The sequence below is a fragment of the Chrysemys picta genome, chromosome 1 (genome assembly GCF_011386835.1).
Source record: "Chrysemys picta bellii isolate R12L10 chromosome 1, ASM1138683v2, whole genome shotgun sequence".
Classification (NCBI taxonomy): Eukaryota; Metazoa; Chordata; order Testudines; family Emydidae; genus Chrysemys; species Chrysemys picta.
In genome coordinates, this window is record NC_088791.1 from 94199221 (window position 1) to 94340830 (window position 141610).

General features: G+C 49.2%; 4 protein-coding genes across 8 annotated transcripts in view; all 4 read left to right on the forward strand.

The window, feature by feature from the left end:
• The first annotated feature begins 44114 nt into the window (after nucleotides 1–44114).
• NPTXR (neuronal pentraxin receptor) lies at nucleotides 44115–71739 on the forward strand. The gene is made up of 5 exons (XM_042843489.2): nucleotides 44115–44867; nucleotides 63425–63647; nucleotides 64287–64540; nucleotides 65100–65279; nucleotides 66119–71739. The coding sequence occupies exons 1-5, from the start codon at nucleotides 44250–44252 to the stop codon at nucleotides 66341–66343; spliced, it is 1500 nt and encodes a 499-aa protein (XP_042699423.2). The 5' UTR covers nucleotides 44115–44249; the 3' UTR covers nucleotides 66344–71739.
• A 10055-nt stretch (nucleotides 71740–81794) lies between these two features.
• On the forward strand, nucleotides 81795–87887 carry DNAL4 (dynein axonemal light chain 4). 3 transcript variants are annotated; one of them, XM_042843541.2, is made up of 5 exons: nucleotides 81795–81930; nucleotides 83625–83849; nucleotides 85481–85564; nucleotides 86630–86696; nucleotides 87314–87887. In XM_042843541.2, the coding sequence occupies exons 2-5, from the start codon at nucleotides 83778–83780 to the stop codon at nucleotides 87316–87318; spliced, it is 228 nt and encodes a 75-aa protein (XP_042699475.1). In that variant the 5' UTR covers nucleotides 81795–81930; nucleotides 83625–83777; the 3' UTR covers nucleotides 87319–87887. The 3 variants fall into 3 exon arrangements, with proteins under 3 accessions (XP_042699475.1, XP_005302571.1, XP_023955846.1); XM_005302514.4 differs by having other exon boundaries at nucleotides 86630–87887; XM_024100078.3 differs by having other exon boundaries at nucleotides 81824–81930; nucleotides 83628–83849; nucleotides 86630–87887.
• A 3539-nt stretch (nucleotides 87888–91426) lies between these two features.
• Nucleotides 91427–110444, forward strand: LOC101953827 (extracellular serine/threonine protein kinase FAM20C-like). The gene is made up of 10 exons (XM_065580964.1): nucleotides 91427–92705; nucleotides 95510–95685; nucleotides 95835–95913; nucleotides 97885–97977; nucleotides 100133–100248; nucleotides 100920–101100; nucleotides 102920–103029; nucleotides 108506–108587; nucleotides 108835–108894; nucleotides 109250–110444. The coding sequence occupies exons 1-10, from the start codon at nucleotides 92200–92202 to the stop codon at nucleotides 109521–109523; spliced, it is 1677 nt and encodes a 558-aa protein (XP_065437036.1). The 5' UTR covers nucleotides 91427–92199; the 3' UTR covers nucleotides 109524–110444.
• Nucleotides 110445–117335: 6891 nt separating this feature from the next.
• Nucleotides 117336–141610, forward strand: part of SUN2 (Sad1 and UNC84 domain containing 2) — a 26673-nt gene continuing 2398 nt past the window's right edge. Inside the window, exons 1-18 of one of the 3 annotated variants that reach the window (XM_005302512.5) lie at nucleotides 117336–117487; nucleotides 119329–119488; nucleotides 120546–120736; nucleotides 121373–121510; nucleotides 121894–121989; nucleotides 122897–122990; nucleotides 123375–123445; nucleotides 125387–125523; nucleotides 126270–126479; nucleotides 126928–127005; nucleotides 128181–128224; nucleotides 128928–129093; nucleotides 129504–129731; nucleotides 135080–135164; nucleotides 135658–135773; nucleotides 136972–137139; nucleotides 138072–138164; nucleotides 140465–141610. The exon at nucleotides 140465–141610 is cut by the window's right edge and continues 2398 nt beyond it. In XM_005302512.5, the coding sequence (XP_005302569.2) occupies nucleotides 119364–119488; nucleotides 120546–120736; nucleotides 121373–121510; nucleotides 121894–121989; nucleotides 122897–122990; nucleotides 123375–123445; nucleotides 125387–125523; nucleotides 126270–126479; nucleotides 126928–127005; nucleotides 128181–128224; nucleotides 128928–129093; nucleotides 129504–129731; nucleotides 135080–135164; nucleotides 135658–135773; nucleotides 136972–137139; nucleotides 138072–138164; nucleotides 140465–140578 (2154 nt within the window). In that variant the 5' untranslated portion in view covers nucleotides 117336–117487; nucleotides 119329–119363 and the 3' untranslated portion in view covers nucleotides 140579–141610. The remainder of the gene's footprint in view (nucleotides 117488–119328; nucleotides 119489–120545; nucleotides 120737–121372; nucleotides 121511–121893; nucleotides 121990–122896; nucleotides 122991–123374; nucleotides 123446–125386; nucleotides 125524–126269; nucleotides 126480–126927; nucleotides 127006–128180; nucleotides 128225–128927; nucleotides 129094–129503; nucleotides 129732–135079; nucleotides 135165–135657; nucleotides 135774–136971; nucleotides 137140–138071; nucleotides 138165–140464) is intronic. The other 2 variants (XM_065580938.1, XM_042843542.2) reach the window with 2 other exon arrangements.

Below are 141610 nucleotides of genomic sequence, written 5' to 3' on the forward strand. Positions count from 1 at the left end.
CTCACCTCCCTCTGCAGCCCATAGACAACTCAATGTTGAGACCTCCTTACACCGCCCCTCTACATTCCACATAGCATCAAGGACCACTGCACTACCCCTACCAATCCAATCTCGGGGACATTAAAGACAATCACAGCTGCACATTCACTGACCTGTGAAAGACATGGTTGGGGTTTGTGCACCTGAAATATAAAATGACAGTTCTTTCCCCTTCGTAAATTGTGTTCCCTTAATTTATCAAGTTTTATAAAGTTCTAAATGTTTAATAATTTGCCTGGTTCATGTTACAGAATAAAATCTTTATTCATTCACAACATATGTTGGCTGGTGATGAGCATGTCTGACACTCACCAATTTCCTGTTACTTCATTTTGTCTCAGAACCCACATCATTCTCAGACAGTATTACAAGGTGCATTGGCAATGTTATATTACTGCACACACAGCACTCACTACAAGATTCATACTGGGCTGCAAAAGAGCAAGGCCAGCTAAAGCACAATACAGCAATGCACGCTACTCTGGCCCCTAATAAAAGGGTCTTTCAAAGCCTCCCTGAGCCATATAGCTCCATGTTGAGCTGTTCTTATAGTCCTTGTATCTGGCTATTCAAATTCAGCAGATAGCCATTCACTCCACCTCCGCCCTCCAGCCTGGTGGAAACGTTTCCCCCTTTGCTTCACAGATATTATGCAGCACACAGCTGGCAGCTATAATCTTTGAGATTCTTTTACATTGAGGTCCAGTCTCGTAAATAGACAATGCCAGCGACCCTTCAGACGACCAAAGGCACATTCAACTGTTCTTCTGCACCTACTGAGCCTGTGGTTCAAATGGTCCTTGGTGCTGTTGAGGTATCTGGTGTACAGCCTTATGAGCCATGGGAGCAAGGGGTAGACTGGGTCTCCCAGGATCACTGTAATATTTCAACATTCCTGATGATAATCCACCAGTTGGAAAAGAAAGTCTCTGATTGTAGCTTTCTAAACAGTCTTGTGTTCTTAAAGATGTGTGCATCATGCACGTTCCCTGACCAGCCCTCAGTGATATCAAGAAAGCATCTCTGGTGATCCACCAGTGCTTGCATTACTATAGAAAAATAGCCCTCTCTGTCAATGTACTCTGTGGTTTGGTGCTAAAATAGGGATATGTGTGCCATCTATTGCCCCACCACAGTTCAGCAAAAACATTCACTATGTCCTGCACATTTCCCAGAGTCACAGTCCTGTGTAGTAGGAGGCAATGAATGGCCCTGCACACTTGCATGACAACTGCCCCTGTGATGGATTTCCTGAGTGACCTATAGCAATCGGTATGGCAAGTTACCACAGTCCAATCACCACTCGCTTCTCAACTGACAGCACGGCTCTCAGTCTGGTGTCCCTGTGCTGGAAGATTGGGGTGAGCTTGGCACACAGATCTAGGAATGTGGCCTTGCACATCCAAAAGTTCTGCAACCACTGCTCAGTCATCCCAAACTTGCTTGACAATACGATCCCACCTGTCAGTGCTTGTTTCTTGGGCCCAGAACCGTCGCTCCACCATCTGTAGCTGCTCTGTGAATGCTGCCAACAACCTTGAATGGTTTCTTTCTATGTCCCACAGCAATCTAGGCTCCAAATAATGATCATGTTTCCTGCAGATCCTCTGGCAGCTCTGCAAATACTGCAGGATCAAGTGCCCCATGCTCACAACACTCATGACAATAGTGCAGAGCTGTGCAGGCTCCATGCTTCTGTCAGAGATGGCAGCCAGTGAGGGAGGGGGACACAGGTGTGTGAGGATTTTGAAAAGAGGTGTGAAATATTACGGGATGGAGAACACTGCCTTATGGAAATTGAACCCATGCTCCCAGTCACCCCTGCATGATTCATTTTGGCCCCATGAGGCACTGCAAAACTTCCCAAAACACCCTGCATTGGATGGCGGTGAGTTGCACAGTAAGATACCTATCCATGGTGCACTGCACTCTGCATCCATACAAGGAGCACTGTGCACATGCACAAGCGATGTAATAGCTTTATGCCAATGTAATTTAGTTAGACATAATTTTGTAGTGCAGACATGGCCTTAGTCTGTGTCTTTTCAAAGATTACCTTGCACAACCAGATGTAAGAGGATAGGTCCTGGTTCGGCAAATCATCCTGGATGACTAGATGCAAGATTTATGTCATAGAGTTGCTTGCCAGCCATCTAGATTTTGTAGCACCACTCAGGAGTGAGATAACGCTGGGAGATGTCAGCTTGCATTGCAGGTGGTGATCATAATAGCATTGCCTCTTTCAGTTTCCCAGTTGTAAAGGCAGAGTTTGATCCATGTCCCAGGCTTCACCCTTGCTACTGGACATAGGTATCAATCCTGCTTGAGGTTACAAAACATAAAAACACTAGAGGGACTCAAGAGAGAGTAACACCCTCTGGCTGGTTGTTGCCTGGTGCCCCAGCCCACAGCTCAGCCAATCCTCTTCAAAGTGGACTTGCCCCATCCCCTTGGAGTGGTATTTCAATCAGTATTCCTGACCTTGGGGCTGGGCTCTCTGTGCTTTGGTGGTATTTAAGCAGTGATTGCTACCCAGGAGTAACACTACTTTGGGACTTAAAAGTGTTATGTAATCTAAGGCTATGTCTACACTACACCCTACTTTCAGCAGGCTGTACTGTACAGGCAACACCACAGTAAAAAGCACATTGTTCACACTGCACTATGTAGCCACAAGTGTCAGAAAGGCTTTAGCCGCTCTCTGCTGCCAGAGCCTTTCACTGCAGCAAGGAAAGGCTCTGGCAGGGGAAAACCTGAGCCTTTTCCTTCAGTGCCTCCTCTGCTAGAGCTTTCTCTGCTACTGGAACCTTTCCCTGTTGTCGGAGTCTCTTCCGGAGGAGGTGAAAGGCTCCAGTAGTAGAAGGCAGCAGGATACTATGCTGCTAAAAATAGCAGTGCAGATAGGAGGCACTGCTTGGCCAGTAGAGGAAGTGTAGAGCAGGGGTAGGCAATCTATGGCACACGTGCCGAAGGCAGCACGCGAGCTGATTTTCAGCGGCACTCTCACTGCCCAGGTCCTGGCCACCGGTCCGGGGGGCTCTGCATTTTAATTTTAAATGAAGCTTCTTAAACATTTTAAAAACCTTATTTACTTTACATACAACAATAGTTTAGTTATATATTATAGACTTATAGGAAGAGACCTTCTAAAACATTAAAATGTATGACTGGCACGCAAAACCTTAAATCAGAGTGAATAAATGAAGACTCAGCACACCACTTCTGAAAGGTTGCCGACCCCTGGTGTAGAGTATGTACGCCGGCTATGTATCTACGCCCTTCAGATATGTCTTTACTAGCTTAATCCATGCCTTACTGTCTATGCTGCTAGCGCTATGTATACCTGTGCTGGGGGGCTATGTGTGTATGTACACTATCTGCCACTAAAAGAATCTTGCAGTGTAAACACCCCCATTTGTTATAAGCGGTCAGGACTTTGGCTTTAAGTCTTAGCTGAAAGTTGTTGCTGTTCCACTGGTTTCTCATTCAAGCGCTGACCAGGCACAGCTCCGTTTAATTTGTGATGGCTCCTTCCACATCCCTAACACCATAGAAGATGAACAACTTGAGTTGCTTTAGTTAACCTCTTCCTTGTTAGATGGAAGTTCCATCCCACAATCATCACTGGTTTGTTTGCCCTCTCATCTTGCAAAAACTCCCCCTCCTCTTCCTTTCCAAAGTAGGTAATCTAGTTGGGAAGGTGCTTTCCTGAGTTATGGTGGTAAGAGAACAGAGCTCTACAGCTGGCCTTCCTTCAGCTAGCCAGGAAGCTGTAGAACCTACATTGGCAATATCACTTTAACATACCCTGGTACCAATTTTACAATCGGTGCTCATGAAATAAGTGTATAGGGAATATGTAAAGTATGTGCTATTCCACACAACCCCTAACCTTATCAATTTATTTCAATGCTGTTCCATTTCAACATGACTGGGATATATGGCTCCCACTGGTCCTGCTTGTGTATCAGAGCAGGGTTCATTCCTCCTTTGGCTTATCTCTTTTTATGGGTGTGGATGGTTGCAGAGCTGCTACCTCCCCACCCCAGTGTTAAAAATCACAAGTCAGGCCCCTCCCTTTCAAAAAATCATGAGATTAGCTTAAAGCTAAAAAAAATTAAAGTGATTCTTTTTAGATGCCTGGTTTCTGAGCATTTAGGTTGCACTCAATTCATAGTTTCAGGCTTTTCTCTGTAACCATCTGTCATGGTGCCTAGAGCGGGTCACAGCTGAGAATGCCAGACTCAGGACAGACTGAGAAAATAGGGCAGATAAACCCACACTGGTGGTAGATTCTACAATTAGATTTAACAAAACCAGCAACAAATGAAATGAGGAGTACTTGTGGCACCTTAGAGACTAACAAATTTATTTGGGCATAAGCTTTCATGGGCTAAAACCCACTTCATCGGATGCATGCAGTGGAAAATCCAGTAGGAAGATATAGATATATATATACACACACACAGAGAACATGAAAAAATGGGTGTTGCCATACCAACTGTAACTAGAGACTAATCAATTAAGGTGGGCTATTATCAGCAGGAGAAAAACACTTTTGTAATGATAATCAGGATGACCCATTTCAAACAGTTGACAAGAAGGTGTGAGTAACCCAGCCCCTGGTTTACCACCCAGACAAACTGGACTTCTGTGATAAATGATTATTAAAACCAGAAATCACATATAGTAGGTTCTTCCAACTCCCAGGAGCTGGCCACATACCTCAGGTCAAAATATACTCCAGCGTTGTATTTTGTGAGATCTGAAGCCAATTCTTTAATAATCTAAAATAAAAATTTATTAATTAAGAAAAGGAATGAGAATTATTAAAAAGTTAAAGCAGGAAAGATTCATTACAGTTGAATCAGGCTATAGGAGTCCAGTTGTTAGCAGCATAGGCGCTGACGCCGTGAGTGCTCTGGAGCACCCATGGGGGAAAAATGGTGGGTGCTGAGCACCCACTGGCAGCCCCCCTATCAGCACCTCCCCCTCCCTCCCTGCTCCTCCTGCCCCCCACAATCAGCTGTTTCATGGCATGCAGGAGGCTGGGAGGGAAGAGGGGAGGAGTGATGATGAGGCACGCTCGGGGAAGGGGGCAGAATGGGGTGGGAAGAGGTGGGGTTGGGGCGAGGTGTGATGTGTCCTTAAGGGAAGAGGTGGAGTGGGGGTGGCGTATGGGGCAGAGCCGGGGGTCGAGCACCTCCCCGGCACAGTGGAAAGTCGGTGTCTGTGGTTAGCAGAGACATAATGTCTGCTAATTCTGCATAAGTCTTGTAGTGTTCTTTCATAAGTTCCTCAGGGTTTTTCCTAAATGGATTTGGGGAGTTCTGTCATGCTTCTGGAATAGCCCTCTGACAGCACCCAGAAAGATCAGAGCTGCAGGCTCATGCCCAAGGTTTCTCTTTTATAGTTGAAACAGGTTGACAAGCTGACAGTCATCCTCACCATATGGGCTTTGATGAAAAACAAATGCCCAGTCTGTGATCCTTATCCAATGAACCATTCAAAGATAATGCACTTAGTAATAGCCATTCAAGCTACCGCTATGGTTTGCAGGTGGTCCACAATGTAGAGTCACAAGTTTCAAAGAGAAATGAGGACAATAAAATTTGTACTTCACTAGTTTAATCTGAATGCCAACACATCCTTTTTGATCTAGAAACAATTGAGTACAGTAATGTAGTGTTACAAGACATGAAAAGGATTTAGCAACTACAAGCTAATTTGGTTACATTGATACACTTCTAACAAGATGTAGGTAAATACAGACAAATACAATTAGCATTTACTCCTGATTATCAACGCAAGTGAATGGGCCTATGTTTACCAGCCCATTTGACACCCCTTTGTTACTTATACACAATGAGACAATTGGCCTGACTATATTGCAGTGTCTCCTGAGATGCTTTTAAGGTTCATACATAAGTTATTTGGTCTGCTGTTTTCAACCTGACCTGGTTTGCCAGTGTCACACCCCCAACACAAAATTGATGCAGAAAGGGGTGTCCCAGACACTGCTGGGTGCATCTTCCCCATTCTTGACAATGCATCTGCACTAAATTTTTGTTCCCTTTAATATGAATTATGTTCCAGCAAAGCAACCTGGAATTGGTTCCCTTAGCTCTATGCAGCCATATGAGAGGTGCATGATCTCTTAATATGGTGAACCTTCTGTTGTACAAATATAAGGGTATAAGTTGCTTAACAGCCCACACAATTGCATAGCATTCTTTCTCTATTGTTGCATAATTTTGCTCAGCTGATGTTAGCTTTTTGCTTAAGTATGCTGTAACGATGCTGGCTTTGGTGGGACACTTCCGAGAGTGCCAATTCAGGACAAATTATTAGAGCAGGGCAGTTACAGCCCAAAGCTGGGGTTCCTTCATTACTAAGGCACATTAAACCAGCCAAACAGAGAGGACTTTAGTTTCACACCACTGACTAACTAGAAGTCATACAAGCGGATGAATGGTTATGAAAACTAATACCCCAGTAAAAGAAAAAAAGGTTCTCCCAATCCCAAAGGACCACGCCTCAGACCCAGGTCAATATACAAATCAGGTCTTACCTACAAATCACACGGTTGCCAATCCTTTAGAATCTAAAATCTAAAGGTTTATTCATAAAAGGAAAAAGATATAGATGAGAGCTAGAATTGGTTAAATGGAATCAATTACATACAGTAATGGCAAAGTTCTTGGTTCGGGCTTGTAGCAGGTAAGCTGCAGGTTCAAATCAAGCCTCTGGAGTACATCCACAGCTGGGATGGGTCATTCAGTCCTTTGTTCAGAGCTTCAGTTTGTAGCAAAGTCCCTCCAGAGGCAAGAAGCGGGATTGAAGACAAGATGGAGATGAGGCAGCCAGAGGTGAAAGTAAGCCCGTACGGCCGGGCCGGTATGGAGGACCAGTAAGAAAAATGGAGCATTCTCTCCCTCTCTGACTCCTCCTCCTGGCTCCAGCAATATTGAGGGTCCAGGGGCCCAGCTCCACGAATGTTCAGGGCCGGGTCTCCCCCCTGGCTCCACCTGCTGCCCCCCCGCGCCTCCCCTGAGTGTGCCCCAGCCCCCATTTGCTACCCCCATGCACCTCCCTGGATCTGGCTGGAGCAGAGCTTCCCTGTGTCTCTGCCCTGAAGCTCCATGCTGCCTGTCTGCATTAACAACAAGGAGTCTGGTGGCACCTTAAAGACTAGTCTTTAAGGTGCCACCAGACTCCTTGTTGTTTTTGTAGATACAGACTAACACGGCTACCCCCTGATACTGTCTGCATTAACTGCTGCCGCAGGGTCCTAGTGCCCCCCCTACTGCCAGGGCAGGCTGCCCTTCCCCCTCAGACCCTTTCATTTTCCGGTGGGACCCTCCACCAGTACAGCCGCCTGCCCTGCCCGCAGTCACTGCTCTTGCCCCATGCTGGGCAAGGGGCAGCCCCATCTCCCACCTCCAGTGAGGCTGCAATGAGGGGCAGCAGCAGGGGAGGAGGCGCACATGTGATAGCAGCCCCCCCCCCCCCCGGCATGGCACCCACCACAGGGGAGGCGAGGGGGATTCCTGGACCTGAGAGGGGCCCTAGGAGCACGTGCAGTGACAGTGGTGGGGGTGAATGTACTGCCGGGGGGGAGAAAGGGGTCCCTACCCCAGAGCTCGCTGCTGCCGGCAGGGAGAAGGCTGGGGGGAGTCCTCCTCTCTGGCTCCAATCCCAGGGCAGCCTGCCTGCACCCCAAACTCATCCCCAGCCCTGCTCCACCCCAGAGCCCACACCCCCAGCCAGAGTCCTCATCCCCCCGCACCCCAACCCTCTGTCCTAGCCCTGAGCCTCTCCAACACCCCAAACCCCTCATCTCCAGTCCCAACCAGAGCCGTCATCCCCATGCACCCTAACCCTCTGCCTCAGCACTGAGTCCCCTCCCACACCCCAATACCCTCATCCCCAGCCACACCCCAAATCCACCCCCAACCTCACCCCACAGCCCTCACCCCTGCACCCCCTCCCAGAGCCTGCACCCCTCCTGCACCCCTGCCCCAGCCCAGGGCCTGCACCCCAGACCTCCTCCCCCACCCAAACTCCCTCCCAGAGCCTTGGGCAGGTGGGGGGTGGAGTTTGGGGGGGGGCAGAGTTTGGCAGGGGCAGGTTCTGGGCACCACCAAAATTTCTACAAACCTGCGACCCCTGCTGGCAAGAGCTGGTGCGCCATAGCGGGGTGGACCAGCTTCCTGAGGCAGCAATTTAAAAGGCTGGAGCCCAAGGCCCTTTAAATTGCCACCAGGCTCCTGCTGCCGCTACCGCCCTGGGCCCTTTAAATCGCTGCTGGAGCCCCACTGCTGCTACCCCAGGGCTCCGGGGACAATTTAAAGAGCCTGGGACGGTAGAGGCAGTGGGAGCCCCAGGCCCTTTAAATTGCCCCCAGAGCCTGCTGGAGCCCTGGGGTAGCAGCGGCAGGGCTCTGGTGGCTATTGAAAGAGTTCGGGGCTCCCGCTGCCTCTACCACCCTGGACCCTTTAAATAGCCACCGGAGCTCTGCCGCCGCTAACCCAGGGCTCCAGCAGCAGGGCTCCGGAGACGATTTAAAGGGCCCTGGAGGGTAGCGGCAGCCAGAGCCCCGGGCCCTGCTGCCGGAGCCCCGGGGCTCCGTCGGCAATTTAAAGTCGCCCCCTTTAAATTGCCCCCGAACCTCAGGGCTCCCAGCCACCTCTGCAACTGGGAGCTCAGGGGGTGATTTAAAGGACTTGGGGCTCCCCGCTGCTGCTACCACAGCCCTAGAGGGCCTGGGGATTTAAAGGCCCCGCCTCTTCCGGTGGAGGCCACGCCTCTTCCGGTGGAGGCCATGCGCCTCCTCAGGACTCCAGAGTACCGGCAAGTCCTTTAAGTTACTTTCACCCCTGGAGGCAGCTGCCTTTTATATTCTCCTCCAGGTTTAAGAACATCTCTTTTTTCTTACTGTGGAAAATTACAGCAAAATGGAGTTTGGAGTCACTTGGGCAAGTCACATGTCCATGCATGACTTAGTTCTTTACAGGCAGCAGCCATTGCTTACATGCTATCTTGAACGTCCCCAGATAGACTTCTTATGTGGATTGGAGTCTTCCAAGGTCCATTGTCCGTTAAGTGTTTCTTGATTGGGCACTTAACTTGCAAATTCCTTTCTCAAGAAGCTGACCAAATGCTTTACTAAGGCTTCTTGGAATCAAAACACATTGAGATACAAGTACATAGCCAATATTCATAACTTTCACTACAAAAATGGTACACACATACAGATAGCATAATCATAACCAGCAAATCATAACCTTTCCATAGACACCTTATATGACAAAATTTGTACAATATTTGCTGCAAATATATAACAGTGGTTGCCACAGCAATCTATACGGTTACAGATTCTGTCAATAACGTCACATATGCAATGAGGTGTTTCTTACCATCCTCCCCTTCTTACATGAGCATTGCCCCAAATCCAGTACTGGAAGCATCCAAGCTCAGAAGGAATGGTTTCTCAAAATCAGGGCTGGCTAGGACAGATTCTCTAGATAAAGCTTCATTTATGCTCTGGAAGCCCTGTTCACAGTCCTCTGTCCACATCACCTTGTCTGGTTTTCCCTTCTCTGTAAGGTCTGTTGTGGGAGCCATAATGTCCCTGAACCCCTTTACAAACCTCCTGTAGTAGTTGGCCAGACCAATAAAGGATTGGACCTGCTTCTTTGTTTTAGGGGCAGGCCAGCTTTTAATGGCTTCTACTTTCAAGGGTTTGGGGCGAACCAGCCCACTGCCCACCCTGTGTCCCAGGTCTGATACCGCTGAGGTTCCCATTTTGCATTTAGAAACTTTAACAGTCAGGTTGGCTTCCCTGAGTTTTCGTAACAGTCCCCGCGTGATTTATGTGATCTCGCCAAGAGCTGCTGAAGATGGCTAGATCATCTAGGTAAGCCCTTACAAAAGATTCCAGTCCCTGTAGGACTTCACTTATGAGCCAGGCCATCACAGGCCACGGGGCATATTTACCACTAATAGTCAAAGATCAATTAATTGCCAAAATTAGGCTATCCCATCATACCATCCCCTCCATAAACTTATCAATTTATCATGAATGTGGCTCCTGAATTCCGCAATCCAAACAGTAAAAACCTTGAATTCATATAGACCAGATTCCACTATGAAAGCAGATTTTTCTCGAGTATCAGCATCTAAGAGAATTTGCCAGTACCGTTGAGTTAAATCCAGTGTTCTTATGAATTTTGCTCCTCCAAGTATATCTAGCAGATCCTCTATTCTGGACATGGGGTAAGGATCAGGTTGAGTGATAGCATTCAGCTTCCTATAATCCACACAAAACCTCAAGGTTTTGTCCTTTTGGGGTACCATCACAATAGGAGATGCCCATGGGCTTTTGAACCTAGTAACTATTCTCATTGCTAATATGCTCTCCACCTCTTCCTGAATCTGTTTCTGCATTTCTTCCTTGGCTCTGTAAACCCTGCTAGGAGCTGGGTGGGAACCTGTGGTTTGAATGGAGTGCATCTTCTTGCTAGTTAACCATGGCCGATTTGAGAATGTCTGCTTATGATGTTTCAATACAGCTAATATTTCCTCCTTTTGAACTGTAGTTAAACCCTCCCCCAACTCAATGCTTTCAAGCTGTGTCTCCTCTTTGCTCTCTGTAACTATATCAATTAAAGAGACAGACAAAGCAGACAAAAAAGGGCTGGTCTACACTGCGGGGGAAATAGCGTAGCTGAAGTCGACATATCTTAGTTCGACTTACCTTGCGTCCTCACAGCGCGGGATCGATGGTTGTGGCTCCCCTGTTGACTCTGCTTCCGCCTCTCATTCTGGTGGAGTTCCGGAATCAACGGGGAGCACGTTCGGGGATCGATTTATCGCGTCTAGACGAGACACAATAAATCGATCCCTGATAGATCGATTGCTACCCGCCGATCCAGCAGGTAGTGAAGACGTACCCAGAGTCTCTTCCTCAGCTCAACAAATCGTATTCACAACTCTATCTATTGACATGCACCGTTTGCGCAACTCCTCTGCCAATGGGGCTTCCTCACATTATAGGTAACCTCATTACCTCTTTCCACTACCTCCTAGGGTCCATTTCAAATATCTTGCATTTTATTCTTTCTCACAGGATCTAGCATAGGCATCATATCTCCAATTTCAAACACCCTTTCCTAAGTATGCCTGTCATACCAAGCCTTTTGAACTTCCTGGCTTTTCTTAAGATTCTGCTGAACCAATCCATCATGGCTTGTAAGTTCTGTTTAAATTGAGACACATACTGCACCACTGGCTGCTCTGTCTCCTCAGTATTGCCTTCCCAAGAATCAGGAATCAGATCAAGGCATCCCCTGACCTGCCTTCCATGCAGTAGCTCAAAGGGAGCAAACCCTGTAGATTCTTGGGATACACTCCTGTACACATACAGGAAATATGGAAGCAAAATGTCCCAGTCATTCTGGAGCCTACTCACATACATGTTCAGCATAGCTTTCAGTGTTCCATTGACTCTTTCCACCAGACTATTGGTCTCTGGGTGATAAGGAGCCATAGGTGCCGACTCCTTGGGTCCTCCGGGGCTGGAGCCTCCCTGGTGAAAAATTAGTGGGTGCTCTGCACCGACCAGCAGCCAAGCTCCCTCCGCCCCCGCCTCACCTCCTCCCCCTTCCGACAGCACCGTGTCCCTGCTCCTCCCCCTTCCTCCCAGCACTTCCCGCCCCGCCCCCTGCTGCCTAACAGCTATTTGGCTGCGCTTAGGACTTTCCGGGAGGGAGAGGGAGGAGCTGGGACACGGCGTGCTCAGGAGAGGAGGCGGAGAAGAGATGGGGCAGGGGCGGGGACTTTGAGAAAGGGGTGGAATGGGGGCGGGGTGAGGGTGGTGCAGGGGCGGGAAGAGGTGGTGCAGGGGCGGGGCCAGGGGTGGGGAGGGGTCGAATACCCACTGGGCAGAGGGGAAGTCGACGCCTATGTAAGGAGCAGCTTTTCTGTGTTTAACTTCACACATCTCCCATAACTGCTTAAAAACAACAGACATAAATTTTGTCAGACTGTGGTGCAAATTTTATCTTGGAAAATGCACTCTGCTAAAAATAGTAAGCAGTGCTGTAGCCACTGTCTTTGCCTCAATATTAGACAATGCTGCAGCCTCAGGGTTATCTGGTAGCAAAATCTACCAAGATAAGGATATATCTCTTTCCATTACTGGAAGGTTTAGAGAGTGGTTCCACAATATCCACAGACACTTTTGCAAATGCTTCCCCGACAATGGGTAACGACTGCAGGGGTACCTTACTAGGTTCCTTTGCACTTCTGACACGAATCACAGCTTCTGCAATAATCCCTCACTGTTTCAAAAAGATGAAGCCAGTAGAAATTTTGCTTTAGCCTGTCACACATTCTTTCCACTCCCAGGTGCCCTGAAAATGGACCCTCATGAGCTAACTTTTCTATCAGGTTTCAGAGTAGCAGCTGTGTTAGTCTATATCCGCAAAAAGAACAGGAGTACTTGTGGCACCTTAGAGACTAACAAATTTATTTGAGCATAAGCTTTCGTGGACTACAGCCTATTTCATCGGATGCATGTAGTGGAAAATACAGTAGGAAGATATATATACACAGAGAACATGAAACAATGGGTGTTACTATACACACTATAAGGAGAGTGATCAGTTAAGGTGAGCTTTTATCAGCAGGAGAGAAAAAGAACTGTTTGTAGTGGTAATGAAAATGGCCCATTTCCAGCAATTGACAAGGAGATATAAGGAACTGGGGGGCGGAGCGGGGGGAGAATAAGCATGGGGAAATAGTTTTACTTTGTGTAATGGCCCATCCACTCCCAGTCTTTGTTCAAGCCTAATTTAATGGTGTCCAATTTGCAAATTAATTCCAATTCAGCAGTCTCTCGTTGGAGTCTGTTTTTGAAGTTTTTGGGTTGTAATAGTGTGACTTTTAGGTCTGTAAGCGAGTGGCCAGGGAGATTGAAGTGTTCTCCAACTGGTTTTTGAATGTTATAATTCTTGACGTCAGATTTGTGTCCATTTATTCTTTTACACAGGGACTGTCTGGTTTGGCCAATGTACATGGCAGAGGGGCATTGCTGGCACATGATGGCATATATCACTTTGGTAGATGTGCAGGTGAACGAGCCTCTGATCATATGGCTGATGTGATTAGGTCCTATGATGGTATCCCCTGAATAGATATGTGGATAGAGTGGCAACGGGCTTTGTTGCAAGGATAGGTTCCTGGGTTAGTGTTTTTGTTGTGTGGTGTGTGGTTGCTGGTGAGTATTTGCTTCAGGTTTGAGGGCTGTCTGTAAGCAAGGACTGGCCTGTCTCCCAAGATCTGTGAGAGTGATGGATCATCCTTCAGGATAGGTTGTAGATCCTTGATGGTGCGCTGGAGAGGTTTTAGTTGGGGGCTGAAGGTGATGGCTAGTGACGTTTTGTTACTTTCTTTGTTGGCACTGTCCTGTAGTAGGTGACTTCTGGGTACTCTTCTGGCTCTGTCAATCTGTTTTTTCACCTCAGCAGCTGGGTATTGTAGTTGTAAGAACGCTTGATAGAGATCTTGTAGGTGTTTGTCTCTGTCTGAGGGGTTGGAGCAAATGCGATTGTATCGTAGAACTTGGCTGTAGACAATGGATCATGTGGTGTGGTCTGGATGAAAGCTGGAGGCATGTAGGTAAGTATAGCGGTCAGTAGGTTTCCAGTATAGGATGGTGTTTATGTGGTCATCGTTTATTAGTACTGTAGTGTCCAGGAAGTGGATCTCTTGTGTGGACTGGTCCAGGCTGAGGTTGATGGTATTGTTGAAATCATGATGGAATTCCTCAAGGACTTCTTTTCCATGGGTCCAGATGATGAAGATGTCATCAATGTAGTGCAAGTAGAGTAGGGGACGAGCGCTGAGGAAGCCATAAATTCCCACTAATTCAGCCATAAAAATGTTGGCATACTGTGTGGCCATGGGGTACCCATAGCAATGCCGCTGATTTGAAGGTACACGTTGTCCCCAAATGTGAAATAGTTACGGGTGAGGACAAAGTTACAAAGTTCAGCCACCAGGTTTGCCGTGACATTATTGGGGATACTGTTCCTGACGGCTTGTAGTCCATCTTTGTGTGGAAAGTTGGTGTAGAAGGCTTCTACGTCCATAGTGGCTAGGATGGTGTTTTCAGGAAGATCACTAATGGATTGTAGTTTCCTCAGGAAGTCAGTGGTGTCTCGAAGATAGCTAGGAGTGCTGGTAGCTGTGACAATGCGGTTCTGGCGGAACCCAACTGAGAGTGCCAACTCAGGACAAATTGCTCAAATAGGGCAGTTACAGCCCAAGGCTGGGGTTTTTCCACCTCTAAGGCAAACCAAACCAGCCAGACTAAGACTTCGGTCTCACCCCACTGGCTAACCGCAAGTCTCACAAGCAATCTCCTTAGACACTCCAGTTTCTCAGTACTACCACCAGTGCCACACGTTATGGGGACAAATGGTTATAAAAACCAATACCCCAGTAAAAGAAAAAGGTTCTCCTGATCCCAAAGGACCAAGCCCCAGACCCAGGTCAATGTACAAGTCAGACCTTACCCACAAATCACGCTACTGCCAATCCTTTAGAATCTAAAGGATTCTAGAATAAAGGTTTATTCATAAAAGGAAAAAGATAGAGATGAGAGTTAGAATTGGTTAAATGGAATCAATTACATACAGTAATGGCAAAGTTCTTGGTTCAGGCTTGCAGCAGTGATGGAATAAACTGCAGGTTCAAATCAAGTCTCTGGAATACATCCCCAGCTGGGATGGGTCATTCAGTCCTTTGTTCAGAGCTTCAGTTTGTAGCAAAGTCCCTCCAGAGGTAAGAAGCAGGATTGAAGACCAGATGGAGATCAGGCATCAGCCTTATATAGTCTTTTCCAGGTGTAAGATCACCTCTTTGTTCTTACTGTGGAAAATTACAGCAAAATGGAGTCTGGAGTCACATGGGCCAGTCCCTGCATACTTTGCTGAGGTACAAGGCGTATCTGCCTTCTCTCAATGGGTCCATTGTATAGCTGATGGTCCTTAATGGGCCATCAAGCAGGCTAGGCAGAGCTAATCTCAGCTTGTCTGGGATGTCACCCAGAAGCATAGCATAAGTTTGCCATACAGACAGTATAGAGCCAATATTCATAACTTCGACTACAAAACTGATACATACATATAGACAGCATAATCATAACCAGTAAACCATAACCTTGTCCTAGACACCCCATTTGACCCCCTTTATACAAGATTTGGGTGCCACTACAGGACCTTGGTTGCAACAATGATCTATATGGTCCCAGTTCATGTCAATAACATCACAGTAGCGTAGGGCCTGAGGAGAGAGTCTACATAGCCAGACAATCCTGCTGTCAGGGTGCCAGTGCCTGAGATGATGGGGCATCCAGGATTTCCAGCTTTATGGATCTTGGGTAGCAGATAGAACACCCCTGCTCGGGGTTCTAGGGGTGTGTCTGTGCGGATTTGCTCTTGTGCTTTTTCAGGCAGTTTCTGGAGTAGATGGTGTAGTCTCTTTTGGTAACCCTCAGTAGGATCAGAGGGTAATGGCTTGTAGAATGTGGTGTTGGAGAGCTGCCTAGCAGCCTCTTATTCATATTCCAACCTATTCATGATGACAACAGCACTTCCTTTGTCTGTGTGTGTATATATATATATATATATATATATCTTCCTACTGTATTTTCCACTACATGCATCCGATGAAGTGGGCTGTAGCTCACGAAAGCTTATGCTCAAATAAATGTTAGTCTCTAAGGTGCCACAAGTACTCCTGTTCTTTTTAACTTTTCTGTATCTCTCTGGTATCACAAGCTGTTTGCAGATACTACCATGAGGATGCTTTTTCCCTATAGAGATTTGCTATAACAATCCATCTTGCATGAAAAATCTGCCTTTCCCTTCCCCAGCTGGGGCTTGAATCTGAGCATCAATTCTGGCCCTCTCTAATGAAACATCATTTTTCTGCACCATAATAAACTCCTTCTGTGTTCCATTCAAGTTCAGAGCCATCTCTGACACATCAGACAAATTCTCAGTCGGCACAAGCTGAGATACACTCTCTGCCTGTTCACAGTTTCTGACATCATGCAGGGTATCTGCATCAGAGCCATACTTTCCCTGTGACCTGGTCACGATGTTAACCTGATTAAACGTAGCTGAAAGATCATTACCAATCAAGATATCAGCAGGTAACAAATCTCTAATACGAAACACCATATCACCTTCAAAACTTTCCCCAGATTCTGCCCAAAGGCACTTTTACAGAAACCTCAGAGAGAGACAATACGTTCACACTCTTATCTGGTAACAAAGCAGTTCCTCTCTGACCAATTCCCCTTTAACTAAAGTAATATCAGATGCAGTGTCTCACTGTCCTGTACACATAATTCCACTGACCTTTGCAGTCCTTATGAATTCCTCATTACCCCTCCACATCTCAGTCCTAATATAAATTGAGGCTATTTTCCTCTTCCACCACCTCATTTGGAATTAAAATGCTAGCATTAACACCTGCAAGGTTGGTGTTTGTACTCAAAGTGGTAGTGTTGGTGCTTATATGGTTAGCCTCTGTATTCAGAGTAACAGCATTGGAATTTATTATGGGTGCAGATAGTGGGGTGTTTTTAAGGTTTGGGCAATTCGGTTTTATATGACCAGGGGTCCCACATTGGTGGCAGATAACCTGTTTCCCCTTAGGGTGAGAGGTTTTATGTTCTGGACTCCCAGTAGTCTTTCTAATAAAGTTGGAGTTCTTCTTCGAGTGATTGCTCATATGTATTCCACAATAGGTGTGCATGTTCGCCATGTGCACCGGTGCCGGAAGTTTTTCCCCTAGCAGTACCCATAGGGGAGTGCCCCAGCGACCCCTGGAGTGGTGCCTCCATGGCGTGGTAGAAGTGGCGCACTCCCCCCACCCTCAGTTCCTTCTTGCCACCAGTGAAGGTGCTTCGGAACTGCTCTGCTCCAGCTTTGCTGTAGCTTGTCTCCGAAACTGCTTGTTTGTTCAGTGTATGGTACCTGTAGTTAGTTAGTTTAGTTTAGTTTAGTTTAGCTAAAGCGCCTGGGCCGGGGCATGCCCCATGACCCGGGTTTTAAGTCGTGTGACACTTGTAGGCGATCTATGCCACTGAGTGATCTGCACGCAGACTGTCTGTGCTGTTTGGGGGAAATCCATCTCAGTGATTGCTGCAAGATTTGCAAGTCGTTTAAGCCTCGAACAAAGAGAGAAAGGGACATTAGGCTCCGGGCCATCCTGATGGAGTCAGCGCTGACCCCGGCTCCGGTGCACCGCTCCAAGTCGGCACTGGGCACCCTGGTGTAGGTGCATGGCGACCCTCCGGCACTAGCAACTAGTCAGCACCACTCCCCATCCACGGGGCATGCCAAGAAGGCTAGGAAGAGGCCTTCTTTGCGGTGGCACCAGAGTAAACCTGGGACAGAGGCTAGACCGATCGCCTCTAGACCACCAACTCAAGTCAAGTGGAGTAGCCTGGCCCATTCGGGGCAGGCCTCCCCAGATGTCCAGATGTCCAGGCAGCCCAGGATGTTATGTCCATGCTGGTACCAGGAGCACCGCCGATGTTGGCCCCGCGCTCCAGAGGCAAGCCGCTGCTAGGATCTCCGCAGTCACCCCCGGCTTGATACTGGTCTCGGTCGAGGGAATGTTCCTGACGCCATTCGCCGCCTAGCGACTGTTCAGAGCAAAGTCCACGTGGATCGCCCTCCATGCCCACCAGGCTGTCTGGTTGGGTTCTGTCTGACCGAGATTCTTGGCACCGCTCCACCTCGAGGAGTGAACACTGACGGGACCAAGGCAGACATTGCCAAAGGTCCTCATCTCGGAGGGGCTATTGCAGCCGATCACGGCACGAACATCGACGTCGTTCCCGTTCGGCATCCCGCTCCAGGACCCCGCCACAGGATAGCCTCTGCAGCCCCAGGCATCGATCACCAGCGTCTCACCATCGCGGGTCCACCTGCCGGAGCCGATCACAGAGCAGCTGTTACCGACGGTACCGGTCCTCCACGTCGGAATCGCGGTCCCGTGGTCGGCATTGCTCCCAGCACTGCCGATCCTCCTGGTCCAGGGACAGCAACAGGTCGTATGTCAGCCCGGCCTCCCTTCGTAGTTGTCCATCAATGGGTCAGGCCAGCCAGGCCAAACAGCCAGCTCCGCCGGTGCCACGCAGGTGCAGTGGCACCGGGCCTCATGGCTGGCCCAGTGGGCACCATGGCCCCCGACTCAGCCCCTGGTGGGGGCTCGCTCGGTGGCCGGAGCCTCAGCAGGACCATCGGCTTCCCTCTTCAGACCTCCGAGGAAGGAGTCGGCGGGACGTACATCCTGAGCACCATGCCCAGAGACCAACCAGGTGGTGGACCCTCCGGTGCCGGTGGACACCCAAAGTACCACGCCGGCCTCCTCACCCTCCCCAGATGAGCTGATTATGGCCCTTCCTCCCTCCGTCCCACAGGAGGACTTTAGGGCCCACCAAGAACTCTTAAAAAGGGTGGCATCAAGCCTCCACCTCCAAGCAGAGGAGATGGAGGAGCCCTCAGACTCCCTGTTTAATGTGCTGTCCTCCTCGGCACCGGGCAGGGTGGCCTTGCCTCTCCACGAAGGGGTGGCAAAAATTTCAAATGCCCTGTGGCAAACCCCGGCTTCATTGGCCCCCATCTCTAAGAGAGCGGAACGCAAGTATTTTGTACCCACCAAGAGGCATGAATACTTATACATCCACCCTGCTCCTAACTCCCTGGTAGTCGAGTCAGTCAACCACAGGGAACGGCAGGGCCATCCAGCCCCTACCCCAAAAAATAAAGATTCAAGGAGGCTGGACTCATTTGGAAGGAAAATGTATTCGTCCTTGAGCTTCCAGTTACGGGTAGCAAACCACCAGGCCCTCCTGGGCTGGTATGAGTTCAGTCTGTGGGGCTCCCTGCCCAAGTTCGAAGACTCCCTCCAGGAGCACGATAGGAAGGAGTTCAAAGCGCTGGTGGAGGAGGAGACAGCAGCTGCCAGGGCAACGCCGCAGGCAGCTTCGGATACAACGGACACGGCCGCGCGGTCATGGCCTCCGTGGTGTCCATGAGAAGGGCGTCATGGCTCCTGCTCTCTGGGCTGTCCAGACTCCCGCACGACTCTCCAGACTCTGGGTCTCTACATTCTGGCTCCAACTAAACCTAAGTTCAAGCCACAGCAGACTCCCGCTCAGGCCACCCACCCAAAATACGAGACCGCTTATAAGAAGTCACAGGACTATAAGAGGCACCCACAAAAGCAGTCTCGGCCTGCCCCCCAGCCTGGGTCCTCCAAGGGCAAGCAAGCGGGGAAAAGGCGGTTTTGACGGGATGCCTGGGGGCACCCTGCCAGTTCTCATTAGGGATCCACCCTGAATAAAGCTTCCCTTCTCCAATCGGTTGTGTGCTTTCCTCCCGGAGTGGTTACAGCTGACCTCAGATCGATGGGTCCTCAACACCATTTCCTGGGGGTACACCCTCCAGTTTACTTCCTCCCTGCCCAGCCATCCTCCACCCCTGTCCCTCTTGGGGGACCCCTCGCACGAGGCTCTGCTCGAGCAGGAGGTGGGACGGCTCCTGGGCCTAGGAGTGGTGGAAGCAGTACTCAGGGAGTTCAAGGGCAATAACTCCTGTTATTTCCTTATCCCGAAGGCCCATCTTGGACCTGCAAGGCCTGAACCAATACATGGTGAAGCTCAAGTTCCACATGGTCTCCCTCGCCTCCATTATCCCCTCCCTGGATCCCGGGGACTGGTACGCCGCCCTCAATCTGCTGGACGCATACTTCCACATTCATATATTCGAGGGGCACAGACGCTTCCTCCATTTCACGGTGGGGCAGGAACACTACCAATTTACGGTCCTCCTGTTTGGCCTGTCCACTGCCCCCAGGGTATTCACGAAATGTATGTCAGTGGTGGTGGCCTACCTCAGGCGCCGAGGGGTCGAGATCTTCCCCTATCTGGATGACTAGTTGGTCAAGGGCAGTTCCCGGTCGCAGATGCAGGATCACGTGGCGCTCCTTCTGTCCACATGCACCACTTTGGGCCTGTTGGTAAACAATACCAAGTCCACGTTAGTCCCGGTTCAATGCCTAGAGTTTATCAGGTTGGTCCTGGACGCCTCGTTGGCCAGAGCCTCCCTCCCACCGGACAGGTTCGAGACCCTGAAGGGGCTCATCAACACGGCCACAAGGTTTCCGGTAAAAACAGCCAGAGCGTGCCTCCAGCTCTTGGCTCACATGTCGGCGTGCACATATGTGGTCCATCATGCCAGACTCAGGATGAGGCCCCTCCAGCTCTAGTTGGCCTCAGAGTTCTCCCAGGCCAGGGACAGGATGGACAAAGTCCTCACGGTACCCGAGTCAGTGATCACCTCCCTACGGTGGTGGTCCTCCCCGAGAAACATGCTCCAAGGGGTCCCATTCAGGGGCAGGGTCCCGTCACTGTCTGACGCGTCGGACCTGGGATGGGGGGAACATTCAGATCCAAGGTCTGTGGTCGGCTCAGGATCTGCCCCTCCACATAAACGTCAAGGAGCTCAGGGCAGTCCAGCTGGTGTGCATGGCCTTCCGCTCGCACTTGGAGGACCGGGTGGTCAGGGTCCTCATGGACAGCATGGTCTCGATGTTCTACATCAACATGCAAGGCGGGGCCCAATCCTCTGCCCTCTGCTGCAAAGCCCTCAGGCTGTGGGATTTTTGTATAGCCCACAACATCTGCCTACAGGCCTTTCATCTGCCAGGTGCACGGAACACGCGGGTGGATCACTTGAGCAGGGACTTCTCCTCTCAGCATGAGTGGTCTCTCCACCCAGATGTGGTGCACAGATTTTTCCAAGTGTGGGGAACTCCCTAGGAGTTCGTGACTTGGCAGAACAGTCGCTGCCCCTGGTTCTGTTCCAGGGGAGGGGGCGGGAGGGCTGGGACGGGGCTCTATCTCCGATGCCTTCCTCCTGTCCTGGTCAAGCCAGTTTCTCTATGCCTTTCCCCCATTCCCACTGATTGGCAACATCCTGGAAAAGATAAAGACAGACAAGATCCGGGTCCTTCTGATTGCCCCGGCATGGCTCAGGCAGCATTGTTACGGGACCCACACCTTGTCGTCCTGCCCGGACCTGCTCTCCAAGGACCAGGTCCGCCTCTTCCACCCCAACCTAGCAGCACTCCACCTCACGGAGTGGCTGCTCGATGGTTAGGTCAGGAGGAATGGACGTGCTCGGAAGGGGTTCAGCGCGTCCTCCTAGAAAGCAGGCAGCCCTCCATGCACCGAGCCTACTAGGCAAAGTGGTCTGGGTTTTCCAGATGGACGGACGAGCGGGGCGTTTCCCCGGTGGCTGCCCCAATCCAGTTTATTCTGGACTACCTCCTTCATCTTAGAGCCCAAGGCCTGGCGCCCTTGTCAGTCAAGGTGCACCTGGCGGCCATATCGGCCTTCCATCCGCTAGTGCAGGGCCACACGGTATTCTCCCATGATATGACTGGCCGATTCCTTAAGGAGTTAGATCTCCTCTTCCCGTATGTTAGGCCCCCTGTCCCACAGTGGGACCTAAACCTGGTGTTGGCCTGTCTCATGGGGCCCCCATTTGCACCGCTAGCCACGTGCTCCTGGTCACACCTCTCGTGGAAGGTGGCCTTCCTGGTTGTGATCACGTCGGCTAGGCGGGTCTCAGAGCTCAGGGCCCTGACCTCCGAGCCCCCGTACACAGTGTTTCATAAAGATAAGGTCCAGCTCTGCCCACACCCTTCGTTCCTCCCAAATGTGGTCTCCACCTACCACATGGTCAGGACATTTTTCTGCCGGTCCTCTGCCCCAAGCCCCATGCATCCAGTGAGGAGCGCTGCCTCCACATGCTGGATGTGAGACGGGCTCTTGCTTTCTACCTGGAGTGAACTAAGCCGTTTAGAAAGTCCTCACAACTGTTCATTGCCTCGGCCAAGCTCATGGAAGGTCAGCCGATCTCCACTCAGTGCCTCTCCAACTGGATCACCTCATGCATCCATACCTCTTATGACCTGGTGGGAATCCCTCCGCTACCAATTGTCGGCTGCCTTTTTGGCCCATGTCCCCATTCAGGACATTTGTAGGGCTGCCACGTGGTCTTCAGTTCACACATTCACCTCGCACTATGCGATCGTCTCCCAGACCAGGGATGACACTAGGTTCAGCAGGGCTGTGTTCTGTCCTGAGAATTTGTGAACTCCTACCCACCTCCAACAGATATAGCTTGGAATACACATGAGCAATCACTCCAAGAAGAAAAGACAGTTACCTTTTCCGTGTTCTTCGAGATGTGTTGTTCATGTCTATTCCACATCCCGCCCTCCTTCCCCTCTGTCGGAGTTGTCTGGCAAGAAGGAACTGAGGGTGGAGGGAGCACGCAGTGTCCCTTCTACCGCGCCATGGAGGCGCCACTCCAGGGGTACTGCTAGGGGAAAAACTTCCAGCACCGGTGCACATGGCCAGCACGCACACCTGTTGTGGAATAGACATGAGCAACACATCTCGAAGAACACCAGTTATGGAAAAGGTAACTGTCTTTTTGGTTCACTCTAAAACCCTTCATCCCTTTTAAATTGGGGTGCATAGAGATTACCTTTCCCAGGGTTTATGCCCATCATGAACCCTGTTTTCAATATATTCATCTGTAATTATTTCTGCCTGTAAGACTGAATCAGGTTTCTTATCACAGACTGCTACTCTGATTTCTTCAGGAGCCATCTTTAGCAACTTCTCTAGTGTAATTAACAGTTTATCAAAGTCACCATAAGATCCTGCTCCTGTATTCCACTTTTTAACAAAACCAAGCAATTTATAAATACATTCCACATAAGTAGCATTATCAGACATTCTGAGCTTTATAAATTTCAATCTATAAAACTCAGGAGTAATCTTAAACCATTTCAACACAGTTTCTTTTAACTTTCTGTAATCCAAAGCCTCCTCTGCCCCCATTTCATTGAACACTTACCTTGTTTTACCAGTCAGTTTGGTCAGGAGAAACACCATCGTTTTTTCATCTGGAATTTTCTAGACATCTAGCGGAACTGGGTGGGAAAAAGTGGGAAAGAGGTGGAGCGGGGCAGAGTGGGGGTGGGAAGAGGCAGGTTGGGGATTTGGGGGAAGAGAGCAGGACCAGGGTTGGAGCAGGGGGTTGAGCACCCCCGGGGCACAGAGGAAGCTGGCATCTGTGGTCCAGAAACAAAACACGTTGGCCACCAGCGAAAGTGAACTGCTTAGGAATGAGTCACCCACAGAAATAGCAAATGGCTGGAGAATTCAATCCAATGGCACAATTAGATCGACTATATTGCAGACACTCAACAAGCCCAAAACTACACCACCACCACGATGTGCTGGAAAATATCCACATAATTAACTTTAGACGCTTGTTTACTTCCCACCCACTCCCCTTTCCTTTGCTGTTTTCCACTCAGAGCCAATGAGGTACTCAAGTGAGCAGGAGCCGGGAGTTAGACTCTCTCAGGTCACTATGTTCTGGACTCAGAGGAGCTCTGGGGAGCCAAAGGGAGGCCTGTGCTGTGACAGGAGATGTGGTGGGGTCTCTTGTTCTTGGTGCCTTCGGTAACCTTCTAATTCTGAAGATGGCTGTAGCTGGTAGTTCAGTGACATATTCTACAGCCAGACTGCAGGCCTGGCAGCACGAGTCTAACCTCAGTCCAGCGCTGGAGAGCCTGCTGCTTCTGCTTTGTACGGTTAAGTAGGGTTGAGGCTTTGGAGAGATGTACTGAAGACTCCGCTCTTCCCTTCTCTCATTCTTTGTCTTCTTTTGCCTGGTTCTGGCAGTGCCCCTTCCCTGTGTAATATTTAGTCACTGGTAAATTCCTTCCCATAGAGGGCACCAAAGCTCTCATTAACTTCCCCTCTGATACAGAATTTGCTATGTGACATAGATTCATAGATTCATAGATTCTAGGACTGGAAGGGACCTCGAGAGGTCATCGAGTCCAGTCCCCTGCCCGCATGGCAGGACCAAATACTGTCTAGACCATCCCTGATAGGAAGGCTGAAAGAATTGGGTTTGTTTAGTTTGGAAAAGAGAAGACTGAGAGGGGACATGATAGCAGTTTTCAGGTATCTAAAAGGGTGTCATAAGGAGGAGGGAGAAAACTTGTTCACCTTAGCCTCTAAGGATAGAACAAGAAGCAATGGGCTTAAACTGCAGCAAGGGAGGTCTAGGTTGGACATTAGGAAAAAGTTCCTAACTGTCATGGTGGTTAAACACTGGAATAAATTGCCTAGAGAGGTTGTGAAATCTCCATCTCTGGAGCTATTTAAGAGTAGGTTAGATAAATGTCTATCAGGGATGGTCTAGACAGTATTTGGTCCTGCCATGCGGGCAGGGGACTGGACTCGATGTGCCATGACTTGAGCTGCAGATGTGACTGACACCCCCGTGGCCCCCTTTTCCTTGTCTCCTCTCAGTGTGCCACAGAGAGGGGGGAAACTAGGGTGACCAGATGTCCCGATTTTATAGGGACAGTCCTGATTTTTGGGTCTTTTTCTTATATCGGCTCCTATTGCCCCTCCACCCCCTGTCCCGATTTTTCACACTTGCTATCTGGTCACCCTAGGGGAAACAAAAATTGCTTTCTTGCCTTCGGGCAGCTCAAAGACTAGCTTTGCCCCCCTCTTCATAGAATTCATTATCATCAGCCGGCAGAGAGTGATCCAGCAGTGACATGCTCCGTTTCTCATCCCCCAAGTCCCTGAGCTAATCAGGTTCCCTGACTGTGGGCCGGATTGTAACCAGTGGCTAAACTGAAGGGCTTTGGATATGATCCCTAGTTTTTTGAATCATCCAGGCCGCATGATGCAGGGCTGTACTGGAATTAGTGATGTAGAGTGGAAAGGCTCTGACTCCTGTTACCAGTTCCAGGCAAGCAGGCCCATTGCTGGGGGAGGAAGTGGACAATAGCCACTTTTCCAGCTGTCTCTTGTCACTGCACCTGGACCACACCTCTGCCCCTACAAACACCAGTCTCTTCTCATCCCTATGCCTGGAACTCAACTGTTCCCTTCCCCAGTCCTCCATCTCTACTGCCTTTTCTCAATGTTAGCCATCAACTAGACAACACACCTGATTTCCTCACACCTTCTCCCACTTTTCCTTTTCTCCCCCTATGGCCTCCCAGAGAGGGTGGAAAGCAGAGACACCCCTATGTGCAGAGGTGCTGGAACAATTAGCATAGTGGGGGTGCTGAGAGCCATTGAACCAAACTGTAAATCCTGGATATGATGGAAACCACCCCCAGCACTCCTAGTTCCAGCGCCTATACCTGTGAGTCTAGGAAAGGGCAGCAGCTTCCCTGTTGCTATGGTGCATAACCTAATAGGGCAACACAGACTCTGAAGACAAGCCAGCTGGCCAGGAGGGGCTGCAGTTGTAGCCAGCAGTGGTGAGCGGGAGGATGAGACAGGTCAGAGGTAAGGAGAGGCCACCCACAGCTGAATTATTTTGAGGGGTTTGAATTGAGTACTATAGAAGAAGGGATGTGTGTGTGTGGGTGTCTACTGAATAGATTGGGGAGGGGCCCGGAATTGATGGAAGGGGTGAAGAGGAGAGGGGATTTTTGGTGGGAAACAGTTTAGTGTGTGAGGAGGGGGAAATGAGGACAAAAGACCAGATTGGGTAGGAAAATAGGGGAAGACCGGAAGAGTGCAATTGGGGGAAATGGTGAGTGGATTGCAGGAGGATGGAGAGGGAGAGAGATCAGGTGTGTGGGGGCAGGGCCTGTTCAAGCCAGTCTGGGGAGCCTCTGTGAAATCACATGGTTGGGTGTCCAGCTGCAAGGCCCAGGATTGAGCGTGCAGCCCTGCACTGAGCATGCAGCAATCTCGTCTGTCCTGCCAGCTGGCAGAGGGATCCAACCCTACCGGGGCAGGGAGAATAAGAAACATGTCCGGACCTGGTGGGGGGGCGGGGGGGAGCTGTTTGTAGAGGGTGTTACTGGAAAAGCAGATGGAGGCTTCCTGTCAAACAGGGGGAGGCGGGAAGACTGCTTTGTGCCCCAGTCAGGGCTGCAATAATGGGAAGACATTCCTCTTCCCCAGGGGCTCCTGCTGGAGTGCTTTCAGTTAGCGCATAGCAATTCTTTCTCCTCACCCACCGCACACAGCGCTGGAACATGAGCGCATCACACTAGTACTGTAGCCCGGCCTTGGTGGGAAGGAGGCCCCCATGAGCTCTTTGTGGCTGCAGGTTTGGCAGCATTTGTCTGAACGGCCTCTCAGGAGGAGCAGGAGGGATGAGAGGGAGGGTGGAATCTCACAAAGGAAATGGGAGCAGTGGGGATGGAAGAGGAGAGGGAATATTTGTTAGAGTGCTGCCCAGAGGCAAGGGCACTTGGGCCCCCATGGTTCAGGTGTGCACTGTTTGCTGACAAGTTCAGAGCATGATGTGGCCCTGGCAAGTTACTGTAGTAAAACATTCTTTATAAGCACCGGGTGGATGTGCTTAGATGCATGCATGTTTGTTTTGAAAAGCTCCAGATTGTGGGAAATTACACACGACCTGGCATCTCACAATTTAAATATTTGGGGGTGGGGTGGGGCAGAAGCCTCCAGGCTATGAACCCTCATGCTTCAGGGCATCACAAACATCTCATCAACTACCCCTCCTCCCCCAATTTAATTTTTCCTCCCCTCCCCATACCTCCCCCAAGTCTCCCTCCCTTCTGTTTGGCCAGCTCACAAGCTGTCTGGTCCTCTGTGGGGATCATTTCATCGCACACGGTCAGTGGGTCTGCCTGGCAGGAGGGGCAGCTTTGCTGGTTTCTTTCCCCTTGTGCCAATGGTCCTGAGCCCAGTTTCCCTCATCTGCATCTCCTAATACAAAGGCCCCAGTGGAGCTGGCACGCTTGAAAGCTTTGCCCTGTCGGATTCAGCTCCTCCAGAAGAGCTGCCAGTTGGAGACACTGATTGGCCATTAATTACAGATGGGCTTCAGAAAGAAATCCCTTAATCTCCCCCTCTAGATTGAACCTAAAAGCTGGTGTTAAAACAGGCTTCTGTCACCAATCCCGCTTGTCACTGCTCCTTCCCTTCTAAACGGGCTGTCTCCTGCTGTTTTCACCCCACTCCACCCCAACAGAAAGGCCAGAAGGGCTGAGACTAAACCCAAGGGCCTACCCATGGAGCTTATTGCTAATAAAGATTTTATGGCATTATTCACAAGGCTAGGAGGCAGGCCCTGACAGCCTGGCTAAATTCCAACCTGTATTATCTGCCAACCTCCATTTTTGCCTTGCAGTTTCAATGGAAAAGTTGTTATATGTATTATAGTAGCACCTAGAGGCTCCAGCCGAGATCAGGACCCCATATCAACTGTGCTATACACCCAGAGAAGGACTGTCTCGGCCTTATAGAATCACTGAAGTGTAGGGCTGGAAGGGACATCAAGAGATCATCAAGTCCAACCCCCTGCACTGAGGCAGGACCAAGGAAACCTAGACCATCCCTGACAGGTGTTTAACTAACCTGTTCTTAAAAACCTCCAAGGCTGGGGATTCCACAACTTCCCTTGGTCACATGTTCTAGTACTTAACTACCCTGATAGCTAGAAAATTGTTCTGAATATCTAACCTAAGTCTCCCTTGTTGCAGATTGAGCCCATTACTTCTTGTCTGTCCTTCAGTGGATGTTGAGAACAATCGATCCCTGTCCTCTTTATAAAAGCCCTCAGCATAGTTGCAGACTGTCCTATCCCCCGTCAATCTTCCTTTCTCAAGATAGAACATGCCCGATTTTTTTAACCTTTCCGAATAGGTCAGGTTTTCTAAACATTTCATCATATTTGTTGCTCTCCTCTGGACTCTCTCTAATTTGTCCACATCTCTCCTAACACGTGGCACCCAGAACTGGACCCAGTATTCCAGCTGAAGCCTCACCGGTGCAGTTACCTCCCATGTCTCCCTGTTCATATATCCCAGAATGACATTAGCCTTTTTTGCAACAGCATCACATTGTTGGCTCACATTTAGGGCTGTCAAGTGATTAAAAAAATTAATCTTGTGATTAATCACGCTATTAAACAATAATAGAATACCATTTATATAAATATTTTTGGATGTTTTCCACATTTTCAAATATATTGATTTCAATTATAACACAGAATACAGTGTACAGTGCTCACTTTATATTTATTTTTATTATAAATATTTGCACTGTAAAAATAAGAGAAATCGTTTTTTCAATTCACTTAATACAAGTACTGTAATGCATTCTCTTTATCATGAAAGTTGAACTTACAAATGTAAAATTATGTACAAAAAATAACTGCATTCAAAAATAAAGCAATGTAAAACTTTAGAGCCTCCAAGTCCACTCAGATTTACTTCTTGTTCAGTCAATTGCTCAAACAAGTTTGTTTACATTTACAATTCATCCTGTTGAATTCCGAGCAATTCTCCAATTCTGCCCACTTCTTGTTTACAATGGCACCTGAAAGTGAGAACAGGTGTTCGCATGGCACTGTTGTAGCCAGCGTTGCAAGATATTTATGTGCCAGTTGCGCAAAAGATTCAAATGTCCCTTCATGCTTCAACCACCATTCCAGAGGACATGAGTCCATGCTAATGACGGATTCTGCTCGATAATGATCCAAAGCAATGCAGACCGACACATGTTCATTTTCATCATCGTAGTCAGATGCCAGATCATCTGAGTCAGAAGGTTGATTTTCTTTTTTGGTGGTTTGGGTTCTGTAGTTTCCGCATCGGAGTGTTGCTCTTTTAAGACTTCTGAAAGCATTCTCCACACCTCGTCCCTCTCAGATTTGGGAAGGCACTTCAGATTCTTAAACCTTGGGCCGAGTGCTGTAGCTATCTTTAGAAATCTCACATTGGTACCTTCTTTGCGTTTTGTCAAATCTGCAATGAAAGTATTCTTAAAACGAACAACATGCTGGGCCATCATACGAGATTGCTATAACATGAAATATATGGCAGAATGCGGGTAAAACACAGAGCAGGAGACATACAATTCTCCCCCAAGGAGTTCAGTCACAAGTTTAATTAATGCCTTCCTTTTTTTAACGAGTGTCATCAGCATGGAAGCATGTCCTCTGGAATGGTGGCCGAAGCATGAAGGAGCATACGAATGTTTAGCACATAAATACCTTGCAATGCTGGCTACAAAAGTGCCATGTGAATGTCTGTTCTCACTTTCAGGTGACATTGTAAACAAGAAGCAGGCAGTATTATCTCCTGTAAATGTAAACAAACTTGTTTCTCTTAGCAATTGGCTGAACAAGAAGTAGAACTGAGTGGACTTGTAGGCTCTAAAGTTTTACATTGTTTTGTTTTTGAGTGCAGTTATGTAACAACAACAAAAATCTACATTTGTAAGTTGCGCTTTCATGATAAAGGGATTGCACTATGGTACTTCTATGAGGTGAATTGCAAAATACTATTTCTTGTGTTTATCATTTGTACAGTCCAAATATTTGTAATAAAAAATAATATGAAGTGAGTACTGTACATTTTGAATTCTGTGTTGTAATTGACTAACAGACTAATAAGGCTACCCCCTGGTTCTTGTGTTGTAATTGAAATCAATATATTTGAAAATGTAGAAAAACATCCAAAATATTTAATACATTTCAATTGGTATTCTATTGTTTAACAGTGCAATTAAAACTGCAATTAATAATGATTAATTTTTTTGAGTTAATCGTGTGAGTTAACTGCGATTAATCGGCAGTCCTACTCATATTCAATTCGTCATCCACTATAACCACCAAATCCTTTTCAGCAGTCCTATCAGCTAGACAGTTATTCCCTGTTTTGTAGTTGTACATTTGATTTTTCTTTCCTAAGCGTAGTGCTTTGCACTTGTCTTCATTGGCTTTCATTCTGTTGAATTCTGAGCAATTCTCCAATTTTTCAAGGTTGTTTTGAATTCTAATCCTGTCTTCCAAAGTGCTTGCACTCCTCCCAGTTGGTGTCATCTGCAAATTTTATAAGCATATTCTCCACTTTTTTATCCAAGTCATTAATGCCAATTTTGAACAGTACCAGACCCAGGACTGACCTCTGCAGCACCCTTCTAGATACATCCTCCCACTTTGATAGCAAACCATTGATAACTACTCTGAGTACAGTCTTTCAACCAATTGTGCATGCACCGTATATAATTTCATCTAGACCACATGTCCCTAGTTTGCTGATTAGAATGTCATGTGGCACTGTTTAAAAAGCCTTACTAAAATCAAGATATATCACATCTACTGCTTCTCCCATTCACTAGGCCAGTGACCCTGTCAAAGGAGGAAATTAGGTTGGTTTGGGATGATTTGTTCTTGACAAATGCTGGATATTTCTTACAACCCTATTATCTTTTAGGTGCTTGCAAACTGTTTTATCATTTGTTCCAGTATCTTGCCAGATATCTAATTCCCCATGTCCTCTTTGTTCCCCCTTTTAAAAAGAGGTCTTATATTTGCCCTTCACCACTCCTCTGGGACCTCACCCATACTCCAGAAGTTCTCAAAGATCATTGCTAATGGATCTGAGATTGCTTCAGCTAGTTCCTTAAGTAACCTAGGATGAATTTCATCAGGCCCTGCCGACTTGAATACATTTAATGTATGTAAATAGTCTATAACCTGTTCTTTCCCTATTCTGGTTTGTGTTCCTTCCCCCTTGTTGCTAATATTACTTGTATTGTGTCTCTGGTCACCATTAACCTTTTTAGTGAAGACTGAAGCAAAATAATCATGTCTATCTCTTGCTTCTAATGTATTTAAGAACCTCTTCTTATTACCTGTTATGTCCCTTGCTAAGTGTTACTCATTTTGTGTCTTAGGCTATGTCTATACTACAGCTTCTGTCAGCAGAACTTATGTCGCTGTGAATCGATGTGCATAAACCACCCCCGAGTGACATAAGTTACACTGACATAAGTGCCGGTGTGGACAGCGCTATGGCGGCAGGAGAACTTCTCCCATCGACATAGCTACCACCGCTTGCAGAGGTGGTTTTATTATGCCGACGGGCGAGCTCTCTCCTGTCAGCACAGAGCGTCTTCACCAGAAATGCTGCTGCGGCGCAGCTGCATCAGTGCAGCGCTGTACGTGTAGACATGCCCTTAGCCTTTCTGATTTTGTCCCCACATACTTATGCTGTTCTTTTATACTCCTCCTTAGCAATTTGTCCATGTTTCCAGTTGTTATAGGATTCCTTTTTGATTTTCAGGTCATTAAAGAGTTAGTTCCTGATGGAGCCATAGTGACCTCTTACTATTCTTCCTATCTTTCCTTTGCATGGTGATAATATTAAAGGCACAACTACAAACTATCTCCTTGAGAAACTGCCAGCTCTCCTGAACTCCTTTTCCCCTTAGATTTTCTACCCATAAGACCTTACCTGACAGTTTTCTGAATTTGTTAAAGTCTGCTTTTTTGAACTCTGTTGTCCTCATTCTGCTGCCTTGGGGAGCCTTATAATCTGAATAGACAAAATGGATGACAAGGGAAGTATCTCCATTTTGAGTGTGTGTATAACAGAAGCTCAGAGAGATGAAGGCCCAGGTAAAGATATTTAAGCTCCTAACTCCCACTGATTTCAATGGAAGTTAAGAGCCTGAATACCTTTGAGGATCTAGGACAAGGTGACACAGAAATTGAACCTAAATCTCAGTGTCCCATCCATAGGCTCCAACTTTCCAATCTGTGAAGGGGTGCTCAACCCCTGGCTCTGCCCCAGGCCCCGCCCCCACTCCACCCCTTCCTCCAAGTCCCCACCCTGCCTCTTCCCACCCCATCCCATTCCACCCCTCCCCCCGAGCCCGCCGCATCCTCGCTCCCCCCCCCAAGAGCCTCTTGCACGCCGCGAAACAGCTGATCACGGCATTCAGGAGGCACGGGGAGGGAAGGAGAGGTGCTGATCAGTGAGGCCGCCGGTGGGCGGGAGGCACTGGGGAAGGAAGGAGAGAGAGAGGGCTGATAAGGGGCTGCTGGTGGGTGCTCAGCACCCACCATTTTTTACCCAGGGGTGCTCCAGCTCTGGAGCACCAATGGAGTTGGCGCCTATGGTTCCATCCACTGCCTCAATCATAAGACCATCCTTTCTCTCTATCGAGCTATTCCTCATTTTCCTCCTACTTGATACTTGCATAGCATCACTGGGAGGGAGAAGGAGATGCACCTATCTACAGATTTATGTAACACACACATTTATATAGATATATGTAAAACACTTGTGGTTCCTTCAGAAGGAAAGGCATTCAGATGCTGGCACCCAGCCTTTAGTGGTTTGAGATGCACTTCATCATTCAATAGCCTTGCAAAAAGACAGGAAACACACTCATCCTAATAGCCTGATGTTGCAGTGTCTTTTATTATTTTATAATTATTATAAATTACTGTAGTGCCTTGGAGCCCCAGCCATGGACCAGAATCCCATTGGTGCTGGGTTCTGTACAAAAACAGAGAGAGGTCTGTAACGATGCGGCCTCTGGCGGGACACAACTGAGAATATCAGTTCAGAACAAGTATCAGAGGGGTAGCCGTGTTAGTCTGAATCTGTAAAAAGCAACAGAGGGTCCTGTGGCACCTTTGAGACTAACAGAAGTATTGGGAGCATAAGCTTTCGTGGGTAAGAACCTCACTTCTTCAGATGCAAGTAATGGAAATCTCCAGAGGCAGGTATAAATCAGTATGGAGATAACGAGGTTAGTTCAATCAGGGAGGGTGAGGTGCTCTGCTAGCAGTTGAGGTGTGAACACCAAGGGAGGAGAAACTGCTTCTGTAGTTGGATAGCCATTCACAGTCTTTGTTTAATCCTGATCTGATGGTGTCAAATTTGCAAATGAACTGGAGCTCAGCAGTTTCTCTTTGGAGTCTGGTCCTGAAGTTTTTTTGCTGTAAGATGGCTACCTTTACATCTGCTATTGTGTGGCCAGGGAGGTTGAAGTGTTCTCCTACAAGTTTTTGTATATTGCCATTCCTGATATCTGACTTGTGTCCATTTATCCTCTTGCGTAGTGACTGTCCAGTTTGGCCAATGTACATAGCAGAGGGGCATTGCTGGCATATGATGGCATATATAACATTGGTGGACGTGCAGGTGAATGAGCCGGTGATGTTGTAGCTGATCTGGTTAGGTCCTGTGATGGTGTTGCTGGTGTAGATATGTGGGCAGAGTTGGCATCAAGGTTTGTTGCATGGGTTGGTTCCTGAGTTAGAGTTGTTATGGTGCGGTGCGTGGTTGCTGGTGAGAATATGCTTAAGGTTGGCAGGTTGTCTGTGGGCGAGGACTGGCCTGCCTCCCAAGGTCTGTGAAAGTGAGGGATCATTGTCCAGGATGGGTTGTAGATCACTGATGATGCGTTGGAGAGGTTTAAGCTGAGGACTGTAGGTGATGGCCAGTGGAGTTCTGTTGGTTTCTCTTCTGGGCCTGTCTTGTAGCAGGAGGCTTCTGGGTACACGTCTGGCTCTGTTGATTTGTTTCTTTATTTCCTTGTGTGGGCATCGTAGTTTTGAGAATGCTTGGTGAAGATCTTGTAGGTGTTGGTCTCTGTCTGAGGGGTTGGAGCAGATGCCAGACGTGGACCCAGAAGCCTCCTGCTACAAGTGAGGTTCTTACCCACGAAAGCTTATGCTCCCAATACTTCTGTTAGTCTCAAAGGTGCCACAGGACCCTCTGTTGCTTAGTTCAGAACAAATTGCTTAGAGCGGGGTAGTCACAGCCCAAGGCTGGGGTTCCTTCACTATTAAGGCACACCAAACCAGCCAAACAGAGAGGACTTCAGTTTTACCCCACTGGCTAACCAGAAGTCATATAAGTAATTCCCTCAGACACTCCAGTTGCCCAGTATCACCAACAGCGCCATTCCTTATGGGGATGAATGGTTATGAAAACCAATACCCCAGTACAAGAAAAAAGATTCTCCCGATCCCAAAGGACCAAGCCCCAGACCCAGGTCAATATACCAGTTAGATCTTATCCACAAATTATGCTGCTGCAAATCCTTTAGAATCTAAAATCTAAAGGTTTATTCATAAAAGAAAGAAATATAGATGAGAGTTAAAATTAATTAAATGGAATTAATTACATACAGTAATTGCAAAGTTCTTGGTTCAGGCTTGTAGCAGTGATGGAATAAACTCCTGGCTTAAGTTAAGTCTCTGGAGTACATCCACAGCTTGGATGGGTCATTCAGTCCTTTGTTTCAGAGCTTCAGTGTGGCAAAGTTCCTCCAGAGGTAAGAAGCAGGATTGAAGACAAAATGGAGAAGATGCAGCTGCCTTTTATAGCCTCTTGCCATGCGGCCTGTGCTTCCTTTGTTTCAAACACAAGCTGCCCAGCACATGGCTTGAAAGCCTCAGAGTTCTGTCCATAGGCAGGTCCCTGCATGCCTTGCTGAGTCATAGGGTGTATCTGCCTTCTCTCAATGGATCAGTTGTATAGCTGATGGTCCTTAATGGGCCATCAAGCAGGCTAGGCAGTGCTGATGCCAAACTGTCTGGAGTGTCACCCAGAAGCATAGGACAAGTTTGAAATACAGACAGTATAGAGCCAATGCTTATAACTTTACATACAAAATGATACATGCATACAGATAGCATAATCATAACCAGCAAATCATAATCTTTTCATAGACACCTTACTTGACCTCCTTTGTACAAGATTTGGTGCCACTATAGGACCTTGGTTGCAACAATGATCAATACGGTCATAGTTCATGTCAATAACGTAAAAAGATGCCCCCCAAGTGATGTTGCATTAATCTGCAATGATGTTCTGGTGAAACAACTCAGTGTTATTCAGCACTGAAACAACAATACAGTCCTGTTACAGCACCTTTCATCAAATGACCTCCCACGGCTTGCCAAAGGTAGGTGAGATGTTTCATCCCCATTTTACTGATAGGAAAACTGAGGCACCAAGACATGAAGTAACTTGCCCTGGGTGAGTGAGAGTTAGTGGCAGGTCCCAAGTCACCTGACTCACAGATCCTGTTTTGAGCAGGGGGTTGGACTAGATGACCTCCTGAGGTCCCTTCCAATCCTGATATTCTACAAAATATGTTTTTTCCCTTCCAAAACAAGCATGTCCTTTCTTGTTTATACAAAAATAATAGAGACACTTGGTTAAATTAAAAGGTGACTGCTTTAAAACAAAGATTTTTTTTTTAACATGTGCCTTAGAATTAGCATGTGGCACTCACTGCTACAGGAAACTAAGGTAAATAGCTTAATTAAAATTTCAAAAAGATCAGGCATCTCTAAGATGAAAAGCAGCATTTGTAGGGTGATCATATTCCCAGAGGGAAAACAGGATACTGCACAGGGCTGCCTGAGCCCTTCCATCCCCATTCCCAGCCCCACCCCGTGTGGGGCTTGCCTAAGGCCACTGGCCCAAGCCCTGCCTCCCTCCCCCCCCCCCCCCCCCCGAGGCTGTTGCTGCACACTAGAGCCCTGCCTCCCCCCTGCACAGGGCTGCCATTGCCTCTTCCCTACATGTTCCCCTGCACTACGTCACACTGATCAAATTGGCCAGAGCAAATGGGACAAATGCCCACTTTTGCCAAAAAAAAAAAAAGTCAGGACAACCTGAACAGAGCTTAAAAAAGGGACTGTACTGGCCAAAACAGGACGTATGGTCCCCCTGAGGATCTGCAGTAACATTAGTTAGGATCCAGTGACAAGGACTATTAACCCTCATGCTTCAGGGCATCACACTCTGATCATCAGCTGAAGTCAGGATAAAATTACCTATCAGCATTTGAAAATGAAAAATGTTAAGATGCTGGCATCCTTCCTGTCACAGGGTGCTCTCTCAGCTACCCAGTGTGCTCTACAGTATAGCCCAGTTCTGTCAGCTCACAGTCAAAAACACCTAGGCTGTTTTCCTTGCACCTTTTATGTGCATATTTTATTCCTCTGTTCCTCTGCTTTTTTTTTTTTTTTTTTAAACAAACACCTCGACCATGTAACTGACACTTTCCACATAGCCAGCCTCCCTCCCCAGAACAGCTCAGCTTCTGATGCTACCCCTTGCTTCCTGTTCCTTCTACTTAGATCCTCCCAATGACATCATTAGCCCAGTAGTTACCACTCAGGTGCTGGTAATCTCTCAACAGAGTGTTTAATTGCTCACAGCTGAGATTGAAGCCAACCTCATGCTGTAGCAATTTCAGCGATCCAAATGCGGCTGCTAGCACTCTGTTACATTTCCCCTACTACATCCCAGGGCTGTAGATAGAAGTTCCACCCGCATCCAGCAGCTGCAACCAGTGCACCTCTTGCTTCCCAGCTTCCCTTTTCTGCTAAGGATACACCTTTCATTGCAATGAGTTTTAACACTCAATGAGTGTATACAACCTTTCATTTGGGTGTATCTTCACTCTGCCTTTCTCCTCCCATTTCTATAGTCCAAGCTCCTTTCATCCTTTCTCTTCATTTCCATGTCTCTGTCCCCTTTCTGGCTTTTAACCCTCCCCCCCCCCCAACATCTTTTCCCCTCCTCTCTTTTACACACCAGACTTTCCCTTTTCCATCCTGCTTCCCTGCTCCTCCACTCTGTGGTGCTGCCTATTGCTCTCCCCCTTGTTTTGTCTACTTCTCCATGGTCCCATTCTCCCAATCCTTTCTCCTGCCAGTCTCTTCACTTGACAACTTCATTTCTCTACCCTTCCCCTCAGGATCATAACAACCTCATATCTTCTATGATAATGGAGGAATGCAGTTTTTGCTTGTTCCATCCCATGAGTCCATCTCCCAGGAGGCTTTCTTCTAGGGAGGATGAATTTCCAGAAGCAGAGAGAGTGCCAAAAACCTTGGATAACTATGACTAACTCTCTGCAAATATCTCCGAAGGGTGTGAATCCTAAGGTATGATTCAGAGATTCAGTATGGTAGGGCCAAAGGAGATCTGGTAGTAATGGAACAGAACAAATGGGATTATAAAGAATAGCAGGAAATAGCTCTAGATAGTGAGAGTTCATCCTGCATTTTGGTAAACCAGGGCCTAGGCTAGGATCTGTAAATCCATCCTTGACTCACCACTGGCAAACAGAATCCCTGCCTGGTGGCTCTCATGGGCATAAACCTTCATGCATCAGAGCATAACCCCGTTGCTGACTGATAAGGTTAGAAAGGAACTTTTCATATGGACTGCCATATTTGGGTTCAGGAAGGAATTTTCCCCCAGGTCAGATTGGCAGAGTCCCTGGGCGGAGAGGGGTTTTTGCCTTCCTCTGCAGCATGGGGCACGGGTCACTTGCAGGTTTAAATTAGAGTAAATGGTGGATTCTCTGTAACTTGAAATCTTTAAACCATGATTTGAGGACTTCAGTAACTCAGCCAGAGGTTAGATGTCTGTTACAGGAGTGGGTGGGTGAGGTTCTGTGGCCTGCAATATGCAGGAGGTCAGACTAGATGATCACAATGGCCCTTCTGGCCTTAAAGTCTATGATTCCATAATTGTTCACTATAGGATTTCTTGCCTCTGGAGCATATGGTCCTGGCTGCTGTCTGAGAAGTGGTATTGGCCTAGATAGACATCTGGTTTGAACTGGTCCGGCAGTTCCTCTGGGTATAGTACAGGGATCTCAAACTCAAATCACCATGAGGGCCACATGAGGACTAGTACATTGGCCCGAGGGCCGCATCACTGAAACCTTTTCATACAACGATACAAATGTATAGTCAAAAATGAAGAGTAATATAGTATGCTATTAAAAGTCAATGTATTCACTTTTTAAAAACTGTAATGCGAAAAGTCAATGCTAATTTTGACAGTCATTTCATTTTTGGCCACTTAACTGGCAGCATTTTGCATCAACCAGAGCATCAATATTAGGTTTGATATCCTGAGATGAAACCAGTCTGTGTTGCTTGTAAATGGTACCACATTCCATACAAAAAACTACACTAAGAGAATGTTAAGACTGCACAGTTAAGCACATGTGCCAAAATCAGGGTTGTACACACAACTTTTTCTCTGTCCCTTTGAGACTATGTGTTATCATGTAATCTTTTAATTACAGGGTCACGTCCTCTTTCTAGGATATATATAATATATACCTTTTTTCTACACCCTTAAATTGTATAGCATCTTAAAGTGATCTTTCTACTGATTTTTATTGCGTTGTCACAGTAGCCCAATATATGCTTACTGGCAAAGGACTTGCCACTTAGCCACTCAAGTTTATGGTAAGTAAAAGTGATGGTGGGAAAATGTGTCTTGTGATGGGAAGCTGTATTGATTTGTGTTGGCGGCAAATAAGGGGTGTGTGCTGAGGTGAGGGGCTATCTGTATTTTGACTTGCTGGTTGTGTTGTTGTGTAGGTGGTTGTGCTGATATGTGAGGTGGCAGCTAGGCACAAGGGTGTGGCAGTCAAGCCAAGTAATCCACCATCTGTGAAGTCTCCCTCATACAACCAATGAAACTGTAGCATGCAAATTAGCTATTGAGTAAGGGTGGTGATTGGTTAAGCTATCTCTGATATCAATGGTCCAGTACTCTTGACACAGCACAGGTACACACCCTTCTGTAGCTGTACACCAATTGGCAAGTCAAAATAGCTGAGAACTTCAAAATTGGTTGGTAACAGACTGCAAAAACCCCACTCCACCCCTTCCATGAGGCCCCACCTCTTCCCACCCCTTCCCTGCCCCCTTTCCAATCCCTTCCCCAAAGTTCCCACCCCAACTCTGCCCCCTCCCTGCCCCTATTCCAACCCCTTCCCCAAATCCTCGCCCCGGTCCTGCCTCTTCTCCGCCTCCTCCCCTGAGCGTGCCACGTCCCTACTCCTCCCCCCTCCCTCCTGGAAAGTCCTAAGCAGGCCGGAAGTACTGGGATGTAGGCGGAGGAGCGGGGATGCAGGACGCTGGGATGGGGGGGAAGGGGACCTTGGCTGCCGGTGGGTGCAGAGCACCCACAAATTTTTCCCTGTGGGTGCTCCAGCCCCAGAGCACCCATGGAGTTGGTGCCTACGGCGGGCTGCAGGAAATAACTCCACGGTTCGCATGTTTGAGACCCCTGGTATAGTACAATGCAAGAAGCAATCACAGTGATGGGGTGGTTTGCTTACAGTAGCTGGAAAGAATTTACTTGTTCTGTAGGGAACAATTCTGCACTAGCCAGAGTTCAATACTCTGTTTCCATCTCTTTTGATTCTATGAACACTGACTCTGTGTCATGCTGGCCCTGGGGAGGATTTGTGCCTCCTCATTCTGCTTATATCCAGTAATACAAGTCTGGGCACTCACTGCTTGTGGTACTAGAAGATGTAGACTTTGATGTTTCATGTCCACTGTTCGAGCTGTTTTCATCCCCTCTGCCAACTGGAAGAATATTTCTGGCTGTTATTGAGCGGCACTTAAAATCAATTTCATTTGGTTTCCATCCATCTTTTCTCTCTGCTTTAGTTCTTCATTTGTATACTGGAATATTGGTGATATCAGCCTGTCAAGGAGGGGAAGTGTGTGTGTTCATGGCCCATAACAGGCTTGGTTATTAACAGTAACTGCTACAAGAGAAGCTATCAAGGAGAAAGAAATCATGGGTACTGAGCATGTTGTTTAGATCCACTGTAAAGTGATGGTAGTTGTTTTTTTATTTCTCAAATACAGAAAAAACATCTCACTCCTTCTCCGGGTGGCATAAGTCTTGAGCAGAATGGTAGCCATCAAACTGGCAGAAGGAGGCAATCTCTGAATAGGGTCTTTTGATTAAAAAAATCACTTGGATAAATTGCCTGAAAGCTTTGTACCTACTGCTTCTATTGTACTTGCAGAGAGGGGAGAATGGAAATAGGCAGTACAGGGACAGGAAAAGTGTGTGTAGCTTTACATAAGTCAAACACTACAGTGCAAAGGACTTTAAAGTCATACTTAATATAAAGGACAGTTATAAGGGGAACATTAACACAGGGTTATTACTCTCAAGATAGCAGCAGATTTCCTTGTACTTCCGAATAAAGACTTGTCAGTCTGATATTCTTTGTTAAGTTGCCCTGACATCTTTCCTCCAAAGAAGAGAGCTCTGCTCACTATGCTCTCTCTTTCACAGGGGTTAGAGAAAATACTTATTAATGTAGGTCTTGTCTGTACTCCCCCACCTCTGGCTAATACAGGTCTATTCCCTATAGTATATGCTCCAGTGCTCCATTCAATCCATTTTTAAATGAGTCAAGTCACCCGGGGTAGGATCCACAAAGTTACTTAAGTGCCTAAGTCTGGGATATTGATGCCTAAGTCACAGTTTTAGGCTCTGCTACGTCCACAAAATCCTGCCAAACACTGTAGGCACCTAAACTCACTCGGTGCCTTAATTTGCAGGGTAAAAGTTCCTTAGGTGCTTAAGTTTCTGCCTCTGGATATGCGCACTGCTGCCTCACACTAGTTGTCTGGGTGCCTATGTCCTCCCTAGGTCCCAGAGTGATTCACATACTGGGGGAAGACAGGCATTCAGCCATCTAAATTGCACAGGGCTCAATCCAGTAGGTGTGCTCCTTACCAGATCCAGTCCCATTCAAGATGAGGAGTAGGAGGAGGTGGTGCTGCCCACTTAATAACTTTTAGTCCAGTGGTTAGCCCACCCACCTGGGAGGTAGGAGCAGCCAGTCCTCCTGCTCCAGTCATTATTAATTGTTCCACTGTGAATAAGCTTCAGCAGGAGAGGCTGAGGGAGCCTCATATCGGCCTACCCATAGCTCAGTGGTTAGAGTTAGGATTTGAATGGGGGGCTCCCTTCTCCCCCACTGTCAGAGAGGGGGGAATTGAACCTGGGTCTCCCACATCCCAAGCAAGTGGGCTAACCACTGGGCTAAAGTTATAGGGTGGGTAGTGCTACCTCCTCCTCCAGACATACTGTGTGGCGCAAGGCAGGCACCTAACTCATTGCCACAAGAAATGCCTTAGATGCCTGAGCTGCCTGACTCCAGGCAGTGTCCCCCCATTTGTGGATAACTAAGCAGAGATAGGCACCTCCTTAGCACACACCCTTCTCCTTAGCATCCCCCATTGGCTAGCTTAGGTGGCTCCCTACCTAGCATGTTGGCTTTTATGGGTCATGAACTAAGGTGCCTCTTTCTCCCTATTCATTGTATAGGAGTTTAGACCTCTAACTCAGGCTTTCTGTGTCAGCTGAAATCAGGAAGAACAAGCACTCTTGCAGGCAGGGGAAAACATGCATCTCACAAGATCTCCAGCCCCTTTCATTCTTGGACCAAAGAACAACACTCTGAACAATTCCTTCCCCTCCTTGGTGTTTACACCTTTCATATACTTGAAGAGAATTATCATATCTTCATTAGGATCCTCCCTCAGGAAAGCACTAAACTTTGGCAAATCTAGACATATTTAGTTAGTTTAAGTCTTTTCTCATAAGTCAAATTCCTCCAAAACCAAACACACAAATAAAATCTGCTTTGTTACCTTTGCAAAACCTTTTACCCCTCTTCTAATTAAGCTCAAAGCTGAAGCAACATCTGATGGTTTGTTTTACTACTGCCCAGACCATGTGCTAAGGGAAGAGACTGAGAGCGTATTTACTTTTACATTAAGGATAATTGGTGTCACAAGTTTTCACTGAGAATTCCGATACCCAAATTTTAGAACCTCGGGGAAGATAAGTTATTTCATTTATATTTGAACTACTTAAGAATTTAATTCCTTGGTAACTAGTGACCAATTTGGGAAGAATATAGAGAAATGCATGTTTAGAACATCCTATTGGAGGCTGCTTCTCCATGGGAATTGTGGCTTCTTGCTCTCCTTTTGTCTCTGTTAATGTTGACTGTGACTTTTATACCTGAAAACCCTCATCATCCTAATGGGCCAAATTCAAAGGTGACAAATGGTGTAGCAGGTTACATGTTGGTAAGTCAGTGTAAACTGGTTGAAGTGGATGAACTTACACTCCAACAGGGCAGAAAGAGAGGGTGTAGCAAGAAAAGCAAGGAACAGGAGAGTGTAGGGGTAACAAGATGGTCTGCCCCTTTAAGAGTCAGGGGGCCTGGGACCAGCCAGCCTTGTTCTATTATCACACCCAGCTGGGAAGGGGGCAGGAGATCCCTATAAAGGGCTGAGAGAGCTCAGGGAGAGCTGTGGGATGGGGGATAGCTCCTTTGAGTGGCCCTGGAGCAGAGAGAGGCAGGCAGAATGAAAGGCCTCTATGGATAATTGTTGGTTAGCAAAATAACTTTGTCTTGTGTTTCTTTGTGATTTTTTGCTTGAATTAATAAACCATGCCCTGAGGGAAGCACCTGAAAGAGATCTGGACATGGTGCTGATTCCTTCCTGGGCTGGGGAGACAGGCCAACAGTTTACAGTAAAATAAAACAAGGAGAGCCATCCAGCTACTGGCATCCAAAAGCTAGACCTCATCACACTCCTGTACAAGTTCCAACACCCAAGCATGCCAACACACACAGTGATACCCCCCTCCTGCATCCATGTGATGACAAGATGCCACATGGATGGCTCCTCATATGGCACATCTACACTCATGCTGGCACCCACCCACCAAGAGGACACGCAGACCCTCAGGCACCCACCAAATGGGGCTGGATCCACAGCCCATTGCAGCCAATGGGAGTCTTTCCACTGACATCACTGGGCTCTGGGTCAGGCACATAAACAACCTTGGCAGAGTTTGATTTTTGACCATATAATTTTGACTGAAAAGATCAAGGTTTATTTTAAAGCGTTTTTAATTTTTATCAATGTAAATGTTCACAAATGCAGGAATTTGGGAGTGGGATCAGATCATTATTTAATGACAGTCGATGCTGCAATTCAAAAAGTTAAAGTTTTATAAACTGTGAAAACACAATTTGTCAACATCATGTGTCACCAAATACACAAAGTAAATATCCTTAAATCAACAGATCAGACCTGTTTTTACTGTCAATTTGCTAGTCCCTTTATAGAAAGCCCAATTCAAAAGTCTAAATCATTTAATAAGGTCTCAAGCACCATTTTCTTACTTTGCCTGTCTATACATTTTAATTATTATTTGATGGAAACATGTTCTCATTGATTTGTGCAGGTACAGTAAAATCAATATTTACCAATAAAAACCTAATCCTTCCAATAGACATCTCCCAGACTCCTGAATACATGTTATCCTGAGAAGGCTGCCTGGGGGCTGCTATGATTTTATTTAATTGTTTTTAGGTTACCGGTGTGCATGGCACTTCAGTAATGTTGGCGAGAGTAGGAACATGTGTACTTCTGCTTTATATTTCTGGGTCTAGTTATTTATCTTTAATACATTTTTAAAGGAAGAAAGCAATTAGTTTTAGCCTCAGAGACCCACAACAACCCCACTAATGTGTCTAATATTTTGAAACGCTCAACACCTCCCAGAAGACAAAACCTTTTCCTATTTGATACGGCAATAAAGAAAAGAAGAGGGAATAGAACAAACCTCTTCTGGGTTCTTGTTGGCAGCTCTTAGCTGTTGCTTTAACATTATTCTTATTGTACGATTCCCCACCTCCACCCCCTTGTAGGGTTGCCAACCCTCCAGGACTGTCCCGGAATCTCCAGGAATTAAAGATTAATCTTCAATTAAAGATTATGCCATGTGATGAAACCAACCAAAATTGGCAACCCTACTCCCTTGCTTAAAGAAATGTGTTTAACAGCCCAGGCTGTGGGGGGGGCGCGCTGCAGGGTGTCACGTGGTGGATTCTGGGCGTGGGGCCCCAATCCACGAAGTGGCAGCCCCTGTTTGCCCAGGGAGGGGGCTATGCCAGCTCCCAGCTGGGGTGGGGGATTCTGAGGGTTGTTTTGCTCTCCAGCAGCAGCTCTAGGGCTGGTTCTCTTCTCTTTCCCCTCTCACGCCTCGGAGCGCGCGAGCCAGAGCGCGCAAGGCAGGCAGCCCCGGCAGCAGGCTGCGCTCCCCGCCCGGCGCCGCAAGGGTGCGGGGAAGGGCGAGGAGGGATCCGGAGGGGCAGAGTCAGTGACGTGCCCACCAGCCCCCCGCCCCCCAGCCGGAGACACTCGGCGCCGCGCTGGTTCAGGCGGCACAAGGCAGCCGGGGGCTCCTCAGGCAGCGCCCGCTCCGCCTCGCGCTCTCCCGCTCCCCCGCCCGCCATCCCGCCTTGTTTTCTCCTGGCCGGGGCCCCCCTCGCAGCTGCCACCCTGAAGTTTCTGGCCGTGCTCCTGGCCGCAGGGATGCTCGCTTTCCTTGGTGCAATCATTTGCATCATCGCGAGCGTCCACCCTGCGGCCAGCCCCGCCGGAGCTCTCCGGGGTGCTGACAATGACTCCAGCGCCGCCGCCGCCCTGCTGCCGGCCTCCGCCGCCGACAAGGGGCCGGGCGCTCTCCACGGAGCCGGGCAGAGCTTCTCGGGCGGCCCCCAGGACTCCCTGCTGGAGCTGCTCTCCAGCAGCGCCCGGCCCCGCCAGCAGCAGCAGCACCACCAGCAGCTCTTCAGCCGCTTCCTCTGCACGCCGCTGCCGGCCGAGTGCCCCTCCGACAGCCCCCCGCCGGGGGACGGCCCCGCGCCCGCCGAGGACCTCTTCTTCCTGCACGCCGCGGCCGAGCAGCTGAGGCAGACGGCGCTGCAGCAGAAGGACCAGATCCTGAGCGACCAGGAGACCATCCGCGAGCTGACGGGCAAGCTGAGCCAGTGCGAGAGCGGGCTGGAGCTGAGCTTCCAGGACAGCGCCTCTCTCTGGGGCGGGCCCCGGAAAGACACCATGGGCGACCTGCCCTGGGACTCGCCAGCCATGGTCCAGGAGCTGGAGGATGCTGTCCGGTCGCTGAAAGACAGGATCGACAAGATAGAGGCAAGGCGTGAACCCCCTCCCCTCCCATCCTCCCTCAGCCCCCCCCGCCGATCTCCCCTCTTCCCCCTTCTCCCCTTCCTCCCCACTCTGTGCCCCTCAGCCTTTCAGCTCCTACGGCTGAGCCTTCTCCTTCCCCCTTTGCACGGCCCTCGCCAGGGTTTCCCTAGATTGCCAGTGGCGGGACGGGGGGGGGCGGTTAGTGTATTTGAATACTTCATATAATTAAATCAGAAATGTAATGTACTCTGGTAAATCAGACCCAGCCTGGCAAGCCCTGACTGTTGGCTCTGGGAAGTAAGTAGTGTGTGTCTGTGTGTGGGTGGTGGTGGTGAAATGGGGACACAGTATAATGGATTGAATATATATGTGTGTGTGTTTGATTCCTTGCCACCTTTTCTCTGGTTTCTCCCTACTCTTTGATGTGAGCTTTCCTATGATAAATAGCTTTTATTTAAATAAAATAAGTAGCTCTCATAGAATCCACAGATGGAAATTATAGGGATATTGTGTGTGTGTATATATAGATAGATAGATTTATAATATATATACATCATATATATAATACATAGAAATGGATATTTCATGCCCTCCTTTCACACTTCCAGATGCCCCACCAATGTCGGATTGTTCCCCACAGAATATTCGCAGCCTAGTTTTAATTGACTCTCAGGAGATGGGGCTTTCATCACTTCCCTTCAAAGACTATTACTTATGTAAAAGATCTTAGGACATTTTATAGGTATCCATTGAAACATTTTGTAGACATCTCTTCTCCATAAATGGGGACATGTATCCCTTTCAACTCCACCGTCAAGTTTATTTTGAACCCATGTCTCCATTCCCCACATATCAATACTATTAATTACTCAGGGCTAGAGCAGGCCACCAGTGCTCCCACAGAGTAGTATCTCACTTTGCCCATAGTCCTATTGGTGTGGGTGAGGGTAGCAGCATGGAGTTAGTAGGGCTAGATTCTGCTGCCTTCGCACATAATGAGTATTCCTTACTTATCAAGTTATGTCACTGATTGTAATGGGACTGCTTGCAGAGGAAGGCTCTGTACTATTCAGTGGGAGCAAGGTGGCAGAATATGCCCCTAATGATTACATTAATAACAATAATGAATATTCCTTACATAAGAAATAATGAATTATGAAAGTGAGGCCATGGACATTTTTGTTTACACTCAAGAAATGGCCCTGTGTCATTTTCTGCTTGCCTGCAGTGCTATTACTCTTCCTGTCCCTCCTTTGGGGTCACTGCCCGTGTTTCAGTCTCCAGTCTGGTTACAAGTGGATGAAAGCGAGCCTTACCTAAAGACATACAACAGCTGTTCCCCTGGGTGGGTAGGTGTGGGAGGGTCTGTGTGTGGAAACTGAATTCTCATGTTGTTAGTGGCTGGTGGCAATCTCAGAGATGATATACACCTTTGCAAAGTGAGTTAAATGTCTCTTTTCTTTCTGGGATGCCCTCTGGCTAGATCTTGAGCTGGGAGATACTGATGGATTTGTGTACCTTCAAGGGGTGAAATCCTGGCCCTACTGAAGTCCATGACTTTGGTGAGGTCAGGATTTTACCCAAGGTGTGTAGCATGTCATCTGGGTACATTGTGAGGAGACATGTTTCTTATAGCAAGTAAAGGGTTGCCCCTTCCCTGTGGAATGAGCATGGGTTTGCCACTCAGAACCCAAGGATCTCCCAAGATCTGTATGGATCTCAGGAGATCTGCCAGAGGCCAGGGCCATCTGTATAGAAACCTGGGTGTCGTGACTGACTCCATGGCCCACTGATCCCCCTATCTGGATCCCTGGCAAGGGATTTCCCCACCCATTTCTATCTATGAATGAAAAGGGGGCTCTCAGCATGGGAGAGTGAGGTGGGGAGAATGAAAAGTTAACCCAGGCTGATGTCAGAGCCTGTCCGGACTCACCTCTCCACACCAAAGTCTCTCAACCCTTGGAGAGCTCTTAGTGGATTGGGGGGAGGAAGGAAGAGTGTGCCACGAAGACAGCTCATCGTCTTCCACATGGGAAGGGGGAGAGCTATATTTTGGGGGAATCCTATAAGCATAGAATCTAGAGATGGGTGGATGGGGATGATCCCTCTCCCAGAGACACTGTCATCAGGGATAACTTTCTGCATGCAAGAAAGAGAGAAAAGGAGAGAAACACACTTAGGCACATACAGTGAGAGAGAGAGAGGCTGATACACACACAGAGAGAAAGAGCTAACATAACACATGTAGCCACTCAGATTATCCATGCAACAGATGGGCAGAAAAACACAAGAAGAGATAGAGACAAACAAAGATACGGGGGGAGACAGATATGCAGGAAGATGGATGGCGAGACAAAGAGAGAGGCAAGTGCACACACATAGGAAAAGACTGTGAAACACGCATGGAATTACAGATCCACACGGACATGCAGAGTGAGAAGAACTAGTGAGCTCCAGAGAACAACATGCACACAGAGGAGAGAAAGAGGCACACATAGGAACAGAGGGAAAGACTGTCACACACATGGTGCGAGACAGACACACCAAGGGACAGAGACACACATGCAAGGAGACAAAGACCCATCTAGAGAGAGAGCCAGACACACCATACCCATAGAAACCTCCCAGAATGGAGAGACACATGGGCAGAGGGTCAGAAAGGTGCAAAGACTGAGTGAGAGAAACACAAACACAACTGGACACAAACACAGAGGCGTAGAGAGGAAAAGTCTCTCTCACACACACACACACAGAAGGACAGTACAACACACAGAAACCCAGAGAGAGTGAGTATACATGATGATGGGTGTACATTACATTTCATCTCATTGATCATCATGAGATGACAAAGTGGGTAATGTGATGCCTTTTAGCTGTACCATTATGTGCCATGACATAAGTCACAATTCTTTGCTTCCAAAAAGCAGCTCTCCATTTCAGGAGATGGTGGGGTGTTGTATAATATATGAGCTATTTTGACCTGTTTCCTGTGATTTCAAATGACAGTTTCAAGGGATGGTCTAGACAGTATTTGGTCCTGCCATGAGGGCAGGGGACGGGACTCGATGGCCTCTGGAGGTTCCTTCCAATCCTAGAATCTATGAATCTATGAGGGGCAAGGTGAGGGAAGGTACTGTCATTGCGGGACCTTCCTTCTTCTGTTTCTTTATTTCTATTTGCACTGACATAGTAAAGAGAGGGAGACAGATATGTACAGAGAGGGCCAAATTCTGCTCTCAGTTGCACCAGTGAAACTTGAATAGCTTCAGTGAGTATACAAATTAGTATTGCAGAGACACACAAACATGTAAAAGTATCCACTTGATGATATGAGGCTAATATCAATGCATCAAAGGATGGTGGCAAGTGGACCAAGAGTGTGCTCTGTATTGTATCTTCTGGGAGTCAAGAGTGTTTATACTTTGCAATAAATTCTCAGCACCTCACAGACCCCGGCCAAGGGATCAAGCAATTGAGTAAATAGGGTAGTATGTCACAGACAGGTTGGGATAAGGCTTCCCTCGCTCTAGCCTGAAAACCATGTCAGTTAGAACTTACTGTATGTGATGGCTAATATAATATTAAACCCTAGAAGTCAGAGGTGGAGACAGTCTATTAGATTACATCTAATCTCCGTGCTGCAAGGCTGTCACCTGTAGTATACTATCCAGTTGTTTGTCTGATGCAGTACGAAATGTCAGAAACTATTGAGCTTCTCCACTTCCCCTGGGGGAGGCTATTCCACATTCTGAGATTTCACTGTTACTAGAGAGCCCACACAATGGGCTTGCACTGGTCACACCTAATAATGGGGGGAGGGATAGCTCAGTGGTTTGAGCATTGGCCTGTTAAACCCAGGGTTGTGAGTTCAATCCTTGAGGGGGCCATTTAGGGATCTGGGGCAGAAAATTGGTCCTGCTAGTGAAGGCAGGGGACTGGACTCAATGACCTTTCAAGGTCCCTTCCAGCTCTATTAGATAGGTATATCTCCATAATTAGGGTGAGCAGATGTCCTGTTTTTAAAGGGACAGTCCTGTATTTAAGCCCTACTGCAGGTGTCCCAACTTTTTCTTAAAAATGGGCAAATTGTCTTGTATTTTCTGTCTCCCCCCTCCCCCGTCAGTATTGGCGGGTCCTGCTGCTGGCCGGATCCCTGCTTGCCAGCCGCCCGCCTACCAGCAGTGAGTGGGGGCGGTCCAGTGGCCAACGATGGAGGTGGGTATGCAAAACTGGTGGTGGGGCAAAGATGCAGCGCGTGGGGTCGGCTGCTCCCCCTGCTGGTCCATCAGCGCAGCCCCTGCTGCGTGCCAGTTCTCGGCCAGCAGGGCCCTGCCCCCCATCCTGTTTCTGGCAGGCACAGGCTGCAAGCTGTGAGCTGCAGTGGCTGGTAAGTGAGGGCAGGCGCCATGTGGTGACTGGTTACATGTCGCCTCTTCTGCCAACCCATCGGCCCTTTATGTGCTTCCCTTCTCGCTGTCCTCTCCCTGCTTTGCCCCTTCACCTTCCCAACCCCGCTGCTCTTCCATTTCCTCCCCGGCAGGACGCGTCCCACTCCCAGCGCTGTGCGGAGAACCAGCCCCTGATCAGAGCACTCAGCTCACCAACAGCCTGGCCAGCAGGCTCCTTCCTTCCCCCACTGCCTCTTGCTGGACCAGTGCCCCAGGAAAGCCCAAGACCCTCTGGCCCGGGGCACTGGCCAGAAGGAGCTAAGCCCTGCATGTGCCAAAGCCCTGCACAGCTCTGGCATGGGGAAGCCTCTCCGCCCCTCAGCTAAGCTCTGGATTGGTGGCAGGGGGAGGGGAAAAGCAATTTCTGGTCTGCTCATGCCCCGACCCTGCAGGTTCCAGAGCAGCCCCCGGGGCAGGGGCTTAGCATCCTCTTCACCCCCTCCCCATGCCCCCACGCCCCAGGGAGCGCGGGATTGCTCTGTCCCCCCAGGCACCCTCCTCTGCTGAGCCATCTCTCTCTGGCCGGGTTCACTGAAGCCCCTGCAGTCAGGTTCCCTGGGTCCTGGTGCACAGTGCATCCTTAGGGCTTAACCCCTTCTGGCCCGCACTGTAGCTGGGGGACAGGAGGCAGCTGGGTTATGTCGGTGGCCAGCAGCAGCCTGGAGGTGTTAGCTGCCTTTATACTGTGCGTGCAGGAAGGGACAAGCTGCTTCCAGCCACATGGGAGGAGGTGAGGGGAGAGAAGAGCCCTGCAAAAACACAGGCCAGATCACCCCTTCCCCCCTCCCTGCCACCCCTGCGGCTGGAAGCAGCTCCCATCCCTGCCCTCCTGCACAGTGTGGAAAGGCTGCTGCTGGCCACATTCTGGTGTGAACCGTGGCAGAAATCTGGGGAGGGAGGCAGGTGACCCTGCATGCCCCCACCCCATCTGTTGCCTCGGGAAGATGCGACGCCAGATACCAGGACAGGCAGGTCCGTCCCGGGGGCCCAGCCAGGCATGGAGGGCGGAGAGCACTGGGCAGGGAGGGGTGGGTCAGTTGGTCACTCCCCCTCCGTGTACGGGAGTGAGTGTATGTCACCCCGCCCCATGTGTGTGGGGGAGGTAAGGGTATGCATGTCTCCCCTCCCTGTGTGAACCCTAAAGCCTTAAAGATAAGGTAAATAAAAAGAATCCAACTACGCAGTATTTCTTTTTAACAGGGGCTCAGTCAACTTGTTGTTAATTTGAACATTTGTCCAATTGATTGCCATTGAACTCGCTTGAATACGAGTAATTTTACCAGGTGTCCTGTATTCAGGATAGGGAAATATGGTCACCCTACACCTAATACAAGACAAAACATCCCATTATGAAGCAGAAAAATGATAGTCCCTCTTGACCCAGCTTTATTAGTCAGCCTCTAAAATACTGCATTCAGTTTTTGGCACCTGATGCCAAGAAGAGGGCAGAGGAAGAGGAAGATGTCAGCAACTTGGAGGAAGCAACCAAAATTATTGGGAATGGGAATGATTGACCAAAGAAGGAAGATTGAAAGAGCTGAGCATATAACAGACCACAAGCATTTGAAAGGTGTTGCTTTTAAGGAGGGGGAGGAATTGTTCAGTGTGGGTGTCACTAGGAGCAATAGGATAGAATTGAGCAAAGGGTAAACTTCACCTGAATCTTACGAAACATTCCCTAAGGGCAAGATTTCTTAGCCTGTGGAACAGTCTCCCAAGGAAAGTAGTGGAAGCCCCAGAAAGTTGGCACTTTTAGATAGGATTGGACAAAGCACTAGAGGATAAACTGTATGGGGAATATTCTGTACTAGTTGGAGATGAGGGGGGGTTGACCTAATATGTCTCTTCTAATTGTAATTTCTATGCGTTTCCATCCAGATTGTGGTGCCGGGTTGTGTCTCTGCACCTCAGCTTCCAGTTTTATTTGCTTTCTGCTAAGGATTTTTTTAAAGATAAAAATTCTGTGTGTGTGTGGGAGGGGGATATAGTGGGGGGAAAGGGTCAATTGGTGGGGATATGTCATGGCAGAAGTCTTTCTTTGGGACTGACAGTGCTCTTGGAACTGAATAAGGCATAGAAAAAGAGCTGTTCCCTGCCGTCAGGAGCTTAGGGTATGTCCAGACTACTCGCGGGATCGGCAGGTAGCGATCTATCTATCGGGGATCGATATATTGCGTCTCATCTAGACGCGATATATCGATCCCCGAACGCGCTTCCGTCGACTCTGGAACTCCACCAGGGCGAGCGGCGGTAGCGGAGTCGACAGGGGAGCCGCGGCCGTCAATCCCGCGCTGTGAGGACGGGAGGTAAGTCGAAATAAGATACGTCGACTTCAGCTATGCTATTCCCGTAGCTGAAGTTGCGTATCTTACATCGACCTCCCCCCCCCCCACCCCAGTGTAGACCAGGCCATAGTCTCAATAGACAGACAAAACCAAATATGCTGAGAGACTCATAGGAAGGTTCTGTCTTAGAGCATCTATCTGGTAACAAGCACATTCAGTGACAGTCTTTTTATTGACATGGGTTAACATTTGCAGGTTTTGCAGGAGAAGTGAGTTTTGGGAGGGATTTGAAAGAAGATTATTAATATAATCTGAATGCTGTTAGTGTGGCTGTCAGACATAACAGGATTTATTGGCGCTTTAAAAACCCCTATTAAGTAGTTTCATTCTTAATTTTTTTTAAAGTGATTTAGCTGTGGTTAGACAGGCTGGCTTGATAATCCTGGAGGCTGGAATCCCCTATCCCCAAAGAACAGGGGCACAACTGACAGAAGCAGTAACACTTCCCAGGCACACCACCCTCAGCAACTGTGCACCCCGGTCGCTCTGGAGAGACCCCTACCAGCTGAGGGTATCCTTGGGCCTTTCAGTCCCCAGCCTTCCTGCTGAGAGTGCAGATGGAGAAGAGGAGAACAGCGTCAGTTGTGTTGGATTTGTGTGTGGAATGTGGACACCTGTCCACTAGCGAATGGAATGGGTTACCTCACTCATTTCACCTAGGCTATTAGACAGCCATTGTCAGATGGGAACAGCTCTTCCGGCACTACCAACCTCAGACTAAATTCAAATTGATGCCTAGAGATAAAATCTTCTATAACCAATTCCTTAATCCCTCTAGCCATTCAGTCTGCCAAGCTAGTCTTCCTTTCTTCTTCCTGTGCAGTATGTTTTTCTCATTTTCTCACGTTCTCTCCATGTCTCTGTAGACACGCACACATACCTATGCGTGGGCATATATTCTTGGCTTGCAAAGCCAGTGATGCCAGAGGCACCAGTTAAATTATTTTAATTTCAGCCCCAAATTTAAGAGAGAACAATTGACCTTAACCCAATTTGCTGCTTTCAGTCTGTGGAGCCTTCTCCACTGCTACACTCAGCTGAGATGGGTAAAGGAGGAAGGGAAACAGACAGGCCAATCCAGAGTTTTATAAGGGAACTAATCCTTATTAAACCACAATACTATTCTATACTAAACACCCAGTAACTACCATGTCATTGTTTTTAAACTGTAATGTTTTGGCCCATTACATAAATTACTAGCGTACCTTTGTCTAAGGGAATCTGCTATGGAGAGAAACAGGCACATCCATCCCATTTCAGTTCATGGCAAACCAGAGACATTGGGCCTCTAATCAAGAAAAAAAGATCCTAAGTGGACAAAGCCTATTATGTCACATCTGGTCCACTCTCCACCCCCACCTCCACTGTAAGGTGGTTCTCTACATCTACGGTACATCCCTTGTGGTTTTGTCTTGGTGAGTTTTTAGTGACTTCAGCAGCAGGGCTTTCTACTTCTTCCCTGAGAGACTGGTCCACAGTCTAACAAGCCTCTCTGATAGGAATGGTTTCTTGTCATTCATATGGAGCCAGTGTACTGAGGCAGTGCCCAGCCCCAGGCTGCAGAGTGGCTGTGGAAAGGCTGTGCTCAGGCTAATGCAGTCCTAAAGCTGCAGTAGCACCTGTGGCCATCTCCAGGGGGGAGAGGAGGAGGGGGGGGGAATCCACGTAGGAGCAGAATCTCTTTTGCTATGTGTACGTACAGTGCCTAGTAAAATGGAGCCCTAATCTCAGCTGGAGCCTCTAGGTCCTACTGTAATAACAAGAATTCTCCAGCCCCATTTTTTCCACAAACCACTTCAATCCCACCTGCCCCCTGCATGCCAGTGTGCATGGGTCCCCACAAAGCTGAGCTCCCTTTATGGACCTCTGCCACACCCCCTTGCACAGTGGAACCACAATGGTGTTGCTTCCAGAGGAGTCTCTGCAAAGACAGGAGGAGGACTGGTCCCATGGCTCCCAAGCTGATGCAATCTAGATTGAGAGGTTTCACATGAGTATATGGGGCATTCGTCCTTGGTCCTGTCCTCTTTATCTTAGCAGTTAAGGTGAACATATTGGAGGGAGGGGATGGGAGGGGGGAAATTGTAACAAAATCAGTGGGAACAGATTTTGTAATGCATTAGCTAAATGAGGGGCTTTGATCTCCTTATATAAATGAAAGTGCATTTGCTTAACAATGAATAAAAACCAATCAAGTCCCAGATTCACAGACTCACAGATTGCCAAGGTGTTGGCTTCTCCCCCATCCCCACTCCAGACGTTGACATTTAACGTGACTAATATTAACTGGCAAATTTCAATCTTTTTGTTGGTTTGGCAGCACAAAAGCATAACGAAGCCCCCGCTGCCCACCCCCTTGCTGCCCTCGCTTTGGCAGATGGGAAGCGCTGAGCTCAATGAACAGCTTTTCAGAATTCGTTCCGTATATTCCCTCCTCCCAAAAGGTCAGTGGTAAATAACATCAGTGCAGCAGTTATGGCTTTGAAGTAATTTGGTTTGAGGGGAAAGGTGCTAGATTGGCAGCCCTGGAAACTGAAATCTCCATCATAGGCACAGCTCAGCCAGCGGCAGTGAACATTTCCAGCACACCAATGTATCTCAATGCTGACAATAGGGGAAGCCTTTAGGTTTGATGTGGGGAGTTCAGTCTCTGTGGCCCTGTCAATCCTGGGCCTCTCTGGTGAGCTGGGATGATGGCTTTGTGCTGTGAAAATCTGTCCCACTAGGAATGGGATTGAAACACCCTTCAGCTAATTCTGCACAAGCCACTGAACACATGTCAGGAGGTTTTTATTTCCTGGTCCACTGGCCTGGGACCAGACTGGAACTGCTGACCTGGAGGCGAAAGGCTGCGTGAACCATTCACCATCCAATGGTTTGGCAAATATATTTTTGTCTCTTCCCCCAAAGAGTGAGGCTAACATGATAGTTCCAGGGAGAGCTGTAAATGATGTCCTCATACTCCAGAAACCTCCTGACTTGCTTCCCACCTGGGCCAAGCAGATTTCTTATAGGAATAGCCAGACAGATCCCACTAGTCAATCCCGGCTGCTCCTTACCCTCTCCTAGGAGATGAGCTAACCCTGAGGAGCCTGTCCAAAAATCATGCTCCTTGCTGACAACCCCAGGCATGCGCCAAATTTTGAGGTGCAGGAGCCCTTGCTGGCACCTCCCAACCTAGCACAAACCTTCCCATCTGCCTGACCCCCCCACCTCTACGTGAAAGGTAATCTAGAGCAGAATCCTCTCTAACACTCCCAGGGACAAGCACCTTCATCCAAAACCCCGACCAGCTTCTGAAGCCCTCTCTCCTTGCAGTGCCAAACTGACCCTCTCACGGCTTCTGAAATCTTCCCTCCCCGCCCTCCAGAGACAAACCCTCTCCCAGCTGCCAAAACCTTACTTTCTGCTCCACAGTGACAGTTTCCATTGTCTCCTGCCCAGTTGCCAAGCCCTTCCCACCCACCCCTGATTTCTGTTGCTTTCTGAAGTTGTCTGGGGCTCCGCAGGTCTGATTTTGCACTGGCCTCTGCTAGGTTGGTTGATGTTCTCTGCTAGGGAACTGGATTGACATTCCTACTGTCCCTTTCAGTCAGCACACAGGGAAAGTGGTGACAAGTGAATGTTCTGTGTGCGGGCAGGTTACGCTGGCTCGTCATCCCATACGCTGACAGTGCCAGAGCCAATACTGCAGTCTTGTTCTCCTCAGATCGGATACAAGAGCATCTTTGTGGCCCTTCCAGGAATCAGTGGAGTCAGGGGAGGGAGGGAGAGGAACAGATAAACTGAGATAGAGAGATCAATACAGAAAGAGAGAGAAAAGGTAGGGGAGAGAGACAAAAATAATTAGTGAGAGAATGTGGTATGAAGGGAGCTAGAGAAAGAGAGAAAAGTTTCAGAGAGAAATGGAGGAAGCTGCCAGAAGAAAGAAAAGACGTTACAGAGAAAGAAAGGAAAGAAGGAAAAGAAAGAAAAGGCAGTCAGTCAGAGGGAACAAGGAAAAGAAACAAACCTTTATTGATCAATGTAGGGCAGATTGTCATGATGCTAACAATGGTGACAAGAGCTAGTCCTCTTTTCTATTAACAGATGGAGCTGAACATGAAAACAGGGACTTGGCATTTAAATCCAGAGCTAGAACAATCGAAGGGTGTAGCAGACAGTATCTCTGCAGCCTTTGTAATATCCAAGCAGCCTAAATGGATTAGAAAAGCCCTCAAAATCCGCAGCAACAGTAATAGTAAATAAATAAATAAAAGCTAAAACCAACAGGGAGCACAAGTAAATAACCCCACCAAAACAAAGCAGGGCGCCCCACACACAAACCTGATCATAAATTATGCCTCTCATGGGCACGTAAATGACTCCTTCAGCTTTCCCTCCTCTCCATCCGTCCCACTTCCCTGCTGTTCCTTTCCTCAGCTTTCTCTTCTCCTTTCTGTGTCTTTATCAATGTGTCATTTTGCCCCCACAAAAAGCACCATGTGCCCAATGGGGAGTAACTAGAAGTAATGGCACAAAATTGAGCAAAGGGAAAATGTGACTGGAGATCAGGAAATGTGTTCCTAACAGTGAGAACTTCAAAGCCCGTAGAATAATCTCCCAAGGAAAGTGGTGGGAGCCCTGTTGTTTGGGACAATTAAAGCTAGAATGGAAATACCACCAGGGAATAGATTTTAGAAGACAATTCTGCATTGGCTGGTGGCAGGGGGTGAACCTAGATAGCATAATAGATCTCTTTTATCTTTAATGCTTACAATTCTATGACTGTAATTGCAATTAAAGCATCTTTTGCCCTGAAGGAGGCCAGGATAGAGAAGTACTCAGCAGGCAGTTGACTAAAGAGAGAATTCACCCCCCTCTAACCATCACCTCTTTACTGATGGAGCATTTTCTTGTTAATTCATCTGTATTCTAAAAGTATGTTCTATGCCTCATTTTACCCACAGTGGGGATGTTTTTTCCCTTGATAGAATAACCAGAGAAGTGATGTAGTTTGTGATGTTTTTTTTAAAATGATTATTATTCAAAAAGAGGTTCTGTTTATCACTGGCTTAGCTTAAAAAGCCCAGCAGAGGCAGCCGATCTTCTCTCACCTACCAGGTTGCTAGGAAGTCCATCTCTCTGCATGAGTCTTTGCCTGAAAGTCCTGGAATTGTTGCTCTATTATTAATTCTATTATTATTAATGCAAAGAAGATGAGAAAGACAGATGTTCACCAGTAGCCCTCGCTGCTTTTTCTCAGGAAATAGATTGTGTGGAATATGCCTTCCTGATCCTAGACCATCCCAGTTCACCATTCCAGAGAAAGGAGACACACCAAACACACTGAAGGGCAGGATTCCATGCTGATTTCTGATCTGAGAGGAGACAGATCTTTGACCTAGCAGAACAAGGCATAGCAAGATCCAGTGGTTGGAGAATGAAGTCAGACAAATTTAGACTAGAAATAAGGTCGACATTTTTAACAGTGAGGGTAATTAACCAGTGAATAAATTACCAAGGAATGCGGTGGATTCGCCATCACTTGAAGTCTTTAAATCAAGACTGGTTATCTTTCTCTCAAATGGAAGTTATGAGCTTGATTCAGGAATTACTGGGTGAGGTTCTCTGGCTTGTGTTTTGCAGGCGGTCATACTATTTGACCATGAAGGTTCCTCCTGGCCTTAAACTCAATGAATCTAATGATTGACTAAGGTGACCTGCAAAACTTAATATTAAAAAGAGCTTGTGCCCTTTCTTTGCTTCTTTTGGATCAGAGCTGGTTGGCAAATTTCTGACCAAACATTTTTTCATCAGAATTTGCTGATTCACCGAGTCAAAATATTTTGCCAGGTAGGTTTCAAAACTGCCTCGTTTACCATCAGATTGCCCCCTCTTGGCTCCTCAGCAGCCTGCCTGCTGGACTGCCCAGGGCTGGAGACCCCAATACTTCCTGGGTCTGCAGCTTCAGGGTAGCTCGCCAGACTGCCTTGGGGCTGGGAAGCCCAGGGTTTCCAGAGCCCATGGCTCCATGGCTTTACACAAGTCAGACTGCCCCAGGGTAGAGGCTTCATTTGCAAAGAATTTCAAAATGTTGGGTTTTCATTCCTAATTGGAATGAAACCAGATTTCATAGTATCAAAATCCTGTGTGAAAGGGGATTCCCTTTCCCCCCCCAGCTCTATTGATGATGAATAAAGAAGGCCTGAAAGGGTGTGTGAGAGAGGTTTCTGCTTGTTTGTTTACATTAAAAATTCAGGCCTTGTCTGCCCTGGAAAACTCTTGAACTAGTGACTTCACACAGCCAGCAGAGAGGAGAAGGAGATTTTAGTCAGACTGTTTAAAAACCCTTTGGACCAGACCATCAACTGAAGAGCTGGCTCTATCATTTTAGTTTGTTTATCTGGACACCTACATCACTCCTATGACTAGTGAAGATTTTGATGAAGGAACATCCTTGTTAAAGTTTCAACACCACCCAACACTTCAGTCAAGGTCTGAGAGCTCACAACATACATGATCTGAGACCTGCAAGAGCTCCTGCACCAAAGCCTGGAAGGGGGGCAAAGAATGCCGAACACTGATCTCCCTTTGAGGGGAAAAAGCCCATGTGTGGATTAACTACATGAAGAAGCTGTTCTAGACACCACTAACTGAAGAGAGCAGGAGTGAGGAAATGCAATATGTACCTGAGGACACTAGCGAGAGCTTAGGGAAGAGCTGGTAAGAGGAGAAGGAGGTGGAGGCGCTGTTCCATTTGTATAGGTTTGCTTGAATGGAGTCCACTTTAACCCTGCAGTCTGTTTGCTTATTTCAATCAAATTACACAGAGCTGCTTTGTTTTAAATTTCCGGGCGTGCTAATGAGTTCTTTTGTTGCTGCTTTGCTTGAATAGCTCCTATTCCAAGTCTGTGCTTCCCTTGGTAGTTAGTTTTGTTGCCAGCAGTGGGAAGGCTGCATGCAAGACATTCCCAGATAGGGTCTCCTACCAGTTTAAACCTTCCAGTTAGACTCCCAGACAGGGGGCCTCTCAGGGTTCCCTCCCCACTCTGAACTCTGGGGTACAGATGTGGGGACCCACATGAAAGACCCCCTAAGCATATATTCCACCAGCTTAGGTTAAAACTTCCCTAATACACAAATTCCTTTCCTTGTCCTTGGACGGTATTGCTGCCACTACCAAGTGATTTAAACAAACATTCAGGGAGGGGCCAGTTGGAGCCCTATCCCCCCCAAAATATCCCCCCAAGCCCCTTCACTCCCTTTCCTGGGGAGGCTTGAGAATAATATACCAACCATTAGGTTAACAAAGTGAGCACAGACCAAATCCCTGGTTTTTAGGACACTGAAAATCAATCAGGTTCTTAAAAGAAGAATTTTATTTTAAAAAAAGTAAAAGAATCACACCTGCAAAATCAGGATGGAAGATAACTTTACAGGGTAAATAAAAAGATTTAAAACCAAGAGGATTCCCCTCTGATTCTGCTTCCCAGTTACAAAACAGACAATGCCAGTTATTCCTCGCTAGGGAACCAGAAGTGCTGCTGGCAGTGATAATAGGAATCAGTCAGAAATCTACTTTTGCTGGCCTTTGCAGAAGCTTCTAGTCTGTGAAAATACAGGAAGCCACCACCCTGTGACAGTTTCCAATGAAGCAAAGCAGGAAATGGAGAATTTTCTCTGGATCCCTTTCTTAGCCCACATAGTAGTGGGGTGCCTGTTGGCAGTGCAGTCTGGGCTCAGACCAAGCCAGTTCGCAGTAGAACAGCCTGAAGGCCCATCAGTTTCCTTAACATCTAAGCAGGGTGGAAGGAAAATAGCTTGTTTAAAAGTTTTTTTCTGTTGATGACAAATGGATTTTTGAACAGTGTGAAAAATGTGTTTGAAATGGTTCCAGGAAGGAAAAAAATCATTCTGAGTCATTTGGTTGATGAAGTTGAAAATTCCACACACACAAAAATTAAAACAAATTCATTTCATTCAAAATATGTATAGAAAGTAGATCCCTTCTTTTTCAACCAGCTCTACATTGAAACTCTCATTGAACATTAACATTCAGTTTCTAGGCTTTAGGGCTGTGGAAGAGACCTTCAGAACACAGACCCAGTGCAGTCTGGAGTGAAATAATAATAATGCTATCTATAGGGAGGTGGTGTGGACTAGTGGTTAGAGCACTGGACAGGAGACCTGGGTTCTATTCCCAGCTCTGCTGGGTGACTTGGGTAAGTCACTTCACCTCTCTGTGCCTCCATTTCCCCATCTGTAAAATGGAGACAGTTACGTAAAGTGCTTTGAGATCTATTGATGAAGAGCATTAGACATTGCGGCTGCTGCTATGTTGCAAATGCTGCCCCAATCCTGTCAGCACTGATGGTCTTAAGTACAGTGGAACTAATTGCTGTGGGTTCCGCTGTCAAGTGGGTGGAAGGCAGACATGTATAGTGACCCTATGTCAAGGTAGAGGTGCAGTGAAGTGGCCTGGGGATTCATAGGAGCATAGGAATTGCCAGACCATCTACCCCAGTATCTTGTCTCTGACCACCAGATGCTTCAGAGGAAGGTGCAGGAACCCCATAGATTCACCACTGCATGCCCAGGGGTCTCATCCTCTATCACAGCCCTGCAGAGGAGCAGCTTTGGCCCAACCCACCACGTGGTGTGTACAGAGATTCCTTTTCCATTCCCTTCTGCTCATTGATCCTATACACAAAGCAGACTTTTGGTCTTGAGAGTGGCATTAAGAGCTCCTGTTCCGGTCACTGCAGGGTTGATTCTAACCCTAAAGATGTCAGTTTCAGTTATGAACTCTTTCATGTCTCGTCCTTTTATCAGACCTCTAGCTACTCTGAGATTGTGGGTGGAGTTGGGGATTTTTGGTGGGGCGTGAGTAGGTCTTCACCACTCCCCCTGCCGTAACCTATCCCCAGTCAGACCTCAGAGCACAGCAACTGAAAGAGCTAGTACATGGCCTGGGATAATGGAGCCTGTTTTATTGTGAGGAAAAGATTTGCTTGGGCGTCAGAATTATACCCCAAATTTTCCAAAAGGGCCAAAGGATCCTTAACCGGACAAGCCACTGGAGAGGGGCAGAAGCGACATTGCTGTAACTTCTCACTAGAGGCGGGTGGAAGGGACTTTCATGTAATGCTTCATTGGAGGTGGGTGGAAGGTGCTCAGGTTAATATCCCAGCTGGTCAGTTAATGGTATTTTGTGTCCTTCCTCTCTCTAGCCTAGGTCTGTAACAGGAATTATCAATTGAGGGATGTCTCAATAAGGAAGGTTTTTCCAACCATCAATACTTCTTGCAAATCCAACTCTAAAAGAGGCAGGAGGCTTCGATGGAAAAGCAGGACAGATTTACATGTGTATAAAAACAGACCAATACGCCATAGGCAGGGGTGGGGCAGGCAGGCAGAGATGGATTGGTTACATGTAAACAGACAAACTAGGTGGGTGAGGAAACTGTGCTCCAGACACCTGGAAAGAGAGCAAGAGACAGAGTCAGTGTTTGATCTTTCAGGTCAGTTCCCCTGCCCCGGCACATTTTTCTTCCTCGCCTGCCACTTTGAGCCGATATCAGCGCTCACCTGAGCTGGTCGTACTCCCAAATGCCCTCTCCCCAAGTCATTAACTAAGCAGTGATTATCCAGAAGCCTTGAGTGCCATGACCTCATCTCAGGCCAGCTCTGGGGGGCAAAGGCTGAGCATCACAGCTGTTCAACTTCTTTCCCACCCGACCCCGCGTCTTAGGAGAGCCTAAGCTTAACATAGCAGGAGGGGTACACGGGGGAAATAAAAGAAGGTTGTTTCTCTGGGGGAAGAGAATGGGAGATAGCATGAGGCAGCTCCTCAATTCCACATGGTCAGGAGGAGGGCTGGAACAGGAAGAGGGTGGAAGGTGACCACAGTTAGCCACACACACATACAGACACCCCAGCCCTGGCATAAGTAGCCTTGAGAGGATTTGTGAAGCCCAGCACAAAGGGAGGCAGAGAGTGTAAGCTAGTCCAGGGAAGAGCTGATATTTGAGGGGGAATGCATCCCGGCAGCAGCCACCTCACCTTCCCCACGCTGGCATTAAGAGCAGGAGGCATGTGGGATGGTGTCGAGGACTGACTCCCACAGCACCATCTGCCATCACCAAACTGATTACATAGAGGAGGCAGTACATTTTAGTCTAAGACAATACCTTGCCCTCGCAAACAAGATCACCTGGGGATGGGTTTGAATCGGACGGTTTCTCTGGCTGAGCTGACCCCTTCTGCCAGAATGGGCAGGGTCATAGACAAACGCTGTGCAGCAGGGCCCCCAAAGGGCAACACCTTTTCATTCAGCTCTCCCCTCTCACCCCAGCTTCCACCACCACAGGGTAATACCATCCCCTTCTCCCACTGACCTGGTGTCCACAAGGAGCCTGCAGGATGATGGTTGGGTCTTTTGAAAGTGCTGTAACGTCTTGGGACATCCCCTCAATGTTCCTGACCAGGATTTTGCAATAGCCAAACCAGAGCCTGCCTCAAAGAATCCTATGCAGGTTATATTCTGCGCCTGGTCCGTGGGAAGGTAGGACTTCGGGAGTTTGGGGTGTGGACACCTGTGCAGCACAGGCATGATCTGTAAATCTCAGTGCTGGGATTTAAACTCCCAGTAACCGGAGACACTGTAAGTGTGGCCACTACACCCCAAGTTTCTGTTATACAAGTTAATACACACCCTGGTGGGGAACTTTACCAGCTGGGGCCTTATCTCCTGTCACAGGTCCTCCCCCCACTTTGCCATGTACTACCTGCTGTGACCTCACACACAACCACACAGAGAGAGCAGCGACTGAGCTGAGCTAAGAGGATTACAGCTCCACTTTGTGATGTTACAATGACAGTCGCCTGAAAGTCGGAGATGAGAGTGGCAGGGAGGGGACCTCTGATCTTTCGTTGCTCAGCCCCAGCCACCGTTATAGACTCAGAGCCTTTTAAGGTCAGAAAGGACCATTGTGATCATCTAGTCAGACCCCCTGCACATCGCAGACCACAGAACATCGCCCACCCACTCCTGTGATAGACCCCCTAACCTCTGGCTGAGTTACTGGAGTCCTCAAATCATGATTTAAAGACTTCAAGTTACAGCAGATTCACCATTTATACCAGTTTAAACCAGCAAGTGACCCATGCCCTGCGCTGAAGAGGAAGGCGAAAACCCCCCAGAGTCTCTGCCAATCTGACGCTGGAGAAAATTCCTTATGGCGATTTGTTGGACCCTGAGCATGTGGGCAAGACCCACCAGCCAGACACCTGGGAAAGAATTCTCTGAAGTAACTCAGAGCCTTTCCTATCTAGTGTCCAATCCCTGGCCATTGGGGAAATCCTCACAAAATTTCCAGTCACAGTCCCATGGTGATGGTCTCCTGAGAAAGTTTGTCCAGGGAGAGAACGGACGTCCGTGGAAGTCCCTTTCTCTATTCAACCCCAAGGTAACAGGGAAGGATCATGAAGGGTAACCAGTTGACATGCTTAATGTCAGAGATGTTTGTAATGAAACTAATGGAGTCTCTTAAAGGTGAGGTTCAAATTTAGATGGAGGCTCCTAAAGGTGAGGGTCACATGAAGACTGAGGGCCTTAAAGACCAACCACTTTGACTTGGAAGTCCAATGCTTTATCCCCAGGTGTCTCTGAAGTGATGGTGCTAGATAATTTGTTTTCATCTTTGTGGTTATGTTTATCCCTGATTTTTGTCTTTCTTCCTTTCCCTCTTCCCTCCCCGTTCTCCACCTCTCTTCCTGAGTGCAGCAGGAGCTCCCAGCACGAGCCAACATCTCCACCTCCTCCTCCCCTGTGCTGACCCGAGATGTGCTCCACACCAAGATGGAGGAGATAGAGGAGCAGCTCCTCTCCAAGATACTGTCTCTGGAGAAAGAACGCTCCTCTGTTACCAGCAACAATGACCAGCAGCAACAAGAGGTGGAGAAAGAGCTGAGCGTTCTCCAGAGCCGAGTTTCTGAGTTGGAACAGGGTCAGTACTGGTAGGGGAGAGTCTGATTAAACCATGATATGCTCCTGGCTGATTCAAAAAATCCTACCCTCCATCTGCCAGCTATGCACATGTGGGTGCCTCACTGTTCTTAATCAGAAGGAAGGGTAGACGTTTTGGGCTAGAAATGAAATACTGTGTCACTCTAATGATTATTTATCAGTGTACAAATAAGTGGAAACACAGCCTGTGGCTAAGGAGATTACAATCTAACCTGGACTCGGGCCAGGTTCAGATATAGGGCACAGAGTCTGAAGGGCCAGACATGGAGCGGTGAGGGTGTTCTTTCAAATCTCTCCTATGCACTGTGCTCACTGCGCTATTGCTGCTGGGCCTGTCTGATTTCACCAGGCCCTTTCAATGCGGCCTTGTCTAGCCCACGAAACAGAACTACCACTGACAGTGGCTGTTAACAGTTGCAGCTGAGTTGGTGCTGTACATGGGGGCAGGATGGTGCTGAGCTGCAAGTGCTGTCAGTGGCCCTTGTCAGCGAGGGTTCTATTCTGTAGGATTGATTTTAGTGTTGGATTGGTTTAATTCTCAGTGTTTCTATGTGGGACAGTCCCACTGTTACTCACCTGTAGCCCTGTTTCTTTCCCCCCTCTTCTTTCTTCACTCAAGAGCACCCAGGAGCACCAGACTTTAACCCTCCAGATGCCTACAAGGTGACCATCCCCGTACGGACCAACTACATGTATGCACGCATGAAGAAGAGCCTGCCGGAGCTTTTCTCCTTCACAGTCTGCATGTGGCTGAAGTCCAAAGCCTCCTCAGGGCTGGGCACTCCTTTCTCCTATTCTGCTCCTGGGCAAGCCAACGAGATTGTGCTGATGGAGTGGGGACACAACCCCATGGAGCTGCTCATCAACGACAAGGTCAGGAGGGGTTAGAGCCTCTGAGGTGGGAGCATAGGCGTGTATGCCACCCTTTCCTGTGAGTGGGGGGGGAAGGAGCCTCCCACCCTACTCCCAGTGATGGGGATTACCTCCATGCTTCCCCTTGTCCTGGAGAGGGGAGAGGCGTGTCTACCAGACCATGTTGTTTCTAACTCAGACACCTTATCTACCCACCCCTGCTCTTCCCTTCTCCCTGCTCCCTCCCCCTCCCTTTTCCTACCTTTCCCTTCCTCTCTTATTTGCCTCCTTTCTTTTTCCCCTCTCTCCACCTCCTTCCTCCTGAGGGGATCCTCATCTTTCCAGGCACAGTCCTGAGGATCTATCCCCCCCCAACCTAACATCTCCCTTTCCCCTCTGCACTATCCCTGAACATCAGGCTGCTGTGTGTCAGAGCCAGTGGGAGAAGGTCTGTGCAGGACTCCTGATCTGCTGCTGCAAGTGACTGCTGGGAGAGATTGTCTCACAACATCCCAAGGCTGCACTGTGGGTTGTAAGGCAGCCCCATGACATTCCTGGTTTGTTTTTGTTTTTTTTTAAGGTTGCCCAGCTGCCCCTGAATCTGAAGGATGGGACATGGCACCACATCTGCATCGCTTGGACCACCCGGGATGGCGTATGGTGGGCATATGAGGATGGTGAGCAGCGTGGGTCCAGTGAGAACCTGGCCGCCTGGCATCCCATCAAACCCCACGGGGTGATAATCCTGGGCCAGGAGCAGGTGGGTTGCAGTTGCTGCGTCATCTTGGGAACAATTAACCTGGTGTCTGGGGAATATGCACAGCCTTTGGGGTATTTGTAAGCCTCAAAAGCAGAAAACTCGTGTCCCCTCTAGCACTCTCCCCGGACTGCAGCTACCACCCTATTTGGAGTTGGTCAGAATAGCTCCTCAGCTGATCAGAGGGACCATTGTTGATTGATGCAGTGTCCACCTCCCACAGCCTCTCCTCAGGGGTGGTGGTGGGGTGGGGACTGAGGATACTGCCTGTGTCAGCCCTACACAGCAAGAGCCTGGGTTCTCTTTGGAATCCCCTCCCTGATTGCTTCCAGGCCAAAGCTCAGTTATAGTCCCCAGATGGTTGTAGAGCACCTGGGAGTTTGGGTGGGAGTTCGCTTGGCAATGCTGTATTCAGCCTTCAGCCATTGTCAGCTGGGTGCGTTTACAGTAACAGCCCCTACGGATCACACACACAGCCTGGGAAAGGGGATCCTCCAGAAGAGAAATCTGAGATAGTCAGGAATACTGCAGTGGCCATATTCATTCATTGTATTCGCTCTACCCTTGTCTGTCTCTCTCTCACTTTCTCTCCATGTTTCTCTCTCTTTCATTTGTTCACTCTTGCCATTTAATCTCCTTTGTTTTTTCTCCATTTCTGTCTGTTTCTTCTTTTCCCCTCTCTATTTCACCTCTTCTCTCCTCTCACTTTTCCTTTCTCTCCCTCTCTCTTTCCTTTCCCCTCGTTTCATTTGTATGTCTCTCATTCACTGTCTCTCCCTCTCACTTTCTACCTTTTCCCTGTTAATGGGCTGATACCCCCCACCCTCAATGTGCTGGTGCAGGATACGTTGGGCGGGCGATTTGACGCGACCCAGGCCTTTGTCGGCGAGATAGCTCAGTTCAACATATGGGACCATATCCTGACACCCACCGAGATCCTGGGCCTGGCCAACTGCACCTCCCACCTGCAAGGCAACGTGATCCAGTGGGACGACGAACTAGTGGAGGTCCTTGGGGGCGCCACCAAGTGGAGCTTCGAGATGTGTGAGGAGAGGATGAAGGCCTGAGAAGCCTCCCCACCCCCACCCATGGAAAGGAGCATGACAGCGACGTCCCCTGCCTCCACACCACCTAAGGAACGAGGCGTCAGGGATCCCCTTTTTCCCAAATAGAAACATCTTGAGTTCTGAATCCACGCGGGGAGGAAGGTGGGAGGGGCAAGAAAACCATCTGAACTCAAAGAAATTTGACGCTGTTTGTTTTATTGTGCCAGTTAAGGCCTATTTGACTCGTAACAAGTAAGTGGCAAGGTCCTCCACCAACCATCCATACAATGGCACCACCAGGGGGCTGCTCTGGTGTGGGGATGGGGGAGCCATAGGTACACTGGGAACTCCCGAGCCAACATTTCCCCTCTATGCACATCCTGTTGCTAGCATCGCCAGTCTGGCGTGGGTACTGGGTGGAACTGCAAAGGCCGTAGAGCCTAGCTGGGGGTCACTGGTCCTGGGGAAGCCATTGGCTGACTGGGAACACCCAAGCTAATATTTCTCTGATCACTCCATATTCCACTGGGAGTGTCACAGTGATAAACCCTCCTTCAGATATTAGCTCCATGGTCTTGCCAGATGGGATTCCCCTTGGATTCCCCCGTCCCCTATAGCTACTAACACCTGAGTTCCACAGAGGACTTAACAGGTTTTGTTCATTTCCTCTTGCCACAAATGGGCCAAACTCATCCTGGGTAGAACTTAATGCTTTAAGGCTGAGTTTGTCACAGCTGCCTAGGGGCATTTGGATGTTCAAATCCAGTGGTTCTCAAACTTTTGTACTGGTGACCCCTTTCACACAGCAAGCCTCTGAGTGCGACCCCCGCTTATAAATTAAAAACACTTTTTGATATATTTAACACCATTATAAATGCTGGAGGCAAAGCGGGGTTTAGGTTGGAGGTTGACAGCTTGCAACCCCACAAGTAATAACCTCGCGACCCCGTGAGGGGTCCCGACCCCCAGTTTGAGAACCCCTGCTCAAACCCCATTTAGTTTGAGCTTCGACATCCTGTAGGCAGATTTGAGAAACTCAGACTTAATATTCACTACATGAAAAAGTCTTGTAGCCTCTGAACGATGGGGGACAAGAACAAGCCCCTGATTGATTCTCAAAAGCTGTCCCATTTCTGTTTCCTTTCTTAAAATAGGATTGTTCATTCCCTCCACTGCTCCTGCATCCCCTTTAATTCCCCTGAAAAGGAGACTGTCAACGCAAAACTAGATTCATTCCACTGTCCCAGGCCGTGGTGGAGAGCTCACAGTGGGAGGAAGTCAGCCTGAAATAGGGGGGAGGGTGATGCAAGGAACTCCCTGCCTGGGATCAGTCCAGTCTCAGAAGTGAATGGTGCTGGGTAGGGGAAGGGTGAAAGCAGAACTGGGTAACAGCTGGTGCAGCCTCAGTGTGCTGGAGCTGTGGGCAGACTGTGTGGACCCCACCCCCTCCCCGCTGTGGAGCATGCAGTGGGGGCACTAATTGCCTTCTCCTGGAGGTGCGCTCTCCCCTCAACCTGGTACAATTTGCAACTGCCTGCAGAAGCAGGAGGCAAATCTGTCCCACAGACTTAAAACAAAAGCCCTGACTGTGTTACGCCTGCTAGCCCCTCCTAGTACTGAAGCCAACAGAGTTAGAACATGCGAAGGGCTTGAGTACCCCAGAAAGTTTTGCTAGTTTAACTGTACCAGTATAGTTAAAGTAGCAAACATAACAAACTAACCCCAACTATAGTGTGGATGCAGTTATACTGGTATCAAAATACTTATACTGGTATGGCTTATTCTGGTTCAGGAAGCAGAATAAGCTTTGCTTGTATAAAGCACTTTATACTGGTACAAGTGTAACTACTTTAATTAAAAAAATCACACACATCCTCATCCAACATTGTTATCCTGTAAAGCTTTTAAATGTGGACGAGGCCTTTGACTGGGATTTGCAAAGGAGCCTAAGGGAGCAGGCACTCAGCTCTCATTGAAATTCAGTGGGATTTGGGCACATAACTCCTTTAGGCTCGTCTGCAAATCCCAGCCTGATTGCCTTATTCTCACTGATGCAATTTGTTTGCTTTTTGCATGTCACTGAGTTGGGACCATGAAACAAGCCTAGTCAGTTTCACTTTCTGCTTTAGTTAGTTTCACTTCCTAATTCCCATACCCTAGCCTGATGCTCTTGTGTTGGCTTTCCAATAGGCTGATCCTCCTTGAAAAACATTGCTTTTCCCCCCAATGCCCTGACATTTGTAATAGTAGATTTTGTTAGGCCATGCTTTTACCACACTTAAATGCTGGGCCTAAAGCTACTTGACAGCATTGCCTTCAACCTATTACTGTCCCTACCCATCAACCCCTCCAATCCCAGTCAATCAAATATATCTTCCATCCTCTTGGAAAGCAGGTAGTTACAGCCAATAGGATGGGTGGCAAAGCTAATGCCAACTTTACTGATACTTTTTTTATGTATAGCTATATTTATATAATATGACTCAAACTCCATCTCATCAGCAAACCCTTTTTATTGCTAAGAATACAGTAAATGCAAACACACACACACACACATTTATACTATATAGGGAGTGGTGATAGCCACATGAAAGATGCATTTATCAGGCACTATTAGCTTCCTTCACTGCACTCTGCCCAAGAAGCCATCTCCATTAGAAATACTTCTAACATTCCAAACCTCTGAAGTGATTTAAACAGCTGCCTTTAAAAACCAGCCAACCTGCCAAGAAATGTTCCCTAATTCTTCCTGCTCTAGAGGTGGAATGTTCCCCTCACCAAAATTACAAAGCTGGAGGCTCGGGATGCCCACCCACGGACAAGGTCCAATATCTTGGGCCACACCAAAGTTAAAATCAGATACTTTTACCACTGACAAGGAGTTTTTGTTTCCAGCTCTAATAGATCAGGAGGTAGCTTGACCTCAGAATCATGATGTGATGGTGTATTAGAAAGGCCTTTTAGAGATTTTTAAAAAGCACAAGTTGACCTTTCCCTCTGGGCGGTAAAAAAGTAGATGGAAACAGCACAAGGAACTTCCTTTGCACTGGGGGAGAGGGACAGGGGAGCTGCCCAGCTGGGAGGCCGCACTGTTTGCTCAGGGCAGGGAGAGAAAGGGGAGTGCTCCCTCTGCTTTTAGCAGGGGGGATGGAACTGTGCTCTGTCCTTTAATTTCACCCCGCCTTTGAGACTTGTACAGTTAGACTCCTGGTATGCAGGGAACCTGACTACAGGCAGAGGGATACAAGATAGTTCCAATAATGTTGTTAAAACCTCTCCACTATTTCTTAAAGCATTTTTCTGTGGCCTAAACAGACTCTCTGATGAGGCGGGGTGATCTGAGTGTTCTGTTGGTATTGAATTAGAATGACCTGAATAACTCGCTCAGAGCCGTGCCACCGAGGAATAATGTGGTCATCCCATGCTGATCAAGCCTCTCTACCACACCAGCATGCGTTCTCTTTCTGTGCTATATATGTCATATCTACTGTGTGTATGGAGAGATTGAGCCAGATTCAACTCTGGCTTATGTTAAAGCAGCTCCATTGTAGTCAACTCAGTTTCATTTGCACCCGGTCCAAATCTGATTGGCTGTAGCATAGAAACTGGTGTGTTCTCTCTGAGCCAATCAGAATGCAGCTTTTCAAAACTGGGATTGCTTCTGGGTGGTGTGTTCCTTTGCTCAGCCTTCTTTCCCCACCCCCCCAGCCATGCAGGGATTTGGGGTGGGCATGTCCCACTTGCAGCCAGGGCTGGGAAGCAGGCAGACAAAAAGCAAACAGTGATCCCAAATCTTTCCCCCTAAAACAAGTTCAGGGCCTGATTCTTCTCTCTCTGGCACCAGCCTGATGTAACTCCACTGACTTGACTGAAGTTGCTTTAGATTGTCACTGGTATAGTGAGAGATGAATCAGACCCTTTGGGGTCTGAAGGCTTCATCTTGTATTTTATCTGACCCTGAACACTTAGATGCTGAGTCAGTAACCAGCTGTTCCCCCCCTCTGCTGCTGGAAAGGCCTCAGTTACAGCCCTTGGTGGGAAAAAGTGAAGCAAGCCATTACACCCTGGTCTCAGGGTTGCAACTAGAGTCTCTTCTGAAATACAGCCAATATGTTTCCTCTTTCCATTTGGCCGACAACCTGCATTTCCCCTCATCACTGACTCCCCTTGGCAGGCTAGGGGCAGAGGGTATTTTCCTTCGTGGGAGTGCTCATGGTTGGCTGTTGCACCTGCTTTGCTAGACTCTGTGCTGCCCTCTGGTGGAGGATCTTTGGGGCAGAAAAGGTTCTGCATATCAAGTTCAAGGCAGTTGGGAGTAGGGCAAGGGCTAGCATGGCTTTGTTAGCTAGGGCACTGCTTTCCCGTGCTGCCCACCAAGTGGTGGGTGCCACCTCTGTGGTGAGCAAACCAAAGGAAAGGGGGAAGAGATGCTCCCTTGGGCATGTTTCCCAGATCATGGTCAACAGCTTGTGGGGAGATGATGTTAGAGAGCAAGAAGGAGAGTAGGTGGAATCCAAGATGAATTCCCTGGGGCCAGAGTACAGAAATGAAGGGAAAACACTAGCCCAAGGGATAGATAGTCCAGTCCTGAGTAGTCATACCTGCTCCATAGCCCCTTTACTTGCTAATCGCATGTGGAGGTAGCCTGCCTGTGCTTCTTAGCTGCTCAGCATACCACAGCAGGTGTGGGGGGAAAGGGGAGTTGAAGATGGACTTTCACCAGAGCACAGGGAAAGAGCCAGCACCCTTAGAGGGGAAGAGGCTTGGGGGCAGGGGAGTGGAAAGCTGCTGGACTTGAAGCTGCGGGTGGGGGAGTTCATTTTCCTTTGGAGTGCCTGATCACTCAGTGTTTCCAAGCTGCGTGAAGCCACTGATGTCTGCATACACGATTGTGGGGGGGAGGTGGTATTTTGGGGTTTTGTGATTGCTCGTGTCGTGTTTTGCTTCCCCCTCCTCAAAACCTTCCACTTTCCGTGTCTGGTGGTTCCACCTGCTGGATCTTTTCCCTGTTCTCTCTCAACTACCCAGGGTGGAAAAATGGGGGTGCAGGGGAGATAGACAAACACATTGTTGTTTCCTGGATTATTCTAGTATCTATTCTTACTGGATCCCCTGCCTCTCCTCCAGCTGCCCTATGCTCACACCGAGATGCAGCTAACCCCTGCTGGAGGGAGGGACGTATTTGGGGGGGGGGGGGGAGAGGCTCAAACACAATCATATTCAAATTGTAAAACACTGTGATCTTAGTGCAGCATGACTGAGGGGAAAAACCAACTACGCCAAGCCGCTCTCGCTCTCTCTCTCTCTTTTGTACATCCGTGACATGAGATTCCACGTGCACACGTGTGTATATGTATCATATATATTTTTCTTTTGTAAAGCTGATTGTGAACAATAAACGTGATGTTTACGTTTGATTCCCTCTGGGGGCTTAAGAACCATCCAGTGACTTGCCAACTTGGGGCAAAGGTGATGGAGCCGCCAAGATACCTAGACAACGGCTAGTGAGTGCCACGTTCCTGGTATGGGAGAGAGGTCCTGGAAGCTAAACTTAGATTATTGGGACGAAAGCTTAAATCTAGGGCTTTTATGGTTGCTTTCTCTGTAATGCTTCCAGTTCCTCACAAAGGGCAAGCTAGACAGAAGGACCATCTGGAACTCAGCACATGGATGAGAAAACATTATAAAGAAGAAGGGGCTAATGTACATTGTTTATAGTATTTATCTATTATTTGTATTGGGATAGCACCTAGGAGCCCTAGGCCTAGACCAGGACCCTCTTGTGCTAGATGCTGCACAAACACAGCACAAAGAGAGGATCCCTGCCCAAAGAGCTCACAGTCTAAATGCAAGGCACCGGGGCACTTTTGAGAAAGAAGAGAGCCACTATAGAAGTAACGGGCCCCACCTTAACTAAAGTGGAACCAGGCACCTGGTGCAGCAAAATGCCAAGATTTATTTAGCCTACAAGCAGAGAGAAAGCTGACAGTTGTCAAGGCGCATTCAGGTTGGAGCAAAGTGTCTGCTGGGGATGTCAAGCCTACAAAGTTGACTCTCTATTTGATAATAGGAGAGAAATTTCAGCTGCCACGGAGGAAAAGCAGAGCTGGATCAAAGAGGGACTTTCTAGAAAAGTAACAGGGGTGTCAGATAAAGGGGCTAATTAAAATAGGTGCCCTGTCACAAATAACAGCTATAAATATCCATAGACCAATGTGGGATGCATAAAGACAAAACAGACGTGAACTAGAATGCCTGGCCATGGGAGAGGCGCTTGTTATAACAGACATTTTTGAAACAAACAAAATCAAATGGGAGACTGTCGTGCTTTGGTATAAACTATACAGGAAGAACCGACTAGGGGCCCACGTGGAAGAGTAAAAGATTCTATAGGATCTAAAGAGAATACTTCTGCACAGAGAGGACTATCCAATGAAAGCGGTAGAAATACAAATGCTAGAACACAAATCTACGAGGAGGGTGGTGCTACAGCCAAGGAGAGGCTATTCTCAGCTTAGGCCCTGAGTCAGCGAAGCACTTAGGCCCAGATGCTCAAAGGGATTTAGGCACCTAATTCCCATTGAAATCAATGAGCGTTAGGTGCCTAGATGCCTTTGAGGATCTGGCCTGTAAGCATGTGCTTAGGTGCTTTACAGAATTGGAGTCTTACTCCTCAGCAATCCACAGGAGCTGGTTCAAGACGTAGCCATAACAGAGCCACTAAGTAATAGGGATCTCCATATAACTAGAGCAACATCTTCTGGGGAGACATCATCCAAAAGTGACCACTGTGGTGGTAAACGTTAGAAAAGGGGATTTAAAGAAATAAAGAGGAAACCAGTCAAAAAGACACTCAAGTCAAAACCCAGGATACTACAATCCTTAGACTCATCCTGGAGGCTTCTGGGGTGATATCCTGGCTCCACTGAAGTCAATGGCAAGCTGCCCATCAAAGTCACAGAAGGCATCATGCCCCTGTGCTGGGGTATCTGCCCCCACACAAGCCCTGAGCAGATTAATGTGGACAAGGAGAGGCCAATTAACCTTAGATGCTGCAACTGGAGGGGAACCAGAGACTGACAGGACCTAATGGCTGAAGAAGCCCAGCTGGGGGTGGAGCTGGGCTAGCATTATAAGCCTGGAAATGAGCACAGGAAGAGGCTGCAGGGAGGAGAACTGCAATCACTCCCTGGAGGGGAAAAGGTATTTGTCAGGGACAAGAAGGAGATCCAGCAGGAGAGTAAGACCCAGAGTCCTGCCCTGGACTGGGAAGTCTGGCAAGAGGCTGAGAAGGGTGGAGTAGCCATGGAGAGCAAAGGAATCTCTGGTGATAAACCAGGGATAGGCTAGGAGATAGAGAGGTGGGGTAGGAAGATGCCCAGCAAACAGCAACAGGGTTTGAGTCTGCTAGACATAGGGTCTCTGGGTTGGAACCCGGAATAGCAGGCAGCCCCAGGTTCCCCTACCAGACACTGGCAAAGGGGTCTAGGGCCAGGAGATGTGAACTGGAAGACTGTCTGAGGCAGCATCTGAACAGTTTGGTGGGACTACAACATGACCTAGTCCGAGGGCTGGGTCACAAAGAGGGAGCACCCCAAGTCATGGAGAGGGGCCACAGTGTGAGCAACTGACAAATGGGGGCACCAGACAGGGAGAGAGCTAATTCCTAGACCCAGTCACAAGGAGTTGCCCCTGTAATGAGTGGACCCCTTCACAGCTCCTAGACAAAAAAAGGATGGCGGAAAGCAAGGAGCAAAGCAGTCTAGTTAACTGGCAAGGTTTTAGGGGTTATTGGAGCCAAATAGTTATCCCTTCAGACCTGGAAATCCAACCTAAGGGACAACAATAGAAAGGAACACAGACTGCCACAAGTAAAATGTGAGGTGGAAATTAGAAGGGTTAGAACCAAGTGGAACAGCAAATAGCCAAAGACATAGAAATCAATAAGAAATTCCTTAAGAATATTAGGAACAAGAAGCCTGCAAAAGATCAAGAGCATCTGTTGTATTACCAGAGAGTAAGGGAAGCAATTAAGGAGGATAAGGCAGAGCAGCCTTGATTTCTTTGCCATCATCCTTCACTGCATACAGTGCTGGAGAGAGATTTCACCCAGACCTACTTTATTAAGGTAACCAAGATGAGGCACAATCAGACTGAGTTGTCAAAAGAGGAGGTGCTGGGGCAAACTGATCCACCAAAGAAGAGTAAGTCACCAACACCCAATGATAGTTCATCAAGGAATTCTGAAGGAATGGAGGAGTGAAGTTGAGCTGCTAACAAAAATATGTCATCTCATTAAAATCAGCCATTGTACGAGAGGACTGGAGGTTTGCACATGTACTTCTCTTGAAAAAGTGCTATGAGTGATCCTGGAGAAATTACACTCATATCACTACCAAGCAGAATTATAATATAACTTGATGAGCATGCTATGCTAGGGACAAACCAGCACAGGTTGTGTAAAGGAAAGCCGCATCGCTCTAATTTTTTAGAATTCTTTGGGGATGTCAACAAAATGGTGTAGAAAGACAACCTGGATGATATAATTTATCTAGCTATTCAAAAAGCCTTTGTCAAAGTCCTCTATATGCAGCTATTAAAGAAAATAAATAGTCATGGCATGAGAGATAAAATACTGCAATGGATTAGAAACTGGTTGAGAGACAGAAAATAAACAGTAGGGACAAATGGTCAGTTTTCAACATGGCAAAATGTTAATATGAGGTGCCCCAAAGTGCTGTGCTAGAATCAGTGGTGTTAGTTTATTTATGAGTGATCAAGAAAGGAGGTGAAGGGTGAAGTGGCAAAATGTGCAGATGACACATTTTGTTGATTATTGAAAACAGAAATTCCAGAGGGACCAAAAAAGTTAGTTGATTGGGCAGCATGGCGACAGATAACAAGTGCAAGGTAACTCATACTGGAAGGCATAATTGGAGCTACTTATACACATTGCTGTGTTCTAAATTAAATGTGGCCACTCAGGAAAAAGATCTCAGCACCATTGTGGGTCAGTCAGTGAAAACCTCTGCTCTGCTCTTTAAATATATATAAAAATTAAAAGCAAACAAAATGTCAGGATGCATTAAGGAGGGAATAAAAATGTTATACTGAAAATGTAATAATGCTATTATAGAAACTGATAGCACACTCTCACCTTCAATACTGGGTTCAGGTCTGGTCATCCCAAGTCAAAAGCCATAGCAGAAATAAAAGAATCCAGAGCTAGGACAATGCTCAGAGAGCTGGTGGGAAGACTTGTATATGAAGAGAGTTGAAAAGATTGGTGCTGTTTAACTACGAGAAGAGGTGATTAAAAGAGGACATGACAGAGAAAGAGAGAACAAGGAACGGTGTAGAGAAGATAAAGTGAGCTCTCTTCTTTACCCTCTCTCAGCAAGAGTCATTCAATGAACATGAGAGGCAACACTATTAAAAGTGATCAAAAGAAATATTTGTGTACACTGGCACATAGCTAACTCATCATCACAAATATCACTGAGGCCAAGAGCTTAGAAGGATTAGATCAAAGGATTAGACTTGATCACAGTCCATATGGGGACCTACAGGGGGAACAAAAATTTGCTAATGGGCTCTTCAGTCTAGCAGGCAAAGGTACAACAAAAGCCAATGGCTGGAAGTTGAAGCTAGACGATTTCAGACTAACACACGTTTAAGTGAGGAAAATGAACCACTGGGACAATTTACTGAGGGTTGTGGTGGATTCTCTATCATCAGCAATTTTTCAATCAAGACTGTATGTTTTTCTAAAAGATCTGCTCTAGTTCAAAGAGGATTTAATTTTGGGAAGTCCTATGGCCGTGTGTTATACAGGAGGACAAATTAGATGATGACAATCATCCTTGTTGACTTTATAAGCTCTGATAAAGAGACTACATTAGAGGTGGGCAAACTACGGCCTGTGGGACCATCCTGCCCGGCCCCTAAGCTCCCGGCCAGGGAGGCTAGTCCCAGCCCCTCCCCTGCTGTCCCCCTGCTGCCTCAGCTCGCTGCTGCCCCAGCTCGCTGCGCCTTCAGCGCTCTAGGCGGCGGAGGTGCGTGCTCCTGTCGGGCAGCGCGGTGGCGTGCCTGGCTCCAGCCGGTAAGGGGGCAGGGAGCAGGGGGGTTGGATAAGGGGCAGAAGGTCCCGGGGGGCCTGTCAGGGGGCGGGGGTGTGAATAGGGGTCAGGGCAATCAGGGGACAGGGAGAAGGGGGGTTGGATGGGGCAGGGGTTCGGGGGGGGCGGTCAGGAGACGGGGAATGGGGGGGTTGGATAGGCGTAGGAGTCCCGGGGGGCCTGTCAGGGGTCGGGGGTGTGGATAGGGGTCGGGGCAGTCAGGGAACAGGGAACAGGGCGGGTTGGATAAGGAGTAGGGTCCCAGGGGGGCAGTTAGGGGCAGTCAGAGAACAAGGAGCGGGGGGGTTGGATGGGTCGGGTGTTCTGAGGCGGGCAGTCAGGGGTCAGATAGGGGGCGGGGGCCAGGGTGTTTGGGGAAGCACAGCCTTCCCTACCCGGCCCTCCATACAGTTTCGCAACCCCAATGTGGCCCTCGGGCCAAAACGTTTGCCCACCGCTGCTCTACATTTACAAATACAAGGGATATAAACCCTCATACTGCAGGGCATAAGCCAACCACTCACTGGCAGGGGGGTAGAAGAAACATCCCCTATTTATTATCAGTATTGCTGCAGGCCATAGAGGCCCCAGCTGTGTCTAGGATCCCATTGTGCTAGGCTCTGCACATGCAAATAGTAGGCTGCCCATGCCCTGAAGAGCTGATGGGCTGGCTATTCATTATAGACTTTCTTGGACTTTCCTCGGGAGCATCTGCTACTTACCGCTGCTGTTGACAGGATACAGGACTAGATAACAGGTGGTCTGATATGAATTGAGGTTACAGTAGCCTCTCTGCTCTGGTGTGGTGTCAGTTTTATCTCTGTGGCGCTTGTTAGAGGCAGAGCAGGAGCGCTCAGCACAGGGAGCAGACAACTTTCCATTTGGGAGCAGGGTAGGGCAAGCATTATGCTGTGTTCCAGGCCTTCTGTGAGACAAGATCCCACCAGCCAATTTATCTAGGCAGGGAGCTCCTGGTGTCCTGAACTGGAGGACTCAGACAGTACTTCCCTATCCACCCGCTTCAGAGCTGCCTCTGTTCCAAGTGAAACTCGACTATGGCATTCCTGTCGGCTAGCCAAAGAACTCCTGCTGCCCCAAGTGAACCGAGATGACAGCTCCCGCTATGAACTGGCTGGAGAGATCTTGCTGCCCTATGCATGAGTGAATCATAACACCTCCCACTGGCCAAGCAGAGAGTGTGTGGTGTGGGAAACACTAGATCACAGTGCCCTATCCTGACTGGCTCGAGAGCTCCCACAGCTCCGTGCAAAATGTGTTTCTAGCCCAGAGAGCACACCTCTGAGAGCTGATGCTCCCTACGTGAGAAGGGAGGCCAGGGCCTTTTTGAGCCAGCCAGGGTTTCCATTGCCCCCAACTAAACACAGTTAGAGAAGCTCCTGTGGAGTTTATAGAGTCAAAGATTATAAGGTCAGAAGGGACCTCTGCGATCATCTAATCTGGCCTCCTGCACAGCACAGGCTTTAGGAGAGGCCAAGTTCAGGAAGAGGAGAAAACTTTAGGATTTCCCTCCACACTGGAGCAGAGACACCCACAGAAGTCTATCCTTTGCTTACGGCCATTGATCAGGAGGATATCATGAACGTCTAAAGAAAACACCCATTAGCTGGAGGATCCAGAACTCACCCTCTGTGGGTTTAATAATTTAGGAGCTGACAAGCAGGCAGTGCCAAAAGGCAGTGACAATTTTTCAACAGGGGCCATTAATTTTTTTTTAAATCAACATTTACTGCAATTAATGGTTAAATTTCCCATTAAAAAAAAAAAAAGCAATGCCACAAACACCATGGTATAGTCACCTCCCATGCTGCAGAATATATTGATTTTTTTTCTTTATTGAACATCACTATATAGCCCCCCCCCCCCAAAAAAAAAAGAGAGAGAGAGAGACTTTGGTCTGAACGAAGACTGGGTGGAATGAATCAGCTGATCTAGGCCCTGAGCTCCAGAGAGACCCCAACTTCCCACCCCCCCAAAAAACAACATTTCAGAAAAGGAATCTCCCTCCATATGTGGCCACTCCACCCACCCCACTAGGAAACATGCACATCTGAGTACACATGTTCCCAAAGAAGCACCTACATTTTGTGGCTGCCAATGACTAACCCTTGCAAGTAGGCCCCAGGAGACCCTGAAAAGCATCCTCTCTGGCCATTTTCTTTGAATGCCTGAAAGAACCTAGTCCCATCTGTCATATCCTGAGCCTTCATACAGTGGGATCTAGTCACTCAGCAGCATCAAAGATTGAGAAAAAAAAAAAAAAGAAGAAATCCTCTCTAACTTGCTGCTTAATGACAGGGGTGGGTGACCTACACAGGGATTAGAGCATTTAAAAAAAAACAATTGACTCTAGAGTTTGTTGCATCCCTGGAGAGATTACAGCAGCTGCCTGGAAACAAAATCGCAATAGAAAGATCTTCTTCCTCCCAGAGATCCTGTTCCTAATTATCTATCCATTGCAAAAGAGAAGATCTCCAGCTTTTACCCATCTCTGGACGGCCTGGGTGCTGCTACTGCCTCATTCCAAGAGAACAGTGACTTTAAAAAAGGGGAAGAGATGAGTAAAACATCAAGTGGTGAAAGCAATTGAAGTGATTGTAAACGAGTGAAGGACTAGAGGCAGCATTAAGTTTCTATCCTTTATGGTGGCAGAAAAAGTTTCCTAATGTGAATCAAATGAGACCAATGCAGTTTCATCTTCCTGAATCTGCAGTCGGACAGCTCCAGTGCCTCTGCCGCTTTGTCAGGAAAGAGGAAAATGATATTAACAAAGGTCTGATCAGTTTAATTGCTGCTATTTAGAAACCTGTGGCCAGCAGTTAAATTGTCAAGAGTCAGGGCACTCTACTATTGCTTGGGAAAAGCATAAGCAGCAGCCTAGATGAGCTCTGAAGTTATTCAGAGGGGAAGAAGACCCATGTGGAGTCAGATGCCCTTACCCATGGGGATAAGGGCATCTGACTACACCTTTCATGTTCTTCTCCCATGCTCACCTCTGTGCCTTCTTTTGGGTGGCCCCTTACCTCTAGAAACCACTCCTGGATAGAAGAGCAGAAAGAACTCCTCCCCACTTATCTCTGGGGAGAGAGAGAGCTCCTTCTTCAAGCTGCTAGACAGGGGTGGGGGAAGCTTCAAACACATGCTAGCCAAAAGCTGATATGAAAGATGGAGCCTGCAAGTACAGTGCAAGGAGAGCATCCCAGTAGAAAGGCCTGTACCCTGCCTAGCAGTTGGGCCTGGGGAGCTAAATTTCTCCCCAGGGTGTTGCTGTTGGAGCTTGTTGGGTGGGGGCACCATTCATGTATTTACTTTAGGCTAATCTAGCCCAAAGGCCCTATTAAATTGTTCAACCTCTAGTTTAGAAGGGAGTCAATGCTTGGCTAGCTGGACAGAATAGATGATCAACATTTTCTGAAGGAATAGTTTTCCATCTGAAAATGCTGATTCCACATAATCAAAATGTTTCACAGGAACATATTGATTTTGTCCAAATTTTCAGTGGGAAATCATTAAAACTGTTTGACTATATTATATTTTAGTCAAAATGAAATGTTTCAACTTTATTGAAATGAAAAATTTTCATAAGGTGGCAACAAAATATTTTCAGAATATTTCATTTTGCAAAAAATGCTGAGCTTTCATCCCAATTCAGGACTAAATGAAATTTCAAAATCTCGGAATTTCTGACAGGACAGAAATTCTGTGTTTTTTTTTTACCAGACCTACCCTATAGTGAGAGATGCATCACTTTGGTGATGCAGAGGATTTCATAGACAGCTACAGGTATAGAAAACCCTCAAAGCAAGCAAAAATTAATGGTATAAAGGTCTTTGCTGGGGCGAGGGGGAGGTCATTAGTGTCACACCATCTCCTTGCTGAAGCATAACACCCTTCCCATGCCCCTCCTCACCCCCCAGATTCATATAGGCATTTTTCTCCTCCCCTCCCAAGGCATCAACATGAAAGACTTAAGCTTCTCCCAAATGAGTTTACAATGAGAAACTCAAAAGCTTGAGATTTTCCAGACCCTTCCCAACCTCACTCTCTGCTATTTAAAAGTGGTGGGGGCCTAATATCAAAAATGTCATGACATCACAGCATGGCAGGTCTGCACATTGTGACAGCATGAAGGCATTGTGGAGTGGGTAGTACTGTGGCATAGTGGTCCCCTGGCATGATGGTCTCACAGTGTTGTGGCGGTATGGCAGTTTTATGAATTGCCAGTCTCAGTGGCGCCATGGCATGGATAGCGTTGTGGCATAGAGGTGTCATAGTGTCACAGCATGGATTATGCCATGGCATGGCAATGTGATGGTGTGCAGGTCTCAAAGTGCCATGCAGAGGCTGCTCTAGCTGTATACCAGCTAGGCATCTGCCTAGGGTAGCAGATTCCTGGGTAGCTGCCAAGGGTGGCAGATTTGATCCAGCTGGCCCCTCCATTATGATAGAGGGGCAGCTGGGACAATTTGAGTGATATTGCAACACTGCACTCCAGGTTGTGATGCCACTTGCAACTGCCTGGCACATCACATTTGACCTGGCCGCCCCCTTGTCTTGACAGATCAGCAGCCGGGCCAATTTGAGTGGTATGGGGCGGTGGCACATGGAAGTGTTGCCTAAGGCTGTAGATTTTGTTGAGTGGCCTCTGGTGCCATACTGTCATGGCATGCGTGGTGCCACAGCGTGGAACTGCATGGTGTGGCGGTCTCACCGCACCCCGGTGCCGTGGTGTGGAAGTGCATGGTGTGGCGGTCTCGCAGCACCCTGGTGCCATGGCGTGGAAGTGCATGGTGTGGCGGTCTCACAGCATCCTGGTGCCATGGCATGGAAGTGCATGATGCTGGTGCCGTGGCATGGAAGTGCATGGTGTGGCGGTCTCGCCGCACCCTGGTGCCGTGGCGTGGAGGTGCATGGTGCGGCGGTCTCACCGCACCCTGGTGCCGTGGCGTGGAAGTGCATGGTGCTGGTGCCGTGGTGTGGAAGTGCATGGTGTGGCGGTCTCACCACCCCCTGGTATCGCAGTGTGGGTGGTGCTGTGCACACCACTGGCATGACATAGCAGCCTTAGTGTCATGCTCTCAAGGGCAGCGTTATGCTATGTGGGTGGCACTGTGTTGTCAGGGTGCTGTGAGAGCTATATCCCGTGATGCCGAGGGACTAGTGCCTGCTGTAAGCTCTGAGCACAACCTCTCATGAACCTGAACCACTGACACAAGGTCTCCTTCCCAATACTTTGGGCTCACATGTGATCAGGCAGGTATGGGACACCTAACACCCCAGCCCCGAGGAGGAGGAAGGACCCTTTCACGACATCGACCAACCTTGGAACCAATAAGATGTTTCGAACTTTCCAAACCAACCAATGAGAAAGGGGAGGCGGGACTTCCGGCGCTGGTTGCTAAGACAAGCACGTTCCTCTCCTTAACAACCAAGCGAAGCTGATATTTTGGGTTCAGAGCCGAGGAGGCGCAGGTGAGACCGAGCCCTCCCCCGCCTCCTCCCGCCCGGGCCCGGCCCTCCCCTCCAGCCAGCGGGCAAGCCCCCGCCCCCCAGCCGGGGCTCCCGCCGCAGCCAGTGTCCAGCCCCCGCTCGGGATAGCGCCGTCCCCTCCCCCCAGCCCCTTCTAGGTTCTGGCTATCGCCCCTCCCCCGGCCTGTGCGATCTGCAGGGCCCCTCCATGATGGGGGCTCCTGTCCTTATGTGGCTTGATGGGCCCAGCCACCCCAGTGGGGTCTCCACTGTGCTCTACGCGGGGGGGGCTCTGAAACCCAGCCCCTGCCCATCACCCAGTGAGGATCCCTGCATAAGACACTGAGGCCCAAAACATGTTGTGTGTATGTGATTATTTTTCCTCCATCCAGGCCATATTCCCCCCCTCCCCCGCCCCATCTCCCCCATATCAGGTGGGTCTGATGCCTGGAGCAGGGTGTGTGTGCAGGAGGTGCAGTGCTCAGAAGTGGGTCTGATGCCGCAAAACAGGAACGGGTTTCCAAGGAAGCTTCCGTGGGGTTGTTATAAACCAGCTCTATTTAAAATTAAAAGACTTTTATGGGTGAAATGTCTCTCAACAGCATTTTTTCCCAACTTGGTTGGGTGTTTAAACTGTTTGCTGTATATGGAGGACTCTGAGATGGATTGTGTGTGTCATGGGGCCTGGGCTCATGGGTGAGATGTTTGGGAGATAAACCTGAAACACCACAACAACTCAAAGGAATTGCCTCATCCCAGCCATCTAGTTTGCTATCCTGTCTTCCACCATCCGTGATTACTGCTGACTGAGTACTTCAGAGGGATGTGTAAAACTCCCACAATCCCTTCTGGGAGAACCCGTAGCCCATGTTACTTTAATTAGTGTGTCTGCAGACTGGACTTACTATGGCCTCAGAGAGTTGCTGGGTGTGTCATTGCCCAGTGATGGATCATTAGCTTGTCAGGACCTCTTTTCAAAATACATTTATGATGCTCCTGCTTTCTCTGAGGGCATAGGGGAGGGTCTTATGCCAGATAGGAGAACCAGAAAAGAGACCAAGGTGCAATGTTCTGAATTTGCCCATCAGAGAGTGCTGTAGGACTGCGTCACCTTCTGAGCGACTGGCCAGGCGTAGGCCCAGAGAAGTGGTGCAGCAGAGTCTGATGTGGCACTCCCCGGATTGGCAAACCCTGGAGTTGAAAAAAAGTTGAAAAACAAACCAAAACAGCCCATTAACTATTTCCATCCTGAAATGCACACACAATCTGTTCCTGTTTCATGCACACTTTGGCCCCATTGTGAACAGTATTGTGTCCTGAAAAGAACAGGACAACAGCCTAAGGCAGAGGATGGTTGCTGCCATGCTCTCTGTTTGGCTATTGGAAAGCACTGCTGTAATTTTACTGTGTCCTGCCCCCTGACTAGCAACCAAGCTGCCATCAAGTCAGAGCCCTGTGTCTCTTTATGGAGTTGTGCCCCTGAGAGGTGCAGCACATTTGAAGTCTTGACTATGGAAAGTGACAACTTTTTGTAAGCTCTTTGTCGTAACAGAGTTCTCCAGGTTAATTATATACCGTGGAAAAGGTATGGAGAAGCAGTAAGCAGTGGAGGAGATGGCAGGATTCACATCTTGCTTCTCATAGTGAACAAACTGGACCTTTTTAAAATTAAACTTTCTTTTCCCCCCTCTTTTTAGCAGTGTTCTTTGGGCAGAGAACCTCCTGTTTCTGCTGAAACTGTGTTCTGCCTGATTCTCAAGAGTTCCTCCCTCTCGCCCACCTGCCCTGCAGCATCTGGCTGGTCCTAAGTAGGCACCTCTGCCCCCTTTCAGGGTCACAGTGGAAGGACCATGGCAGACACCGGGGAGGGGAAAAAGGAGGAGGCAGATTATAAAAGACTTCACAGCTTCCCGCTGATCAGGGTAAGAACAAGGGTGGGCGTGTATGATCATGAGAATGTCAAGGTACAAGGATGGGAGATGAATGTATTTCATTCGTACCTACCCTCCAAACCAGTTTGTCCTCAACTTCTGAGTAGCTACAAGAATATGATCACATCATACCAATTCTATCTGAGGGCTGCACCCGCCTACCATTTCCCCATGTCCCACTCTACTGTGAGGCAACTTAGAGGCAGCCTGCTCCAAAGTTTATTAATGTTGCCACTCAGTCAGCCACAGTGAGCTAGGGCAATAGAAAGCAATCCCTTTCTGACCCCACTCCTTCAGCGCTGAGCATGCTGCCTTTACAGCACTCCCACCACATTCAGGGTACGCTGTGCAGCTTGGGGTTTTTTAGAGGAGCTTGGATAAGAGACATCTCTAGTCAATGAGATAATAGAACAGGGGGGAACAATGTATAACTTAGATTTCCCTGTAGGGCTTATTGCAATAATATCTAAGGGCTGCCTAGCTACTCTTACCACAATATGAGCACAAAATATTATGATCTATGAGGAAAAGTTAAGATAAATAAATCTTAAATTCAGCTTGGAATAAACAGTTGCAGTTCCATGGGAGCATCAGGGCTATAATCAGCAGTGTTGTAAATAGTGGTATAAATTGTTCAGAAACTAGTTGTAAGTAGTAACGGAGCATAACTTTTACCTATTTGGCATTGAGTGATTGTGCAGAAATGAGTGTAGCTGGCATGTTGAGGCTGTACAGGAGAGGGTGGGATGTATAGGAAAAAGAAATTAGGAGAGCAACTAACACACCTTCCCTTTATCTTAACTCCCCCATTAGTTATTTTTTTCTCTTGTACCTCCCTCTTCTCACCCCTTTATTCTGCCCTCACTTACTCTGGTCTCCCATTGACTACACTGATGCAATTGAGAGCAGACCTTGACTCACTGCATGTGTCATGCTTGTCTTGGAAACACAAGGAATGCCAAATTGGTACAAGTCTTGTTGCTTTGTCACTTACACCCATTTTCTTCTCCAACTCTCCCCACTGCTCACAACACTCCTGAATTTGGCCCTAAATATGTCTGACTTGGCTATGTGGCAATGAAGCACACCAAGAAGGGAAAGGGGAATGGTTTAGGGGGATCCCAGAGGTACAGCTAGGAATGAAAGGATGAAACTGAGCAAAGGGAAAGCCTCAGATGGCTATCACTGCAAGGTCTGTTAGGCTGTGGAATACTCTTCTAACGGAAAAATTGGAAACTTCATCACTTGTAACTTAAGTCACTGATTCGTTGGAATATAAGAAGGGAACAATTCTGCATTGACTGGGAGGGAGGGATGAACAAGAGGTGACCTAATAAGCCTCTTCCATCTTGGACATTTACATTTCTCCAAAGGCAGAGCTATTTCTAATCTCAAGCCCTTGGCATTTGAGCTTTCCCATGGGTGATGCTCTTGCGTCCTCTGCGGTACAGATCAGAGGAGCTAGCATGTGTGATTTTTTTTTTTTTCTGCTTGTATCCAAGAATGTAGGGCACAGCCGTGCCATGAGGGAGGGAGCAGGTAACACCAGCTTCTCTGCTCTTCTGTCTTGTGCCCAGCTCTTTGGGTTGCTGAGCTCCCTCTTGTTTGCTTGTTTTTCCCAGCACACAGACATGCCAGAGGAGATGCGAGTGGAGGCCATGGAGCTGTGTGTCACCGCCTGTGAGAAATACGCCACCAACAATGAGGTAACAGCCAGTGCTAAGAAGGTTATTTTGTCTGGATATGCTGGTTGCAGTCACTCTGTCTCCATACTTGGGGAATCTTCTGGAGCAAGAGTAAAGGGGGAGGCAGAAAGGAGGTCAGACACTCTGGTCCCGATTTCTGTTGCTTTGTTCCTGCATTGAGCACAAGGAGAAAAGGGATGGGGGAGGAAAGGTGACTGGAGTCCCAGACTAGGCTCCCAGCATTGATCAGAGAAGCTTCAGGCCTGTTCTAACTTAGTCTGCTTCTCATGGCCTCTTGTAAGCGAGCTTTCTGTATTCTGAGTGAAGTGGGAGAGAGGTCTCTGATCCAAGTATCACTTGGGGGCACTACACAGGTAGAGAGGTTATGCTCCCTCCTGAATTAACATACTTGGCCTAGTACATCCCTTTATCCCTGGTTCTCAGATGATTTCTGGCTGAGCAACAGGGAACTGTCTGCTTGTTACAATGGATGTTCAGTGCTAGGAATGAGTAAGAATTAGAAGGGAGAGTGGGGGAGTTTTTCATACCTTCCATTTGCTCCCCAGGCTGGGGGAAATGCCTTGTGCCACTCTCCAGCATCTCCCCACATCTCCCACCCCTGCTCTAGCTGGTGCATGGTATGGTGTGGTGTGCGGGGAAGGAGGTATCCACAGCCTGGCCTAGTCCCAAAAGTTATGTCTTGCTGATTCGCTGCAAGGAAAAAGGGATTCCCTCAAAAAACAATAAAGAATAGTGATCTGATTCTCCTGTCAAACTCATTCTTGTGTGACTTTAGTGGGCCAAGTCCTGATTCAAACCAGTGTGAGTGAGAGGAGAATCAGGCTCTAGATACAGACCTCTAATATCTCCTACTGGGTTTTCAGAAGTCTGCAGCAAAGGAGTCTGGGTGCTCCTCATTGGAGCTCTGTTCTACTATAATCTCACCCTAGCTCTCAGCCTCCTCCTGAGAGTCATGTTAAAGGGAGGGCAACAGCGGGGAATTTGTATGTACAAACACACCCCTCCTATCTCTCTGACCTGCTGCTCCCTCTGCATACTCCTGGACTCTTTCTCTTTATTCCTCAGAGTGCCGCTAAGATGATCAAAGAGACAATGGACAAGAAGTTTGGCTCCTCATGGCATGTAGTGATTGGTGAGGGCTTTGGCTTTGAGATCACCCATGAGGTGAAGAACCTGCTGTACATGTTCTTTGGCGGCAGCCTGGCTGTTTGTGTCTGGAAGTGCTCCTGACACATCTCCTCATGTCCAAGGCTCACCACATTCAAGGGATTTCTTCATTCCTTTCACAGGTTTTTGTACAATCTTGAGGCAGGGCTTTATTTTTAATAGGAAAATTTGGGGATTTTTTTTCATACCTATGTACTAGTTCCCGGGGATACGCTGTGTGTGTGTGTGCGCGTGTGTAAATCTGCTGAGCTATCTAATCCAAGTTCAAGGGGTATCTCACTTGGATCTTGTGTGTCTCTTTGCTTAAACAATAAGATTAGGCAGGAAGGGATCTGGTGGGTAGGTAATCCTGTGGGATGCTGTTTATGAAGCCATACATCAGATCTAGGAGTGTGTGTGAAAGGGGAAAGGGTGCTAATCCAGCCATGCCATCTTCTTCTCCTATCTTTCCACGCTATTTTCTCTCTTCTCTGAAGTCCCTCCTACACCACAGAAAGGTTCTGGTGACCAATGTCTGCCCCGCCCCGACGATCAATGTTGACAGTATTTCTCCCCTTTCATTTTCTTTCTGTCCCCATCTAGGATGACCTTTTGGAACAGGTCATGTGAAGGATCCTCCCCCACTGTCCCAAACAGTGATGGGGGCTAAGTCTGCTTTCCTGCACTTCTCTCCCACTCTCTGGGACAAGAACATGACAGCTGAGCTGCCTGGGTGTGAGAAGAAAGTGACAACTTAGAAATCCAAACCCAGTGGGCGGTTGCTATGCAAACTGACCCCTCCTTTTCACACCCACTGAGCAGTGGCATAGCTCTAAAATGTTTGCCGTTTCTGGCACATGGGGGAGTGGGTGACAACTCAATACAGCATTTGAATGCATTCTTAGGGGAGGCAAAAGCTCTCTGCACACCGTGGGTGCCAGTATTGTGCACACTCCGTATCTTGTTTAGAGACTGGTAGTAAGGGGGGGTCCATGTGAGCTGCCAGTTTGTCAGTCATCAGAGATTTAATGTACATTTGTTCTTTAGTCTGTTTTATCTTTTTAAAGCTGTGGAAAGGTGTTAAGAGAGAGAATGAACCTACTTGTATTTTACATATATGGCTTATTTATATGAATATGGGGATTTTTTTAACAATAAAAAGTTTATTATAATGGTGGCTTTTGTGTTTGAGATTTTCTCTTTAGAACCCATCGAGCTGGGGGCACAAAGGGAAGGCAGCCAACTGTGACTTAGTTCAGGCATCGTGCTTGGGACATGTCTTCACTCACTCTGCTGTTGGCTGGATGACTTGTAGCAGTGGGAGGAAGGAGGTCTGTCCTCTTTAATTTTGGTTTTGTGCTGGTGGAAGGATTCAGTGCTGAGGGAAGGTTGCCAGATCAACAATGCTGGAGAGCAAAGTCTTCTCTTTATCTCTGGAGCAGGTTCAATATGAGCAGCAGCAGGGCAAGCTACTCACACTCCCCACCTTCTGCCAATCTGCCTCGGTCCTGATCGAAAGGGGCAACCTCTAAAGAGGATTTGAGTCTCCGTGGCTCATTGAATTGTTGGCATTCTCAGAAGAGAGCTCAAGAAGTGCTACAGTCCATGCCAGTTCTTGTCTAATGAACAGTTAATAGTTAATATTCTTTCATGCTAATGAATAGTTAATAGCTGTGCACGCGCACATACACGCACGCCTCCTGGTCATGGGTGCCCATGCTAGGGTCAGGCTGACCTGCAGAGATCAGACAGGGAGGGGGGTTACCTCAGCAAACAATCTCTTGGCCCCACCAGCCACCTGTTATCTGGCCGGTGGTCATGTGGCTGCAGCCATGTCTCTGTGACCTGCACAAAACAAGCACATTCTGCTGAAGTTGGCTGGTCCCCAGCAATTAGACCTCACGGCTGGAAGATAAAACTCCTCAGTTTCCTAAAGCAAGTGCAACTGGGGCATCTGGGAGATTCCCATGTTCTCCTATGCCTTTCCCGACAAGCACTTCCCTCTGCAGCCAGCAATCTTGGGCCTTTCTTGGCCCTACCCCATTCTGGAATGGGAGTAGCCACAGTCATTTTCCCTATTGGCTGGAGTGCACACCTTACAAACTTGTTCTATGAGTGCGTCAGCAATGGAGTTTCAAGGAGAAGCCTACTGGGCTGGCAGCAAGTGTGTTTCTCCTGTGCTAAGGGGTGCGGAGAGGAGAGGTTTGTCCTAGTGTGACTTTTCTTGCACCCAGTCCATGTGCTGTTACCATCATCCTACCATCGAACAGTGCTTGAGTCACAGGTGGGGAGGGAGGTGGAAAACTGCAGGGTGGCATGTGTCGGCACCAACCAGCATGACCCTTCCTATCTGCCAGTTGAGAAAGGCCACGATCCTCCAAAATCCAATTCTAAGCAGTGCATCATTAGTGACTTACTTTACTGGGGAGGGGAGCAGGGCTCCATAACATTCTGCTATTGGATTGCGTGGTGGGGAGTCCTGAGTCCATGAAAGCACTGGAAAGGTCACAGAGGGAGTGGCCATCATGGACTCTCTGCCCCAAGGGAGACTCAACTCCAGCAGGCAGGAGATGGGAGGCAGGAATCTGATCACTTCCCTGCAATGATGTCATGGCAACAAGATGCACTGCTACACAGCCAGATGAGAAGTGTTGGCTTTGAAGCTCTCCAGCTCTTGTTTCGCTGCAGGCTCAGACCTGACTCCATGAAAAATCTTTCAGTTAATATTTAATGCTGGCATTGAAGTAATGCAGAGCCTGAGGGTTGCAAGCGTCGCGCCCAGCCTACTTTCTGCTTCCCACTGTGACACTAACTCACTGCTGCCACAAGGGATGAGGATTTTGAACACTTCTAATGGGATCTCTGTTAACGGGCAGGCTCCCACCCATACAGTGATGATGATGATGATGAGCCCACAAGCTGGGTATAGGATTCCCACACACAGACTGACCTCAAACCCAGCTCTGTGACCTGGGGAGGTGTGGGGTCCCCACACACCGACCCAGCTCAGACCTGGCCCTATGACATAGGAGACGATAACCCCACTGCTCAATTGTGGGGGTCCCCACGCACAGAGCAGAGACCAATTCATTTGACATAAGCCACTGAATAGCTACCAGGTGGTAAAAACTTTTGGGAAGCAGGAACCTAATGGTCTGTATTCCATACACAATCCCTTTGAGCCTCTTTGTTACCCCAGGCCAGGGCCAGCTTGGAACCAGTGATCGCCCTGTGAAAGGCTCTGTAGCCCTTCCCCAGTCCCTCAGCATTATCTGCTCCCTGCTGCCTGGCTAGGTCAGCAGAACTTTGAAGTCAGACATTTTGCTGGAAAGCTCTGCTCATGTGAGCCCGGAACACAGATGCACTTAAGAGTTAATGTCTTTAGCACAGACTAAAGGGGGAAATAAGACCTGTGCATTTACTATCGGCCATGTTATTACTGCAGCTCAAGGAATGAAATATAGCATTGTCAGAATCTGGGGCGGCCGAAAGTGTCAGCTGGAGACAGTTACTAGGCAACCATTGCACCATGGGACATGAGCAAGCAGAGAACTCATCGTTCTCTCCACAGCAGCTCTGTGTGGATGTGTTCAAGAAAGTGCGTGTGTCCTAGAGAATGTATGACTGTGTGTCAGAAAGAAAAGTGTGAAAGGGAGGAAAGTGATACTGAGTCAGAGGAATGTGTGTAAAGAATGTGGGGTTCTGTGTGTGCCCACAGGTGCCATCCAACCCCCTAGACCTGGGCCCAGGTTGGATCTGCTGACATGGCCACAAAGGGCTTCACATCTTAGCCCCAGCTCCCTGAGTTACCTATTCTCCTTTCCCCAGATCTCTTAGGTGAAAGGAAAATTTAAAAGGGAAAACTGGCATCTCTTTCACTCCTGTACCCCAGTGCTGGCCTCTCACCCTCAAGATGGTCTGGGTCCCACTGCCTGTTGCATTAAGTTTGTGATGGCCAGCTTTGCAGGGTTGGTTAAATCCGGGAAGCTCTCCTGTCTATTTCCCTTCGTGGCCTTCCTGACGGACCCAGCTTTGTGTGACTATACGTCACTGGAAAGGTGAATTTCCCGCAGGAAGGTTTCCCAGGGCTAAGGAGCTCTTCAAAAGGATTGAAATCCTCCAAACCCATTTGGCTTAGAAAGTCGCTAGCAAGCTCATTTGGAACCGATTGAAGATGCAGCTTTCTCTCCCACTTCTGATTCCTGCTTGTCCCATTCTTGTAGAGTGTATAGTGCGGTATCAGCAGAAACAAGGTAGTGCAAGGGGCAGGTATCATATAGTGCAGGGAATAACTCTTCCATGGCACCTTGAGCATGACATCAGCACCCCTTGCTATTCCAATGCTGGAATCCCACCCCAGATTTGATGATGCACCTAAATTCTGACCCAAAACATCCTCTATTATTCCAGTTCTAGGACCTCCAAAGCAGTTGTACATCCACCTTGCTCCTAACCTACAGCACCAAGTCTGGAACCCCTACAGCAGCTTTGCCAGCACACCTCACTCCTGATCTGCACCCTTGATGTGCCAGTCCCGTCCCTCTCCCCTAGCTCTGCCAATACTTAAATTGTTGATATATCCAGTATGAGTGTCTCTGTATGTACGTGTCAGTGAAGAGGTTGGTATGTTTGAGGGGCCTTGTAGGTATGAGGGGGGATGTTAGTGTATATGTGGTTGAGTAAGTATATATTTACATGTGAGTGGGGATATCTGTCAGTGTCCCATTGTGAGTAGGAGGTGGGAGCAAGTTCTTTATAGGTGGATGAATATGTAGATGTAGGTGCATGCACGTAGATATAAATGCAGATGTAGATGGGGGTATATTAATGCATATGTCAAGATGACTGGGGGTTATGTGAGTAGGAAGGAGTAGGTGAGTGGGTCCTGATGTAGGGGTGAGTGGGCATGTCAGGGTGAGTGTGTGGGACTATGTACGATGGTATGTCAGTGTGAACGGATGGGGGTACTTGGGTGAGTATGTGGGGAGCAGTCTGGGAGAGAGGCTGCAGGGTGGATTAGGTGAGGGGATTGTCTGCAGTCACTTCTGTCATTGAACAATCTGCTGCAACTGATCTGGAACTTGCCCCGTTCACTCTAACCTTGGCACTGCCGGCTCTTCCCTTATCAACACTGATAAACCAAGCGCAACCTCCCTTCCTCTCGCTGTCCTCCTGATAGCTGCCACATCCAGGGGGTCCTCTCCACAAGGGACCTGGGAGCTGCTCCGGACTCACTGCCATGGACAGACACAATCACCTTTTGTCCTGAAACGGCAACAGCAGCAGAAGAGAAGGTGACGGGTGTTGCTAGCTTAGTTTTCACCTGCAAACCCCAACTTCTGCATTGCCCTTGCTTTTTAACACTGAAACTCTAAATCCAGGGTGCTACACTGCTCGGGACTTCTCCATCCTTCTTGTTTTTGGCAAGGGGATCACACTGCGTAAGTATTAACTCTTTCCTACCCACCCGTGGACGTTTGCACCTTGCCATGTGTATCAGCCTGGAGAGGATGTTACGCCGATTGCAGACTCTGCTCCAGAGGAAGTTTAAAATTTTGCTCTTCTCTCTCCTCCTCTTGGCTCTCCTGATGCACATGGCATTGGACTTGGCTCTCCCAGTTGCTCCCAGCTCCTGCAGCTGTATCCCAAAAGCAGCGAACCCCTTGGGCCTCCCGCCATCCGGCCCGTTAGTTTCAGTCCAAAAAAAGTTGAGCCTGCGGATCCTTCAGGATTTCAGTGGCAGCAATGGGTCCTTGGAGAAAGGCTCCCGCTCACTGGAAGGGAGGCCACCAGCAGGTGGCGGAAGCAAGATGGTTCTCTTTAAGCACCAGTGGGCAGGGGTGAAGTCGGCATGGACAGGGCGGTCAAAGATGGCAGCACTCTTTGAGCATCCCCTCTATAAGATCCCAATCCCGGAACTGGTGAAGAAAGACAAGCTCTTCAGTGTCAACCCCAAAGAGAAGTTCACGCTGAAAAGCAGTGGGAGTGATGAATGGTGAGAGACCACCTGACACAGTATATTCTTTAGGAACACAGTAACCAGACCAGCCTATGGTCCATCTAGCATGGTATCGTGTCCAGGGCTGGCCCAAAATGTATTTGGATCCTGGGTAAATAATTATTTTGGTGTCCCCACTTTTCCTCCCCCCTTGGTTTAGAAGAGCCAGGTCCCAATCCCAGAATGCCAGGATGCAATGCCGGCTGGCCAGCCAGCCTTGTGTTCTAGCACAGGGCTATGACCATAAATGTGGCATCCTAAGCTGCTACCCACGTATAGATAAAGCCAGCCATGGGCCTTCCTCCATGAGTGGCCACTCTCCGATCCTTTGCAGGAAGGCACAAAATCCCCATAATGCACCTAACTAACTGTGTGATATCATACCATATTTTTGGGAGGGTGGGGATGTTTTGAATTCAGCGAGTGATCAGCTTTTGCCCTGGAGCATGGGGCATTGTAACTTTATCCTAGTCAGAGTCACTGTTATTCCACACCTCATAAATGGCCTCCTTTTGAACTGTACTAAGCTATTTGCCTCAGCTGTCCTGTGGCAGTAAATTCCACAGGTTAGTTATTGGCTATGGCCTGTGTTTTCAGAAGTCACTAGTGATTTTGCGAGCCCCACTGGAGGCTCCTCAGAGGGCAGGTGCTCAACACTTTCTGACAATCAGGCCTCTTTAAAGTGTCACAAACTGGGCTGCCAAAATCAGACGATATGAGCAAGTATTTCCTTTAGTCCATTTTAAATGTACTTCCTTGTAATGGGAGGGCCCCCTTGTCCTCGTCTCCTGAAAGGAAGTCAAATGGGAACTTTTGGGCTGGCCAGCTCTATACAATTCATTATATTATATAATTTTTATTCTAATAAATATTTATTCTATCTCCTCATCTCCTTTCTAAACTCAATAGTCTTGAAGCTCTCAGTGCATAAGAAGTCCTCTTCCCCCTCTCCATAACACTAACCATTTGCATTCCCATTCTCCAGACTGCCCCCCTTTGAAATGTGATGACCAACAGTTAAGTTACCTACAATCTCAGCGTTACTTCCTGCCTTGCATTTCATGAGATGCTCTCTGATCTGCACAGGACTTGGTGGTGCAACAATCACACTGTTGGCATGTGGTTATTTGCGTCCCCACGTGCCTGTGTCACCACTATTGCCTAGATGAAGAATTAAAAGCCAGTTGGTAATTAATATTGTAAATACATAGTAGCTACTTTAAAGGAACCACATTGTAGTTATTAAAAATAAAAGTTAGAAAGAATGGAAATTCGGAGCTATATTCCACAAACAACCTTAATCCTATCTATCTCAGAGGATTAGTCTGTCATATGGCTATAATTTAACCTGGAAGATGGGTATGTGTTGTTTAAGGTAGAACTATTAGATGATGTAGTTTCAGTATACTTCCAGGGGAGAGGAGTAGATTTAGAGTATAAACTCTTTGGGGGTGGGACTGTCTCTTTGTTCTATGCTTGTACAGTACCTGGCACAATGGGGTCCTATTCTCAAGTGCCCAGATCCTCAAAGATATTTAGGCTTCTAAGTACATTTAAGGATCTGGGCCTAGGTGCTACTGTAATGTAACATCATAATGCAAGTATGCAGAAACTACACTGACTGATAGTTTTAATAGAGATAACGTGAACTCCTCTCCGCAGGTAAATCAGAGGTATATGACAAACTAATCAAAGGGAAATAGTGGGTCAGGATAAAGGATCAGTGTTAAGGTTGTTTCTGGAAAATAACTATGAATCTCCTTTGTTCTGACATTTTAAAATATATAAATACAGGTGTCTCCTTTAAAGTAATTGATATCATACAACTAACTGTACACACAGGTGGTAATTCTTATGATGGGAAGAATTCAGTTAGATTTGGACTCCAAGTAAAAATACAGGCAAAACAGGGCTAAGAAGTTTAAATCTATTGCCTTTCTTAAAGTGATACTGTGGAATTTTTCTCGGATCATCAAATAACGCATCCCCCCTCTTCTGTGCCCAGCAGGCACTGTGGGCCAAAGGTTTGGTCTGCCCTAAAATACTTGTCATGTGGTAAGACCAGATGCAAGGGGACACTTTGGAGAGGCCCAGTCCAGGCAGAGCCAGGGATGCTGTAGGTCAGGACTGAGATGTGTGTAGGAGCCTAGGCCTGGAATAGCAGGGAGTGCTCTCCCACCTCTCTTTGTATTGCCATTCCTCCTAGCTCCTTTCTATCGGCCACGCGTGACTCTTGCATTTGGGGAGGCTGGATCTGAGCATTGGAAGCTCCCTAGAAGTGGGGCAGGGCCATTGGTGCCCGAAATGTAGCCCTGCTCCTGCTTGCCTTCCTCCCCCTGAGGCCCCACCCACCTGACGCTCACTTCTCTCTGCCACCTCCTGCCTTAAGGGCAAGCGACAGGGGGAGGGGGCGGAGAGGAGTGGGCAGGGAGGGACCTTGGGGTGGAGCATGGGCGGGGCCACGGTCTGGGTGCTGGTGGCATCCCCACCTCTCAGGAGCTTCCGCCGGCGGCGCTCCAAAGGCGGCGGGTCTATCATTGTGGAACCTCCCTTTGGAGGTGCGCCACATCCAGCATTGCTTGCTCCATATGGTGAGGTTTAGCCTCCCCAAGCCTCTTATACCCGCCACCCATGTTCCTCTCCAACCAGTCCCCTCCCAGCTTCTTGTTTGCTGATAGATGTGTGAGAAGGGGCTGATCTTGTCTTGGTGTGACCATAAGGGAGCACTTTGGAGATGGAGAGTACATTGTGCATGTCCTAAACCCTGTTGTTGTTATGCGGGGGTGGCTTTTGGGCTGCAGGGTCAGCAGCAGTAAAGCAGAGATGGTCCTTCCGACTGGGAAGACTCCATATGATACCTACCCCACATGGCTCAGGTTCCACATTGGCATCAATCGCTATGAGCTGTACTCCCGGCAGGACCCCATCACTCCTACGCTGCTGGAGGAACTGTCTACACAGAAAATCATCGGCTCAGGTATCAGTCTCGCTTGCCTCCCCATGCGTGCCCTCCGTGTCTGCGTTGCTTTTTGTCCCCCTTTCTGTGTCTGTCTGTCTGTCCCTCTCCTCATTCTCTTTTCCCCTTTTCTCCTGCCCTGGCCCTGATTCTTATCTGTATCATTTCAGTCCAGAAACCAGGAGGGACCCAGCTGAAGTTGATCATGACGTTCCCAAATTATGGAGAGGCACTCTTCAAACCCATGAAGTGAGTAAGGCCAGCAGGAGAGGGGCCAGGGCCCGGTCAGTTCCAGAGATGGGCCTGTACCAACATCCTGGATCCAAAGACCCTGGGCTTGGGCTCATCTTAAATCATTTCATTACGTGGTGAGGAAATCCAGCTAGGAAACTGAGGGAGGCAGGAACTCTAGCCTTATTCCATGAGCTTACTTACCAGAGCCCCTATAAGGGAAGCTGGTGAGGACATGAGGTGACCTCCCCCACTGACACCTCCTTCCTGGGAACAAGTGAGACATGCTGGTCAGCTGTTTGTTTCTGATGGGGTGGTGCGACCTCTTGTGGTAGAGGGGAGCAAATCCTCAGAGTGGATCATTTTGTACATTGTTTGCACAACTTGTAGGACTTATGAGAGGTGGGGGGCAGGGAGGACGGTTGTACCAGGGGGTCCCGAGCAGGGTGCCCCCCAAAACATCTGTAATGTCTGTGTAAATAAGGAAATGGGAGGAGGTGGGCCCCAGCCAACATGATGTACTGGGGCTGCTCATTTCTCTCTACGGGCCTGACAGCATGTATATGTAAAGAATAACAGCAGGAATGTCAGGATGGGGGACTCTATCCTGGGAAGCAGTGACTGAAAAAGGGTTGGGGGTCATGGTGGATAATAAGCTGAACATGAGCTCTCCGGGAGATGCTGTGGCCAAAAGACCTAATGCAATTCTGGGATGTATAAACAGGGGAATCTCAAGTAGGAGTAGAGAAGTTATTTTATCTGTGTATTTGGGATTGGTGCAAGCGCTGCTGGAGTACTGTGTCCAGTTCTGGTGCCCACAGTTCAAGAAGGATGTTGATAAATTGGAGAGAGTTCAGAGAAAAGCCACGAGAATGATGAAAAAATTAGGAAACACACCTGACACAATGATAGACTCAAGGAGCTCAATCTATTTAGTTTAACAAAGAGACAGTTAAGGGGTGACTTGTTTATAGGCTATAAGTATCTGTATGGGGAACAAATATTTGATAATGGGCTCTTCAGCCTAGCAGAGAAAGGTGTAACATGACCCAATGGCTGGAAGTGGAAGCTAGACAAATGCAGACTGGAAATAAGATGTAAATTTTTAATGGTGAGAGTAATCAATCATTGGGACAATTTTCCGAGGGCCGTGGTGGATTTTCCATCACTGGCAATTTTTAAATCAAGACTGGATGTTTTTCTAAAGATCTGCTTGAGGAATGAGTTGGGGGAAGTTCTATGGCCTGGGTTATACAGGAGGTCAGGCTAGATAAGTGGTTCTCAACCTATTTACCATTGTGGGCCACATATTCAGCTCTCTATGTATTATGTGGGCTGCAGCTGTGTGCTGTATGGCCCTGAGGGCGTCACATGGGCTGCAGCTGTGTGCTGATTGGGCCACAAGCAGCCCCAGGGGTTGAGAACCACTGAGCTAGATGATCATAATGGTCCCTTCTGGCCTTGGAGTCTATGATTCTGTGAAACATATAGCAAACGATGGGGTGACACTGAGGCAGTTAATGAATGGGGATGGGAGGTGGTTTCCACAGCTCTGGTGTCCACAGTGAGTTTGGAGACGGAAGTGACATAAAACATGCACCTAGATCAGAAAGTGAATGACTCTAAGGCTACATCTTCACTACCCGCCTGAATCGGCGGGTAGAAATCGATCTCTCGGGGATCGAATTATCGTGTCTCGACAATCGATCCCCGAATTGACGCTTGTACTCCACCAGCGCAGGTAGGAGTAAGCACCGTCGACGGGGAGCCGCGGAGGTCGATTTGCCGCCGTCCTCACAGCGGGATAAATCGGCTCCGATACGTCGAATTCAGCTATGCTATTCGCGTATCTTAAATAGATCTTCCCCTCCCCCCCAGTGAAGACATAGCCTAAGTTTCCCCCATAGTGGTGAGCAGGCTTAGACTCAGCACTGGAGGCTTTAACCTCCTCTGTCGCATCTCCCCTCCCCCCCTTCCCTTTCATTTCAGGCAGACCCGGGACCAAGAGACCCCAGCAGATTTCTTTTACTTCTCGGACTTTGAACGACACAATGCAGAAATAGCAGCCTTTCACCTGGACAGGTGAGCCCCTCAAAGCCCTTCCAGCTCCCAGCTCTGTTCTTCAGGGGACAGAGAGTACATCTATTAAAGGAGGCTGGCAGCAGCCCTGAGATCTTAGCCACAGGATCTGCCATTTGCAGGGAGCCCCCTTTCTCCATCTGGTGGGGAAAGAGGGGAATCCTAATTCAGACTGTATGTCACCAAAACATCATGCACATCTACAATGCTATGTAGATTCAGCTCCATGTTCATTCATTCATAAGATCCCGCACACACATTGCTTATTCAATGGGCCCAAACCTGGCTCTGGAAGGCATATGCCTTTGGCAATGCACCTCAGTCTTGACCTGCAGCATTTCCTACTCTAGCAGTCCTGGGATCCCCTGATAAAAGCAGCTGTCAATACCCTTCAATCCTGACATTAGAGCACCCCTCGCCTTCCCCCCAATCCAGCTCTGTCCATGTACTCTTGTCCGGACCCATAGGATCCCCACTGGCCTCCCCCTGGCCAGTTCTGGCCTGCCACACAGCTCTGCTGATGTACCCTAATACTGACCCCATGCACTTCCAATCAGGGCCGGCTTCAGGGTTTTGGCCGCCCCAAGCAGCCAAAAAAAAAAGAAAAAAAAAGCCGTGACCGCGATCGCGATCTGCGGCGGCAATTCGGCGGGAGGTCCTTCGCTCCGAGGCGGAGTGAGGGACCATCCGCCGAATTGTCGCCGAATACCTGGACGTGCCGCCCCTCTCCCGAGTGGCCGCCCCAAGCACCTGCTTGACAAGCTGGTGCCTGGAGCCGGCCCTGCTTCCAATACAGGCCTCTCCTAAACACAGATTGTCCTGCCAGATTGTAAAGTAATTTTTTGATGTGAACCAATATCTACTTAGGGACAGACCCGACTGAAATCTACCACCATTGCACGTCGGGTGCAGGACACAGCCCCAATGCGACCTATTCTTTATTTCCCCAATGACAAAGTCAGGGAGTTTCTGGTGAATTCCCAGCCTTCATTAGACAAATTTATTTGGTGGCCTGAGAGTGCAGCCACCAACTCTTGCTGGTGGCTGCTCTCACACTTTTCCCTAAAATGCTTAATTAGCTTTAGGAAAAACAAATAAATATGCCCATATACACATCCAAATCATTGTAATTTATTTATTGCAAGCTAGTAAGTCTGTTGTGAAAAATGATATTAAACATATATCACTTTTCACAGTAGATTAACTCAGCCCTGGCAAGCCTAGGGATAAATTAAGCCCTGGATGGGGGTTGGGGGAGGCAGCGGGGGCCAGGGGCGATGGGGGTGTGTGGATGGCCAGGGAAGGCAGCGGGGGGCCAGAGCCTGAAGCCCCGCGACTGGGGGATGGAGCGTGAAGCCATGTGGCCGGAACCTGGGGCCCTGCTACTGCGAGGCCAGAGCGTGGGATTGGAAACCAAAGCCCTGTGGCAAGAGCCTGCTGCCCCACCACCCCAGGGCTGAAGCCCAAAGCCTGAGCCCCACTGCCCATGGGAAGTTGGGGAACTCACTGGCTGCCTGCTCCTCCAGTGTTGTGCCCCAGGTGTCTCCAGAGGGGGGCATGACCCAATCCCTACTGGCAGCCCTAGCGACCAATACCAAGGTCATGCATCTAGGAGCACCAGGGAGGGGGAGGGGCTGCTGCTTTGCTCCCCCGCATATCCCCCCCAGTCTCAGCCCAGGAAGCTGTGGCTGCAAGAAAAGCCCCTGGTGGCCCCATGTGTCTATGGTGGCTGCATTTGAGAAAAGCTGCATTAGAGTATCTTCTCCAGGAACTTAGGAGTTGTTGTATTGGATCAGATCATCTGTACTCAATCTCCACCTAAGAGAGAGCAGGGCAATGACCCATGGGCCATCTAGGCCGAAAACCTGTGTCCAGCACCTGCCAGTATCTGAAGCTTCAGAGGAAGGTGCAAAATCTCCGTGATTTGCACCTAATTGTGCAATACTACGGCAGTGGGGTAGTGGAGATATTCCTGACCCCACATCTTACACACCAAAGCATGGTGATCAATAGCCCTTGTCATTTTTACTCTAGCTAAAGTCACTGCAGATGTTGTTCTTACCATCTTCCATTTGGTTGTGAAACAAGCACTCAGGGAAGAAACTGCTTTGGTCCTGTGTTTTGTTTAGTTCCTTGTGTGCTCTCCTTGTCCCCGAAGGATCCTGGATTTCCGGAGAATCCCCCCAGTGTCTGGTCGTTTGGTGAATATAACTAAAGAGATTCGTGACATCACAACTGACAAGAAACTGGCTAGAACCTTCTTCATTTCCCCAGGTGAGTGTTCTCTGCCTGTGTGCCCATCACAAGCTCCCTGGCTGGGCTCCTGTGGGGGGAACTGCAACTCCAGTGACACGCATCTTCACACCCCACTTGCCACTGCCCAACCCACATGTAATTAAGGAATGATCTGCAGTGCATCTGGATGGAGATCACCTGTCTGAGTGCTCTGGAGCCACTCAGGTTCTGCCTGGGTTCTATGTTTTCCTCCAATCCAGATTATTGGCCTGGTTGCTCCATCTCACTAGGGATTACCTGCCCAGGAATCCCATCTTCCCTTGGAGTTATCTGCCTGAATGCCTCTTTCCCAAGATACAGGACTTCCCAACTACTTTACCCAGTGGGCAGGTCCTCTCCCCAAGCGCATCAATCTCCTGCTAGATGTGTATTTCAGCCTGTGGGTGTGAGAGTGGGATCCCAGCTATGTCCTTGCTGCTTTCCAGCCACACTGGAGCCCTTTTAGGTTAACTGAACAACGAGAGCAGACCTGCTCTCTTCTAATCTAGATGGATTGCTGTACACAATTACTGTCCACGTCCTGCAGGTGAGCTCTCCTCAGCCAGCGTGCCATCGCAATCACCAGATAGGCTCTGTTACTCTTTGGGTGGGTTGGGACTGCTGCTTTTTGCTGACCTTTGCTCTGTCCTGATTTGACCGGCTCCCCCCAGCCAGCAATGTCTGCTTCTTCGGCGAGTGCTCCTACTACTGCTCCACGGAGCACGCCCTGTGTGGCAAACCGGACCAGCTCGAGGGCTCCATGGCGGCCCTTCTGCCCGATAAGGAACTGGCCAAACGCCACTCCTGGCGCAGCCCCTGGAGACGCTCGTACCACAAGAGCAAGAAGGCGGAGTGAGTGTGTTGGGAGGGAAGGTTCGGGTTGCAGGTGGCGAGTGTGGCAATGGGATGGGGGCTGCAGGAGAGATGTGGCGGGGGGACAGCAAGACCTACAGCTGTGTGGGGAAGAGGAGGCGGTGGGGAAGGTGGTACAGAGTCCAGACAGTGTCAAGGCGCTGGGTCAAACTGAAGGTGGTGGTGTTTCCCACAGCACGGCCACACATGATGGGGGACATGAGGGTTGCTAGGTGTCCAGTTTTCGACTGGAACGCCCGGTCGAAAAGGGTCCCTGGCGGCTCCATTAAAAGTCTGGTCAATGGTGCAGCGGGGCTAAGGTAGGCTCCCTGCCTGCCGTGGCTCCATGAGGCTCCTGGAAGCAGCAGCATGTCCCCCCCTCTGGCTCCTACGCATAGGGGCAGCCAGGGGACTCCGTGTGCTGCACCTGCCCCAAGTGCCAGCTCCTCAGCTCCAATTGGCCGGGAACTGCAGCCAATGGGAGCTGTGGGGCGGCGCCTGCGGATGGAGCAGTGCGCAGAGCCGCCTGACTGCGTAGGAGCCGGAGAGGGAACATGCCGCTGCTTCCAGAAGCTGCTTGAGGTAAGCGCCACCCGGAGCCGGCACCCCCCCATGTCCCAACCCCCTGCCCCAGCCATGATCCCTGTTCTGCCCTCCAAACCCCTCAGTCCCAGCCCGAAGAACCCTCCTTCACCCCAAACCCCTCATCCCCGGCCCCACCCAAAATCTGCACCCCCAGCCGGAGCCCTCACATAAATGCCGCACCCCAACCCTCTGCCCCAGCCCAGAGTCTCCTCCCGCACCCTGAACCCCTCATTTCTGGCCACACCCCAGAATCTGAACCCACAGTCCAGAGCCCTCACCCCTTCCCACACCCCAACCGCCTGCCTCAGCCCAGAGCCCCCTCCCATACGCCACAACTCTTGGCTCCACCCCTCAGCCCAGAGCCCCTTCCTGCAGCCCAAACCCCTCATCCCTGGCTCCACCCCAAAACCCATACCCCCAGCCGGAGCCCTCAACCCCTCCCGCATCCCAACCCACTGTCTCAGCCCGGAGACCCCTCCCACACCCGAAACCCCTCATCCCTGCCCCCACCCCAGATCCCACGGAAAAAAATTGGTGGGTGCTCAGCACCCACTGGCAGCTCCCTGCCCTGCCCCCCCCGTTCCAGCTCACCTCTGCTCCACCTCCTCCGCAAGCGCGCTGCCGCGTCCTGCTTCTCCCCCCTCCCAGCGCTTGTGCCACAAAACAGCTGTTTCGCGGGGCAGGGAGGGAGTGGGGAGGAGGGGGAACACGGCACGCTGGGGGAAGAGGTGGGGCCAGGGCAGGGATTTGGGGAAGGGATCCAATGGGGCAGGGAGGGGGCGGAGTTGGGGTGGGGACTTTGGGGAAGGGGTTGGAATGGGGCAGGGCCAGGGGCAGGGAAAGGGTGGAGTTGGGGCGGGGCCATGGGCGGGGGGGGGGGCATGAGCACCCACCAGTGCTGGAGAAAGTTGGCGCCTATGTTATGGCCTAGTGCAAATGAGCAAGCGACAGAGGATGGGGGGATGGAGTGAGCGGGGGGTGGAGCCTTGGAGAAGGGGCGGAGCTTCAACGGAGGGGCAGGGCAAGAGTGTTTGGTTTTGTGCAAGTAGAAAGTTGGCAACCCTAGACATCTACCATGGACTGTCCCTTGAAATCCGTTCCTGGGGGTGGGGATTGAGAAGGCCCAGGGAAGCCCAAATGGTTAAAAGAAGTCATCCGAAGTTTCTGTGATGCTCTCCCCCAGTCCCAGAGCCCAGGACACCTTGTGATTTCCCCCTTCGGCCTCTCTTCTAAGGTGGGAGCTGAATCAGAATTACTGTGCTCAGGTGAGAAAGACACCGCCCTATGACAGCGGCTCCCGCCTGCTCGACCTCATAGACATGACTGTGCTTGACTTCCTGATGGGTGAGTGGGTGCCCCTCTAACAACCTGCCCATGCCTTCCCAGGCCTGGGCCTACAGATCTGCCCACGTGTGACGCACTCGTGCCTGCAAGGAGGCTCTGAGGCTTTTGCATAGATATTTTTATTCACAGACGACTAGGGTTGCCAGTTTTGGTTGGATGTATTCTTGGAAATTTCATCACATGACATAATCTTTAATTAAAGATTAATCTTTAATTCCTGGAGACTCCGGGCCAATCCTGGAGGGTTGGCAACCCTACAGATGACCCCTGCCTGCAGATAGTAGAGGGGCAGAGACAGGGCAGCTGGCTTCAGTAGTGTTACTGAGCATACTCAGTCTATGTGAGCATGCTCAGTACAAGCCAAGCAGCAAATCCTTGAGGGCACATGATTCTGCATGCCACTTCTGCTTTTATTTATAGATCAGACAGATCTCACAGGACAATGACAGGGCCCCTTCTGGGGAACTTGCCTGTCTCCACTTCCTGCTTTCCCAGGCTACCCCTTCCCAGCTGTTACTCAGTGTTACTGCATGAGTCCCATGCTCTGCCCCCTATTGGCTGCACTGTGGTACTGCACTTTACACCACATTAGCTATTTCCATCATTACACTTAATTTTAACTTTTAATTTCCAGAATTTTGTTTTAATTCTGTTTTAAACCAAATGAACCCTGGGCTCGTCCACTTTCCCTCGTTCTGAAATGTCGTTCTTAGCACTCCGGTTATATATTACACTTTCTCCATTACCAGCAGAAAGCTGTTTCCTTCTTGACTGTTATTAATGCCACTGGTACCATAATAACCTGCCCTAGATCACTGAGGTTCAGGTTGTTGTTTGGGAGGATGAAGTCCAGCTTATCAAGTGTTCCAGGGTAACAATCACAACAGTGGGTATAATATTGTCCTTTCACATGCTTCCTTGTTGACCAAACTACAGCATTGTTGGTCTACACTACACTGGGAGAGCTACTTTCCTCTTAGTAAAGGGGTCTTTTTATCTTATCTGTGCCAAGGTTTGCGCCCCCACACATCTAACTTCAGCATCCTGCTTTGCTTAGCTGGCCAACATTTTCTATATCTGTTTTTGCATCCTCTGGGCTGGAGTGTACAGCCAATGGCTCGCCCCTTCGAGCACTGCCAACAAATCACATTTCCTGTACAAAGGCCCTAGAAATAGTACCAACTAATGAAAATAGCTGTGCTGAAATTATTCCATTCTTGAGCTGTTGTGGCCCTGGGAACTCTTTAAATCAAGGCAATAAGGCTCGATAGCATCTATGAGCTTTGTGATTCATCTGTCTTCTCCCTTCCCACAATCGGCATTCAGAGCAGCTAGCGTTATGGTGCCATCTATTTTGAAGCAAGAGGGCAAAAAAAATGGTTAAATCCTGCTGTTACAGTAGCCACAGAGAGTATGTCCACACAGCAAAGAGAAACGTGGGCTTGCGGGACTTGGGCTGCAAGGCTGTTTCACTGCTGTGTAGACTTCATGGCTCTGGCTGGAGCCCAAGCTCTCGGACTCTGCAGGTTGGCAGGATCCCAGAGTTTGGGCTGTGGCCCAAGCCCGATGTCCGCACAGCAATGAAACAGCCCTGTGAGCCCAAGTTGGCTAGCGCAGGCCAGCCACAGGTTTTGATTTGCTGGGTAGACATCCAGAGTCAGTGCATCCTGACTCCTGCCATGTGACAGGGACCTGATCTTTTGTAACCCCACATCTGATGACTGAAGCCAGGAATAAAGACCAGTCGGTTATGTTCTGAATGTCTGTCATAGGATGGGAGAAGAACTTACATTTACTTCAGTGGGGCCATATGGGATGTAAATCTATGTGGCCTATATGTCTTGTGCTCTTACACTGGGTGGCTGGTGTTTTTAACGTATCTCCAAGCTGTTGAACAGTAGGATCTACATTCCCTTTCCTACAGACAATATTCAGTTTTACAGCATTTGCTGCACAGGTGCATTCAGCCGAAGGACGATGATGGCTATTGCCCAGTCACTGGCTAATGCCGTTAGTGTTTTTTTTCCCTACCACTCTCATTCCTGCCCCTCCTGTTTCATACCCTTCTTCTTTGCTATGGACGTATTCCAGTGCCATGCCTTGGTGCTGTTCACAATGTTCTGTTCACTTAGGGATCTGAAGCGCGTGTCTAGATCACTGCTTGTTTGTTGTCTCTGCTGAGTCCCAATTTCTTTAACTGGTTACATAACTTGGATAGTTTCCCTTTTCCACTATCTTTTGTCACTGATGCAAGCAGTTAGGCTGATTTTGCTGCTGGTGCCATTGGACTTACTTCTGCTCCATTTATGGCTATTGTTCATTAATAGCTTTCAGGGTGCCCCAGATTGTTGCAGTGAGAATAGTTGGAGGCCTTCAGTCTCAGCTCCATGCTGGGGATAGATGGATCCACCAAGTCCCACACACAACTTAGACTTTGAAATTAATGTCTTAGATTTGTCCTCAGTGATCTCTTCTCTTTCATCCCTTTCTCGATTTTTATTCTGCTACTTATCTGCCTCTTCCTTTTCCTGGATTCAGTTCAGTTTACACCCTGTCAAATACCACCAGATGGATTAACTGGGCATGCTGTTGTGGAGCAATAAGACTCATGTATGTATTGCTGAGCATTGCAACTTCACTCCTTCTTTGGGAGTTCCCAGTTTCTCTGCAGGCCATTTTCCTCCCTTGACCCTTCTGTTAGCATTATCTATGTTTTCAAACACTTCTGTCCTTTGACCCCAGAGTTGAAGGTTGTTCCCTGAAGCAGATGTCTGAATGTTGGTGCCCCAAACTTTAAGGGGTCTGTAACAGATGATGCCTCCCTCTCTCTAATTTTCTTCCTCTGGAATAAATGTGGAACTATGGCCAAGACTTTCAAAAGTGTTGAGTGATTTTAGATGCCCAACTTGAGACATCTTAAAGTGGCCTGATTGTCAGAAGGTGCTGAGTACTGGCCCTCTGCAAATCAGGCCTTTTAAGCTGTCCAGATCAGGGACCCCAAATCACTAATCATCACCTTTTAAAATCTTGGCCTATGTCATTGTGCTAGCCAGTATTCACTCTCTGGTGCAGCCTTTTCCTGCACCCGGATGCCTTACGCCTGACGACATACTGGAATAGTGGTCACCATTTTTCTTCTCGACTCTTCTTTCTGCAGCTTGGACAACAGCTACATCCCTGGTATCTCCTTGGCTGGTACCTCAACACTGTCCTGCAAGGGACTTCGGAGATCTTCCCCATTAGCTTATTTCACTTGTTTCCCCATATAGGCATATTATCGGATACATTGTCCATTAAGCAAGTGTTAAACTTTCCTCTGAAGTTTCCATTGGCCATTGCTAAAGAGAGGAGGCTGGGCTTGATTGACCATCAGTCCTGACTTGTCTGCTTATCTCTGTTGTCATGATTAGCTGCTTAACTCTACTGGAGTTTATTTTCCCTGGCCATTTACAGTACCTTACAGTTCTCAGGGTCCTGCCATAGTAAGTGTTCCATGAGACTGAATTTTGGTATCTGGAGACAAGCAGATCCAATCAGTTTCTGCTGCCTTTTTGCTTCCAGTACTACCGCTGAATCCATGTGTTCAAGCAGAAATTCATCAGACCTTGCTTCTCTTGAGATCACTGCAGGTGAGGTCACAGTTCAGTCTGAATGCTGCTGTCAATAAATCTGTCAGCAGGGTGTGAAAAAACAGTTTGTGGACGTGAGCTGCTTCATATTTTGTCCCTGTGCAGGGTGTCCAGGTGCAGACAAAATCAGATTGCTGGGATCCCTAGCACATCCAGCAAAGTCTGATGTGCTCTCTTTAGAGCTCTGGGTCAATCCCACCTGCCGCTGGTACAATTCTGTCAAAAGCCTTGCTCAGCATAATATCTTAACCTATAGCTTTTGCTTTAATTAGAGTGAAGTTGGAATGCATCTCATGGCAATTCCTCACGGGGGAACCAGGAACCATGGCTGATTTAGCTGTAGCAGTATAGTTAAAGCAGTACAATTGTTGTGTGTAGACAAGCCCTTAAATCCCTTTTGTTATTTCTCTCTCCTCACTGGGGTTTGCGGCTCCTTCCAGTTTAGTACCATCTGTGAAAGCCATTAACATGCTATTCACTCCCTCTTCCAGATGTTAAATGAGATGGCTCCACCACTTATCTCTGCAGTACCCCTCTCTAGGCTGCTCCTTCAACTCACTACTGTGCCATTGCTTGCTAGTCTTTCTTAGAGTTTCCATCCAGGTTCCAGTCCACAGGACAGTGACATATCCAAGATGATATCGACATCAATTTTAAGAGTAAGGATTCTGTGAGCCACAGTATCCAATGTTTTACTAAGATCCATTGACTTTGTAATTTTATCTAAAAAGCAGGAGAGTTTGACTGACAAGATCTATTATTGATAAATCTTGTGCTGTTTATTACTCATGGCTCCATTATCCTGAGTGGTGATTTGCTAGGATCATTCTTCTTTCCTTTTTTAAAGATCAGCGCTTTGTTCTAGTCTCTGATGATCTCTATAGATGTTCAAAAATAACCAGGGGTCCAAAAATATGTTAGCTTCTTCCTTCACTACCTGAGGATATATAGAAACCAGGCCATCTTCTTTACTCCCTTCACAGTTCCAACCTGCTCCACTCTACTCCCAGCTATTCCAGTCCTGCCCAATCCCACCGTACCTACAGCTCTACCTTTGCACTTCAGTCCTGGCATGCAGCTCTCTCCTGCAGTTCCATTTCCCCACACTACAAGCACACAGACCTGAGCTGTAGCATCCCCACTGTCCTAGTCTGGGACCTCCCCTGAAGAGAAATAGCCACTCCTGTCAAACAAGGCAGTGATTTTGAGGCATACCAAACTCATTTCACTGATGACCCACTAGAAGTTCAACCCACGTCTCTAAAGGAGAAAGGCTACATACAGCCCTAATTCAGCCTCTCCCCGCCATGAGTCACTTTCTTTGCCCTGGTCTACACTGCAGAGTTAGGTCGACATAAGGCAGCTTACGTCAACCTAACTCGGTAAGTGTTTATGCTACAATGTTGCTCCTGCTGATGTAACTTAAACTCACCTACTATGCCGACTTAATAACTCCACCTTCACAAGAGGTGTAGTGCTTAGGTCGACGTGGTTAGGTCGATGCAGTGTCTGTGTAGACACTGCGTTGCTTACATCAACCATTGCTGCCTTTCAGAAGCCATCCCACAATGCCCCACACTGACAGTTAAATCAGTGCCCCTGGCTCCTGGTGAGGACATGCACTGCTGACACAAGGAGCATAGTGTGGACAGGCAAAAGTGATTTAATTACTGTGGTGGCTGTGTCGACGTAACTTAGGTCAACGTAATTTTGTAGTGTAGACATGCTCTTTGTCTACTCTATCCCTGGAGCTCAGGATGTGCTTGAAGCAGAATGTCCAATTTATCTTCTCTGCTGCTTTTCCCCTTTGCCCTTCCTCTGTCCCCATTCTCCTCTCCCTTCTGCAGGTAACATGGACCGACACCACTATGAGACTTTTGAGAAGTTTGGTAATGACACCTTCCTGCTTCACCTGGACAATGGCCGAGGGTAAGAGTGGGAGATGGACTCCTGCTGACAAGGAGTATGGAGAACAGCAGACACAGGGAGGCCATGGGAAGGATCTGGCAGGGGGTGTCTCTGCACATGCTGGGAATGATGTGGCAGCCCAGACATGACTTGTGATGTCATTGCCATATTGCTATTGAGGTCTCTGGCCCAGGTGGGATGGACAATATTGCACAGCCCATAAGGGGCACATTACGCTCATAATCGACACTCTCTTTGCTCTCCTTAGATTTGGGAGACATTCTCATGATGAAATGTCCATCCTGGCCCCTCTCCAGCAGTGTTGCAGGTAATGGCTCTCTTTACCCCTTCCCTCCTGCCCAATTCCACCCCAGAGGGGGTAACTTTCTAAGGAATCAGTGGAAGTCTGATTGTTCTGGTTCAGGAAGTGCCCTGTCTGGGCTTGGGCGACTGGATTTTCAAAGTGAAAAAGCAGGATCTCTGTCACATGGTGTAGAGTGGCTGTTGCGCCCCACCCCAGAGGTGTCGGTTTCAGCAGTGGGCGAGCGATCCCTGCATATACTGTCTGCAAAGCACTTTGGGATCAGTCAGGCTGCACGACACTGCATGAATAGCAGGTGTTGTCGGGGCTTGGTTGATTTTTCTTTTCTCCTTTCTTCCCTTTCACCCACCCCCACTCTTAGTATCAAGAAGTCGACATTCTTGCGCTTGCAGCTGCTTGCCACAGAGCCGTACCGCCTCAGTGACGTCATGCGGGAGGCGCTGGCCTCAGACCACCTCTCGCCAGTCCTATCAGAGCCTCATCTGGAAGCTCTGGACCGGCGGCTCCAGCGAGTACTGGACATGGTGCGGGTGTGCATGGCAAAGGGAGGCCAGAAGGAGGTGCTGGTGGATGACATGGGAAAGCTGAAACAGGCAATATGGCAGCGCCAAGAGACAAGGAGCAAAAAAGCGTGATGGGCTGAGCAGACACTCCTTCCCACCATGACCCCAAGGCTGCCTCTGCAATCTGGACTCTTGCTGAATGAGAATCAGCACTGGTGCAGCCACAGCTAGGTGCCCATATTGGGGGCATAGTCCCTGGATCTACTGATGGTGGGGAGAGGGAGACAGTTTAGATGGGGAAGTGAGTGGGGCAAAGAGACAAGTGGGAGGTCTGGCTGTAATCAAAAGGGGAACCCTACAAAGTGAACCCAGGGGAGGGAAGTAGATTTCAAACTCCGGTAAGCGTTCAGCTCCTGCAGAGTCCTGGAGCCAGCAGGGCCGGTCTATACTAGAAACGTTCATCGGCACAGCTGCACCGATGCAGCTGCGCCGCTGTAGCACTTCTGGTGAAGACGCTCTAAGCCAATGGGAGAGAGCTCTCCTATCGGCATAATAGCTCCGCCTCCCTGAGAGGCGGTAGCTGTGTCAGCGGGAGAAGCTCTCCTGACGCCATAACGCTGTCTACACGGTGGGTTAGGTCAGTATAACTACATTGCTCAGGGGGGTGGATTTTTCACACCCCTGAGCGACGCAGTTATACTGAAGTAAGTGTGCAGGGTAGGGCTGGGTTTAGGTAAGGCTGAGGAGCCCGGGCTACTTAGGGAGAAAGAAGAACAGGAGGACTTGTGGCACCTTAGAGACTAACAAATTTATTAGAGCATAAGCTTTCGTGGACTACAGCCCACTTCTTCAGATGCATATAGAATGGAACATATATTGAGGAGATATATATATACACATATAGAGAGCATAAACAGGTGGGAGTTGTCTTACCACCTCTGAGAGGCCAATTAATTATAACAGATAAATATTTTGCAGGGGGAAAGCCCCCAGTGGGGACTCCCTGTCTGTACAGTAACCATTATATTAAAAATCATAGCTCCTTAGCCCACATTTAAGGTGTGTCAGTGTTTTTGTTACTCAGCCTGTGATGTGTGAGTTAATAAATAACCCTCGCCTAACTGGGAGCGCACTGCCATGGCTGGAAATTCACGGACACAGTAACTGGGGGGCTTTGGGGGTGCATCAGACCACCAAGGAATCATAGTCTAGTGATTAGTGTGTGGCTTGGGGAGTGAGAGGACCTGGGTTCTGTTCATGACTCCTCTACTAGTTTGCTGTGCGCAGCTTGGAGAATTCAGAGAAGTGCTGCGTAAAGCAAAAGCATTCGTTACTGTGATAGTGGTGGATCTCGTGTTGCCACTGCAGACTTTCACTGGCATCTCAGCCTGTGCCACTGCCATTACAAAGCTCTCTTCCTTTGCTCGGTATTTATCATTGCCCTCATCCTAGCATGAAAACAAGGTGCTAGTGACTGCTGGCACTTTAAATCTCTAGAGCTGTTCTGAGCAGGGTTGGATGATACAGTGGTTAAAAACATTGGCAGATAGCCTGCAGGAGAGCTCCTGCCATTGCTACCACCAGTGGAACTGCCCCAGTGACAGCAATGGTGAAAAATTGGTCCAGTGTAGTAGAAAAGCCCCAATAGAGCTGGAATTATCAAATCCCTGGTACACAGAGCAATGGAGTTGCCCCCGCCCCAACCTCCAATAGGGAGGCAAACCTTTGCAGCTTCTCATATAATTGCCTTTCACTACTTCTTAATTCTCCCTGAAAAAGGGTAATAGCAATATACAGGACCGTTCACATTCACAACACTTTACCTGCTAGATCCTCACAACCAAAAAAGAGAGAAAAGATGGTCCAGTGCTCCAGGCGTTAGCCTGGGGCTGGAGAGAGCTGGATTCAAATCCTTCCTCCGCTGCAGACTTTCTGTGTGACATTGGCCAAGTCACTTAGCCTCCCTGTGCCTCAGTTCCCCCTCTGTAAGATGGAACTAATAGCGCTTCCTTACTTCAGAAGAGGATTGTGAGGAGAACTCAGGGCCGGCTCCAGGCACCAGCGTAGGAAGCTGGTGCTTGGGGCGGCCAATTCAAAGGGGTGGCACTCTGTCCAGTATCGGGGCGGTACGTCCGGGTCTTCGGCGGGAATTCGGTGGCGGGTCCCTCATTCCCTCTCTTCCCCTTTGAGCTGAAGAGGAAGAGAGGGAGGACCCGCCGTCGTCTTTTTTTTTTTTTTTTTGCTGCTTGGGGTGGCAGAAAAGCAGGAGCTGGCCCTGATTTTAAAACTGGGGTGCTCAGGTGCGTGCTGTATTAATGGGGGTGGGTAATTCCCATTGCCAGATGGGGAACTGAGAGGTGAAGTGACAGGTCAGAGAAGGAGCCATTGGCAGAGCCAGGACTAGTACTCAAGATTTCCCACCCTGTGTCTAAACTATTGGATCACGTGTCTCTCCAGATTGTTTCCCTCCTCCCTCTTTCTTGATAAATCCTTCACAAACTCTGCAGTGGTGACATCACTGCATCTCCCATGGGAACAAAAGGCATCAGTCTTTTAATTACTGATGGGATTACATGATTTTGCACTTGGAAGAACCTGGATTGTGGTCTGGTGACGGGGGGGTGGGGAGGAGAGCAAGTGAGCCGCAGTTTCAGCACAGTTATCTAAAGTCATAGCAAAGAGAAACAGAAACTAGCCAGCCAAGGCTTTGGGAGAACAGCATCAATTATCTGCCTTTCCTCTTCAAACACCCCCTGCTTGAATTTTCTCTCACCCCCGCACGTGAGAGTTGTTCTTTTAAATGGCACAGATCTATTCAGGGACTAGCACCATATTTAGTCCTGGTGGCTCAGCACCTAGATTATCCCCCTAATCCCTCTAGGGGGAGTTGGAAACTAATCTGCAGTAGTTTTCCGTCAACAAAAGCTGCGATGGGGGCAGGGGGAAGGCAGGTGCTGCTAGCACTGTTGGTGGTGCTACTGTTAGTCTGTGATAGCGTCCAGGATGTGCTAGGTACTAGTGTTCCTGCTTTAAGGAATGGAGCACTTGTGTTACAGGGAGAGGTTAAAAGAGTTTTAAATACATCTAGTTTGGTCAATGATGATAAACAGGGGACGGGCTGTAAAATTGCAATGTAAAGGTTGGGGCTTGGGCTGGTGCCTGGGGGCTCAGATCCGGGGGGAGGGGGTCTCAGACTCTGGGCTCCGGCCCCAGTCTGAATGTCTACACTGCAATTCTGCAGCCCTAGCCCAGTGAACCCAAGTCAGCTGACCCAAGCGCTGAGACTCAGTGCCTCAGGTGTTTTATTGCAGTGTAGACATACCCTGAGTTACCAGCAGTCCAGCCCACCAGTGGTAGCAGTGGGGAGCCCTCTAATGTAGGCTGGCTGCTAGGGCGTCAACCCCCATGTTGTCTAGGCCTGCTCTCAGCTGGGTTAGATGACCTGGCAGTATAAACACCAGAGCCTTGCTTACACTAGAGCTCTCCTCAGTGCCACTACTGGTGGAGCTGCACAAGCAGCTGTACAATGGTGGTGGTGGGTGGGGGGTGTTAAGGAAGAGCTTGGTCGAGACACAGACCTAATGGGATGAAATTGAGCAAAGAGAACATTTTAGCTGGATGTCAGGAAACCATTCCTACCTGGCAGCCTGTGGCGGGTCTATTGCATTGTGACCTATCCTCCCAAAGGAAAGGATGGGATAAAGCCCTGGGAACTTACTATAGGGAACAGCCCTGCTCTGGGCAAGGGACAGGCAGGGACGTGCGAGAAGTATCCAAATAGGTCTTTGCCATCTCCAACACCTGTGATTCTACATCCTTTACAGCTTTTGGGAAAAAGAAAAAAACATTGACTGGGGATAGGCTGTGACCCACCAATCTCGTGTCATTTGTGGCTCCAGGACTGGATTTGAACCCATGTCTCTAGAGATGAAAGGGCAGCATATTTTCCCCCTGGGTTTTATGCTTCTGAAATGGCAGAAACTACCAGTCATTGTCCTGGCTCCAGGAGACAGGAATTTCATATTTCCTGCCCAGGGCTCTGTCCTTAACGGTTACCAGGGGCTTTGTTGTTCTTTGTTTGGGTTTAAGAGATTTTTGTATTTTTTTTTGTTTGTTTCTTTGTTTGGGGGGCGGGGGTGAGCTTGGTTAAAAGGCTGACAGCCCCTGTTCTCTGCCAAAATGGGGGGAACTTGCCCCTAGTTATATAATGATGGCGTGTGTGTGTGTGAGAGAGAGAGAGAGAGCCGGACAGAGGAGGGCAGGTCAAGTGCCTGCTGAGTGAGCTAGGATGAGTGCTGGTCATTTTTTCCAGAGAGGATGGGAACAGGGGAAAAGGACTTGAGCGGAGCACTGTTTGGGCATGACTGATTCCTACAGCTGCAGGAGGTGCTGTAACCAACACTGGCTGTAAAGGCACCTGGCTAGTGCGAAGGATTTGGAGTCAGTGAGAATGTGCCCATTTACACTGGGGCTAAATTTGGGTCTCTCTGACATTCCATATAAACAGTTCCCAGCACAATCGACTCCTGAAAGCAGAAGCAGCACCACAACCCTAAGATATGGGAACCCCTGAAGTGGCCAGGCTCAGGCCATCAGAGGTGCTCAGTAGGGGTGGAATTAACCCATGCCCCTCTCCCTACCACCACCTATTAAAGAGAGAGAGAGCGCAATATCAGAGGGATAAACTGTCCAGACATGCTCGTGGTGAGCTAGAGATCACCAACTGCTCCCCCGCCCCTGCCCCAACAGGGACTTTGAGTCATAATGCAGGAATTCCTGAAGAGAAGGATTCCAGTCTGGGGACTACAAAGGAATCCAAGTGGCAGAGTCCTCAGGGGTGAATTGTGACCAGACTGAATGGATTGGTCAATCCAGAGACTACATCCTGGTCCAGCAAAACACCTAAGTATGCAAGAAATCCCATTGAAATCCTGTGCTTAAATGTTTTGCAGGATTGGGGCTTACGTGCAGGGCCGGCTACAGGCACCAGCTTGCCAAGCAGGTGTTTGAGGCGGCCATTCTGGAGAGGGGCGGCACGTCCGGCTATTCGGCAGCAATTCGGCGGACGGTCCTTCACTCCCACTTGGAGCAAAGGACCTTCCGCCGAATTGCCGCTGCAGATCGCGATTGCGGCTTTTTTTTTTTTTTTTTGCGCCGCTTGGGGCGGCAAAAACCCTGGAGCCGGCCCTGCCTACGTGACAGAAGAAAGACAAATCATAAAACAAAATGATTGTTAAGAATGATAAATGTTGTGGAGGGGGAGGGAAATCAATGGAAACATTAAAAAAAGGTGAAAAACTATAGACAAATCAGTTGGGAGAAAACAGATTCTGCAAGCCTGTAGAAAAGGGACTGAATTAGAAGAAAAAGAATAGACCAGGAAGAGAAAAAGGAAAGAAAGAAAAACACATAACAGGCCTAGTCTATTATTTTTACTGTAGAGAAAGTTTGCTTCATGCAACATTTTGAAGCTGTGGTTTAATGGTGAATTGGCTTCTTCTAGCAACAGCAAAAAATCCACCCATTTCCCTTGGCTATGAATGAGGGACGGTGATCTTCCTTTCCCAGGCTGCTTTGGATGCTGCAGAGCCACCTTAATTTTCTTCCTGAAAGTTGACAGCTGGGTCTAAGAGATTGCTATCATAGCTGACATCACTTCCGGTCACCTTATTTACATACTTCAGCCTATCTTGAGACTGAAAGGTGAGACCTAAGGTGAAAAAATGGGCTTGTGCCCTATTTTGTGATAAACACAGGAGGCCCAAAAGGTGTTTTCCACACACACCCCATCCCTGCTTGTTTATTTTTATCTTTAAACTATCCTGACTGTCAAGACTCTTTCTTCCTGTCCTGCTAAAGGACTCATCGGTCTCAGATATACCTTGTGATTCTTATCTTCCCTCTCAAAGCTTTATAGTGCTCGACAGATTTTTTTTGTCATGCTTGGAAATAATCAGGTTTTTTAATTAAAATGTCCTACTTTGTCAATGTTTTTCAAGTCCCCTGTCTGTCTTGCATGGACATGGAAGGTCCCGTAACACTTTTCTTAAGAGCATGTTGTTGCCCCCATGTCTTTGGCCAAAATTTCCGTGCACCACATGTGTACACCACACTGCACCATTCCCCACCTCAGGGGGGCTGCAATTCCAAGCAGGTTTTTTGTCTACATTGTGAAAAAAAAGTCTTAAGCAATCTGCAAAGAGAGCAGCAAAACTCGTCTGCCTGGTAGAGTTGGTTCATTAACAAGAAGTTGAACCAAACTGTATTGGAAAACTTGGGGATGTCATAAAGTAGTTGCTTAACCCAGGGTGTTGCCTTTTGGCAATGGACTGTTTAGTGCAGGTTTCACTGTATTTTGAAAAGAGCTGTGGTTCTTTTAGTGCTATAGGATGCAGTAGAATCTTGCTCTGGTAAAGTCTCTGTGTCCCCAAACCCTAATAAAACTGAGGGTTGGCAAAGTTGGACATGTATTGTAATAAGGGCGTAACACACAAGTGCTGGGACCTTAGGAGCTTGATCTTTATTTCCTGTCTCCATCACCTGACATAGGTCAGAATTATAATTACAAAAGGTTAATACCCCGTCACAGTTGTATCCACTGACTACAGCTACTGTTGCATGGACGCAGGGCTGAAGTTGTGCTTTATTTGGTGGGAATTTATGTGAGGGGTGGAAGCTTCTGCTCTGTAATATGTATACATTCAACCCTGCACGTTCAAAAATCATGAGTCAAGCCCCAAAAATCATTAGATAACTTACAAATCATGGGGTTTAAAAATAATAAATTGAGAGTCTTTTTATTTCATTATATGCATTGCTATAACACCTCCAGTCTTTGCCACAGACTTCCCATGTGACCATGGACATGTCACTTAGCCTCTATGTGCCTGTTTCCCATCTGTACAAGGTGGATAATAGTATTTCCCTATCTCGCAGGGTTATTGTGACGATACAGAAATTAAAAATGACTGTGAAACCTCAGAGACTATGGCAATGACGCCATTTAAGTACCTTAGACAGACTGACTGCAGCGCTTAGACTTAGACCTGGACCCCAATGCACTAAGCGCTGTACAAACAGAATGAAAACACTGTCCTTGCCCCCAAAGAACTTGCAATCTAAGTATTTGCTTGCTTGCTTTTGAGCATTCACATTTTCAAGCTTATAAGCTCTAACAAGGTCCAGAAATGTACTTAAAAAAAAAAAAAAAAGAAAAGAAAGCAGAGAGTCTCACATCATCACAGGACTCCAGGAGCTAGGGCTTTAAGAAAACACACATAATAGTGCAAGACTCACAATGAAATGACAAGAGCTGACAACACAGCTGGGTATTGTTACCTTGGGGGAGGAATGCGTTGCTGCTTTGGCTTTGTAATTATTTAGAATAGAGGGAGAGCTGGGGTTACATTCCCCTGCGTTCCAATCCAGACTGAACAGGAAAGCCAAGAAGCCACTATTAGGCTGAAGATGGGGGGCAAGATGGTCCATTGTTACTGCAAGGCGGATACTTTATAGTGGGGATGTGGATCAAAGCTAGAGCGCCATTGTCTACCCGGGTCTGTGGGGCTGATTAGCGATCACCTAGTTTGCCCGCTCCTTGGGGCAGAGGCTGTCCTGTTCGTACAGCGCCGGGCACCCTGCACCCTCGGGCTCTGGCCTGCGCGGGATCCGCCGGGGAGCTCACGGGTTAATGGCCGCCCCTGGGCCGAGCTGGCTTCCCGCCGCCCGGGCCAATGATGGAGCCAAGCGGCGGGAAGGCGGGGCCCAGCCGGGGCCTTTGTGTTCGAACCGCCCAATGGGGGCGGCCGGCGGCGGGTGAGTGGCAGCCCCGGCCCGGCAGCTCCGGCAGCGTGTGGCAGTGACAGGCGCCCGCCCCAGGCCGTGCTGCGCGCCGCGCCCGGAGCCAGCCGCTCTCCGCGGGGAGCCGCGTGCCCGGAGCTGCGCGGGGCCGAGCCGGGGCGCTGCCAGCGGCGCTCAGCGCCGTCCCGCGTGGGACACAAAAGGCGCCGACATCGCGGCGGCTGGAGAGAGCAGCGGGGCGGGGAGCGGAGCCTCCCTCCCGAGCCAGCCCGCGGCCTGGAGAGCGCCGCAGCCAGGTGACAGCGCACCCCTCGCCCCCGGCCGGGCTCGCCCACCCCTCGCGGCGGGCAGCGCCTGGCTGGTTGCCGCGGAACGCACCGCTGCAGGAGGGGGTGTCCCGGGGCGGGGAGACTCAGTGGAAGCAGCAGCCCGGGGGGGTTCCCAGTTTACTCCCTTTCCCAGTTTGCAAGTGACCGGATCCGGCTCCTCTTCCCCCGCCCAGACTCGCTCTCCCCCCTGCCCTCCCTCCCGCCGGCCCGAGGGGGGCTGCCGCTGGCACCCAGCTGGGGAAGTTGCAGCTCCTGCCTGAGCCGGGTTAGGATCCGGCTCCCTGTCCCCCTAGCTGGTCATGGCCCCGCAAGCCTGGCCCGCCCGTGGGGCGTGAGGGCACCCAGGAAGCAGGAGTGGAGAGGGGCCATTTCTGCAGAGTGTTTGCTTTGACAAGGGGCCAAGCTTATCCCATGCGGGTAACTCTGTTGATCTCAGTGGCGTTAGCCCAGGGCTGAACGTGGCTCCCTGGCTGCATTTGAAGGATGCCTTGTGCTACTGTTGTTGGGATGTAATTAGTCCCCCCCCCCCTCCCTTTCCCCCAGTGTATCTAGAAGGGAGGAGTTTGGAGGCAGGATGTAAGGGGCGGGGGGGCACGCACAGAAATGTCCGTGCTCTAGCACGGTGTGGAAAGTATCTGGGCAGGATGCGTCCACAGAGCGGGAGTTGCCAGGGCGGGGGTGGGAAGGCGCCAGATATGGAAGCATCTTGTGGAATTGTGCCAGGTCACAAGGTGGGATTGAAAGTTGTTACTTTGTTCGATTTCACCCAGGCTTTGGCGCAGTCCCTGTCCAGCAAGACAGCAGTTAATGTGAGGAGTTTGTGCCCATGTGGGTGGGCTCTTAGAGGGGGGAATGAAGGGAGGAAGAATTTACCACCCTATAAACGGTGGAACATAGTGGTGGATTTGGGCCAAGTATCTGCCTCCACGGCTGTTTCACGTTTTGGTTGGTGTGCGTTTTGGGAGGCTGCTTTATAGAAACAGGTGCCAGGCAGGCACTTACATGGACGAAGCTTTGCTCTTTCTGCAGGACATGTGTTCTTTTTCTGTCCACGAGACCTCTAGTCCCAGTCCGAGCCAAGCTGTTTGGCTTGTGACATGCTGGAAGAAATAGGCTAGTGTCTGCCTGCTGGCTTGTGTAGAAGCTGAGCTAACTTGTTGTTGTTGGAGCAGCCTGGGGCACTGGAAATGGAGGTCATGGGGAAGGCTGCAGGTGCCGCGTCAGGCCATTTACTGGACTAGTGCTGATGCCCACCTGGCCCCCTAACGCTGCCAGTGCATCTCGGTCCTGACCCATGGCGTCCCTTGCTAAGTTAGCTTGGCTTTGGCTGAGCAGAGATTGCTCGGTCATGCTGAGCTGTTGGGTGGTGGTGAGAGGAGACTGGCTGAGATCCACTGAACTCTCCTCGCTTTTGGCACAAGACAGGATTTGAAACCATGTTTGCAGGGGTGAGCGGCCAATGCAATAACCCTCGCCCCATCCCACCTCCAGGATAGGAGACTGCCAACCCAGTCTGTTCTGAGCTGCTGCCTTTCAGGCTTTCCTGTCCCCACGACTCTCAGGTGATGCAACCCCTGAGACCCCAAATTCCAGTGACATCTCAGGGAGTGAGGCTGGGTGAGTGAGGATTGCATCTGTGCATTCAGAGCATCTCCAAGGCCCTTTCTCCTGTCTGCCCCACTGCAGGACATCCCTTCCTCTCCCCCACAACTGAGTGCACATTCGTGGGCCTACCCCCTGTTCAACCCAGCGCCAGGCAGTACCTTCGAGTTCTCATGCTCCCCCATCTCTTTCTGTTGCTCTCCCAGGTACCTTGTTGGCTAGTGATTGAGTCTCCTCTGTCATGTCCAGGCGCAGCCAGCGCCTCGGGGCCACCCGCTATTACCAGGGTGATGATGATGGCAGCAGCAGTGGTGGCAGTTTGCTACTGGGTGGCCAGGAGCCCCCCTTTAGGGACAGTCCTAACAGGTAAGAGGGTGCAGGGTGGGGGGCCAGTATACCTCACCCCCACCTGCAGCAGGGTTGCGAGGTTTGTCCGTAGCCCAACTTGAAAAAGGTGAGGAGTCAGTTTGCCATAGTGTGAATTTCCACTCCTGAGCCGCAGGTCAGGGGTCACTGAGAGTCTGTCAAGAGCTCCTTACACCATTCTGTGGGAGGTGAGGGCCTGTCCCTGAGCGCCCCGCGCTTATCCTTAGAGGGTCAGGGTAGTTAGGGTCTGCCCAGGGCACTGCATCCACTGGTGGTGAAAGGAGCATAAGAGAAAAGCTACTGCTACTTTCCTGGCTTTATCAGCCAGATTTCCTTGCCGCACCAGCCCACGGCTGGCTCTGGGTAACCCCTATGTGCCTCACAATCATCCTGCACCTTATTCCTCCCCAGCAGGAGCACAGCGCTCTCGCTTGTCATGCATACTTTGGCATTTCCTGGCCTTGCCCTCGCTCTTGTACCACCGAGGGGGATGCAATGATCAAAACGGGGGCGTGGGGTCCAGCTGTGCACAGTTACACAGAGCTGAGTCGTCAAGCTTGTGCTGGGAGGCCCCCGGTAGCCTGGGTTATGGGTTGTTGTCAAACCGTCTTCCCCAACCCAGCAACCTCTCCTGATCACAGATACCTTCCAGGAAAACCACAGCAGCTACAGAGGAAGCAGACAGGAAGCAGAGGGCAGGGTGTTCGCTTGAGGGTGGCAGGATGGTCCCTGTGATAGGCCAGAGGTGTGTGTGGAGGGAGGTGGCAGGGGACTGCCCCCAGCTGAGCTCTTATTTTGCAAGGATGGATGACGGCAGTTTACACTGTTTAAAATGTGCTGTCGTGCTCTGGTTCTCTCCTAGCTCAGGCTGGTTTCACTCCAATGACTTCAGCAGCGGTGTGAGTGAGAGGAGGGGAGGCGAGGCAGGGCCCCGGGCAATGTAAAGCCTGACCGGAAGCAAGGCTGGCTCTGGCTCGCCACTCTCCACTTCCCCCTTGTCACCCTGCACATGTGCATGCAGCGTAGGAACTCTCTCTCATTTCCTTGCTCCGGGCAGGACCCTACGGAGGAAATCGAGCAGCATGAAGCGCCTCTCTCCAGCCCCCCACCTGGGACCTACCCCTGCCACCCAGACCTCCTACTACAGCGAGTCTGTGATCAGTGAGTCCTACCTGGGCAGCAGCAGGGGACTTGCTGGTGGGGGCAGCGCTGCCTTTGATGACCCACAGGACAGTGACTCCTACTGGGGTGAGTGCTGTCTCCCCTCGGTGCCAGCTGTACCCTGTCCTGTCACCCAGTGGGACCCCAGCCCCTCTCCCTGCAGCAACCCTGCCCCCCCTCCCCTTTGATGTGAAAGAAGAACATATTAACTGAAACCTGGGCTTTGTCTCCAAACTGCTTCACCAATGGGACCCCAGACCTGCCTTGGAAGGTGCCCCCTTAGCTGGGAGCAGGGGACACATGAGAGGGAATTGAGTCTTCTCAGCTCCTGTCCACTGGACTGCGCAGGTTGCCAATGACTTGAGTCAGTGGTCAGAAAGCCATGCACACACACATCCCCCTCGCAATAGAGCAGCCCTGAGTGAAGGAACGCAGTCCCACAGGGGAAGACTGTTTCCCTTCTTAGCCAGTACTGATGGGGCACCAAGATCAGTCCAGGGGAATTATCAGGGTAGCAGGTATTGGGATTGCTGAAGACCACGGTAAGTGCGTAGGGGTGGGCCTCCCTAGTACTGCGAGGGTAATTGGGCACACCCTGAGTCACCAGCAGCGAGCCCGCTACCCTACAGAATTCTGTCCCCTCCACCGGCCCCACTCTGCCTGGGGAGGAAGAGGAAAGAGGGTGTTGGCTAGTTTCTCAAGGGGACTCTGTTTCCTGGACAGGTGGGGAGCTCTCCGCGAGGAGGAGGAGAAGAGGCACAGGAGGTACGGAGTCCAGTAAAATCAATGGGCTGGCAGAGAGCAAGACTTATGACACCTATGCCTCTTCATCTGGCTACTCCTCTGAGGATGACTATGCAGGTAGGGGTGGCTCTGACACCCTGAAGGTGGCAGCAGCATGGGTAGCAAGGTTGCCGGGGGAAGAGGCCTCCCAATAGAGACCCACTTAGGTCCTGGCTCCATTGCATGGGGAGAGAATAACCTCACAACCAGGGCAGGCAATCATCATTTCAGGCTCACCTCAAGCCCGGCTCTGTGACCGCAGAGAGGTTGGAGTGGGGTTCCCCCCTCACCTCAGGTCTGTCTCTGCGGCTGGGGGGAGAATAGTTAACATTCACTCACTAAGGCATCAGGGCCCCCCCACTGGATGCTGGAAATCCCACCCGCTATTCCAAAGCCAGTGAGTGAAGACATGAGACCTCACTTTTGTGATATATGGCCTTTTCTTCCTTCCTTTGTGCCAGGTCGCTCTTCCTTGGATCAGAACAGCACTGGTTCTGGGTTCAGAAATGCCATCTCACGAGCAGGCTCTTTTCTCTGGTTGGTGGTCACTTCTCCAGGTAAGTGTGGGGCCGTCAGCGTTCTCTGTAGGCAGCATTCTTCCACGCACACTGACGCCTGCCACCCTCTATGCACACACATGCAGTAGTCACAGGTCAGAAGGGTATTTTCTCATGTGCTGTTTTAAAAACAAAACAAAACCCATGGAAGTAAAAACCATGCCCGCTAAAGGACTGTGACAGTTAGGAAAGAGAGATGCGTGGAATAGCCGGAATACTGAAGGCAAGTCTGCAGTGTGTCTGTCTTCGAGATGGATTATTCTTACTTATCATTTGTTTAGCACCATTGGTGTGCTTGGTCTTTGCAAACCCGAGAGAGAAAAAGCCTTTACATACCTCAAAGGACATTATAATGACATTTATTTCTATTGTGGTACAGTCCAGGGGGCCCATTAATACTATTTATTTATATTGTGCCTAGAGGACCAAGTCAGGGATCAGAGCCCATTGTGCTAGGCGCTGTACAAACACACAACTAACAGATGATCCCTGCTCCAAAGAATCATTGCCCAACACACTAGGTGCTGTACAGTCTAAATTAGATGGTGGTGCTGGGCTAGATCATGCAGTAGGTGAGCAGGGATGGTCAGCACTCCTAGCAGAACAGATCTCATTCAGTATAATGGATTTCTTTCTTCAGGGAATTAATGCCTCAGGGAAGAAGTGCTTTTAAGGAGGGATGGGCGCTTCTGTTTGTGCAGCACCTAGCACAAAGGGGTCCTGGTGCATGACCTTGGGCTCCTAGGTGCTATGGTGGCCTTAATAACAACAAAGGGTGAATAGCCTTTCTAAAGAGCAGGGAGAGGGCAAGAACTCCGGAGAAAGGAAGCAGGCATGCTGGGCAGAGTGCGAGGAAGATACGAAAGGGGCATCTGACTGTTCTGATGCCATGTGTGGGTCTTTGCAGGCCGGATCTTTGGACTGTTGTACTGGTGGATTGGAACCACGTGGTACCGCCTCACCACCGCAGCCTCTTTGCTGGACGTCTTTGTCTTAACAAGGTCAGTGCGGATTGGAACCAGAAACAGAGGGAAGCAGGTTGGTGTGGATCTGAACCTGGATCTGGACAGGGCAATGGACAGGTGGAAGGTGTGGGGTGAGGAATACAAAGTCCCCACAGGGAAGGAACTCAGTGAGATATTCGTGTGAAGGACCCCAGTAAAGCTGTGAGGACAGGGGTCAGGTTTTTTTGTTGTTGTTGTTGTGGCCAAAACTGACTATGGACCCAAGCTGGGCTGTGTGGGTTGAGATTCAGGGTGTAACTTGCTTCCAGAACTCCCCCTTCTCCGCTGCCTAGTACTGTCCAAGTGGATGCAGAAACTCCCTGGGCAAGAGGGCATGGGTAGCTGCACTGACATCTGTTCCTCGTCCCCTCTGCTCTCCAGGCGCTATTCAGCTCTGAAGAAACTCCTTCTGCTCCTCCTGCTGCTGCTGCTCCTGGCTTCCATTGCTTATGGTGAGTCATCCCAGGCTCCCAAGCTGTTCTCCCTGCCCCCCTCTCTTATGCCCTGGACAGAGTGGCTCTAAGCTCAGGAAGACATCCTGAGTTCTCTGCGGCAATGCGATGGTCCTGTGAGGTCACAGGAGAGCCCGCATCCCTCTGTGCTGTACATGTGTCTGTATCCAAAGGCCCGCTCCCTAAGGCAGGTTCCAGTGAGCAGGAAATACTTTCACAAAGGGCCAGGATGTTGTGAGTTTGGCCCTGGCCCATGTAAATCCAGCATTAGCGCTATGCTTGGTAACCACTGTTTAATATTCTGAACCCATCCCCTGGGTCCAATCCCCTGGACTGTGAGGGGATCCAGCTCCAGTTCCGAATGCTACAGCTGACCCTTATCTCCAGAATGAGTGAAACCAAACCCTCCCGTTCACCCTCCCCTTGTAGCCCTTGGCTTTGTGTTCCCAATTTGTAGTTTAATGATCAGAAATAAAACCAAACTGAATTCTTTAAGGTTCGAGCCTCCAGGGTGGTTCAGGTAACTTAATTTTGTGGAGGACTGTGAATGACATCAGTGATAAAATTAAAGACTTTATTTAATATCAAATACACCTCTACCCCGATATAAAGCTGTCCTTGGGAGCCAAAAAATCATACCACGTTATAGGTGAAACCGCGTTATATCGAACTTGCTTTGATCTGCCAGAGTGCACAGCCCCGCCCCCCCAGAGCAGTGCTTTACTGCGTTATATTCAAATTTGTGTTATATCGGGTCGCGTTATATCAGGGTAGAGGTGTAGTTAGTTAAAGAAAACAGGCATGCTCTGCATTTATGCTTACGTTCTCCACGGGATACATCATTTCATCTTAGATCAGTCCTGGATGAGAAGAATGGGTGTAATCCTTTCTCTGTACCTGGTTGGTAGAAGGGCGTGCTGTCCTTCTTATAATCACTTATAACAACACTCCATAATTAATTAGCATTAGGCCTGCCTTTTACCATATCTATATTTCCAGCCCATAATTAAAATACCTTCTACTGCCTCACTGGCAATTTAATATTAGATTTGCCTTTAATAGCTGCATAAATGCCATACCAATGACTATCCATATAGATAACATTTTCCAAAAGAACAATGTTTTATCTAAAACTGTTTTGAAAAACAGCTAGGACCAAAACATGTTTTGCAACATGACGGGGAAGCTATTTTTAGGAGGTAGATTTATTTTTTTTGAGCCTACTTATGTTTCAGCACATTCCTGTATAACATAAGCAAACAATCTCTGTAGGCTACACCCTATAGCAGCAGTCCCCAAACTTTTTATGTCTCCCCCCCGCCCCCCTTACCTGTAATGGACTCCCCCTTCCCCTCCCCTGCGCCCCCCCAGGAGCCGGGGCTGGGAACCGAGCTGGGGGCAGAGCAGGGCTGGGTGGTGCTCCATTCCTGCTCCCTGTAGGGGCTTGCCTGGGCCCTGCTGCACCTCCAGGCACACCCCATAGTTTGGGGACCACTGCCCTAGACCATCTGGGTCAGGAGCTGAATTCTATTGCTTTGTCCTAGCTTCAGCATATACAACACTGCAGGGGGATCTCTGCTGCCTCCTGTTGTGGTGATGGTCATTGCTGTGAACTGCATCAAAAATAATGGCTTGCATCTGAAGAAGTGAGGTTCTGACCCACGAAAGCTTATGCTCCCAGTACTTCCGTTAGTCTCAAAGGTGCCACAGGACCCTCTGTTGCTTTTTATCAAAAATAATGTGTACCTGAATGAGAGGAGCCCACCTTATGGTCACTGTGGTGAAGTCACAAGGCCTGTTTGCTTTCTGTTCCCATCTGTGAGCAAACAGTCTCTGAAGCCTGTCTGGGCATTTCTGATGCACCTCCATTTGTGGTCTATTGTACAAACCTCCCCTGCCCCCACACACTTGAACCAACCAGTCCCCTTTTTGTGATGCCAGGTGCTTGGTATTTCTACCCCTTTGGATTCCCGATGCTCTACCCTGCCATGTTTTCTTGGGGAGCAGCAAAGCTTTCGCCCCCTGTTGCTGGGGAAGAGGAGGTGCTTAGAGCCGGGGATTCGTCTGCGTTATTTCGGGTGAGTGCCAGAGGGATCTGGGGTGAGGGGAGCTCCAGCATTTCTGCTCACCCCTCCTGCTAACGCACCTACCCCTTAAAATCTCCAGCAGCAGGGTTAGGCAGACTGAATGTGGCTGAGGGACTCTGTCTCTAATCTTGAGAGCAGCTCCCTCTTCATGCCCTGAAAATGAAAGATGTGGGGACAAGGGAGACATCTGTAGCCTCTGGGCCTGGATCATTTTCCACCTGTATGCATACAGCCTGCCTCTGCTAGCTGAGCAGAGGTAGGGTGACCAGACAGCAAATGTGAAAAATCGGGACGGGGGGGGGGGGGGGGAGAATAGGAGCCTATATAAGAAAAAGACCCAAAAATCGGGACTGTCCCTATAAAATCAGGACATCTGGTCACCCTAAGCAGAGGTGCCCCTTTAGTCTGAGATTGATGCGTGTGCCTGCATGTGCATCACTGCCCTCTGCTGGGGTGTGACTTATGTAAGTGCTCACTTATATAAGTTCCTTCCACTGGCTGAGTGGGGGGCTGCCCTTCAAACACCTCTGCAGTCCAGTCCTGCCTGTATTTGTTCACACACCACTGCCCCCTGGTGGAGAATGGAGGACATGCTTGTATATATCCGCTCCCTCTGCAGCCTGCGCTGGCGGGTCACGGTTGGGTACAGAGCTGTCAGGACAGCTGGGTAAGGCTGCCACTGCGTATTGTTTGTTTTCTTTTCTTTTCTTTTCTTTTTGCCACCCTGGGGGTAAAAGGCAGAGCAGCAAATCCTGTCTCGGTTTCAGAGTCTGGAGAAACGCTTCCAGACCCTAGAAGCGGAGGCATCCAGGCTGGAGAAGCTGGAGCTCCAGAGAGGGGTGGCGGCCGGGGGAGGCCTGACACACGAGGCCACGCTGACACTCCTGGAGGGGCTGGTGAGCCGTCGAGAGGCTGCGCTGAAGGAGGACTTGGCCCTACATGTCCAGGTAGGGGAGGTGGGGGCCTCTCCTGGGGAAACCTGGCCTGCTCCACCTACTTCTCCTTTAAAGTCACAGCCACCTCTTTCCTTCCTGTCCCCCTGGCCTGTTGCTGTGGAGGTGGGAGAGGGGGGGATCATAAGGCTGTTGTGGGGCTGGGGGTCAAGGTGGGTGGGTGGTGGGAAGGGCTGATGGTGGTTAAGTGGTAGGATTGGGGTCAAAGTGGGTGGATGAGGGTGGCGTGAGTGGGGGTGGGGTTGGGTGTGTGCTGGTGAGGGGGGTGGGTACAGGGAGTATGATCTGGGGTGTGTGTTGTGTAGTGGGATAGGGTTGGGGCAGCTGGAGTATGGCAGGTATGCCATAAAGGTGGGTGGACAGCAGGTGTGGGGGAGAGGATAAATTGTGGGTGAGGTGGTGTATGTGCTGATCTCGCATCTGCTCACCTATCTCCCTGCAGAGCGAGCTAGATACCATCCAAGGCCAGCTGCAGAAGGATTTAAACGGGCGCCTGGAGAAGATTACTCAGGCATCTCAGGTAAACTGACCTCCCTCTTTAAAGATGCTACAGTCCAGAAACTTTGCTCCTGTTCAAAAGGAGGTGTCACTATAGGGGCCAAGCGCTCTTAGGGAAGGAGGTGCATTTCACTTCAGTGCCTGCAGCTGTGGGACTGCAAGCGCATAGGGTCCCATAAGCTAAATGCAGTTGGACTAGATCAATTCTCGAATAAGGAGACCACCAAGGAAAACCCAGGTGCTGCAGGAAGTGCTGCTGGTGATGCAGCAGGATTTGCTCTTCCCTTGAATTAGTAGGTGTCCTGTGCTGCTGATGGAAACCTAAAACCCAGGCCCTGACCGCTTCTGAGAGTCAGGATCTCATACCACTTTTCACAAGCGATGAGGCGTTGGCTCTGAAGAGCTTGCGTGTTCTAGGCACAGTCATACATTAACACACAACAACGCCCTTCCTAAAAGGTGGCAGATTCAAAACATACAAGCAATACTTTTTCACACAATGTCTAACTAGACTGTGGAACGCACCACCACAGGAAGTTGTTGAAGCCAAGAACTTAAGACTCAGAAAGAGATTGGACACTTACATATTTCTAACAAGAACATCCAGAGTTAGCATAATTAGGAACAAAAATGTTGTAGAGGATACTAACCTCATGTTTCAGGGTTTCAGCTGGTCTCTGAGTATTAGAGACCAGGATGAGACCTAATGAGGGGGGCAGATTATCCCATGCATGCCTACTAAGGGGTTCTTACACCTTCCTCTCAAGCATCTGGTGCTGACCACGGTCACAGACAGGATACTGGGCTAGATGGACCTGGGACAGGTCCAGATTAACTGTTTGTGGGCCCAGTGTCTGGACTGTGGTCTGGCCACCTACTCTGCCCACGTTCCAACCTGAGGCCCCGCCCTTGCTTGGGCTCTTTCCCCAGAGCCATGTGCATGGGGGGGCAGAGGGGGTGGAGAGAAGTGAGCGGGGCCAAGGCTCGGGGGGGGGGGGGGGGGGGGGGGGGCTTCTGAGTCTGAGCACAGTGCAATTGGCACCATTTTGTAAATCCGGTACTGACCTGGGCTCTAATCCAGTCTGGCAATTTCTGTGTTCCTATGGGAAGTTGTTAGACACTCTCCCCTCCCTTCCCCACCCATATGACAGATCTCATCCTGTCATGTTTGTTTCCTTTATACTGCTGCTTTCACAGGAGGTGGAGGCCCGGATGCTCCAGCTGAATTCAGAATGGCAAAGGTAATCCTGCCCGTCTCTCGGGAAGTATTCAAGTGTAGCCGTGTAGTCGTAACCTGTCCTCAGCCTGCTTGGGCTGATGAGATTTCTAAAGGAGCCAGTAGCGGGAGGCGTCGGTTGGCATCCTGCAGGGATCGCTCTGAAGCCTGATCTGGAACCCGGGGCTCCATGGCACATCTACGATACCAAACTGGGAGGGGTGTTGGATTCTGATGCAGCCTGGAAAACTGCAACAAACGTGGGCAGGAACCAAGATAAGATTTGACGTGGAGATCAGCAAGGCAATATGTGGAGGGGAAAGGCTCCAGCACACAGCTAGTGGGCGGGAGAGAGCGAAACCTGGAAAGCAGGGATGCCGAAAGGGAGGTGGCAGCAAGGCTCGGCAGCCTGGTGGATGTGCTCTTGCAGTTTTGAGATGGTGGCAGAGAAAGCCAGTGTGCTCTTTGGCTGCCTGTGCAAAGGCGGTGTGTCCGGGAGCAGGTAGACGGCCGTCCCTCTCTCTGTGACTCTGCCAAGATGGCACCTAGATCACTGTGCTCAGGTCGGGCACAGCAACCCCAGGAAGACATCAATACATTTCTGCTCTTCTCTAAACTGGAGGTGCCATGGCGTAGCTCGCTGCCTCCATTGCACCTAGGCTGTGTTCTGCTCATTTTGCTTTATCCCCCCCCTTTTTTTTTTTTTTTTTTTTTTTTTTTTTCTGTAGCTCGACACAAGATGGCCTGCAGGGGAGCTTCCGGCAGGAGATGGGCAGGCTGGAGGCGCAGCTAGCAGGCCTGAGGAAGGAGCTCGCACTCCTGGCGTCTGACCAACAGGCGGTGGTGAAGCACGTGGAGTCACTCCCGGGACAAATCAAGGGAGTGCGGGAGGACGTGAGTCTCAGACCCCGTCCCGTCCCCTTAACGGAAGTCCCATTTTACCCATTCTCTGCTAAACTGTGACGTGGGAATGTCTGGGTGATGTAGGACTGTGTGGTCCCACCATATGCTAGGCACCTCTGGGTTGATGATTTCCCCCTCCCCTCCCCCGTCTCTCCTCATGAGCTGGACACTTCCAGGAGCGGTGACCTTTTCTTCTGCCACAACCTGGGCACCGTTAGGGGTGGTCCTCACGTATCCAGTATCATCCAGGGATGGAGGCTTCCCTGCACATAAGGGTCTGTAGGCCAGACTCCCAGGGCCCTTGTGTGGTGTTGCTCTGCCCACACGCTCTCCATCGTTTGTCATGCTCTGCGGTGCAGATTCCCTCTCCTGGGCTGAGCTCTTTCCCTTGGTGGTTTCAGGTAGAAGCGCAGTTCCCCCAGTGGATCAGCCAGTTCCTGTTGCAGCCCAGGGAGGATGGAGTGGGCAGCCTGGTTCTCCAGCGTGAGGAGCTACAGGATCAGCTCCGGAAGCTGGAGCGCAAAATCCTCGCCAGAGTCTCTGAGGACCAAAGGGTGTCTGCGCGGGATGCCACGGCTAGCATTGGGGTAGCGCTGCAGCAGGAGGGAGTCACAGGTGTGACCGAAGAGGTGAGGCCCTGCCTTTCTCAGCAGCTTCCCCTGAGTAACTTACTTGGCTTGGGGATTGTGGCATGGCACACTCGAGTGTCAAAGCAGCGTCGGGCTGTTTGAGTGTGTCGGGCTGTCCGTGCATGTGTGCCGATGTGGGGCAGGCCAGCCCTGAAACCCTTACATACTTGCGTACACAGGGTGTGCCAGGGCATGTGTGTGACAGGCCGGGGCTCCACGTGTGTGTGTGTGCTTGTCAAGGCTGTATCTCCACTTTGAACTTTAGGGTACAAATGTAGGGGCCTGCATGAAAACTTTTAAGCTTAACTACCAGCTTAGCTTTGGTCCGCTGCCACCATTTCCCAATTAGATTCCCACCCTGGGAAGCCCTGAGAAAACCTTTCACCAATTCCCTGGTGAATACAGATCCAAACCCCTTGGATCTTAAAACAAGGAGAAATTAACCATCCCCCCTCCTTCCTCCCACCAACTCCTGGTGAACACTGATCCAATCCCCTTGGATCTTAAACAAGGAGAAATTAACCATCCCCCCTCCTTCCTCCCACCAACTCCTGGTGAACACCGATCCAATCCCCTTGGATCTAAAACAAGGAGAAATTAACCATCCCCCCTCCTTCCTCCCACCAACTCCTGGTGAACACTGATCCAATCCCCTTGGATCTTAAACAAGGAGAAATTAACCATCCCCCCTCCTTCCTCCCACCAACTCCTGGTGAACACCGATCCAATCCCCTTGGATCTAAAACAAGGAGAAATTAACCATCCCCCCCTCCTTCCTCCCACCAACTCCTGGTGAACACTGATCCAATCCCCTTGGATCTTAAACAAGGAGAAATTAACCATCCCCCCCTCCTTCCTCCCACCAACTCCTGGTGAACACCGATCCAATCCCCTTGGATCTAAAACAAGGAGAAATTAACCATCCCCCCCTCCTTCCTCCCACCAACTCCTGGTGAACACTGATCCAATCCCCTTGGATCTTAAACAAGGAGAAATTAACCATCCCCCCCTCCTTCCTCCCACCAACTCCTGGTGAACACTGATCCAATCCCCTTGGATCTTAAACAAGGAGAAATTAACCATCCCCCCCTCCTTCCTCCCACCAACTCCTGGTGAACACCGATCCAATCCCCTTGGATCTAAAACAAGGAGAAATCAATCAGGTTCTTAAAAAGAAGGCTTTTAATTAAAGAAAAAGGTAAAAATCATCTCTGTAAAATCAGTATGGAAATTAACCTTACAGGGTAATCAAACTTAAAGAGCTCAGAGGACTCCCCTCTAGTCTTAGGTTCAAAGTACAGCAAACAAAGATAAACACTCTAGTAAAAGGTACATTTACAAGTTGAGAAAACAAAGGAAAACTAACACGCCTTGCCTGGCTATTTACTTACAAGTTTGAAATAGGAGAGACTTGTTTAGAAAGATGTGGAGAACCTGGATTGATGTCTGGTCCCTCTCAGTCCCGAGAACGAACACACTCCCAAACAAAGAACACAAACAAAAGCCTTCCCCCCCCAAGATTTGAAAGTATCTTGTCCCCTTATTGGTCCTTTAGGTCAGATGCCAGCCAGGTTACCTGAGCTTCTTAACCCTTTACAGGGAAAAGGATTTTGGAGTCTCTGGCCAGGAGGGATTTTATAGTACTGTACACAGGACAGCTGTTACCCTTCCCTTTATAGTTATGACAGTGCTCATGGTTAGGTGTGATGGGTGCAGTGTGTGTGGCTGAGCTGCTGTCCCTAGCATGCACACAGGTGTGTATATGCCAAGCCTGCATGTGTGGCTATGTGCCAGAGCAGATGGGGCTGTGAGGATCAGGGGTTTAGGGCTTCATACATTGTCTATGACCTATTTATTGCTTTTTTTTTTTTTTTTTTTTCTCACTCCCAGAACCCGGACAGTAAATTGGGTTGGGGTTGCCAGGGACTTGCTTTGGTGGTTTGTACATCACAAAACCGGTTTCTTTTAAATATTGTATTAAACCCTCGTGGAGAAAAGGAGGAGGCAGGGTGGGGAGTCAAGTCGCTTACAGCCTGATTTTTTTTTTTTCAGAAGTGCTGAGAGTTTGCAAACCCCACACTGAAGTCACTGAGTAGTGGGGGCTTGCCACCTTTGATAATCCGACAATTAAAACGCAAAACACTCAAATATATCTTTATATTAAGAGGAAGGGTGAGCTTGTGGCTCAGGCAGTGGATTGGGACTCAAGAGATCTGGACTCAGTTCCTAGCTCTGCTACCGACTCCCCCTGTAACCTTTTAATTGTATCATCTCTCTGTGCCTCAGTTGCCCCCTCTGTAACATGCAGGTGATATTCCCTTTCCCACACCCTTTTTCTGTCTTGTCCATTTATGCTGTAAAGTCTTTGGGGCAGGCATTGCCTTGCTATCAGGGCTGGATTAATTCTCCTGTGGGCCCACGCCTATTAGATTTTTGTGGGGCCCCTGTATACAAGTCTTTCCTAATTTAAAACAAAATTATCACAATTATGGCATCGAGGCTATTAACGCCATACTAAACTTGCCTTTTAATTAACACAAAGCCTTTCTGTGGTTACATTTCAATCTTAAAACATGTAGAATATAGTTAATTCAAAATAGCCTACTTACCTTAGAACAGCTCTTATATTAGTTGCTTTCTGGGAGGGAGTTTGGGTGCAGGAGGAGATTCTGACTTGGGGCAGAGGGTTGGGGTGCAGGAGAGGGGGCGAGGTGTAGGTTCCAGCCGGGAGGCGCTTATCACAGGTGGCACAGCAGGGGTCAGGCAGGCTGCCTGCCTGCCGTGGCCCTACGCTGCTCCCGGAAGCGGCTTGCTGCTGACACGTTTCTGCGTGCCCCTCGGAGTAGGATAGTGTCTCGGTGTGCTGCCTATGCCTGCAAGCGCCGCCCCCGCAGCTCCCATTGGCTGGTTCCCAACCAATGGGAGCTGCAGGGACAGTGCGGGGGGGGGGGGGGGCAGCGCGTGGAGCCACTTCCTCTGCCAGGGGTTGCAGAGACATGCCAGCAGCTGACCACTTCAAGGAGCGGTGTGGGGCCACGGCAGGCAGGTAGCCTGCCTGAGCGCCCTATTGCACCGCAGAACTTTTAGCGGTTGACTGGCAGAGGCTCCAGGATCGACCAGTTAATCGTGATCGATGGGTTAGTGACCACTGAATTGTATATAATTTATTTTTGCGGGACCCCCCTTAGCCCAAGGCCCTGTGTTAATCTGGCCCTGCTTGCTAGGTGTGTGTGTATAGCATCTAGCATACTTGGGGGCAGGGCGCAGGCTCAGCTGGTGTCTGTAGTACAAATACTGTATATATTTGTTCATAAGCCAAATTTTTTTAGTAAAAATGGGAAGCACCAGAGAAGGGGGTCGGCTTATGAACGGGTGTAGAGAGGGAGAGTGGGACACAGCCCCTCCCCCCAACAGAGGGAGCAAGGGGAGGCAGCAGAGACAGAAGAGAAGAGGCGGGGCCAGAGTCTCTCCGCTTCTGGCCACCTGTTCTCCCCCCCAGCCTCCCAAGCAGCTGCAGCTCCTGGGCTGGGGCTGCGGCCGCACCACCCGGCCCCGCCCCCCGGAGCGGGCTGCGGCCAGGCCAGAGACATCCTCCCCAGATAAGGTGGGAAGGGATGGGGAGAGTGTGGTGGTCCTGGGCTAGGGGTGGGGTCATATGGGGAGTGATCACAGGTGTTACTCCCTGACCCCCAGCTTTTCCCCAAAAATCATTTCCCCACCAGTTGCTGTCCCGGCCCATCAGGGTGAGCAGCTGGCGTTCCGGGACACTTTGTTTACTTAGGTTTACCTCCGTGCCTGCGGACGCTTGAGGTAAACAAACCATCTCAGCCCACCAGCAGCTTATCCTGATGGCCTGGGAGCCAAAGTTTGCCGACCCCTGAATTATAGGGTTGGCTTATGAATGGGTCATAAAAATTTTCCATGTTTACTTATCCATCTTGGGGGAGTGGCCTTATAAACGAACTGGCTTATGATCGAGTATATACGGTAATTAATAACAAATAGAGAAGGAATAAGAGAGTTTAAAAACTTTTTACAAATCAAGGGAAAAGCCCTGGTTTGAAAGTCTTTTAAATAGTATCATGTCTTTGCGGGGAGGAAAAGTGAGTCCATTTTAGGTGGTAGCTCTCAGGTTGTGGTGTTTAAAGTTCCATGCTGTTTCTTAAGACAAATGCCTACAAAAAGAGGAGATAGGAGAATGCAGCCGCTGCCTGCTCTTTTGCTTGCAGATCAGTTGGTGGAAAAAGAACCTGCGGGAACTTTAGCGTTGCCAGTGTAGACTAGCCCTTAAGTGCTGCCATGGCAGTGCTTTAATGTGGCTTGTGTAGTCGCAGCAGAGCGCTGGGAGAGAGCTCTCCCAGCGCTCTTAAAATACCACCTTCACGAGGGGCATAGCTACCAGCTCTGGGAGCACGGCTCCCAGCGCTGGTGCACTGTCTACACTGGCATCTTACAGTGCTGAAACTTGCAGCGCTCAGGAGGGTGTTTTTTCACACCCCTGAGCGAGAAAGTTGCCAGTAAACTTTGCCAGTAAAGCGCCAGTGTAGACAAGCCCTTAGGGTCACATCTCTGGAGGGGCTCAAGACCCAGCCATGGTTGATGGGAGGGGTCTCGCTTAGATCCTGTTTTTTGCCTGGTCTGGCCAGCACATCTTTCAGGATCAGGAGAAAGGAAGCCCAGCAGCGTGATGGTAATTTCCTGGCATGCCATGGTGATAACCATAATGGTTATGCTGGTGATGTGGTGGTTACTGGGCACCTTGCCACTGTGGATGAGCTGTCAGGGTCTCCCCAAAAGAGACCTGTGTGAAAGGGATGAGGTCACCACGCTATCACGGTTCTTGAGCCGTAACAAATCAATACTGGCTCGTGTTTTTAGATGCTGTCTCTCATTTTAAGAAGATTCTGGTCTGTGGTGTAACAATTCAGTGACCTCACCTGAAGCCCATAATCAGCAGTTCCTCTAGTTCCAACAAACACTGTTCACATTACTTCTGTTCTGGTTTTACTTCTTTCAGTGGTTTTAGACACCATGCTTGGGGTGCAAATGGCTTCCCTGCCACCTTTCGCCCACTTGGGCAAGTCAGCGTTTCAACCAACGGCAGAGTTCAACGTGTGTGTGTGTGTGTCCGTCCATCCATGAGTGGCTGTATAAAAATGCGTGTGCCTAGGGACAAATGTAGGTGGCAGGGGTTTGTGTGTGATGGGCTGCACATCATGTGCTGACCATTGTGCGTGTTGGTGTGTGCATGCAGAGGCTGCACGTGGGTGTGTATTGGGATTGTGTTTGATCAGTGTGTCTCCAGCCTTTGCATTCAGCTCTGTTGTGTCCTTTACTCCTTGTTGCAGCAAGTGCACCTCATCGTGAACCGAGCCCTGAAGCGCTACAGCGAGGATCGCACTGGAATGGTTGATTATGCCCTTGAATCAGGGGGTAGGTGAATCAGTGGCTGCCTCACCTCCCTCCTCCAATGGCCTCAAAGTATAGAAAGGGGGTGTCAGACTGAAGACGCTGTCACTGTGTTAAGCAGAGGAAGGACTTGCTAGGAGACAGCAAGTCCTGACAGCTTAGCGCATAGCCAGGCATCTGGGCATGTGAAGAGGGAGGGTATTGGACTGGCTCTCATGCACACAGAGCATTACAGTGGGACTCAGCTGGCCAGCCCAGCCTCACCGGGCGAGAGTCCGTGTACGGCACAGCACGCTATGGTTAGAAGGGGAGTTCAGCTCTGCCCGTAGGATGGTTCTTGTCTATCGCCCTGTGAGCTGAGCTGGAATATCTCCTCCCTGCCCTGTACGTTATGCTCTGTTTGGGATCTTCCCCTCCCCAGGCAAGGCCATAGTTAGATATACAGAGAGGGCATAACTTTTGTCACCTGGCGAGGATGCTGTGGTCTCATGTGTTCTTGTTTCCCTTTCAATCCCAGGGGCCAGTGTTATTAGCACCCGATGCTCAGAAACCTACGAGACAAAGACGGCACTGCTGAGTCTGTTTGGGATCCCCCTGTGGTACCATTCTCAGTCTCCACGGGTTATCCTGCAGGTAGGGACCAAGCTGAGTAGAGAGGTGTCCGTATTTCCCCCTGTGAACTGAGCTAGAACTTCCTGCCACTGGACTATTCCCTGCCTGTTGCCCCAGTGTGAGCCCAGCTGGATAGTTCTCGTAACACCTCCCTTGACCCCCTGATTTAGCTAATTCGTCATTGGTGCTCAGACTGCCATCACATCACCCTTGACTCATCTCCTCTCCCGTCGCTGCAGAGTCTCCCGTCCTCGGAAGTCACACTTCCTCCATTTCATTCCCTTTCTCTGGGTTCTCACAGTGTAACAGTCGGATCTGAACATGGGGATAGGGATGCCTCCGTGACACCTTGTGTTACACAAGACGTCTGTCCTGGCACGAGGAAGGGGGAACAGGGGAGTTAGGTGTACCGTTTGTCACCTGATCTTACCTTAGCTGGGATCACAGCTGGGTCCTCAAACTCTGGTCGTTGGTATGTGCCCACTGACCTCATTTGTGGCTTTAGTTCAAAAATCAGGCTGCGAATGTCCTTGTAATTTCCATAGCAGATCAGGCCCATGCTCCTTCCAGCCCCATGTCCTGGCCCTGACAGCGTCCAATGCCAGATCCTCCAGAGAAAGGTGTAAAAAGCACCATGTGTGAATGCAATGCTGTAACCAGGGGAAGACCTTCCTTCCTCATCCCAGCTAGTGAGCTCTTTGTCACGAAGCCTGAGGGCTGACAGCACTTGTAATTGTTAACAGAGCTAGCTAGTGTCACTGCAGATGCTGCACCACTTTCTCTGTGGCAGTCAGGTTCTGGGACAGCTCCTTTGAGTCATTCTGCCACCTGAGGATAGGCCAAACCCTCCCCTGCCCCTGATCCAGAACCAGCCCCAGGGGCACATCTGTGTCTTCCTCCCCACAGTAACTGTGGGTTTCACACCAGTCCAGGCTTACAGTGACTCCTTTGCAACATCTTAGAGGTAACTTTGCCCCACTGCAGTGGCACAAAGTGACCTGGGGGTGGGTTGAAGATCAGACCCAACGTTTTCTTCATGTCTTGCACTGTGGTGTGTTATCAGCTGCCACGTTGAATTCCAGAGGTGGCTGCACTTCCCAGGAGGGTCAGGGATCCCAGTATAGCAGCTTGTAAAGTGCTTTGGGTCGAAAGGGCCTAGGGAACTGCATGAGGTGATGATTATTACCGTTCCCTAAAGCTGGTTTGTTTTTGTGTGTAGCCGGACGTTAACCCTGGGAATTGCTGGGCTTTCCGTGGATCTCAGGGCTTTGCTGTTATCCGTCTGTCCAGCCACATTCGCCCCACTGCTGTGACTCTGGAGCATGTCCCAAAAGCCCTCTCGCCCCTGGACACCATCCCCAGTGCACCCAAGGACTTCGCCATCTTTGTGAGTGTCTTTCTCTGCACGGAAATGGGAGTAGAGGAGGAAAAGTCTGTGTGTGGGAAAGGGGACCCAGGTGGTCTTGGGATCTTTTGCCATTCATAATCACCCTTCAGTATTGGAGATGAGGATGTTTCCTTGCCTCAGAGATGGTCTCCCTGCTGTCTCCCTACGGGGGTGCTGCAGAAGGCTGGTGTGTTAAGCCAAGGGACGGAGTGTTGCAGAGCAGGGTGAGATGGGGAACATTGGGAGAGGATATCCTGTGGAAGGAGGCAAAGCAAGCTAGTACATGGGAGGAGGAAATGTGTTGGGGAGGGGGTATATTGGGGAGAGGAGGACGGAGACTGAGTACCTGAGGGAGGAGATGATGTATGAGGGGAGAGGGAATGGAGTACATGGGAGGAGGGAAGGGAGGGGTTGACTGAGGGGTCCATATGATGTGGGGACATTTTAGGGGGGACGGAGGCAATGGCTTGGGGTACATGGGGAGGGGATGGTTTGTGGGGAGGTGGGTGGGATGGGTATATGGTTGAGGAGGAGGGTGGGGGTTCAAGGGGAGGGAAGGGCTGAGGATGTGCACCTCTTAGCCATAGGTGCTGGAACTAGGGGTGCTGCCACACCCCCTGGTTTGAAGTGGTTCCCATCATATCCAGGGTTTACAGTTTGGTTCAATGGCTCTCAACACCCCCACTATACAAATTGTTCCAGCACCTCTGCATACAGCCTTGTCCCCCCCACTGCTCCTGCATGTTCCCTGTCCTCTCACTGCCCTGTTTATTTACTTTGGCATGGGAGAGCAGGAGTGGAGTTTAACTGCACTTGTCTGTGTCTCCCTCTGCCCCTCTGGGCGCTCTGATCAACCCACGTTCCTCCTCTCTCTCTCTGCTTCCTCATCACTCCACCTTCCCTTTCTTCCCCACCTTCACTTGGTCTCACAGGGTCTGGACGAAGAAGGACAGCAAGAGGGCATCGTTCTCGGACAGTTCACCTACGACCAGGATGGGGATCCCATCCAGACGTTCCGCTTGGAGGTACGGAGGAGGAGTGGTAGGGCCCCAGGGCGCTCCATGGATACTGAGGCAGGGCGCTCTAGTATTTAGAAGCCAGTTGAAGTGTCATCACACTCCGTGTCCCTGCCAATGCCGTTACCTCTGCTGTGCCAGGGTCTCTGCCTGGAGCTCTTTGGACGGGGTAGTTTGGCCCAGTGCATTCCCAAGACGGGCCCATTGCTGGCCACTGTCTGAGGTACAGTAGGATGCAAGGATAGGTGGGCTAATGGTCTGATCCAGTGCAGCATGCGCTTGCATGTGAACTACAGGATGTTTTGGCTACTGACTCTGGAGGAAGCCCCCCCCCTCTCCCCCTCCCCCCGTGATGCTCCCCAGGGGTTATGAGGCTCCTTGCCACTACCTGCCCTTAGCGAAAAGCCATCTTGTCTGTGCCTGCTGTGCTTCAGCTCCCTGACACCAACAGCCTTGGGCCACAAGCATGGACTTCCAGGTCCCCACAGACCTCGCCGTCTCTGCAGGCTAGTGCTAGGTACACCCCAAGTGCTCGGTGCATTTCCTGCACTATCCAGGCCCTGCCCCTGGACACTCTCAATAATAACCAGGTTTGCTGTACCAAAGAGACCATGTACACACAGCTTGACTGGCCCAGGTCCTTGATGATAACACAGCACTTAAAATCTACTTACAGTGAAAACAAATAGGTTTATTTACAAAGATTAAGATTGAAGAGAGAGTGAGTAAGGATATTAAGAACAGGTTCCATGTAAAACAAAAGATATAACATGCTTCTTAGTCTTACCTGAACTCTGACAGCCTAAAATCCTTCTCTAAAACAATTCTTCACCTAAAGCAACCTCCCAGCATCACTAGCCCACCATCTAACTTTCTTGAATGCAAAAAGCGCTGTCCTTTTTGCTTCCTCGGTGAAGGATGGCAAAATGTCATTTTGCTTCTCCTTCTATTTCCCCAAACTCACTGTTTTCTCCCCCAAAGACAGGATAACTCCCGTAGTTCCCAGGTAGTTTTGGGTGTTAGCTCCGAGGTATCTTCTCATGCTCCTGTTTGATTGCCATTCCCCTCCCCCACCACCTATTTTTCTTGTTGCCTTTCATATGTAAGTAAATAAGGTTTCCACTGTGTTGGCTTTACATTACTTGATTTCCATCACAGGCAAGGATAGGTGAATAGACACGCTTTGTCTAGCAGAAAACCCGTTTGTCCGCTCTGCCTGGTTGCAAAGTTTAAAACATAATTTCAGTGTGTGTATATGTAACTTCTTAAATATCATCAGTACATACATTTTACTACTATATTAATGACCAGTAAGTTACCAGCTTTCATTTGATACCTTACAAGACACTATTTATGGATAAATGAATACCATGAAGGCAGTGCGTTAGGTGTAGAGAGTTTATCAGGCCTTGCTCTCACAGAACAGTGAACCCTTTGCTAGTTGGCATGGAGGGGGTCTGAGGGTCACACTGACCCAGACCCCGGGCTGGGCTGTGGCTTAGAGAGGTGACTTTCCTTTTGGGAAGGTCCTGTGGACCTGAATGGATAATGCTGTAACCTCTCAATAGGTTTCTTTCTGAGCTGTCCTGTAGAACTGAATAGAAATTCTCCTCCTGCTGTAGAATTCTACAGGAAGGGTCCAAAGCCTACAGAGAGGTTCTCATTCTCTGATTGATACCAAGGGCCAGACCCTCCACCCCACTCTGTTTGCACTGCTCTGGTGGCACAAAGCAATGCTAAAACTGGCTTAACCACCCCTGGAGATCCCCCCTGCATAGGGGACCCCTTGGCTGGTGTAGAATCACTATTGTGGCTCCTATGCCCCACCCCATTTTTGGTCTCCTTGGCATGGGGGTGTGGCCTGGGAGAAGGGTCCTGGGTCCCCTGGGACCCAGCCATGCATGGCTGGGGCACGTTTGCATCTAGATGATACCTGGTTGCTGGGGCAGCCTGGGGAGACCATTGGATAGGACTAATGCAGAACCAGGATCCAGGGGCCGCAAAGATGGCTTAAAGACACTTCTGCCCCCACCCTTTCCCCTCTGGTCTTGTGCCAAGCACAGCTTTGCAAGACCAGAGGATCTGGCCCATTTACGTTTGTAGAGTTCTTTGTATAGGGCCCTATTGGTTCTGTCCTTATTAAATTCTGAGGGTGAATAGGAACTCTCCAGGATGTGTGAAAGTGAAGACCCTTCCTGAAATCAGTGAGGAATCTGTGGGGAACGGGGGCTGACTCTTGCCTAGAAATGGTGTTGCTTTCTGCAGAGAGCGACCCAGACTATGAAATGTCTCCTCTCTTCCTTGCCCAGGGTGAAGATGTGGGCACGTTCCAGGTGGTGGAGCTACGGATTCTGAGCAACTGGGGTCACCCGGAGTACACCTGCATCTATCGCTTCCGTGTGCATGGGGAGCCGGTCCACTAACCCCTCCCTGGCTCTCCCCTGCCCCTAGCTGGCTACCTCAGGTTCTGTGCCGGCCGCAAGCGACAACCATGGCAGAGAGAGGTTGTCTCCAGAGAGAATGGCAAGCCGGTTAAGGAAATTCTTCTTCTTTTTGCCGCTTCTCTCAAGTCCCAGGGTGGGAGAAGTGGGGGAATGACCACCCTTGGCAAACCTAGTCCCCATATGCTTTTCTGTGCTGCCTCTTCCAGAGGGAAGAGTTTGTATTGGGTGGTGGTGGTGGTGGGGAGGGGGAGGGATTTTAGTGTTCAAAAGGTGGTGTGATGGGAAACGAGGCTTCAATCCAGGTCAGGCCCGACATTTTAACTTTTTTAAATGAGTCTTTGCAGTCCAGACCTTTCTCCACCTCCCTCTTCCCAGCCCCATCCCTTCCAGATGTTAAAGAAGACTATAGCATAGTGTCCCAAGTTTTATGAACGAACATATATTATTATCAGTGGGATGAAGGAGTGATCTATTTATGGCATCGTTGGCTGGGTAGGCGCCATCTAAATGTCAGGGAGGGTGGGCACATGACCAAATAATTTTGCACTATCGCCTGTTTCCTTCCATTATTGGATCAGTGGTTTGTTTTAGTTAGACCCAGTGGCTAGCTTGCCATGGGTTGAGTTTGGATCTCATGACCCTGGAAAGCTGCTAACGTCCCTGCTAGCTAAGGGAAATAATGAGGACACAAAGACATGTATTAAAGGGTTAATATATAAGCAAAAGACTGGGGTTTTAGTCCTTGGGGGAGAAGATAATCTAATCTCCCTGGGATTGTAAAACAGCCTCAACAATGCAAACCTTCCACTCAGGTCAGTGTATTATATAGTCATCAAGAAACACCTTCCCTTCCACCGCAGCTGAGTGCTATTGGATTTCACCAATATGCGAGGCTGTGGCCAGAGTGGGAGAGGGTCCCGTATTATTCCCACACATCTGTGTTGTTCTCACATGTAAATCCCCCAATTAGTGCTAAACATTCACAAGTCAAAATGTCTGTGTTGATGTCCT

Coding starts and splice junctions, on each gene's coding strand:
- NPTXR (XM_042843489.2), top strand. CDS start 44,250: ATGCTCGCTTTCCTTGGTGCAATCATTTGCATCATCGCGAGCGTCCAC. Junction 44,868..63,424: donor ACAGGATCGACAAGATAGAG/GCAAGGCGTGAA, acceptor TCCTGAGTGCAG/CAGGAGCTCCCAGCACGAGC. Junction 65,280..66,118: donor TAATCCTGGGCCAGGAGCAG/GTGGGTTGCAGT, acceptor GTGCTGGTGCAG/GATACGTTGGGCGGGCGATT.
- DNAL4 (XM_005302514.4), top strand. CDS start 83,778: ATGGCAGACACCGGGGAGGGGAAAAAGGAGGAGGCAGATTATAAAAGA. Junction 83,850..85,480: donor ACAGCTTCCCGCTGATCAGG/GTAAGAACAAGG, acceptor TGTTTTTCCCAG/CACACAGACATGCCAGAGGA. Junction 85,565..86,629: donor AATACGCCACCAACAATGAG/GTAACAGCCAGT, acceptor TTTATTCCTCAG/AGTGCCGCTAAGATGATCAA.
- LOC101953827 (XM_065580964.1), top strand. CDS start 92,200: ATGTGTATCAGCCTGGAGAGGATGTTACGCCGATTGCAGACTCTGCTC. Junction 103,030..108,505: donor TGTGCTTGACTTCCTGATGG/GTGAGTGGGTGC, acceptor TCCCTTCTGCAG/GTAACATGGACCGACACCAC. Junction 108,588..108,834: donor CACCTGGACAATGGCCGAGG/GTAAGAGTGGGA, acceptor TGCTCTCCTTAG/ATTTGGGAGACATTCTCATG.